The sequence below is a fragment of the Pollicipes pollicipes genome, unplaced genomic scaffold (genome assembly GCF_011947565.3).
Source record: "Pollicipes pollicipes isolate AB1234 unplaced genomic scaffold, Ppol_2.1 Scaffold_4295;HRSCAF=5057_pilon_pilon_pilon, whole genome shotgun sequence".
Lineage (NCBI taxonomy): Eukaryota > Metazoa > Arthropoda > Thecostraca > Pollicipedomorpha > Pollicipedidae > Pollicipes > Pollicipes pollicipes.
This window is the reverse complement of record NW_023596461.1, coordinates 35,041,310-35,184,665: the sequence shown is the minus strand read 5'-3', so window position 1 is coordinate 35,184,665 and position 143,356 is coordinate 35,041,310. Positions and strand designations below refer to the sequence as shown.

At 58.7% G+C, this 143,356-nt stretch overlaps 1 protein-coding gene across 9 annotated transcripts; it reads right to left on the bottom strand.

Annotated features, from left to right (window-relative positions):
- Nucleotides 1–23,753: 23,753 nt before the first annotated feature.
- LOC119096304 (ephrin type-B receptor 1-B) lies at nt 23,754–117,305 on the bottom strand. 9 transcript variants are annotated; one of them, XM_037219133.1, is made up of 21 exons: nt 117,104–117,305; nt 102,594–102,695; nt 87,460–87,539; nt 63,684–64,359; nt 48,715–48,870; nt 45,501–45,661; nt 41,773–41,917; nt 39,968–40,092; nt 38,894–39,062; nt 36,584–36,695; nt 36,147–36,217; nt 34,439–34,456; nt 33,825–33,872; nt 32,475–32,671; nt 30,383–30,595; nt 28,917–29,126; nt 28,524–28,571; nt 28,168–28,346; nt 27,678–27,836; nt 26,530–26,598; nt 23,754–25,465 (listed from the first exon to the last, which is right to left on the bottom strand). In XM_037219133.1, exons 2-21 carry the CDS (start codon nt 102,661–102,663, stop codon nt 25,198–25,200), a joined length of 3,174 nt encoding a protein of 1,057 aa, XP_037075028.1. In that variant the 5' UTR covers nt 102,664–102,695; nt 117,104–117,305; the 3' UTR covers nt 23,754–25,197. The 9 variants fall into 9 exon arrangements, with proteins under 9 accessions (XP_037075028.1, XP_037075029.1, XP_037075034.1 ...); XM_037219134.1 differs by having other exon boundaries at nt 32,475–32,653; XM_037219139.1 differs by lacking the exon at nt 26,530–26,598.
- Nucleotides 117,306–143,356: the final 26,051 nt, after the last annotated feature.

Genomic DNA, 143,356 nt, shown 5'->3' with positions numbered 1-143,356 from the left:
TATCATATTTTATTTGAAGTCAGTAGACTGAGGAATACCAAAACCCATGCTCTCTCTCTCTCTCTCTCTCTCTCTCTCTCTCTCTCTCTCTCTCTCTCTCTCTCTCTCTCTCTCTCTCTCTCTCTCTCTCTCTCTCTCTCTCTCTCTCTCTCTCTCTCTCTCTCTCTCTCTCTCTCTCTCTCTCTCTCTCTCTCTCTCTCTCTCTCTCTCTCTCAGAACAAACCTCGCACGCACACTCCCCATCACATCAAGACCAATACAAGCCACTCTCACACCACCAGTTATCACACGCATTTTGAGCCCGCGATTCACACTCTTTTGTCAACTAAGTGTGATCTCACATTTGCACAGCTCGCAGGACTATCAAACTTCAGGTGTTGTCATCATTTCCGCACAGATCTTCAGTCACAACACCCGACTTCACCGTGACCTCCCATCGAAACAAAGTCTCAACGGGGGTTCATGATAATGCGGCTCAAGAGCTTCTTCTTGTGCAACACAGTTTTTTGTTCAAGATCCAAATTTATGGTGCCATATGTGTTAAATACTTAGATAAATATCTCTAAAATAACTGTAATGCTTCCCTAATTTCATAATGCCTTGCCAACCCATCAAACCGTGCAAGGTTCTGTGCTCCGGTACACAAGGCGCCAAACGAGCTGTCTGTAGGCGATACCTTAGTAGAATAAGAAAACAAACACCAGCAGGAGAAAAAGACAGATGTGCCGGCGCGTCTTCTTTCTTATAACTTCGGGAGAGGGCCCGTTTTTGGGTGTCCGTACTTTTTGCAGACAGTGGCGTTTTTTTATAACATTGACCTATGGCTTAGAACTAAGGAAAACTGACCCTTTCACGGCGATTGTCGCACAACCCGAAATTGCTCACGCTTGTACTCTCGACACGCACTCAGCAGCAAAATCTTACTGACAGCCAATCATGTTCCGCGGACCGTACCACATGTGCAGCATCATCGTTGTTGCGAATGTATCAGCGGCCATGCTGTTTTGACCATAAACATAAAACAGCCGGTAATATTATGGGGATCTAATGACGTTTCTATGGCGTCATTTACCAGAAGGTGATTTTGAATTTGGCTGTAAGTAACCCTTTTCGTACTTGGCAGGCGTGTAGCTCAGGAAGCAGGGCGTTTTGGGTCTTAAAAAGGGCATATCCGTGAACGGCATCAAAATGTCCTCACGATGGCCAGTTCTGTTCAAAACGCCTTACAAATGTGGAATATTCCGAAATTTCTAAGGCCGCCTGTTTTTGGATAACGTGCCGGTGGGCGGAAAAACTACTGTCATTCCCAACACAACTTGAAACCACTCGTGAGATATTTTTGTGATCCCGTTTCACATCTAGGCACATACTCTCATAAACGCCACTGTTGAGCCTGGCGTAAACCTTCTACTTATCAGCTGTAAGTCAAAGGTGAAAAACACATGTCAACAGGATTTCCGTGGGCATTTCCATTCGGTCGATCATTCCACTTTTGGAGTCACGAATATGTCCGTTTTCTTGTACACCAATGTATTGCTTTTATCATAACAACACTTGACACAAGACTCTCCAAAAACAACGTGGTCTCACCTCATAAATAGGTTATCACACACCAGAAAACACTAGGTGTTTAGTACTTGGTCTTGTAGACCGGCGCAGGGGCGTAAGAGCGAGCGGGCTTGTAAGCCGGAGCCGGGGCATAAGAGCGAGCGGGCTTGTAGGCCGGGGCCGGGGCATAAGAGCCAGCAGGCTTGTCGGCCGGGGCCGGGTGGTAGCTAGGCTTGTGCTCCTCATAGCGGGGCTCCCCAGTGTAGGTCACCTCGGCGTTGTAGCCTCCGTAGCCGTCGTGGTCAGCGACGTACTTGACATGCTGAGTACGGCCGTCCGGCAGGTTGACCGAGTAGTAGCCGTTGACATTCTTGGTGTCGCTGTTCTCGTTCTGGGAGAACACGGCACCGGAGTAGTGGTCGTTGACAGAGTAATCAAACTGGTAGGGCGTGCCGTAGTGGTCCGGCTCCTTGTAGGACGACTGGTGGTAGCTCGGACCATGAGAGTACGCCGGCTGCGGGGCGTAGCTGTTGGCAGGAGCGGCGGCGGCCACGGCCAGCAGAGCGGCAGCGATGAACACCTGCGTGAACACAAATTATGATAGGTTACGGTTCCTTCATTCGTATTTCTTCGTACGCTATCGCTCAGCTTTACAATGTCATCAACGAACAAGCACTGCAATGGTATACATTTATGACACTGGAAGCTCAAATGAGAGCCGTTAATAAAGTTCGTGCGTTCTTGAACACGTCGTGAATGAGAGCTTCGAGAACTGACCTTCATGTCCGCAGAGTTGGTCTCGTCGACTGATGCTGTGAAAGGAGACTGGCGTGGTTTTATACCAGGCCTCTGTCGTGGCCTTGCCAGCGAGGAAGGGTGGGGTCTCATGACAGGATATGCGGCGTTATCCGCAGCGAGGTGTAAATGTAATAATTCCCGCTTCATGTTTTGCATCAGACTGTGAGTTAGTTTTGTTGATACCGCACAATGCGTTATCCGCACCGCACAAAACCTAAATGAGTGCGTGAGGATTACATTTGCTGTCGCACTATCTGTAGTAATAGTCATTAGTTTGTACGTCGCTTAAAAAGTCTCCATTCAGAATGTTTAAAAAGGCGAACATATTTCGATGGTACCGGTATGCTTCACCACGGATTATTACTCCATCCCTTCCTCTGTTTCATGAGCATGATTTTTGAATCTAATGAAACTAATCAACTAAAGCTTTCATTGTTTTGAAGCAGGAACGGGGAGGATCCATTGATGAAAATAAGTTGATGTGCTAGCGCCATATGTATTGCTTAGTTTATATGAGGACAGGATCATTACATTCGTTGTCATCGAAATGAAAGCTTCTTGGGCAAAAACATTTTTCCCTTTTGTCTTTTCGTCATTCACCGGGCTGCCAAAGATCACATTTTCTTTTTCTGCGCAGACTTCCTAGTTCAGTTTTGTCAGGTCTCGATAATTGGTGCTCCATTGATTTCTTCAATTTCTTTGCATTGACGGGATTTTGGCCTTCGATATTTGTCCTCTTGATTTGATTGATGTTTACTTTCGATTATGGACATTAAGGAGTATAATACTGATACTAATAATATGATGAATGGATTGAAGCATAAGCGGAACACTTAAATTTGAACGCCTCTCCTAACAATAACAAGATATGGTCATCACCGCCAGGGAACCCGCGACACACTGCCCACACGCCCGATCCGTAAGCCTACACGGGCCAGGCGCCCGCCGGCACTCAAGTCTACACATATTGCCGCCTCAGGCCGGCGGCGGGCGTCCGGGCCGGCAACGTCAACCAGCAGCCCGTCTGCTGCCCGCACCCGCTGGAAGTTTTTAGGCGAATCGTTTAGTCTGAAAAAGAAATGTGTGGAAAAATTTTGCTGTATGCTGCCGATTGCGATCCTGTAAACCGTTACCTGTGGGATAGATACTTAATTGGCACAAAAAGGCAGTGATGAAGAACAGAAAAGAAATACGCAGAATGGTTACTCTAATCATGCATCAAACATGGCCATGTCACTGGGGCAAAGCACACCTGATATGAGCATATCACATTATGAGTCATGGATCTCAAACCGCGAGCCGCGGGCATAAGTGCCATACATCAACCACAATAAACACACAGTATGGAGTAACAATCAGAAATGCAACAGGGTCAGCATCGCTACGACGTGCATTCTAAAAAGTTGTATTCTAGCAGTAAGTGTGGACCACTGGGACCATTAAACCAAGCTGACAACATACTTCTTAGAAATACGAACAAAGTACGAATGCCGCGGCCACCGTATTACACACAGCTACCAGATTTCGGATGAGGTGGAAGCAAAGCGCATCTCGTACTAGCATATGAGGTTTGCCTCTCCGTTCGTATTTTACGTCTAGCTTTCCCCGGCAGTCGCAACGTCAGCGTATGTTGCAGCGCTCGCAGCGTCTGCGTTGTCCGGTCCGCGGTCCTCAGTGGGGGCGGCTGCCCCGAATGCTGCACTACGACGAGTCGCCTCAGCTGCCCCGACAATCCTGTGTAGGTCCTCTTCTGTTTTAATTTGATGTGTGTTGCTTCGTTCCGCTGTTTTCATTTTCATCACGCAGCCATCGCTCCAAGCTGCCCAGATTTTGTTGTGTTGTCTGAGCTGGCGAGCGGCATACATCACCTTCTGGTTCTTTTTAGTCAGATTTTCAGTGGCAAACGCCCTTGTGATGGAGTCTGGAGTCAGACAGGACCGCCCAGGTGGGTGAGCTGTCTGCAGCTGCTTACGGGCGCTCCATGCCTCTTCCTTCTTCGTGTAGGACACAAACTTGCCGATTAGCGGTCGGGTGCGGCTGCCGCCGTCCGGGTCGGGCTGAGGTGTGCCGACCCGATGAGCGCGGTCAATGTCGCCTGCATGAAGCTGGACGCCCATAGTTCTCGCTAGGTCAATGGCCAGGGGCACCGGCTTTTCGTTTGCGGTTTCAGCCACGCCGTTGAAATTGAGGCAGTTCCGTCCGGAGTACCGCTCACTATCTTCAATTGCCTGTGACTGAGCTCGTATGATTTCTTGTTGCTCACTTACTTGCTTCTTGAGCTCCTTGGTTTCTTTAACGCGAGATTCGAGCTTTTCCTTGAATATATGTCGCAGAGTGTTTCGCACTTCATTGTCGTCGAAGCAGGCAAGAAGAGCTCGCTTCAGTGACTTCTCAGTCAGAGCACTCATTTTCTCACCTGCCCTTATCCTCCGTTCCTCTCCACGTCACCCTTAAACCAAGTGTCACTCGCCTGTCGCCCGTGCGACCCGCTATTACTCACGAGAGGTCACACTTAAGGGTTCGAAACGGACTGGCGCTCGGCCTGACACGGCTGTTTACAGCCCCGGTCGGCGAGGGGAGCGAGGGTCGCGAGCTCTGACCTGGGCGGCGGTCAGGGACGAACCCTCTTGAGAATGTGTATTGTACCAATTTTGTTTGCACTTTCAAATCCGACCATTCCAACCGTTCCAACCATTCCGTACTGAGTCTAAGCGAAGAGTTTCTGCACCAACTCAAGAATATCATTGTTTTTAAAAAATGATAGTGCTGTCGTCTGCATAACATAGACACGTAATATCAGAGAAATGCAGTGGCATATCATTTACATGCGAACTTGTAAGAAATGTGTCCCAGATGGAGCCTCAGGAAACCACCATACCAACTTGCCCATAAACGGATGAGGTACGTTGCGCATTGTCTGTTATTTTCTAACACGCGCCCAGGTAGCCGGCTAGATACCCTTCGTTCGGGTGGGGGTGTCGATTTGACCCCCGACTGAGATCTCGGGAACTAAGAAAGCTTGAGGCACCAGATGTACAAAGTGTATTGACCTGTACGTAAACTCACTTTGGGCGAACTTTCAAGTCCCTAGGTCATGACTTTCGGGTCAAAAAGGTACAACAAATTCAAGTTCAAGGTTGGTCTCCAAACTGCTCCCAGACCCCAGGAACCGTTTCTAAGCAAAAGGTCACATGCCCATTCAATGTTAGTGACCTTGATTAAACTTGTGAAGGTCAAGGTGACCAAAATCATGCAAGATTGCTTTGGGTTTTGCATTTGACTAACCGACAAAGATTACGCTAGGCAGTATGCTCCTCAAACCAAATGTTGACCTGGGTTATTTTATGTCAATGACCTATTCTGACCTCTCAGAAGTCCATGGAAGATGTATAATGCGGTTCCTGCTATCAATAAATTGAAAATGAGCAACAGAATCTGTTCCATACAACAATCCCCAGAGTAACAAAACAGATCGGTTTTGACCTTGGTTAGACCTTCATACCTGAACTTAGGTCAATGTCATTTGCTCATTCCACTGTTGTGTTGCCTAAGAAATCATCTCAGAAATGTATGGCTTTCTCTAAAACTCCGTTGTTGGATCAGATTGAACGATTCCCTAGAAATTGCTTTCGCTGAAACCAAGGCCTGATTTTGACCTGCCATAGGTCGGCGACCTTACAAGGTACATCTATTAAATTTGACTTGGGTATCTTAATAAATGTATGAATGATGCCATCATTCTGAAAAACTTCAGGAAGTAAGTCAATATCAACAGTGTCAAAAGCTTTTTCTTATCAAAGTTTACTCCTGAAGCATGTTCGACTTCCTGAAAACTATTGGTGATATGCTATTCTGTAAGCGTAATCAACATTTGGCTCTTTAGTTTATTTCTGGAAGCTCAGCTAACTGTGTGTGAAATAAAGCACCTTCGTTAAGGCAGTGCATGGGTCGGTTGTACGAGATAATTCCATTTTTATAGAGAGATTCTTCAATACACTAATACAAGACACAATAGTTGATACAAGACACCAAAGAGCAAATCGGCTTTATATTACAAATAGGTTGTCACACAGCAGGAAACACTAGGTCTTTAGGTCTTGGTCTTGTAGGCCTGCGTAGCGGCATAAGAGCGAGCAGGCTTGTATGCCGGGACAGGGGCATACGAGCGAGCAGGCTTGTAGGCCGAGGCCGGGGCATGAGAGCGAGCGGGCATGTAGACCGCTGCCGGGTAGTAGCCAGGCTTGTGCTCTGTGTGCTTGTGCTCCTCCTATCGGGCAGGTTGACCGAGAAGTAGCCGTTGACATTCTTGGTGTCGCTGTTCTCGTTCTGAGGGAACACAGCACCGGAGTAGTAGTCGTTGAAGGCGTAATCAAACTGGTAAGGCGTGTCGTAGTGGTCCGTCTCACTGTATGACGGCTGGTGGTAGCTCGGGCCATGGGAGTACGCTGGCTTCGGGGCATAGCTGTTCGCATGAGCGGCGGCGGCCATGGCCAGGAGAGCGGCGGCGATGGACACCTGCAGGAATCAAATTATTATAGATTGTAGTTCATGCGTCCTTCCAGGAATATTTCGCCTAAAGATATTTCTCAGTTATACAACGGTATCATGGCATTGTGGTTCGAATGAGAGATGGCACTCAAAGCTACGTGTTCTGCTTTCTGCAGCGAATAAGAGGGGCTACTGACCTTCATTTTTGCAGAGTTAGTCTTGTGGACTAATTCTGTCAACGGCAAGTGGCACGGTTTTATAGGAGACTACTGTGGTGACCGTGCTAGGGATGGAGAGCCAGGTCTCATGACAGAATGTGTGGCGTTGTCCGTATCTAGCTGTAAGTGCAGCAGCTTCCATTCCTGGTTTAGATCACATTGTGATATTTCATGTTGACACTGCAGAGCAGAAATGAAACAAATGCCGATGCGTTAAGTTTTATACTGCACTAGTTGTAGTTGTTGGCATTAGCTTGTACAGTGCTTCATATTTCTTTAAATGAGAATGCCTGGAAAGATGCCAATGTGTCGCATATACCCGTATAACTCATCACAAGTTACTTCATACTTCTCCTTGTTGTCATAGATAAGACAGTAGTAGCAGTTTCATTCCTCAAAAAAAAGGAGTTTGGAGATATAGATCGGTTGATATTTCTGCAATATGCCTTTACCGAAACTATACCAAAAGTGAATTCACTTCTGTTATTGTTTCGATAAAGGCATGTTGCCGAAATATCAACCAAACTAAATCTCCATTCTCCTGTCCCAGGCGTATCCCAGGCGTATCCCAGGCGTATCTCCATTCTCCTGTCCCAGGCGAGGGCGTACCTTAATGCCTCAGCTGCAATTCACATAAAACATGTCATTGTTGAATGCCGTGGATACGTCATTTTGTCCAAATGCATCATCATCCCGTGAAAATAACCATCATTTCCCATAGCTGACTTACTTCAAGGTCAACACTACGTGAAGGGTGATGCAGATAATTTAAACAACCCACGGACTCTTAACTTTTTCTCTTAAATTCTAAAATTTTCTCTTACGAATAAGGCTAATACTACTGTCTCTGTGAACAATGTTCCCCGCTAATGCACTGAAGAGCTTACGTAATGCTCCTTGATTTAGGGGATTTAACTTTCGTGCAAATGGCTCTGGCCAACTTTGCCACGTAGCATCCTTAAATGGGAAACATGAATGTGAAACATTGGTCGATGTAGCCATTTTACGCTTGCTCATCTCTTTCTTATCAACCTTGCATCATTGGAAGTGCTGGCAAGGCATCAGGATCTTATTCGAAGTGTCTGCCCAGTTGGAGGTGTAATGACGTCCACATTGTTAAGAGTCTGTGGGTTGTTTAAATTATCTGCATCACCCTTCACGTAGTGTTGACCTTGAAGTAAGTCACCTATGGGAAATTATGGTTATTTTTCACGAGATGATGATGCATTTGGACAAAATGACGTATCCACGGGATTCAATAATGACATGTTTTATGTGAATTGCAGCTGAGGCATTAAGATACGCCCTCGCCCGGGACAGGATTTCAGAATTATTTGACTATTCTATAGGCCGTGCAATGAATTGTACACGGGGTTCGATGTTAAGAGGGCATTTTAGGATGGAACAATAATTCAAACTATCGTCCCCGTTCGGGGCGGAGAGTACGCCTGCTTCGGGGCGTAGCTGTTGGCGGGAGCGGCGGCGGCAACGGCCAGGAGAGCGGCGGCAACGAGCACCAGCAATACAAATTACTATAGATTACGGCTTTCCTTTCTTGTATTCACATTCCCCCGTATGGTAGAGCTCAGCTTCACAATGTCATGAACTGCCGAGCGTTGGAATGGTATAAGTTTATGACACTGCAGACTAAATGAGAGCCGTTACTTAATTTCCGCCGTTTTTGAAAACGCAGTGAACGACAGGGCTACTGACCTTGATGTCTGCAGAGTTTGTCGTGTCGACTGATGCTATGAACGGGGAGTGGCGCGGTTTTATAGTAGACCTCCATCATAACCTTGCTAACGAGGCAGGGCGGGGTCTCATGACCGAATATGTGGTGTTCTTCGTATTTAGATGTAAATGTGGGAGTTCCCACTTGATGTTTTACACCAGGTTGCGGTGTTTTTTTTATTTCTTGATGCCGCACAGTACAGCAAAAGTCGTTGCTTTTGGGTTACACTTTGTATTGCACTTCTTGAAGTGATAGTCATTTGGTTGTACAATAGTTCAAAATTTTCCATTCAGAATGTTTGATATGACAGACATGTTTTTCGTATATCAGTATAACTTACCACGAATTACTCCATTAATCCCACTGTTATATGGGCAAAACGTTTAAATCTAATGACACTAACCAACTAAAACTTTTACATCTCGAAGCGGTAAGCAGAAGGAAATTTTGCGCATTAGGGATTATGTGGTTGTGCTTATGTTTGTTGGCTAGGTTACATGGAAATAACGTCACTACATTCGTATTCATCGAACTGAGACGTTCTTTGCCAAATAGGTTTCGTCGTCTCATGTTTCCATCACTCATTGGATTGCTTAATATCAGATTTTTCCTGCGGAGACTTTCACTTTGAGCCTTCAAGTTGCCGCAGAGTGATGCTGCACGAATTTCTTAAACCCTTTTTCACCGCCTTGGTTTTAGCCCTCGGTGTTTGTCCTCTTGGGTGAGCCTATCGCGACAATTTTGTTTGTTCTTTCAATTCCGACCGTTGCGACCCTTCCAACCATTCCTTGATGACTCTGAAAGATGAGATTACTTGTTTCTGCGGGCCATTTATATTCTTGTGTTTTGACATGATAGTAGTGTCTTCGCATGTATTGCTGTGAGCTAGAATCGTTGAAGCAGCGTAGGAATGAAAAATTCCACCGCAAAAAAAGACCGTGCGGGAGTGAGAAATTCAAGTCACAAATTTGGACCTTTTTAGTCAGTAAGATATGCTCCAGAAAACAAAGACATACATTTGAAGTTGGCATGGACGATGTATCATCATCACAAAATCGCTTATGTTTTTAACATCTTAGGTCATAGTCAAACAGAATACATTAAGAAATAGCGGTTTCGTAGCAGTGTTGTGGTCATCAAAAACCATATAGTCAACATAGAATAAAGTAAAGAAATTGAACAACAAAAACAACAACAAAGACTTCAACAAGCATAAAGTATTTAAACAAAAAATATTTCGACCCCTGCACATCAGCACGTCAAATGAAACACATCAGACATACCTCTGGCTTCTGTTAAGATGGGGTCGGGACATACAAATATTATGTTACTGTTTCTTGCAAAATACCGATACGTATGTCCACGAAAGTAACGTGACAAAGCCTAACCTAAAGAAGCCTTACCTCAACTCACCCCGTCTAACCTATTTGTGTCGCAGCAGCATTTGTGAATAACTAATTCTTGCAAAATTTTTGCTGCCACTTGCCATGCAATTAAGTAAAGTATGGAAGAAAATAGCGGAGTTACGTGCTTTGTTTTATCATAATTGTCCGATGAAGAAAACTTCATGTATTAAAATAGACAATGGCTAAATCTGGTTATAAATCAGGTGTTGAAAGCAGGCAGGGTTGGCAATGAGTTGCTCCATCGGAGAACTTTCTTGGCTTTTTAAGGGCACGCTTCTTTCCGCTCCCCCACACAAATAGTCTTTCGCAGGGCTTGGTGACAGACAGGGTCATTCAGCTCACCCATACAACATAAATATCAATCATGCCCACCAACCTATAAGATTAAAACGCAAAAGTAAGAGCAGGTCTGCATGATAATACAGAATTTCGCTACCAAACACTTCTGCATTAGCTCCGCCAGATCTGTCCCAAAGCCATGCACGCTAGGATAATGTACCGTGACGGATAGTGAGCCTGAATGGCTTAAATTTATCACTTTTGAGCCCCGCCATTAAACAAAAACGCGACTAACTGAGAGTTAAACTGGGCAAAAATGATGCTGCAATTATGTTCTCTGCTTTAAATTGTCTCATGCATCGTCTATGAATTGTTCACTCCTGGGAGCATATCAAGCATGTTTGGGCGGCTGGCAAATTAATCCAATTGATGTATGAAATAAGTACCACTTTGCATTTGGAACATTTTGCAGAGAGCTTTCACTCCTGCATCTCGGGAGTGGTGCAATCCAGTGGTCAAGTTTTTTTAGGTAAAATAATTATGTGGAGTTAAGTTCCTTACCAGGCCACGCAGGTGTTTGTACCGGGCGTTGTTTTGGTGGTGTAGTTCTCTCGTGGTGCGACGAAAAAAATTCGGATGCGTGAAAACCTCGCGTTCGGCACACGGCTGTAACTTGTGATGCATTTTGTAAACAAACCAAACTTGATACATGCAAGCGGCTGGAGTCGCCTGGGCTCTCGGGCTTGAAGGTGCCTGGTGCCCTTTCCCTTTTTATACATAGACAAGATTTAGATGTAAGCAAGGCGGGAGACAGCCATAGGTGTCGAGGTTCTTTGGAATATTGTGGATGCTTGATTGTTCCAAATGAGATTGGTTTTGGATGACATCTTAAGGCCTCGGGAAAGGAAATATGGGTTTGATATGCGCGGTTAGCAACATCAGGTAGAAGTGGAAAATTCACAAATTATGGGGAACAGGAGTGAAAAATTAGCCCTCATCAGGCGTTGCTTTTCACCTTAAATAGACAATTCTTGGACACTGATTTAATAGAGACGTCATATTAGAGGTAAGTGATGGTAGATCATTTACGTGCAGATTTATAGGAACTGCGCTCTAGAAAGAGCCTCGGGGAATCACCATACCAGCTTCTCCGTAAGCTGATAACGTATGCTCTGCATTGTCCTGTATGAATACCAAGGGTGTATTTTGGCGGGTATTAGGGGAGTATTATATGCATGCGCCATTATTTGATTACGTCGTTGTACTTTGCACAACACTGATTGGGAGCTTAGTGACGGCGGTCATATCTGGATGTCGTACTCACGGACGCCAGATATGAGCGAATAGGCAATTATATTTTGCTTGGCACTGCTCACCGCATAGCCATTAGAATGATAGGATTTCAATGAACTTTCATGATGTTATGGACTGCTGGGTGACCTTGAAATAGCCTCCCCGAAATAATCTGCATATCTGCGTGGGCGTTTAGCTCCGAAACTAAACTGTTTTAGATCTTAAGAAGGGCAGGGCTTTGAACTGAACCGAACGAAACTCAACATGACTGTTTGAGTTCAAATCCCCATGCAAATGTGGAGTGCATCCCTTAAGGAAGAGCATATCACCAAAGCTTCTAATGAGCCCGAACATGCTAACGAAGGACGCTTTGATTCAAAACAGCTTTTGGTGCTGGTAATATTGATTCTCTTCTTTAATGTACTCCAGCTACATATTTGTGGTTATAAATCTCATCAAATACTCAGATGGTACACTTTAAAAGCACGATGACCTAATGAAACAATGACGCATAGAAGAAGATATTTACTAAAAGGCAAAACTGTGTTGTTTAGAACGGGGTTTTCGACTTAGAACTATATCAACACTTATAAGTGAGCCTGTTTCATCATATCTATTGGTTGCCTAAATCTCTTCAAACGTGGGATATTCCCTTTAAGCATGAAGAGCATACATGTGCTTCTGTTTTTTTCTGGAAGCCACCCTGGTTATGAAATGCAGCACATTCATTTAAGCAATCCATGAGTCCACTCTCTTTGAGGTAGGCCAAGAAAAATAGAACCGTCGAGTCGCTCATATTTTGCGTTCGTTAGTACGATTTCCAAATACAACGGCTGTTTATTGGCTCTCAATCAATGTTGTGCAAGGTACGAGGACATACAACAACCGCGTATACAGGAGCGTATTGACTCAGCAGAGAAACTATGCTGTCTAGTGCTATGTTTTCGGCTTGAAATTATACCAACAAGTATAACTGAGCTCATATCATCGTATCTGATGCATTCTTGAATGTGATAATAATAACTGATTGCTCATACTGATAGATGCATACTGATAGATGAGAGTAGCAATGGTTAATTTATTTCCCCGTTGGTTACGCTGCAAGTTTGTTCCATGTTTCAAACTTATTAGCTAGGGGTGCTACAGCCTTAAACGTTTCAGTAACTAATAACGGTATTAACATGTGGGTGTCTCTGCCGCGGTGGAGGGGCCGGGGTCTCCGGATCATGTGCATTTCCGTTGGGATTCGGTCGATCCCTCTACTTTTGTAGTCACAAATACGTCCGTTCTCTTGTGCACCAATGTATTGCTTTTATCATCACAACACTTGATATAAGACTCCACGAGAGCAATTTCGCTGCATATTATAAATAGGTTCTCACACACCAGAAAGAACTAGGTTTTTAGTACTTGGTCTTGCAGGCTGGCGCAGGGGCATAAGAGCGAGCAGGCTTGTACACCGGGGCAGGGGCATACGAGCGAGCAGGCTTGTAGGCCGGGGCCGGGGCATAAGAGCGAGCGGGTTTGTAGGCCGGGGCCGGGTGGTAGCTAGGCTTGTGCTCCTCGTAGTGGGGCTCGCCAGTGTAGGTCACCTCAGCGTTGTAGCCTCCGTAGCCGTCGTGGTCAGCGACGTACTTGACATGCTGAGTACGGCCGTCCGGCAGGTTGACCGAGTAGTAGCCGTTGACATTCTTGGTGTCGCTGTTCTCGTTCTGGGAGAACACGGCACCGGAGTAGTGGTCGTTGACAGAGTAATCAAACTGGTAGGGCGTGCCGTAGTGGTCCGGCTCCTTGTAGGACGGCTGGTGGTAGCTCGGGCCATGGGAGTACGCCGGCTGCGGGGCGTAGCTGTTGGCAGGAGCGGCGGCGGCAACGGCCAGGAGGGCGGCGGCGATGAATACCTGCAGGAAACAAATTACGATTGGTTGCATCTTTCCTTTTTTCATTCATATTTTACTTGAAGGTTTTCGCCAGCAGTACAATTGTACCATGCCACTGCCTTTCATATGAGAGTTGCTAGTTAATTCCACGCATACTTACAATGTACAGTGAACAAGAGGGATTACTGACCTTCATGTCTGCGTACTCCGTCTCGTCGACTGATGCCGTGAACGGCGAGTGGCGCGGTTTTATAGCAGACCACTGCCGTGACCTTGGTAACGAGGGAGGGTGGAGTCACGAGACAGAAACGTGGCGTTGCCCGTATGCGGTTGTATGTTGAGTATCTGTCACATTTTGTGTTACATTGCATTGTGATATCAGATTGATATTTCACCGTAAAAAAACGAATAAGTTGGCTCGAGTAAAGTTTTGTATTGCAAATGCTGCGTTAGTTTTTCGAGGCTTTTAGCATATTAAAACTCCTGACATGATGCAAATGTGTCGCATGTACCCGCATAGCTCATCACGAGTTCGTGCATGCCTCCCATTGTTTTATGCGGCATAATTCTGAAACAAATGACGCTGGCGAGCTATGTCCTGTAGCATGCTTAAATGGGACCAGAAGGATGTGGTGTGAAAAATTGGTTCATGCTGTCATGTTATACTTGGTTGCCTATTTTCTATCAAAATGACACTATTGCAGTCGTTAGCATCGTATGTTAGACGTCATTCGCACCACACGGACTGATAGTGTGTGATGACGTCCGCATGGTGATGTGTCTGCGTGTCGCATCATTTATCTGCATCACACTTCAGGTGATGTTGGCCTCATAGTATGTCACCTATGGTCAAAAATGGTTCTTTATCATGAAATTACTATCTATATTATGAAAACTCCTGGGATCGAAAGCTCACATGGTTTTGTGAATAACAGCTGAAGTGCTAAATGTACGCCCTCACCTGAGGTAGGATTTCAGAACTATTTGACTATGCTTAGGCCGTGCTATGAATCGTGCGGGGGACTTAATTTTGAAGGGATTTTTTCAGATGGGAGAAAATTTTTAGCTGTTATTCCCGTCTGGTGTAGTAGTACGCACACAACGTTCCCACCAGTTGACTCTCCGGCTGCCGTCCGGTGTTATAGGGTCCTGAGTAGAACTGGGTGACGCTTGGCTGTCAGCCATTATGAGTCACGGCCAACTTCCTACATGGAGTGGAGAATATTTTGCTTTCGAATCAGATGAAGAAAATTCCGTTCACAAAAACTACGTCGGGCTGTCACGCATACCTTACTGATGGTCAACCATCATCCAGTCCTGAGGACTCCCATGTATCTGACGATATCTGGGGGGTAAAAAGAAGCAGCCCAGATTTATATGGAGTTTTAAACTTGAAATGGTCATCTTTACGCCATTTCGGTGCCGTTCGCAACCCTGCCCTTCTTAAAGCCTAAGCCCCTCTGGTTTCTGAACTACATGCCCACGAAGATGGGGAAAGGTATATCGCGGAGAACATTCTAAAGTGACCTCGGCATCCATAACGTCATAATAACGTTATTCGGGTCTCCCGATTCCACAAGTCATGCGGTGACCAAGATCAAGAAAAACTTGATTGTCGATGCGTTCATATCCGGCGTTCGTGAGCGCGATCTTCAGATATGATGGCCTTCAATTGGCTCTTTATCAGTATTGTTCGAGATACGATGGCGTAATAAATGCACGACGCACTGAGGAGCATACTTACTGAACGGGGAATTATGCTGTCAAGAGCAGCCCCACCTAAAAAGCATACCAATAGTTAAAAGTGGGCTGGTTTTATCATATCTGATGCTTGTTTATCATCTTCAACTGTGAAACATGCCCTTAAATATCAGATGCGCTGTTATTATACTGAAGCAATACGAGGACAACAGTTGGACTAAATTTTTGATGCGTACTAGTTAGCATCTGGTCTCAATCGTTTCGTAAAAATGCCACCTATTTTGCTTCTTTGTAGGTCTGAAAAACATTCCGTTTGCTTAGAGTGTGATGAAGTAAGTTTTGGTCACGCTACACTCTGTACGACTTTGAAGTTATGAGAGACAGACTGACACTCGATTTGCTTTCATCTGAGTTGAATTAATTCTGATTAAAAACTTTGAGAGTCGAATCATGAATCAAAACATATCACTTACCAATAAGTGATTTCAATTGATTCTTCACCCTGTGTTTGTTGGGTGTGATTGTAACCCTGATGCACGAAAATAGGAGTGAAATCACAAGTTGAAACACGTTGAGTTGATCGAAAATGGTTATTACGTATGGGTGAATTCAATCGAAACTGAGTAGTTGTGTTGCAACAGTGACCAATGAAATGTTATGTCCATGGTCAATCCTGGTTTTAACATCACGCACGAATGTAAAAATGTGGTGCAACCAACCACAAGCTATACATATGAGCTTAACTATCTCCTCCCATCCCACACAGTGGGGACGAATAAAAAGTGAGCATGTCAATGTCACGCAGTCAGTGAAAGGCGCTGGGTCAGATTCGGGTGCAGAGTCAACTAAACTGACATTTGCATTGCTTTTGTTGAAAACCTAAAATGAATAAGTCCTTAAAGGGAAACTTTCACATTTAAAGATATTTAAGCAAGCATCAGATATGATAAAACCAGCTCAATTATCACTATTGGGGTGCTTCTTAATTGCGGAAGACCGCTCCAGACAGCACAATTATCTGTTTAGTAACCATACTACTCAATAGCCATAGTATGGTTACATCATCGTGCCTGTTACGTCTAGAAATCGCGGTCACGAAGGTCGGATATGAACGCCTCGACAATTATATTTTCCTTGGCTTTGATCGGTACGTGGATTATTTAATGGCAGGGCTCTAATTGCATTATTAAGATGTCATCAATTCCATGGTAACTGTGAAACACCATCCCGATATATCTTTCCTCATATTCGCGAGCATTTGCTAGCTCAGAAAGTACACGGGTTTAGGTCTTAAGAAAGGCAGGGTTGTGGACAGCACCAAAGATGGGTACTTCTGTTAAAAACCCCATATTGGAATGGAGTGTCCTTCCTTTGGGGTATATTTGAAAAGAACGTATATGGTCCAGATATTTGTGCTGGAATATCTGGACTATGTAGGTAAAACAATATCACTGGCTATTGCTACTGCACCACCATAAGGATATAATAATGATATGCATTGCAATTATTTTCGAACTCAAATTACCGTCAATATATTTTTTCCTGACAGCACCACACTGCTTCCTTGCTAGCTCCGGTGTGTATCCGAATCCGTGACAACTCCAGTTGTAGCGACCACCGTTGTCATGACGACGGCAGAGATTGCGAAGGACGGTTGTCAGCTGGTACGGATTAGAGGTACCATTTTGAGCTGTTTTAATGTGCATATTGCCGGCCAGCGGACTTAAAAGTGACACTTATACTGATATGAATGACGTGAGCACAAATAAACGTTGGTAATCGGCACAGCGAGGAGGAAGGGCCAGTTACCGAAAAGGGCATCGATTTAAATTCACACAGTGTGTCACTATGGACCATTTGATACTTCGTTTCCCGAAGCTACAGACGTCGCGGAAAGACACACTGTTGTAAACACCGTAGGAGAAATATAAAAGCCACGGTAACGTCTGGCTGAATTCATGTCATAATAGCCGTAGGTTTGCATGTCTTTGTCAGTAAAAATAGCTTTTTAAGCCCCAGTAGCATTTGCTACACAGTGATTTCGACAACATAAGGGGTGTTGTAAGCTTTGCAGACATACATTAGAAAAAGCGAGGTGAATTAAGTGTTTTACTTTCATAATGGTAAGTAGCAAGTGCAATGAAATACTCCTGCTTTCAGAAGGATTTTGAAAACACTGGTATTCCCGAGCAAATTATGCTTGTCTGATCAAATGATAAGCGAAAGGTAGAGCAAGGTGACGAAGTTCGTTTAAGCACGTTGAACCACTGAATAAGCACCATCAGCAACTAAGTTCTTTATTACCTACCAATCTAGTTTATGAGCTAATTAACATTATTATTGCTAGGCCTTAATGGTAGGTTGTGGAGGAACTTCTTCGTGCCGCCTGTGCAATGGAATCTGTGTATGTTTCGTCCAACACGGATTCAGCAGTGCATTGGATTCATTCAGAGACTGGTATTGGAAATGGACGTTCAAATGCCCTGAGAGCGTTTGTAGGTCCAGTCTGAATGGTGCTGCATGGGTGCTGGACTAGTTCTGTCGCCTGACCTGCGTCGCAGCGACGCGGGGCCGAAGCCGTTCGTCGCAGGAGAGGAAGGGGATTCGTAATGACGAAAGTGTGGCTAGATTTGTACAGCCAATCACATGTATTCGAGTTAGACCATTTCTTCATTTAAGAAGTGCCGTCAGACCTTCGCCACCTGAGCAGATAAACGTGGAGCTAACGACAACTTGTAACCGTGCGTACTGTCCGGAAATCATACTGGAAGATCAACGCTGCCAGACCCGAAGATACGTCTGCAATCGACCAGGAAGCGGAATCATCGTCTGCTTAGGGTCAGTCCCTTATGCCCTCAATGATTTACCCCTGTGTCGTCATTCGAGGGAGGTTGAACCATCAAATCTACGCAGGCGCGAAGCTCAGTTTGAGTTCACTGGCACCGATCACCCGGCCAAAACATTGGTGTTTTTTTTGCTCCGTTGATAAGTCATTGAAAGCGTTACTTTGTTTAAAGGTATCGTGCTCGCTGACTCAACGGCTAACATTGAACCGGCTCGTGGCCACTAATGTTCAAGCAGCGTGATTTCGGAATTGGCTCAAATGTCATATTAGTAAACGACTCTGGCCGCTAAACTCTCAGAAAAGACGAATGTGCTAATGCATGGACAAGACTCATTTGTGCAGGTTTGTAACGAGTCGGCCTCCATTTGCTCAGCCGTGGATAGTACACACATCGCAAAAACGACCCCATCCGTCACTATTCCTTTCGCTCCATGTCACGCAAAGCGCCGTACCTGCTTTATGACGCTACCGTTGCGCTCAGTGCCGTGGTTATGGTTTTTAGTGTCATGCAAACTGTACTAATGGAGCTACTTAACTATTAAATAGCCTTCACAGTCTCCCATTTCCGGCATGCAGTTGTGATTGGCAACTTTAAATCGCAAATGATAATAATCCTACCGTGTAAAAAGCACAACAAGAGCTATGGACAGGCGAGCTGCACCTTATAGCCTTTCGACCGCTCTTTTATCCCCCTTTGTTTATCCTGTATACTCGCTAAGCCCCGTTTGTCCGTGGCATGTTGCATGCGCTAGTCACGAAAGGACCCAAGTGCTCCCTGGTGGGAGCATCGTCCGAACGCCGTGCACAAACCCGAAGAAGAGTCCCTACGTAGGCTAAGTCTGAGTGGATGGCCCTCAGGTACATATAGTTCTGTCCTACACCGCTATTCTCCGGCATCCCATAGTCCTGAAATGGTCATGACCGGCCGAAAGTGCTCTTATCCAAACATCTGAAACATCACGGCCTCGTATTCACGTGCATCTTGCGGTTCCCCAGCAGCTCCGCTAGCCACAAACGTCTTCATCATCTCACACTCGTCACCTCAAAAAGGAGCACATCTAGCTTATTTTTATAACTGTAGGCTGCAAAATAGATCACGATACCCCAAAGATGTTCACGGCTGCTGGCATTCTCTATTCTAGTTAAATTCGTCGTGGGGAAGCCAAAGGGCAAATTCAAATATATATATATATATATATATATATATATATATATATATATATATATATATATATATGGAGGGTTCCATGGCAAGGCAAAACATTTTGTTATGAGCTGCATGGGCGCATGTGTTCTTCAAAAGGTCTACAAATATTTAACAAAATGCTGCCTTGAAAGCATCACATAGATGTACACATTTCTGTAGCTCCCCAAACCGTTCATAATTAAATGAAATGCGTGATACGCTCCATGACCTAGACGTGGTAGCTTCCAATGTATCGTGTGCACTCCATTGCCTCCATGACCTACTGACCTCCGGGCCGGTCAATGGGATGTCACGCATTAAGCTCAGCTGATCAGAGGCCTTTGAAGGAGTGATCCTCCGGTTTAGAGAAATAAGGGCACTGGTGCCATATTACATTTTGGAGCATCTGCAATGTTCTCTGACAGCGATGAAATACATGAAAGACGCGGACACACACAAGGACGAGAACACAGGATGCAAAAACGAGAATGCATTCATCAGGACCACTTTGGCGGTTTAAGCGTGGTGTTCCTCCATCCCAAAGGCTGTGCAAAATGGTTGACAAGCCTATATAGGGGAGGACAGAAGTTATATATGATGGATTTCCTACCAAATTTGGAAGAGAATAGTGTGTTATTTATTCCCAGTCAACATCCATAGAGTCGACGTCAAATTTCCAATAGTTGGGGCGAGCTCCGCCCGACCCCCACCCAACTCCGTAGTTCTGTGTCCCTGATCAAATCTGCCTGCCGTTCGTGTTTCGTTGTCATTTTTTCACAATTTTTTGGAACCTGCCAAGTGGTCAGTCGTAACTAGCAAGCTGTCCCGAAAAGCAAGGTCCGCAGGCGCGCCTGTAGGTCCGTACCCTTATGCACGCTTGTTCACAGCTCTTAGGCTGGAGGGATTCAGCTGTGAACGAGTCAGTTGGTACACTACGTTAGCAAGCAACCCGTATGAGGTTCTCAAATCTGAACTTGCGGGCAGCCCGGCCTAGGGTCACTGGTGTCTCTCCAACCCATGACACGTTCGTAGTTCCTCATATCCGCCATATCCACTCAGTCCCGACTCGCCCTTGGATTCCGGGAGGTGGCAATTTGCCGCAGAACCGTGACCCTCCGTCCGGAACTCCCGTCAGCCGCCATGCGGCCGCATGGAGAGACCTTCCGGGCGTGGCGCGATCCCGCCGGGCGCCCGGCCAGGGCGGGGCGTCACCCGGCGGCCGTTTCGCCACCTGCCGGCGAGGTCGGCCCGGAGGTCAGTTCATGACCTCGGCCGTCGCCTCAGCGGTCACTCGACGCGGCTGTGTGGCCGCCCGCCGCCGGCCGCCCGCCGCCCTGCGCCCCGCCCGCCACGGCAATGTGGGTCACCCGGAAAAAATGGGCAGTGCCGCGGCTGCCGCTTTAGTCAGGAGTCGACCTCCCCCTCCCCCTGTGCCGGCCTGAGGGGCCCGATGGAGGCTGCCTTAATGGAGAGCGATTCGGTGGCGGTGTGCGACGCACGCCCGCTCCCACTACTGACCGATTTGCATAAGCCTGCCTCCACCTACATGCCTGTCTGATTAAGGACACAGTTCAAAAGCCACGAAGGGCGAGTGGCAAGAGTGGCCGTTTCTTTCACGCTGGAAGTGACGCGATCGTAAATGAGAGCCCGTAGTGATGCAGTTAGTAAATATGTGGCATATACTACATTCAGTAAACATGTGGTCACGTCATTACCACCGTTGTCCTTTACAAAAGCATTCCATTCAGTCAATATTCGGTCACGTCTTTACCACCAAAATTCTGGCCCAAAAAAGTTATAAAAAACACGAAGCGTTCTGGCCTCCTCCCTCAGTGCCGGTGATCAGCTTGGTGGTAAGCAGAGGCGGTCGAGCTGTGTTAGACTTGGTGGTAAGCGGAGGAAGTCGAGCTGTGCTAGACTTGGTGGTAAGCGGAGGAAGTCGTGCTGAGAGCGCTGCATGGAGCCGCGATATTATCTGGATTTAGTAAAGCGACGGCTGACAAATTAGTGGCCCGATAAATCGCATCGGCTGCCGGCCGAAGTGATCCAGCTGGAGCGATCCAGCGGGGCGTGACGATCGCGGCGGAGACACTCCCTCCACCTAGGCGGAGTATTGCCCGGGGGTGGCGCGGCCGCACCCCGAGCTCGCGGCAGCCGGCCCTATGGTCTGGGGTCGTACTATCTGGCGCGGCATCGTGCCTGAGTCCCACCTCGCCACTTTGCGATTGAGGCCGATTGAGGTCATATGTTGGGTGAGCGACGCACTGGGGCGAACCGCCTACTGAATGCCACAACGGTAATTGTGTCATCTTTATACTTCTGAACGGCATTATGCAATGAATGACGCATACTGAATGACACAACGGTAGTTGTGTCACAGGGGTCGACATTTTGATTTTGGTTTCCTCGATACAAACATCTGTTTTCTGCGTTTTTTGAAAGGCGGACATTGTGTTGCCTTACCTACTGCACACGATACATTACATCCGCGACTTCTGACGCAAATTTGACTGTCGCCAGCCTGCACCGGCATCTCACCGCCGACGCCTGCACCTGCCACCTGCGCGGTGCACGAGACCGGCCGCGGCCCGGTGCGTGACCAGGCGGGCCGGTCGGCACCAGCAGTCGCGGTGCCGCCGTCACAGATGGCTGACTCGTGAGGCTCGCGAATCAGCCAGCTGGCTGCTGAGAAACCTTGCCAGTGGTGGCCCGGCGCGGCCCGGCGCCGGCGGGCCGCACCGGGCGTCGGCACGCAACTGGGTCAGCCGGCGGCCGGCGTGCGGTCGGTGCCGCCTTGACACCTACGCCGCCGCCTGTGCCCCGTCACGGACCGGCACGGCGGCGGCTCGGCGCCCAACACATCTGACACGGTCGGTTAACGTTAACGGCCAACTGGAGAGCAAATGGCGCCAGCGTGGGTGAGACTGGACGTGAGCTTGCAAAATGATACTGCAAATGGTCACAGGAAGTCCTCATCGCGAGTCCTTCAGAGGAGCTGATCGGTGGTGAGGAACGGCTGTGGGCTCCTGCTTGTTACGTGTGCACCGTCCACAATTGAGTGTAGACAGCCTCAGTGTGGGTTGTATCATTTGTTATGGGTGAAGGAACAGAGGGAGGGCATGGGGCAGTGGTGCGATGGCCCCCTCCCGCATGGGGCCTGTGGGGAAGCATGGGAAACGACTTCTATATTGGCCTTATTCCCCCTCCCACACAAACTTTCTGAGATTTGACAATCGTTCCAAATAGGATGTGTGTCACATTTGAGTGATGAGTGTCACGTACTGGTGTGTGTTGTCCTCTTGGTCCAATTCCTATACAAAACAAATTATTGCCAGTGATGCGTTTGCTGCCCCCCCCCCCCCCGACCGAGAGACATGGGTGCTTACTGCAAACATGCCGGAAACAATATGACGTCAAAAACCTTGAAAAGCGCTTACAGCCGGAGGATAATTACAAGCATGTCCTCGAGAAGCACCCGATGGAGAGAGCGGGAGCTCCCCACCCCACCCTTAAATCACACATGTTTTACTTAAACATTAAATACGGAAGAGTATTTCCGGGGAAATAGTTTTTACCCCACCCGCTTGCTACCCATACCCTGTATCCACACACACCCGCTTTTCATTCACAATCAATCGCAATGATCCGCTACCCCGCCCAGTTATTTTTTACCAGCACTTTTCTTCTTAGTTAAGGAGTTTCAGAACAGTTGCTCCCAAAGCCACAGTTTTGCGTTGATAAATGCAACACTTACGTGCATGAAGCTAATGCTTATGACTATGAGCGCAGGCAGCGACATTGTGCAGTGCTCGAAAAGCATCAACCTGACATCTCGTAAATTTTTCACCCATTCTGAAAGTTTTCGCTACGTATGTACCCAACCCAGTCCGTTACCAATTTCACGTTGGCACCCATGACTGTACCCGACCCGTGATGCCTTCCATTGCACAGCAAATCGACTATCTTATGAGTGCTCGCCGAGTCTCCCCCGGCTTGTCCCATTAAAAAATGCTGCAGCTCTGGTTGTCCTAAATTTATTAAACGTGCCGACAGCATTTAAACACAACGCATTTTCTGGCTACACGATGTAATGGTAGCTGAGTGTGACAATGCGTGTTTAGTTTTTTTCAAACCTTTTTGCACCCGGATGAACGTCAGGCGGCTGAGACCATCGCTCGCGTCTTGCACAAGGCGTGTGAAATTATCTTGCCGCAACACCACTGGGAACCGTTCCTTCGACCAACCTGTTGGCCACAGACTGCTGGAGAAAGCGAGGTAATGCGAAAGAGACAGATGGGTGCAATCGGTTACGGCTGATCGGCGCATTTGTCTTGCCAATCTGTCCCAGCTATCTGTCCCTGGAGTTTGGAGATAATAAATACAAATACCGTCATTTATTTTCAACTCAAAGCTCTATACAAATAGTACAACAGCGTTATGTATCAAAACTTGATCCCTCGCACGCCAAGGAAGCAGAAATTTAAGCATCGGAGACCAGCAACCAATAACGCGTGCGTCAACAACCGTGCACTGCAACCAAACATGTCCAGTGGCCCGTTACTGGGGGACGATCGCTTCGACACGGCATTCCATTCATAACCACTCACAAAAAGGAACTCTCCGTGTACGTTTCGTTGAACACCTAAGCGTTCTACCCGGACATGTAACCAATCACATCCAGGTGGCATGATACGCAATCTACATCACAGAGCGTCACCTACGAGCCAGGCGCGTCGCACGCACGGGGTGGCCGAAAGGACCTTGTGTTTCGGTCGCCGTCTGAGAACGCTGACAGGCTCGCCTGGGCCTGGGCCGCTGGTAACCCCCTGCGCCACACCTGCCCCGAGCCCGAGCCGGTCGGGCCGCGCTCTGCGCCACTGAGCGCGACGCTGCTGGGGCCGCGGCCGCGTCTCTGCCTCCTCTGACTAGTCCAGGCGGTCGCCGTCAGAGCCGGGGCGCCGCCAGCGCCCCCGGCCGGCCGCCGGCAGGACCACCGCCAGGACCGGAGGTCACGCTGACGAGGCCGCCGCGCCGCTCCCCGCGCCCCACTCGCCCTCCGCCGACCCGGCCATGCCCCGTGTGGTGTCCCACAAACCCCCTCAAAGCCGCCTCGTCGTGCTCGTAACCACGCACGCATGCACGCACGCACTCACACACTCATGCTTGCAAACCGACGTCCGCTCCGACGCGTTGACACGACCTGCATAGTTTCCAGTGAGTAAAGGATACCACGTGAGCTCCTACCAAACGCGACGCAACGCACTCTCGCTGCGCGCACCGCACTCATTACGCGCGCCGCCGTCGTACCACCATAAAGGGCTTTGCATATTGGCGAATGTACAGTTTGTACAAAACATAAATACAGCGATAAAAATCATGACAACACAAGGTTAACATCACATGTTGTCCCCGCGAAATGAGAAACAGGGAGCTCCGGGGTCGACGGTGTAGGGACAGCAGCACACGTCTGCGTGGCAGGAGGCGAGCGGGAGACTAGACACAGCTGATACAACATCTCCAGATTCCGGAAGCGGGAGCACAGAAAACAACCAGACACTTATCATAAGATCACAGGCTTTCATATTAATGTCTTTGGAAGGCGGACGCCCGCCGTCGCGCCGCGCGCTCTCTCGCACCGATAACACGCAGCGCCGGCCGCCGCAGACTTATGGAATGTTCCGCGGGCGCGAGGCCGCCGCCGCACAACACTCGTGGAGGGCATGACATTTTGATGAGTTCTCCGCGCGTCCGCCGCACGGCGCCACCAGCGTCCGCGCCATTAAAGCCCGTTCACCCGGCGCCGGCAGCGCCGCCCGCCGGCCACTACACGAAGTACGCCTCGGACATGTTGGCGTGGATCTGCGCGCGTAGCGCCTGCACACTGTTCATGATCTTCTTCTGGTGGCCAACAAGCGTGACGCCAAGCGCGGGCAGGTCGGCGTGAGTCAGCCGGGTCACGGCCTCCATGCTGGCGATGCCCGCGCGCTGCAGGTTTTCCAGGTAGCGACTCATCTTGATGGAGGCGAGCCACTCCTCGACGGTGGTGATCTGCGTCAGGTCGGGCGCGTCCGGCGCCAGCGGGTTCGTGTTCCTGTCGGTGGGGCAGCGGGAGGGGGTCAGCGGGCTCGGTCTCATGCTGGAGCAGGGGGGCCGAGAGCCAGGTCACGGCTGCGTCTGGAGCTAGCCCGGGTTGTGTAGCAGCGTTCATCGTCCGATGACGCGGAATGAATTACATTTTGCTAGTTCTCAATCCGGGCTGATTATGGGGCGAGACAGTCAGTGCAGTATGACGCAAAGCATAATTAAATAAGGCTGGAATGCCCTGAGTAAAGATACTATCAATCTTTCATACAACTGTCAAATCAGGTGGATGCCGGTGAATTCTACTGAGATGTGTCGGTGGCCAAAACAGATTAATTGATAAATGGTTTCCAGTCAGAGCACGCTCATTTGGAAACTAAGACTGTCCCTCTTAACATCTGGCAAATGTGTTACATCCTCACAGTTCTCCTCGAAACAATATTTCCCAAGGAAACCACAATACCGGAAACGGAAAGTTTTTCTCGTCTGTCTTCATTCTACTTTATGTCATATCCCATCTGCAACCACTGTGTTGGTTGTTTGGAATGGCGGATAACGAGAAGTTGAGGACTGATTTCTGGTATTTTCGACAGTCCAAAGAAAATGACGGATGCAAAACAAAACAGGTGTCAAGGCGTGCAATGGTTGAAGAAAGCATCATCAACTAATGTCGCCAAACGGCATCTAAGAGAAGACAAAGAGCAGACTCAAACCCCTTTATCCATGCAGCTCCATAGCAAAATCGGAGAGGTAGGTGACAAGGTTCTGAAGCAGGGACAGTAAGCGGCGGAGGGGCGACAGAGGGGATGGTGTGTCCCGGTCATTGGACGGCTTGACCGAAGAATATACTAAGCGGAGAGGGAAGTCGGAGCCGAGAAGTTAGGCTCATCCGAACTTTGACTTCCGGGCTTCTCAACCGAAGACTGTAACAACATGCGTACTGAGCTACAAAAGCCACGAAACTACAAACATTCGGCGCTACGGCATCAAGAAAGGAAGCAAGCCACCACACAAAGCCAAGCACATGCCGATTACCTGGCGCACCAAACGCAGGCAGCTCACACAAACTCTGACCTAGGGAAATCGGTGGGAAACTGCACCCAGTGCGATGTAACGGAGTAGGGGGAGTAAGCTGCCAGATGCCTGAGCAGAAGAGAAAAACTTTCCGTCACCAAAAGCCCCCGGCGACGTTAAAGCCAAACACCTCACACGCGTCACCCGTCCCTTAGCAGGAGTTAAGGGAATGCGAATCGTTTTACGATTGTGCTGACTGCGTCACATGAAGAGGGGAACGCGCCATTGTCACCGCTCCTATTTACAAACGGCTTTCTCCTCAACTGCAGTACATCCGAAATCGCCAAGTAGATCACTGATATCGGTAATGAACACAACTGTACACTGCATGACCCAGAAGCAGCGAGCGACGGCGGGACGCTCTGCGGGATATATTACGCACCCAAACCAGATCCACCGATCAGGGCACACTCCAAACGTCGACCAATGGTGGCACATGGCCCACCACAATGTCGACATTCCGATTAGGTCCACCAAACAGGCCTCACATTTTCTTTGCTCTACTGCGGGCGGGCTTTGAGCTGATACCAAATAAACAGTTTTTCAACTCGTGCAAATTCCATGGATCTGGAAGGTCAATTTTACGCTTATTTTCGTCGACAGCGCTATATGATGAGAGCTAATGAGGCGCCTCCAATGAAATATTCCCACAATTCCAGGAGCTACTCTCACGCTACAGGACCTGCGTTACGGCCCAACATTTTCAGCATTATAGCCTAGTAGGGGACAACTCTGGACAAAGGGGAACATTTAGTCTGATCTGTCAGAGGATACCGCACTATTCTGCATAGCTACCTCAAAACGCTTTCGGTCAGTTCAATCCTTTTACAACTATGTCGCATGATGATTTCATGCACTAACATAACTACCATATAAAACCTTGATTTGAGCACACCTCCCAACGCGCGCATCATACCAAAACATTCCCACTTGACATTCCTAAGGTGCATTCGTCGCGCGAATTCGTCTAAAGTGAATTCATCGCGGAACTATCGCATTCACGAGACTTCTCCAATTCTGATCATCACACCGCGACCCCGGCGGCCCAGCGCGAGCCGTCAGCTGTCCTCCAGCACTGTCACCGTCTACCTCTGGGACCAGGACAGGCTGCGCCGCGACTGCAGCGCCGTCTATCAAAGTCTTTTCACCTGTTGGGCGCCACCTTGCGGAGCGTGTCCGGACAGCTGATCAGGTTGTCCAGCGTTTTCACTATGCTGATAAAGGAGGGCCTGTGGGAGCGCTCCTTCTGCCAGCAGTCCAGCATCAGCTGGTGCATCGCCTCCGGACAGTCCATGGGGGCTGGCAGTCTGCAGCAGGTGGTTCGCAGGGCGTCAGCAAGGCCGACATGGGACGGGTTTCGAGTGTCAGCCGTTACAGCGGCCCACAGTGGCATATCAGCCATCCTCGGTTTCATTGTCGTGCTCTTTCACGTTGCCCTCCTCATTAACTCGCATTTTTTAGTTTTCCAGTGCACCGACCTGCAACGCCCACCGTGCACGCGCAACAACGTGGTGGGAGGTGTCACACACCACACCGAGATACGTGACATCACACGGCGTGATGCGCGACTTCTCTACATGGAGTATGAGACACGTCATGACCAGAAATGCTGCTCTGCAGGGCGGAGTGAAGCCTGACCTGTAGCCCTTCTCTATGCTCTTGATGACGTCCTGGTTGCTCCAGTTCCAGTAGGGCCGCTCGCCGTACGACATGACCTCCCAGGCGACGATGCCAAAGCTCCAGACGTCCGAGGCGGAGGTGAACTTGCGGAACGCTATCGCTTCAGGGGCCGTCCACCGCACGGGGATTTTGCCGCCCTGTAACGGAGCGCGCCAACCTCAACCACCCGCACCTGGAGCGGTGTCCACCGGCACACCAGCGGCCGCAACACAGCCCGGCGGACGGCGGCAGCGGCGCCGGCAAGCCGGGAAGCGTTAGCGACGACACCGAAGCGGCGGCTCATTAGGGTAGGCTAAGCGTCACACGTAGCCCACCTCTGTGTGGCGCGCTCCTCGGTATCCAACCCTGACATGTGTACCGACCTGCACGAACCAGAGTGAACTTTAGACGTCACTTGGCGGCAAACGCGATCACGGATCACCAGACAAACGTGGCCGTGAAGATTACACCGCTGCACATGACAGTTCGGCGGAAACTGACAGATGTTAAACGCTGCGAGTTCAGTCGCTGACCCGTGGCTACGACCACGAAAGCCACCTGAGCACAAACTGAAGAGAGTGACAAGAAATCACCTCATTCGAAATCCAAGGCAACATCACAACAACGCTGCTGTACACGGCGACGGCGACATCGCCAGTGCCTGCCACACCTCTCCTTCTGCGCCTCCGCCGCCGTGCGGCCGGCTGCGCGCCCGACTCAGCACTGACCCGGGTGGTGTAGGCGCCCTCGGTCGTGCTCTCGATCTCTCGACTCAGCCCGAAATCGGCGATCTTGCACACCAGCTGCGAGTTGACCAGTACGTTGCGTGCCGCCAGGTCGCGGTGCACGTAGTTCATCTCGGAGAGGTACTGCATGCCGGCCGCGATACCCCGCAGCATCCCCACCAGCTGCAGCACCTGGAACTTGCCGTCGTTCGCCTGTCGCGGGGAGAGGGGCAGTCAGAGCCTGTCACGGGAAGGGGTGGCGGTCAGAGCCTGTCGCGGGGAGGGGCGGCGGTCAGAGCCTGTCGCGGGGAGGGGCGGCAGTCAGAGCCTGCCGCGGGAGGGCGGCGGTCAGAGCCTGCCGCGGGGAGGGCGGCGGTCAGAGCCGTCGCGGGGAGGGGCGCGGTCAGAGCCTCGCGCGGGGAGGGGCGGCAGTCAGAGCCTGCCGCGGAGAGGGGCGGCAGTCAGAGCCTGCCGCGGAGAGGGCGGCGGTCAGAGCTGCCGCGGGGAGGGGCGGCAGTCAGAGCCTGTCGCGGGGAGGGGCGGCAGTCAGAGCCTGCCGCGGGGAGGGGCGGCGGTCAGAGCCTGCCGCGGAGAGGGGCGGCAGTCAGAGCCTGTCACGGGGAGGGGCGGCAGTCAGAGCCTGTCCGGGGAGGGGCGGCAGTCAGAGCCTGTCCGGGAGGGGCGGCAGAGGGGCGGCGCAGTCAGAGCCTGTCGGGGAGGGGCGGCAGTCAGAGCCTGTCACGGGGAGGGGCGGCAGTCAGAGCCTGTCGCGGGGAGGGGCGGCAGTCAGAGCCTGTCGCGGGGAGGGGCGGCAGTCAGAGCCTGTCGCGGGGAGGGGCGGCAGTCAGAGCCTGCCGCGGGGAGGGGCGGCAGTCAGAGCCTGCCGCGGGGGGGGGCGCGGTCAGAGCCTGCCGCGGGAGGGGCGGCAGTCAGAGCCTGCCGCGGGGAGGGGCGGCAGTCAGAGCCTGCCGCGGGGAGGGGCGGCAGTCAGAGCCTGCCGCGGGGAGGGGCGGCAGTCAGAGCCTGCCGCGGGGAGGGGCGGCAGTCAGAGCCTGTCGCGGGGAGGGGCGGCAGTCAGAGCCTGCCGCGGGGAGGGGCGGCAGTCAGAGCCTGTCACGGGGAGGGGCGGCGGCCGGAGCCTACACGCCCGTCGCCGTGTTACTGAGAACACACAATGCGCTTCTGTTTGTGAGTGTGAAGCTGCGACAGTTCCGACATTGCTGACATTTTACAGCTAACACCCGCCGTTCTCACATTCTTACCTTCGCACATTCTCACGACACTAGTACATACATCACCTGCTATTGGGTCAGCAGCCCAGGACACCGCTGCACCGGGACACAACCTCGCTTGTGGCCACAAATGTCCAGGGCAGTTCAACTTGTTTATAATTTTCCCACACCACCACCGGAAAGCACCTGCAGCACATTCGCCCTTAACACACCACCTGCCACAATTCGCCTGCTCACCCTCAGGAACGTGTCCAGGCTTCCGTTCTCCATGAACTCGGTGATGATCATCACTGGGTTGCTCTTGGTCACCACGCCCTGCAGGAAGATGACGTTCGGGTGCTCGAACTGGCCCATGATGGACGCCTCGGTGAGAAAGTCGACTCGGGCCTTCTCCGACGAGCCCGGCTTCAGCGTCTTGATAGCTACCGTGATCTCCTGGCGGGCCGGAATCTGCCGGAGCGGCGGCCGGTCAGGTCACAGAGGTCACAGAGGTCACGGCCAGCCGCCGCCGTAACGGCAGCAGCCACACTGGGCCAGGCCGTTACCGGCTCAGGAACGCAAAGTCATATACAACTGGTCATGACAGGTCACGGCACTTGGAGTCGAAATTCACCATCCCTATGCGCCGGTGCATCAGCCCCTTCTGCGTGTCTGCCGTCATCTAGCGACGCCATGATAACAAGGGCCGATGGAGCTTCACGACGTTTCGCAGCTGGTAATTTTGAGTGCAGAGCGCTTCTCCCGGGAAGTCGGGTTACGATAAGCTTCAGGTAAAGCTGCCCTGCACGACCGGCGTCTCCCGAGAGCCCACAGCACCGCAACAACAGCAGCCCAGTCCAGGGACGCGAGCACATCAGCCGGCAACAGCCCGTCAGCACACAGCGCCTGCTGTTTCGGTGCGTCACGCCCAGCTGCTTCGTCACGACGCGTCGATTGCAGGCTATCACAATCGCCCCACGCCCTGCACGTGTCTGAACTGGACACCGCACCGCCGGCCCGCCGTGTCCCAGCGGCCGACACCGCAGCGGCACGTGGCCACGCGATATGGCCTGCTCCCGTTGCGTGACGGCTGGCTACAGAGCGCGGTCGCAGCGCCTCGTGAGAGGGCATGACCCAGAGCACCGACGCCAAGGTCTCCGGCAGCGGTGACCCGGACAGCCTCCATGGGCTGGGCCCAAATTGGGTCGGCAGCTTGCGGTCGCCGCGTTCCAGCCCCCCCCCCCCCCCCTCCCTTGTCGAACCGGACCACGCGAGCGGCAGCGTCGTTGGCAGTTGTTTACAGCCACTTAGCACCGCGCACCTGTTACCGGCAATGGCAGAAAAGTGTGGCCAACACGGCCCCGAAGCACGCGCCCGCGCCAGTACCGGGGCTCATTTAGCCGCCGCCGCCGGCAGCCCTGGCCATGGCGTTTGCCGTTGGTCGCACCACGTATTGCAATGCCCGCCTGCTGCGCCCGGCCGGGGGAAAGCATTTGGCCGCCGGCCCCCGACAGCGTTACAGATGGTTTCTTCGCTTTAATGAGCCCAACGTTGCAATGTCGGCTACTGAATAAGTCAGCCGGCACGACCCCCGATAAATGCACGGCAATGGCTGCAAGCATGCCGCCCCAGGCTTTTACCGCGGCCGAGTTGAGCTGTTTGCCGGGAGTCCCGGCGGCGCTATGGCCACGATTGGGCTTCGCTTCGCGAGCCCTCTATTCAAACAAGTCGCCGAGCGAAAGTTTGAGCATTAGCGGCTACTGGTTCAAGTATTTGGCGCCACCAACTTGTGCATGCTAATCGACTCTTGTGCAGGTAAGACCAGCCGTACCGATCACAGCGGCCCCGGTGGCGCGTGAGTTATACATGTGGAGCAACTTTTCCACTACGCTAATGGCAGCTCTACCAACTTCCATGGCGATAGCCTCGATCTGTTTTGGCTGCTTCGTCGATGTAGGTTTCCTTTAACGTCCAACGTTTCTTTTTAAAAATTTAATTGCGCCCACGCGAACGGTGTTTCCCTGCGATCAAAGACTTCTCCATGGTGGTGCTGATTATGTCATCACCATTCCGGCGTATGACGGCGCAGAACGGATCGAATCGCTTTGCAATCAGGCAACCACTTTCAGTAAACCACACAGCGGTCAGCTAATCACTAAAACACCACAAGGCCTCTGCCAAAACATAACGCCGCGACTCGACGAAACACCACGACACGGCGGCCGCCGCAGCTCAGCCGCCGCCGTGGCTCAGCAGCCGCCACCGGACACCTCCCCGGCCCGCTCCCGGGTCCGCCGCCGCCGCTGCCCGGCAGATCACCCTCTCACCGCAGCTCACCACCGCCACTCACCCGCAGCTTGCCGCGGCACACGTCGCCGAACTCGCCGCCGCCGATCACGGCCTCGATGATGATGTGCGAGGCGTCGATCTCGCGCGCGAACTCGCGGATCGCCTGGTTCGGGTCCTCGTACGTGTGCGGGTCGATGTAGGTGCGCTGGTGCGTCACCGGGTTGAACAGCGGCGTCGTCACTGAAACAGGGGGCGCCGCTGAGCGGCCGGGCCGCGGTCGGACGCGGCCGGGTCGCCGCGGGAGCTGTCGGCGCAGTGTGTCGCCTGACACGTGGGGGAGTGTCACGTGAGTGTCAGGCGACTCCATTAGATCGGCCCCGGCCGCTGACGGAGTGGCAACATCGCTTTGTGAATGTGACGTGCCTTACGAACCGGGCACGGTCAGTTTGTATGACAAGTAGTGAGCGACTTGCGCGACGCTGCAGACATTTGAGGCGAGTGAAACAACACAGAGCCCACATTTGGATGCCCCAATGTGGCCGTAAGTAATGGCAGGACACCCAACATGCCGCCCACAATGAGAACCTGCTCGCTGTATTCATGCTGTGGCCGATGTGATCACATGATGGCATGATAATCCGATTCCCTGGAAGTCCAGTACATGCCAGGCACATTAAATGGAAGGCATGAATGGTCTTTCTCTGCGAGTCACGTGGCAGCTGATGCCTGATGGCTTCGAAGAACACCCTCCGTTGGCTGCTAATGCACCGCCGACTTAAGTCCGATTAACGCGGTGCAGTTCGAGGAGCTGGATATTTGGTGCAACGGCGAGACGTCTGGGACAATGGGGACCAACACAGGAATGCCACCGCCGCCTCAACTGGCGTCAGCACCAGCTCAGCCATGACGCCGCTGATATTACCCGGATACGTGTGCCGAGTTCTCAAGTTGCGCACTTGTATAACTGTCCAGCCAGCCCATTGATCTTGTAGACATTCGCTGTCCCATTGTTTTGCCAGCATGCATCGTTTAAATTCCCATTAAAACGGCAGTGTCGCTGTCGCCTTCTGCATAAGTCTACTGCAGTGACATTCGGGCAGCCTCCACCGCCCAGCTGGGAACTCAAGTAGCAGAATTTAATTCATCAGTCGCAAATTTCATCGTCGTCCTCTATGAAATATGCAGTGAGCAATTACATTTTCAGTAGACCAGCTGCCCCAATGCCGCCAGCCGGATAGCATTGATTCGCCTGCTTTGGGTCGCGTCGGCGGCCGGCGGCCGGTGGCTTGGGGGGGGGGGGGGCGCTGCCACCTGAACGCCATGTTTCCTGATCGTCCGGCTGATAAGGTGGCGGCCATAAAGTCGGCCCTCGCAGCACGCGAGCGGCCGGGTGCCGTGCTCGTTCACTTACTTCCTGCCTTGTGGGTCTGCACAATTGATCCGTTCCCAACGTGGTGCACTGCAACAGAGGAGCGGGCCGGACTCATTAGCCGTCCATAACACGGCCCGAGCCAGCGCAGCGGCAGCAGCCAATGACGTTGCCCGCGCACCGGCAGCCTTTAGTCGAGACACGTGACTGCGGTCACCGCGATTTACACAGCGGAAACAAGCGACTGTTTCCTTGTGACGACAGCCACATGAGAGAACGGAGAGACACGAACAGAGAAGGAAACATCGCACTCTATCTACTAGTGGCGCAAAAGACGTCCGGTAACACCACTGATAAGCTCGTAGCGCGCTGCGTCAACATCACGGACCAAGTCATAAATGGCATAATGAGCAGCAGCAACTGTCCGAAAATAGATACAAAAGCGGCATTAAATACTATGTTCACACAAAGTGCCAACGCATGCATTTTATCTACAGAGCAGCCTCCAGCTAAGCGGGACACAGCGGCCACCAGGCAGGCCTCCCCACTCCGTGGAGCGCGCCGGGCCCAATGTACAGCACGGGGTCTGTAGAGGCGACGGGGACATGCCAAGCAAGCGGTGCAAACTGTGGCAGCGAGGCAGGCTTCAGACTTACTGTAGGTGACTACGAGGCCTGGCCACATGAAACGACACGGACAGCTGGTCAGTGGACCTTTTGTCGGTCTCAGAGAGGGGACTGATCTTTGACAACAGGTCGCTCCACGAGCGGGCTGCAGTAGTCTTTCAGTCGGAATATGACCCAAATTTAGTTCATTATTTAGCCCTAGTCCCATGATTAGTATTTTACTTTTAGGATCTCATGAACCTTAGCCTTACCGGTCTTAGGCACCCAGAATACGTCTTACAGCAACGCAATGTGAAAGTGTGACCTCCTTGCGAAATAATCCTACGTAGTAGAAATGAATCTCAACCCGACCAGTTCCACCCAGCATAGATGGCGCCACGTCGCTTATCTACGCTACATGGAGGCGCCGAGAGGCCGGCCAACTCCTCGGGCTGGGGCGCCAGCTCCGCTGGCACCAGGCGGCCGGGAATGCCCCCATCTGCGGGCTCCGCCGACCGCCCGGCTCGCGCCCGGTCACCACGGAGCAGGGAGTCGCCACACTCGCGCCCCGTCACCGGAGCGGGATTCGTGGGGGGGGGGGGGGGCGTCCGAGCACGAGAGCTACCGCGGGTCTCAATCTCTCGGCTGATCGGCAATGGGCAGAGGACAGCACATAGCTGAGACGATGGCTCCCTGCAGGCCACCGCCCAGTACGCGACCAACGCGCATCGCAGTGAGCCAAAGCACATCGTTTGGAACGGGTGTTCGGAAGGAGGAATGGACGCGAGGGTGTAGAGTGGACACGAGGGTGGAGAGAAGGGTCACGAGGGTGGAGAGCGGACGCGAGTGTAGACAGAGTGGTCGCAAGGGTGGACTGAACAGGAGACGGCGGCTGTCTTCTGCACCGAGAAGTGCTGCGCGATGTACGACTGGTCTTCATACCATCCCTCCTGTCCATCGGTGCCCCGCCCGCCTCCACTATCGCCCGAGCCAGGCCCTCATCAGCCCCGGACCAGCGCCTCCTCCACAGCTGCCGGCCGCCGTCGGCCCTCCCGGCAGGTGCTCGTGTGTAGCGTGTGCGGCTGGAGCCGGGTCACCGGCTGCCGGGCCGAGCCGAGCCGGGCCGGCGCGTCCGCCGCTTCCGGCGCCCCCAAGCCGGACGCGCCGTCGACACGTGTCGGGTTGGGTCAGCGGGCGCTGATGGGTCCGCCGAGATAGCGGCCGGCCGACACGCGACGCCACTCGAAGTCACGCCGACAGAGGCCGGCCCACCGGGGAGTGCCCACCGCCGCCACCGTGGCCACATGGGCCAGGCCGGGGGTGACGCTAGTGGCCGGGTCCTTTGCGGACGGGGACACTGAGGTCGTCTTGCGCATGTTGAGTGCGCCGGCGGGCTGATGTGTTGCATGACGGGTGTTTCACGGGCAGGAATCGTCAGCATAATCATCCGCACCGCAGGGCGGGTTTTTGCTGTCTGTTGTTCGTATCTCGAGTGCGTCCAGCTTCCTTACCACATTGAAACAGACTGGTAAGCGTGACATGCACCACATGAGGTCCGCGAAACAGATCGCCTGAGCTAGTGTGCGTGAGTGGGCCATGTGCGTGGTGGGTTGTGTGTGAGTGTGTGTGTGTGTGTGTGCGCGCGCGCAATGCGGGGACCATGTAATGGTGTCGGGTGCAACCTCCAAACGCGTGGTTGGCCAGGGCTGGTGCTGATGGTGCAGTGCGGATGGGGTGCAAGCTGGTTAGTTCTATGTACCTTCACCATTGCGATACTCCAATGTATCACAGTCGCTGGGTTGTTTCTTATTACACTCTTCGTTACCTCGGCTGCAAAAGAACCAAACAAGAGGCGTTACGGACTTGCCATTGCGCCTGTTAAACCCGGTCACATTGGGAAAACGGGCATAACCAGAGACAGAAACAGTTTACTCTGCACACTGATGAATATACATATAATATCATATACCTATTCGATGAATACATACGTCCATGAAAACAAGCAGCCCAGTCAGGACCCAGACAGTCACACGAAAATCACTGCCAACTGAAAACTGATGCACCTTGCTACTTTCCAACCTCATCAAACGGCACAGTGACGCCCCGCACAGCCAAACGATTATCCATCTCGGTAGGCAATGGACTCCTTCAAGCCCAGCCAGCCGCCTGAACAGCGCCACGCCGGCGGCGTCTCACCTTCGGAGGAAGAAGACGGCCATGATGACGATGATGACGAGCAGGGCGATGACGGCCACGGTGGCGCCGGCGATGATGCGCACGTTGACGCCGTCATCCTCGCCCACGTACGCTGCGGCGCAGGCCGAGCGGGTCAGCAGGCGCCCGGCGCAGGTCACCGACGTGACGCGGCGGCGTGCGGCCGAGGGAGTGTGTGTGTGGGGGTGGGGAGAGTGGCTGAGGAGATTCTGAACATCAAACACAGATTCGTTGCACGGATGCGCGTTAAGTCAGAATGAAACAACTCAGGCGAGCTTTTGAGTAAATTGAAGCCCTGTAAAACCGTCAAGCGAAAGAAAATTGCGTCTGGTGAGATTGACAAGACAACCGGGTTTCAGAGGCCGGGTCTAGCATGCTTCTGGTGCGATTAACAAGACAACCGGGCTTCAGAGACCGGGTCTAGCATGCGGCCAGTCCGCGCTCACTCGACACATGAAGAGGCACATCGCCGCCTACATAACGTCAAGCAGAGGGAGTGCCAGCACACATCGCGCTCGGTGACGGGGTCACTGCTCGAAGTGACAGCACGACAGCGCCAGCCGCCTGCCGCTCGTGTCGGGCGATGAATCACATCAGCGCCGCTCTCCCGGCCGGGGAGCGGCCAGTCGATATCATCGCGCGCCTGCTGCACCCGCCAGCCTTTTAGCAAGGCGTCATTAATGCATTTTGTTTGTCGCGTGGAGACCAGCGTGGTCATCTGCCGGCCGGCAGGAGACGGGACACCGGGCTACGTGAGCCGCGGGAGGCCCCAGCCGGGGGAGGCCCCGACCGGGCGGCCGTTCCGGAAACCCGCACCCTCTGTCACTGCGCTTGTTTAGCAAGCGCGCGCGATGTTTATCGACGGGGCTGCATTGATTGGCTGAGGCAGTTGACCTCATGGCTTGCGTCAGCACGCCGCTTCAAAGGAGTGTCCACCGCACGTTTGTCGCCTCAGCTCTCCGTGCTATTGTACTTTGGAGCCAACGTAGCCCGCTCAGCCGCACGTCAGTGCAATCTGACATGGTTCCATTGCCAGACTACAGACCTTGTGCTCTATAAAAAGCGGCTTGTACCACATTCCAAAAGGCTTTCAGCTCTGCTTGAGGCTCTGTCCCGAACCACAACTCACACTCAACCAACGTTCACGCCGTCCAGCTTTGCCCTCGTCGTGCGGTTCGCGGTACCTCCCACGGTTAATGCACACCCATGGTGTAGTTGGAACCAGGCCGAGCTGGGCCGGCGTCGTCCGCCGTCGGAGCAGGCCGGACGCGCCGCGCCGAGTTAGCGGGCGATCGGCGCCCGACGTCACCAGCTCGCGGCGCCGCCGCCGACCCATCTGCGCGCCCGAGTGGACCATGCATTTTACAGCGGCCAGCGCCGGCCCTCAATCTCGCCGGCCAGATAGAGACCCATCACACGCGGATTTATGATTCGAATAAATCACAGGCGCTGTGGGGCGGGCGTTCACGGGCGCGCCACGGTCGTGAGCTGCGCTGAGATCGCGACAGCCGGGGCGGCCGCGCCGGAACGTCTGCACCAAATGCCGCATGTCGCCTCGTCCTCACAACTGGCACCTCCCGTTGGGCGGGGTGGGCGGGCAGGTACCGACTCTCCCGAGGTGAGCCCGTGGTCTCAGCGGCGCTGTGTGGGGGGGGGGGGCAGGGCCCTGGTACCTCCCACTGCGCGAGGTGGACGGGCAGGTACCGACTCTTCCCAGGCGAGCCCGTGGTCTCAGCGGCGCTGTCTGGGAGGACAGGGCCCTGGCACCGACTCTCCCGAGGTGAGCCCGTGGTCTCAGCGGCAATGTGTGGGAGGACAGGGCCCTGGTTTCTCCGATTGCGACCGCACTCAGCTATGCGTAAAAGATGGGGACAAAAGGTCGCATCGTTAGCGCTTCCTATCATTGCCAAGCTCATGATCTTTCACCTCCCAGTGCAGGGACAAAACGGTAGCGTCCGAGCCACCTGTAATGCCGCGCGCGGAAAGTCGGTTCAGTCTGCTTCCAGCACTGGCGACTGAAAATGCAGTAAAGAGCCCTGACCTATGCCCGCACTTACCAACAGACTTCGAACAGACCAAATCCCACTGAACCTACCACCAGAGACCACAGCTTTCCGTCCAAGTGCTTCCTGTTTCACGTGTGCTCCAAATCAGGCGGTACTTGCCACGCCAGAGACCGACGCCTCACCTTTGCTACAGGCCAGGGCGCACTTCCTCCCATGCCAGTGGTCTAGGCTCACCCGCCGCCAGAAGCCGTCCATAGCGTCCGTGCCGGCGCCGCAGGTCTCTCACCTGTGCCCAGCATCTGGCCGGTGGTGCCGAAGACGGGCTCACTGAACTCTCCCCAGCCGCGATTGGTGCGCGCGCGCACCTGGAACCCGTACTCGGTGCGCTGCTGCAGTTTGTCGACGGTGATGCGCGTCTCATGCGTGAACTCGCTGCTCGTGTTCGACTCCTGGCCCTGCGGGCGGCGGGGGCGGACAGGCCGGTCAGTGGGTGCGCACGGCAGGCTGCGCGGCTGGTGAACGGGGTCACTTGCACCGCCAGGGGGAAAGCAACTACACGGCGTAGAACGTCGGGTCGGACGCCCCACGTTAGGCAGGTAGGTAGCACGAAACCCAGACTCTGGCGAAGCGAGCGGTAACATGGCCCAACTGCATCAGCGCCGGCGCTGCGGCATCAGCGACCGTGACAGCAACAGCGGCAACAACAGCGGCAGCAACAACAGCAGCAGCAGCAGCTGAACAGCACCCCTCCCGAGAGTTACATCAGCCTCGGCGGTCTGGTGGCGTGGCTCTGTCGGGGCGTACCCGCTCCTGCACGGCCGGTCGGCGGCGGCTGGACGGCGGCGGCCGGGCGGCGGCGGCCGGGCGGCGCCGCGCCAGGTCAGCGACAGCCGCCAGGCCCGGCCCGGCCGACCGCCCGCGCGCACACGCACAAAGCCGGCCGGTCTGCACGCGATTAGCGCGGCGCTGAGCCGCCGAGCCGTCCGCTGCAGCCATGCCGGGAGGGAGGCGCCGCCGCCGCCGCCGCCGCCGCCGCCGCCGCAGCAGCAGCCAGGCCTCGATAATACGGTTATCCACCCCGGCCGAGCGCGGAGAGGGTGGCAGTGGCCGCGGCGCGCGGGCTGGCCCGCGCCGTCTGAGTCATCACCGCTCTCCTGAGTCACCTCGTATCGGCACCGCGACGACGACACGGTACTGTCGGACGCGGTGCACGGCGAACACGCCAATCTCGCACCGCACGAGCAGCCTGACCACGACCAACACCGATCTCGCGCTGTTTGCACGGCGTAGGCAAACGAGCCGCCGCCGCACCCTCAGTGTCAACCGGCCAGCCGACCGGGCGCGGCGTGCAAGCGCTTACCTTGACGAAGAAGCGGGCCTCGTAGCTGAGCACCTCCTCCTGGGTGTCGGCCGGCGGGTCCCAGGCCAGCACCACCTCCGAGGAGCGCACCACGCTGACGCGCACCTCCGACACCATCGACGGCACTACAGCCGGGGGCAGCGGAAGGCACGTCACGGGGTGTGCGCGGACGCCAGCGCACGCACATCACTGACACGCCAGCACGCATCACGGACACGCTAGCGCACAGCATGGACACATCAGCGCACATCAGGGACATGTCAGCCATGAAGGCGGCCTGCCGGCGCATATGAACGGGAGCGCCGGCCAGCTCAGGAGCGCGTCGGCCTCGTGAGAGAGCACTTCAGTCCGTATGGGAGAGAGAGACACACAAACAGCAGCCCACGCCAGCGCCAGGGACGCTGCTGCTCACCACGCGCCGCGCGGCCGGCAGGGGTTATCGGGTCGGCTTAGGGCCGGCAGTGCATGCAACTGATGGCTTTGAGACAGACATGAACACGTGCACGCCGAAGAGTCCGGCATCCGTGCTGTGTGCAGCACACCCAGTTACAGGAAACTGGCTCGGTGCCACTGGCATGCAAATGTCGAGCACGAGGACAGGCTTCGTGCGGCGGGAGCCCCTCGTGACGGAGGGAGAGGGGAGGGGGTCTGGTGACCTATGCGTGACCACTAAACGTTTCGTGTCTCTCCGTCGCAATCCCTGCGTGACAGAGCCTCTGGAAACGAGCGAACACTTAGAGCCGAACGTAACGGCCCCGTCCCAGGTCCCCGCCCCGTCCCAGGTCCCGGCGCCGCCCCAGGTCCCGGCCCCGTCCCAGGTCCCGGCCCCGTCCCAGGTCCCGGCCCCGCCCCAGGTCCCGGCGCCGCCCCAGGTCCCGGCGCCACCCCAGGCTCCGGCCCGCCCCAGGTCCCGGCGCCGCCCCAGGTCCCGGCCCCGTCCCAGGTCCCGGCCCCGTCCCAGGTCCCAGTCTCGTCCCAGGTCCCGGCGCCGCCACAGGTCCCGGCCCTGTCCCAGGTCCCGGTCCTGAGTCCCAGGTCCCGGCGCCGCCCCCAGGTCCCGGCGCTTGCCCCAGGTTCCCGGCGCACCCCAGGTCCCGGCGCCGCCCACAGGTCCCGGCCCTGTCCCAGGTCCCGGCCCCGTCCCAGGTCCCAGTCTCGTCCCAGGTCCCGGCGCCGCCACAGGTCCCGGCCCTGTCCCAGGTCCCGGTCCTGAGTCCCAGGTCCCGGCGCCGCCCCAGATCCCGGCGCCGCCCCAGGTCCCGGTCCCGTCCCAGATCCCGGCCCCGCCCCAGCGCCGCCCCAGGTCCCGGTCCCGTCCCAGGTCCCGGCCCCGTCCCAGGTCCCGGTCCCGTCCCAGGTCCCGGCGCCGCCCCAGGTCCCGGCCCCGTCCCAGGTCCCGGCGCCGCCCCAGGTCCCGGTCCCGTCCCAGGTCCCGGCCCCGTCCCAGGTCCCGGCCCCGCCCCAGCGCCGTCCCAGGTCCCGGTCCTGAGTCCCAGCGTTACGCATGACGCCACAGGCCAGTGGCATTAGGACCGAATCCCCACCCAAGACCTGCGCACAGGCCGCGCCCGGGCTGATTTTTTGCTCCCGCACTAATCCACGAGACATACTGTGGCGCCGCTGAGCAAGTTCACTGGATGGGTCGTGAAACAGGCGAAAACTACCAGCAGCCGTTCACCTGGCGCGGGCGCCGCGTCGGACCGCAGGTCTCCGAGCCGGGGCCGGAGCAGGATCCGCGTTGGACCGGACCAGGTCCCCGCGCCGGGCCCGGACCAGGTCCCGCCCCGCCGCCACACACCACTGACCTGACGCCTCGGTCGTGACCTTGAGCTGGACGTGTTCCTCGCCGCCGGCCTGGGCCGATACGCCGTTGCTGCTGTACACTTGGAACTCGTAGGCGGTGACCGGGCTCAGACCCGACACCGTCACCTTAGTCGTGTTCAGACCCTTCTGAAAACGGGAGCACGGCCGGCCAGGTCAGAGGCCGGGTCACAGGCCGGCGAGCGGTGTGCCCGCCCGGTGGTGATCGGTGCGATTGCAGTGCGTGAGATGGGCCGCAATGAGCCCATAAATCATCCGCGATAATGGTATGCGCTTCAGTCCGATTACGATGCAGCAGACTCGCATTTGCGCTGCGATGCACTGCGTATCGAGAAGGCACAATGGGCCCACGTACCCAGACGAGCTCGTGCACTGATAAGAAAGCACACGGTCCCCTTCACAGAAGCAAAACGCATTGGTGTTGCACAATGTACGACCTCCCGTTCGGATTGTCTTTTAAACCGCGATGGCGGCTTCGACTGAAGTCTGAAGGAGTAAACCAATCGGCTAATTTGACAGGAAAACGGGCTCTGCGGTCCAACTCCGGTCCAACGACGAGGTCACTCGGGGTGCCAGCCGTCTTACAAGGAAACTCCGTCGCATTTACAGCCGCGGTTGTGCACGGGCTCATCAAAGCCAGAAACAAAAAATCGAAAACACATGCCACGGTCTATTTTTGTGTGCTGCTGTTGTCAAAAAGTATTACGTTGCACCTCAGGCGAGCGCTGCACACGCCGCGACATGGCTTTCCTCCATCGTTGCCGCGGCGACGGCCAGACCCCACCAGTCCCTGTTTGGCGCGGTTGACCGTGCCACGGAAGGCGGCGCGGTGACTGGGCCGGCCGGCCGCCGCTGCAGCGCCCGTCAGACCTCCCCCGAGTCGCCGGCCCCCAGCGTGCAGATTCTTTTCGCGTGCGGCCGAGCGAAGGCTGATTGGACGCATCGTTAGACCGCAGTTTTTCTCGCAAGAGGCCACTCGTCGCGGCCGCTGCGTCGCTGAGGCCGGCTTGTTTGGCTTCGGCGGGCGCCGCCGTCGCCACCGGCGGCGCCGCGTCGGCTCCGGCGCGCCCGCCGCGTCGCGTGCGACGGCCGGCGCGGCCGGGCAGCCGCCGATACCGGCGGCGATAGGCGATCGGCCGTCGCCGCGTGACCCCCGGCCGTAATGAGGCCGCACACGGCGGATGCGGCGTCGCGTCGGAGGTCACGCGCGGACGGTCACGTGACGGCGGGTCGCAGCGCGGGCGGCCTCGGCGCCGGGCGGCCAGCTGTCCGCCGCGTCCGCCAGGAGCCCGCTATGATGGAGCTTGCCAGCTCGGCCGTGGCCAAGAAGGCCGTCAAAAAGGTCGCCACTTCTCGGAGGCTACCGGCACGTCGATGCGACGCCCGCGCAGCACCGCGCTCGCGTCCCGTATCCAGGGTCAATGATAGCACGTTTTAGATGAGGTGTTCGGCTGGCGGCCGTTACCACCGACTGGGGGCCCAGGTCACGGCGCAGGCGGTGAGTTGTAACGGCGCGTCGCCGACCCTGCTCACCCGGGCAGGTCAGACTCGGGGAGACCACCCGAGAACGTCACGTACCGACTGGCACACCCACCAACAGTTATTAATTAGTCCTACTCTCCGCAGTAATTTGAAAACGATAGACTTGCTCAAGGTACATTTGTTCGAAGCAATTCGAAACAGCCTGTCCACAGAGAGACGGGCGGACAGGGATCAGCACGGTCGGTAGGCGCCAGGTGTTCCGCTGCCTTCGAACACAGAGGCATGTATACAGACTCCATGGCATTGCTGGGGAAGTAGACAGCAGATTTATCCGATCATGTCCCGCTGCAAAACGTGACTGCCAGGTCATCCGTTTATCGAAGAATTTGTCCCCATTGACCTGCAGATGCACCCAACAAGGCCTGTCAAAGGGCAATGCCAGCAATGACATGCCTTCCAAAATACATCCCAGCCCGTAAACCATGCCTGGTTCATGTAAGGTTTACAGCTGCGCAGGAATAACTCCAGCAAAAAATAGGCAGCCGTCGTTAGTCAGTCCAAGAAGATCTTATCCGTAAAAATGCTATATCGAGTGAGTCTTGGTGAAAGCAGTTAAAATTCCGAGATGATCAGAATCGCTCAAGGCGCAGTCCAACGCTTCTCTCGACGACAAAGTGCGGTATCGCGTACGCCCGTCAATTAACGTGACGCACACTGACGTCCCTTGATAGACACGTCTAAATGACAGCACAACTCGGCTGTCCTCAGCATGCTTATCACCTGCACGGCACGGCACGGCACGGCACGGCACGATCGCAAAGGGATTATCCTGAACGCGAACAAAGCCCGCGTAAGCAGCGCGGCGGTCGACGGCACAAGAACCACTAACAGGGCCTGCACTTAATCGTCAGACCCAGATTACTTCATGGTGGACCCGTGTGGCAACTATCGCCCCGTCATCGATGTCTTAATTGGTAATTATTCTGCTGGCCGGGGCGCGAGATGGGGGAAACACGATAGTGCCGCGCCGCTGGCCCTGGTCGTGACACAGCATGGCCTGCCGTTTCCCGTGCAGAAGGAAGCATGCATCCGAGTGATCAGCAGAAACACAGCCGCCTCACATGTCAACGCCCGTCTTCTCCAGCTGCCGGGGACATGCGGCCGGGTCAAGAGACGGAGGAGGCTCGGGCTGGACGCCGGAGGATGGGCATTGGGGATGGGAGGCCAGATGCAAGAGGTTCGGGCTCGGGTGGCTGTGGTCTGGCAGCGTCGCAATGGTAGAGAGTTCATACGGACAGGTCACAGGACGGAAAGTCACGAGCCTGTTTTCCAGTCAAAATGACTGATCGGTTTACTCAAGTCAGACTGGATTCCAAGCCGCTGCCACGATAGAAAACAACCAAGTCAGGAGTGGGCGGTCCAGCATACTAAGCGTTTCCACCCGAGTCAGACGACTCCAGAGCCCGGCGTCCGGCCAGCGGAGGTGATGTACCTGGGCCGGTGAGGAGGTGACGGGGGAGCACGGTGACATACCTGGGCAGGCGAGGAGGTGACGGAAGAGCAGGGTGACATACCTGGGCCGGTGAGGAGGTGACGGAGGAACAGGGTGACATACCTGGACCGGTGAGGAGGTGACGGAAGAGCAGGGTGACGTACCTGGGCAGGTGAGGAGGTGACGGAAGAGCAGGGTGACGTACCTGGGCCGGTGAGGAGGTGACGGGGGAGCAGGGTGACATACCTGGGCCGGTGAGGAGGTGACGGGGGAGCAGGGTGACGTACCTGGGCCGGTGAGGAAGTGACGGAGGAGCAGGGTGACGTACCTGGGCCGGTGAGGAGGTGACGGAGGAGCAGGGTGACGTACCTGGGCCGGTGAGGAGGTGACGGAGGAGCAGGGTGACGTACCTGTGCCGGTGAGGAGGTGACGGAGGAGCAGGGTGACGTACCTGTGCCGGTGAGGAGGTGACGGAGGAGCAGGGTGACATACCTGGGCCGGTGAGGAGGTGACGGAGGAACAGGGTGACATACCTGGGCCGGTGAGGAGGTGACGGAAGAGCAGGGTGACGTACCTGGGCCGGTGAGGAGGTGACGGAGGAGCACGGTGACATACCTGGGCCGGTGAGGAGGTGACGGAGGAGCAGGGTGACATACCTGGGCCGGTGAGGAGGTGACGGAGGAACAGGGTGACATACCTGGGCCGGTGAGGAGGTGACGGAGGAGCAGGGTGACGTACCTGGGCAGGTGAGTAGGTGACGGAGGAGCCGCACTGCGAACACTGCACGTAGTAGGTGGTGTCGGTGCGGCCACCCTCGTACAGCGGGCGCTGCCAGACCAGCACTGCCGTGCTCTGGTCCACAAACTGCGACGCCAGCCGCTGAGGCGCCGACGGCGGCTCTGCAACACAGCCGGCCGGTCAACGGGGGTCGCGACCGGTCACAGGGGTCACGCCAGGTGAGAACGGTGCGCGGGCCGAAACACACATGCTGGAGTGTGATATCAGTAATGGATCTGTGCTTATTAAATGATGGGAGCTTACGCTCAACCGTACAGATTAACGCCAATTCTATCCATTCCACAAAAACTCGAGGTCGGCTATATCCTGAGCCACCAACATCTTTAGGTTACAGCAACAATCCCTGCTTGCGAGCTCATTTTGCGTACTCGCACAAGAGCAGAGAAAAAATGAAGACACAAAGGCCGCACAACAATGTCAGGGTCGAGAACGAAACTAACGTTACCAGATTTCCCCAGGTATGACATCACCACCACTTCATGTACACACTTTTTCACAACTAGAGTCGGCTGCAGAACGTCTCCCACACCGTGACCCGAGGACACCGCATCTGAGCGGCACCAGGTGCAATGACCCCCCTCCCCGTCATGACGGAGCTTCCGTGTTCATGCAGCCGCGACAGGTCACCCCCGCAGCCGGCAGGCACATTCAGCGAACCGTACATTTTTGCCACAGCATCTCGCCTCGCGGTCGGCCCGGCAGCCGCCCGGAACGGGCTGACATTCCGGCCGGCCGCAATGAGCGCCGGCCGGATCGCCGGCCAGATCGGACCGATCCGACGATTCCGACGATCCGCTGGCGGCCGGCGACCGTCCGTCGCGCGGTCGCGTCCGTCAATGGCCCTCTCAGCGGTCATATTTTGCCATTAATTAACGCCGCGGGATTGGGCGCGCCCGCTCAGTATTCGGCCGGCGCGCGGCGGCCGGGCCGCGCCGCCCGATTTGGCCGCGCGCCGACCACGCCGCCAGTTTCCCATTGTAAATCGTCGATCGGATAGCTGCCATGAACAAGCGCCGCAATGCATTCGGAATGGCGTCGTTCAGCGGCGCCGACGCGGCCGATTTCGGAGCGGGCCCGGCGGCTGCGCTCGGCCGGGCCCGCGTGACCCGGCGCGCAGCTCGAGATCAGCCGGCGGCGCCCCAGGCCCGAGACCAGCCAGTGGAGCCCGGCGCCCGGGACCAGCCGGCGGCGCCCCAGGCCCGAGACCAGCCGGTGGAGTCCCAGGCCCGAGACCAGTCGGTGGCGTCCGAGGACCGAGACCAGCCGGCTGCGCCCGGAGCTCAAGACTAGCCGGCGGCGCTCGGGGTCCGAGACCAGCCGGCGGCACCCGGGGCCCGAGACCAGCCGGTGGAGCCCGGCGCCCGGGACCAGCCGGCGGAGCCCCAGGCCCGAGACCAGCCGGCGGAACCCCAGGCCCGAGACCAGCCGGCGGAGCCCGGCGCCCGGGACCAGCCGGTGGCGCCCCAGGCCCGAGACCAGTCGGTGGCGTCCGAGGACAGAGACCAGTCGGTGACGTCCGAGGACCGAGACCAGCCGGCTGCGCCCGGAGCTCAAGACTAGCCGGCGGCGCTCGGGGTCCGAGACCAGCCGGCGGAACCCGGGGCCCGAGACTAGTCCGTGGCTCGAGACCAGCCGGCGGAACCCGGGGCCCGAGACTAGTCCGTGGCTCGAGACCAGCCGGCGGTGCCCGGAGCCCGAGACTAGTCCGTAGCTAGAGACCAGCCGGCGGAACCCGGGGCCCGAGACAAGTCCGTGGCTCGAGACCAGCCGGCGGTGCCCGGAGCCCGAGACTAGTCCGTGGCTAGAGACCAGCCGGCGGAACCCGGGGCCCGAGACTAGTCCGTGGCTCGAGACCAGCCGGCGGTGCCCGGAGCCCGAGACTAGTCCGTAGCTAGAGACCAGCCGGCGGTGCCCGGGGCCCGAGACAAGTCCGTGGCCCGAGACCAGCCACGGCTCATGACGCAGCGATTAGGTGCGGCGAGCGTGATCCCTCGGCACGCGCTCCGGCCGAGCCTGCACACAGGCTGCCGCCACCTCGTGCCTGGCGATCGGCTGCATGACAACTGGCTTTCGGCGGCCAGGAATCGCAGCTGATGATTCCCATGAACAGCGGATGCAGCAACTCAGTAAACGCCCGACACCATGACCGAAAAACCATCGCTAAATCAAATGCGATAAACCTAAGTAACAAAACCAGGATGCACAAAAATGTTGTTTTTTTTGCCCACATGGTGCACCGGTACCACTCGGCAACAAGAGTCGGGTCGGAGGCCCAGCTGGTGCAGCAGGAACGCCAACACGGCGGTGCAAGCCGTCCTTATCTACGGTTAAATGGGATGCTCCACACTTGGCGGATAGTGAAACCAGTACCAGCCATGATGAAATAAGGTTTCTTATAACTAACGGTTTACTTTTAGTTGGAAAATACTGCTCTAGACAGCAACATTTCTCTATTCAGCAAACACGCTCATCAATGTGTCATTCATCACGGGAGCATACTTTGCTCAACATTAATTGAGAGCCAATTGACGGCCGTTATATCTGGAAGTCGTGCTCACGAACTCTGGATATTAACGACTCAACTATTGTAGTATTATTAGCTTTGATCGCCGCATGGCCAATGGAATGGCAGGATTGGAATAACGTCATTATGGCGTCATGGATGTCGGTGTGACCTTGAAATGGTCTCCAAGAAATAGTCGGCACACCTTCGCGGGCGTGTAGCTAAAAACTTAGGGAGGTTCAGGTCATAGGGACAGGGCTGTAAGCCACACCGAACGATCTTCAATATGGCTAGTTCAGCTCAAACTTCATACCAATGTGGAACACTCCACTTAAGCACGATAATAAAATAATACAAAAATGCATGATAATAATTGTAATAATAGCACGCGTTCCTTGCGCTACTTAAGCCGCACGTCGCGAAGCACGTCGCACCTCGCAACACGCCCACAGCCCTGGTGACACCGCTGTGTTTCCAGCCAGCACTTAAACACTACTCACAGCCACAGCCCAGCGCGCTCACGGGTGTCACATACACCCGTCTTGACACCCGCCACCCTTCAACGGCCATACGTCCCCTGGCGCCGAGTCGCCGACCGGTCCAGCCCGCCCTCCGGTGGCGTCTCCCTGGCCCGGAAGGGACTGTACTCACGTGTGCAGGGCGCGTCGAGAGGGTCCTGCGGCGCCCGGTGGTAGCCCGACTCGCAGCGGCACTCGGCAGAGGCCGTGTACGGCGCGCGGCTGTGGTCTGGACACGCTCGGCACGAGCTGTTACCCACCGTGTGCTTGAATCGCGACGGAGGACACACTGCGAACGGACAGAGCAGAGGCGTGAGCTTGGTGCTGACGACCTGGACTTACCGGCCGCAACGACAGCGCCGTTGTGTAGTGCCCATAACCGGTGTTTTACACGGAAAAGGAAACGACAACGCGGTTGTTTCTTGTCATGCTCAGATAAACCTCTGACAGGGCGATGGGACAGACAAAACATAGCAGCCGTCAGAGTGAAGCGGACCAAAAAGGCGTGAACGTGCTGGAAGGGACGCCGCCGCGCTGCAGACAAGGCAGAGCGACGCTGCAGGTGACGCACACTCAGAACACGGCGACAGAACACGGCGAGACGGCTGACCCGTCACGGGTGTAATGATCAGTAGGCGCGTCAGACGATGTAAAACTCGGCAATTTTACACTAAACACCAGCTGTAATCCGCTGACGAGCCGGTCTCCGTGAGACCGGCTCGTCAGCGGGCGGCTGCAGGCGGGCGGAAGAGCTCGTCGCATGGCGGTGCGACACCCCTAATCCACATGTGCAATGCGGACCGACCACCGGGTGCCGGGATGAGCAGGGGGCGAGGGCCACCGGCTGGTGATGAGGAGGGGGCGAGGACCACCGGGTGGTGATGAGGGGAAGGCGAGGGGCCACCGGGTGGTGACGAGGAGAAGGCGAGGGCCACCGGGTGGTGATGAGGAGGAGGGCGAGGGTCACCGGGTGATGATGAGGAGGGGGCGAGGGCCACCGGGTGGTGATGAGGAGGGGTCGAGGGCCACCGGGTGGTGATGAGGAGGGGTCGAGGGCCACCGGGTGGTGATGAGGAGGGGGGGTGAGGGCCACCGGGTGGTGATGAGCAGGGGGCGAGGGCCACCGGGTGGTGATGAGCAGGGGGCGAGGGCCACCGGGTGGTGATGAGCAGGGGGCGAGGGCCACCGGGTGGTGATGAGGAGGGGGGCGAGGGCCACCGGGTGGTGATGAGCAGGGGGCGAGGGCCACCGGGTGGTGATGAGCAGGGGGCGAGGGCCACCGGGTGGTGATGAGCAGGGGGCGAGGGCCACCGGGTGGTGATGAGCAGGGGGCGAGGGCCACCGGGTGCCGGGAGGAGGAGGGGGCGAGGACATCGACCGCGGCGGCGTCCCGGCCGAGGAAGAGTGCAGAGGCTGTGACCATGGCTGGTTACGGCCCCCGCGGGGACCTGTCTGGACGACCGGTCAGGGCTCGTTACAGACCACACGCCGCGAACGCGCTGACACTTATGTGACCGCAGGGGGCGTCCCGTGAGAGCGGGATTAGTGAAGTTGGAATATTTCAGAGACGAGACCCTTTCCTACTCCATGGATCAGACAGGTCACCCGGGCACTGAAGCGAGGATGTCTATCCGCGCACTTCGGCCATCACATAACCTGCATCCAGCCTAACCCACCCCGTTAAATACACAGGACACTCCTCAAACCAAATCAGAACTCGAAACGTCACGCGTTCAGCCCTCGGTATCCTGAGCTCTCCCGCTGCGCAGCCGGCCGACGGCGGTCGACGATCATCAGCGGCCGTGTCCGTCTGTTGCCGGCCGGCCGGCTCGCCCAGCAGCGACAGCAGACGCGCCAGGAATCTGGCCGGGCCGGGCCGGGCCGGGCCGTGCACCCGGCCCCGCGCCCGCCGCCGCCCCTCCAGCCTGACAAATGGCTTATTATACGGCGCCGGACGCCGGGCTGCCGCTGACGGCCAGACGATCCGAATCGACAGCCGACAGATAGACGTACTCTGCCCACTGGCCAGCCGGCACCGAAACCAAGCCAGCGATGCATGTTGCATGAAGTCGCCGCGCAAGCGACGCGCCTGCCCCCGATGTTAAGGACTTGGCCGTCGCGAGCTGTTCCCGCCGAGCCTTGCCCCGCCGTCGCCTACACTCTGCAGGCCCGCTCTCCTGTCACGGTCAGCGCCGCGGCTGGGGCGGGGCGCCGTCGCGTCCACTGGGGTCGTCGGGCGCGGCTGGCGGCGCCAGACAGCGCGGCGGTGGACTAAGCCGCGACGGCACGCGTGCCCGGCGGCCGACACCGACGGCTTTACTACCGCCCCCTGCCGACCGGGCTCCCGGCTCATGAGGAGGCGGCCGGCCGGCGTGCCCCGCGCCCCGGCCGCCGCCGCCGCCGCCGCGATCGTAAAGCCGCGGCGCAAGGGGCGGCTGCTGGCGGGCCACCGCTGCGTTTATTCGCGCCGGCCGGCACAGGCATCGACACCAAACAATGCGCACGCCTAAATCATGTGCCGCCTGCCGGCCCCGGCCCGGGTTGAGAATAGCGACAGAGGGGCGACGCCGGCCAGGCGGCGGGTCGGAGAGTGAGGGAGGGGGAGGGGAGGGGGGGGGGGGGGGCGCGACCGGCCGGCCGGCGCGACGGCGTCTCCGCCCCGTAGTCTGGGGACGCGCGGAGGTCGGCCGATGTTGCTGCCCGGGCGGTCCCTTGTGCCGGGAGGTGCCCTCCCCCGGGCCGCCCCTCTGCCGGCTGCAGCGAGCCGGCGGGCCGGATCCCACGCGAGAGCAGCGGAGCAAAGCCTCGCGGAACAGGATGCGACTGGACACTGCCGGCACACTGCAATCGGCTTAGGATTTGTGCGCGATTTTACCGGCTGAGCACTGTGTCGGCGGCACGTTTGCGGCTAATGAAGTGCAATACAATAACAACGCAGTCGGCTTGCGGACAGCGATGGCTAGCCTGGACTGGAATGGGGTGAAGTTAGCTTCTTTGACAGAAATGTAAAACTCCGAAAGGACGGCAGGATTTAAATCAAAGATCTCATGCCCAGAATGTTATATTTGACCAATAAACGTCAACTCGGAGGAAACGTCATTCCAAAATACAAGAGGGTAGTCAGAGAATATGACTAAGCACTGTCGGAAGTTAGCAAGATTTATGTGAGATTGAAAATTAAACCGGGGATGGCGCAATTTTCGGAGGCGCCGCCGTAGAGAAATTATGGCGGCCTGCCAGCAAGAGCCCAGCGCAACCGTGCGCTATTCTTGCACGCCGAACTACAACGGCAAGCCGCTGTTATTACAAATCAATAATGAAAGTTGAGCCGAGACCCGGCGGTTTCGCCCACAAATCGAGCCTGCCGAGCCGTTGTTGGACCGCAACAGCTTTTAAACCGGGGCGGTCTGTTAGCGAACTGGAGGCCCCATTACGCCAAACACCAACACGACCAGCACCTAGCTCTGCACTCAAGCTCTGGCTGCTCGAGAGGTGGCGCCTGCGCCGCCGTCGCCTCCACGAAAAACAATCACCAACACGCATCAGCTGTGCCCTACAGTGACCTGCGTAAACTGCCTGAGTGTGGCGCGCGGCGCCGGCTGACACGTCACGCCGTGCGGACACGTCACACCGGCGTGACAGCGGCACGCGGACAAAACCGGCGGCCCGGCCGGTGACGGGCGGCTCCGGTGACGGCGTGTCACAGCGGCGAGCCGGCGGCGCGCGCTGGGTAACGGTCGGCGCCCGCCGCACTGCAGGGGCTTCAGCCGCCGCCTGCAGCCATGGCCGACAGAGCCGCCCACTGCGGCGGCACCCGCACCGATCACGTGGCGACGAGAAAACGGCTCGGCACAGCAGTCTCGTGCCAATATATTCGTGCGTTGCGTAATGTAGATCATGTGCGTACTAGGGGTGGAATATGAAACACATGTGGATGAACATACATGCGAATCCCATGCGGACGTGAGCAAGGACGTGAATGCCGGCGTGAAAACACACGCGGACCCGACCACACCAAAAGCGTGGACATCAGCGTAGACGAGGATCCCGCGCGCCGCGCGCCGCGAGACGGCCCGCCGGCCGGCCGTCCAGGCGGCGCGGCAGGGCGGAGCACCACGGCTAATCCTGCCGTCGATCCAGACCGATGGTCGACGCTCGCGCGCCATTCCCGCTGACTGAGCAGCGGCGACCCGGCGCGAGGGCGAGCGGGCCGGCGACCCACCCTCCAGCAGCAGCGGCAGGCCGGCAGGCCGCCAACGCGTCAGCAGATCGACAGTCCGGGCTCTGCAGGTGGTACGGTGCGAGCGACGCCCTCTCATGAAGCGCTCGTCCGGTTGCGAGCGAGTGCGCTGCATTCGACGTCGCCGCCAGACGCCACTGCCCTACGGTGGCTGACCGTTTTTTGGGGGGCGAACGGAGGCCTTTCTGGCCTCGCTGAGCGGCGTTCTCCAGGGCCGCTGCCCAGCCCGCTCTGTGGCTAAATTGGGACCCTCTCGAGCCACGCACACCCCCATCCCCTCCTCTGACTTCTTCTCTAGCCGCTCTGCCTCTCTCTCTCTCTCTCTCTCTCTTTGCTTGCTCTGCCTTCCTTTCCGACCGTTTCTGCCTCCAATTTCGTTCGCTCTGCCTCACTCTCCGACCGCTCTGCCTCCCTCTTCGTTCATTCCGCCTCCCTCTTCGTTCGTCCTGCCCCCCCCCCCCGCCCCCCGTTTGCAGCCGCTCTACCTCCCTCTCCGGTCGCTCTGTCTTGCTCTCCGATCTCTGCAGCGCCTGCCGGCGCCTCCAAGCCGGGGGCCGGGACGCCTCCACCCACCTCCGCTCTCGTCGCATTCCAGCCGGCCGGGGCGGCAGCCGGCAGACGCCAACGCGCCACAGTCCGCTCGCTCGGGGCACGGACAGTGCAGCCGTAACCAGGCCGGGCCGGTAGCTCGGACGGCATTCTACCGACTGCAGCCGTCGCCATAAAAATGATGATTTGTCTGGAATGCATTGGGCTGTTTCGATGGACGCGAACGCTGCGTAGGGATTGGCATATACCACTCCGGGTGTGCCCATAGCCCTGCATGCTGGTGACCTGAGATATCATTTCCTGGCGTCGTCCTTTTCAGCAACCGCATGGGAACGATACCAATTAGCTTGGACTGGAGATACCAAGATAAACGGCGAACGAAAAAGTGCCGCCAGTGACGCGTTTGTCTACATTCTGAGAAAGACATTTTGCAAAGTAGCACGCATTTCTCCAATAGCGCAGAATCCAGCTTCGACCAAACACATTGTTTTTAAACATGGGTAATAAGCATTTGACAACGTCTGAAATTCCGGTGGTCGTGCCAAGGCAACGTATTTTTAAGCTTACGGCGATACGCGTATTTCATGTTATGATGACAACAAAGCGGCAGCGCAAGTAAAAACCCAGAAATGCCTCTTCACATGGCAGCCAAGTTAAGCCCGCTCCAAAATCCCGACTCCAGGCGTCAATTTCACTCCCAGATTTACGAGCGCGCTCCCAGCGATTCCGGTGGAGACAGGCGCATCACTTCAGCAAGCTAATCTCCGGTGTCGCCAGCCATTACAGGAAGTTGGCCACGCCGCCATGGTCGGCCTTCCATTAACTCTCCCCTCTCACATCAAAATAACCCCACCCAAATCATTTGAGCAAAACACGAATAGAACAAGGCGAGATTAATTTCTGCTCTACGGATCCCGCTATTTCCTGCACGTTACGATAACTCCTGCGTGACTCGTAGAGCGCATGCCATCCTTTCAGTGATGGCAAATGAATCACGCCGATTCGCACCCTCTTTCCGTCCTGCCGTGCTATCTTCCGTCCCGTCTCCAAGTGCACGTGACTGCCAAAAAGCGCTCAGCTTCCGACATTGTGTCTGGTCCGCGTCGGCGCCCACCATGTCCCTCCCCGGCCAGAACAGAAGCGCAGCGTCGCTCAATTTCCGGAAAACCATCAGCCGCCTTTTCATCAATTCTTGCGCTATCAGCGAGACTTAATGGTTCCATGAATAAGAAACGAGACCGGGCCTTAACAATTGCTGTCTGCGGAGAGGAATGGTCCCCCAGAAAGAAGCGGGAAACCAGATCGGAACTGGATGACCGACGATGGCAAATTCTGTTCCCAGGCGCTGTCACGACCCCCCCCCCCCCCCCAGTCCGGTCGAAGCGGTCGTTGCCACGGTGCCGGGCTCAGCAACGGGACAGTGCGTACGCCACGTTCACTGGCGGCCGCAGCCAACCGGTGACGCCTGCGGTACACCGCCAGCCTCGGCCGCCACTTCCGTCACCAGCCGTGGCGCGAGCTTTCGGCCGAGAACGGCGCACACCACGGAAAATCGGCTCCATCGGGCCCGAGGCTAACCTGCGTGGGAACGTGGCCCGCCTGCTTCCAGGCAACAGCACTGGTGCGACCGCAGTATCCGCCCCGGCCGGGAATTATCACACCGGAGACGGCCCAGCGCTGTCCCGTGCGCACCGCCGCCGCCTATATTTCAGTGAGCCACACCGCCGAACGGCCCAAATTCCATGGTAAGCATTTAGCCGCGTATAAACAACAAGGGGCTTGCAATCGCGCCATCTCGCGCGGCGGGCGGTCCGGTCGTTGGGCTCATGCGCCGCCGGCCAGCGCGGAAAACTCGACCTTACGGCGAACGATCTCCGGTCGCCGCGTTTTCCCAGCCACCCCCTGGTTCGGGATAAAGAGGATAGAGGGAGGCGGGCCGACAGGAGGAAAACACAGGTCAGATATACGCGACACTTACACGCACCGGGCCCACCAGACACCGCGGCAAAAACGCTCGGAAATGCGGCTGGCGCCGGCGGCGCGGATAAATCCCCGCCGCGCCTCCGACCAGCCGCTCGGCGTGCATAACTCCCTGATTTAAGCTGCTGTGGACGCGATATATCGAGGTCATCGCGCCATATTTGCGACGTCGATGCTAGCCGACTGATTGTAGAGGATGCTGCCCGCCGCGGCCGCACCGCGCCGGCGGCGGCAAGGTCGGCGGCTGGTGACCAATCACAGCCGGCGGCGGCATGGCGTGAACGAAGCCTGGCCGGCCCGCCGCTATCAGTACCGCATCTAAACAAACAGAATCATCAAATCGGGATACGGTCAACCCCGCGGCCGTTCAGTGACGGCTCTGTGATGAATACACGGACGGAAGGCCCACCCACAGTGGCCAGTTTATTTTCCCCTTCGTTACGCACAGCAGTCGTATTTTGCGGGAAGCCTAGCCCTAAGGGGACGACTGACTGAGCGTTTTTACTACGAAATTCCTCGCTCATTACCATCCACTTAAACTAATTCCGCCTACGGCCCGCGTAAAAGCGAGGGAAAGCACGGTCTCGCACCCTAATCCCAATGCCACGCTCCTGCGGCGGCCTCCGGACGTGAGAGCATGTGCCGCGCTTCGCCAGCGCAGCGCCCGCAGCAGGTGCTGGATGCCTATGCGACGCCGCAGTCTCCACCAACAACCGCCTGAAAAGCGACCGGACCGCCGAACCGTGCACAACACGCGCTTCTGTTTCGCGGGCTCCTCCGCGCCGGAAAGTGAATCGGGCCATAGGCGGGAAACCCGCGGCCGTGCAGCGCCGCTACAAAGGCTGGCGCGCCCGCACGCAGCCGGTCAATGGTGAACCACCCGGCTTTTTCGGCGCGCTGGACGGCGGCAAACAAACGGGAGCGGCCGGCCGCGGCCTCCGCCGCTGCCGCCGCCAGTTGGGTGGTCTGCTGAGCAGGATGCCGGCCGTGACGTGTCACGGTGCGCGCCAATCAGCGGCTGGCGCCGGATGAGCCGCCGGTAACGGTCCACTGGGCCCGGGTCACACGCGCTCCGCGCCCGGACACCGCTGGGGACATGGTCAGGGACAGGGGCAGGGACGGAAGCAGGGACATAGCCGAGGAAACAAATGGGCAGGAACGAGCGTTGCCAGGAACCCAGATGTGGGCACAGGGAACCGGACCGGAGTGGTGCGCGCGACCGGATGTAGAGACGGCCAGCGCCTCACTAGAATTCCACAGAGGAGGTTTCAGCCTGCCAGCAAATGCATGCTGGGCACCACTCATCCACGCCCAGCCACGTGAGCGGAATGCAGCGCTTCCTACCAAACCACCCGCATAGTTGGAGAAGTTCCCAGGACTAAACTCGGTCTCCATGGAGGCCGGTCGAGGGCATGGGAACGCCGCCGCCCCGGCAGACGCCTGACGGGCCCGACTCAGCCAACGGCCGGCGCCAGCTGCATTCCTCTGTGACGGACACAGGGTGTGACTGGCGAGAGGGTCTCCTTGCTTGCTCCCGCGGCTGAGTCACGGGCAATGGAAGCCATCCACAGCCCCAGTCCAGTCTGGACTCTTTTCTCATGGTCAGCACCTAGACCGCAGCCGCCCCGCGTTTCCCTTCTTCGGTCCAAATAGCCGCACGCACACATTCCGGGACGCGATTACGGACGCACTGATCGTCTTGTAATGTGTCTGAGCAGACCACGCCAGCGCATTTGCGACCTTAATAACGAAGCAGATGGACAGAACACCACAAATTTGACTGGCCAATGCCGATAATTCGACAAATGACGACCGCATGGCCATAGGCGCCATGACACCAAATCTGAAAATATGCTAGCCGACACACTCCGGCACCGCACCGGAGCAGCGCAGGCTCAAATCGAGTACATCCATTCCTTCCACGCCCACCTATACCATTCCACACGGCGCCCTCACAACCCGGCATCGGCGGCCGCCGCTATCGTAACGAAGATGCACAAACGAGGCCCGATTACTGCCACCACGACAGCCGGCCGTCCGGCAAAAACCTGACCTTTCCACCAGCGGCCCCATCCACCGCCGCAAAAACCCTACCGACGTCATTACCTCAGTCGCCCGGCCCGCCCCGGCACCATCGGTACGGCACACCGCGGCCAGAGTCCGGGCGCGATCGCCCGAGTCTTGCATGAACCGTAGCCGGCAGACGCGCGCGCCGGCCGCTTCCGCGACGCCAGGTCTGGCACGGCCCGTCGCCGCGCCATCCCGCGCTCGGCGCCGCCGGCCGGCCGGCGCGGGGCCGAGATGGGCGCGGTACAGGCTGCCGCGATACCATTACCGGGCGGCGGTCGTCAATTACCCGGCGGGCTCGATCGGTCGGTGGGCGACGGCGACGCTCCCCGGCGACGCCGCGCCGCTCTCGCCGCAGGCGACCGGCGACGATCGCGCCGCGAGATGGCGGCGATAATTTTGACAGCTTTTACCCTTTGGTTTTTGCGGGCGCTGCCATTGTTTTCGGGTTGTCGGGTGCGTTTTTGTCGCGCGGCCGCCGCGGCGGGATCCCGAGAGCCAGCTCGGCGTCGGCGCTTCCCGAGAGCAAGGCGCTGCCCGGCGCTGGTCAGCCTGCAGTTCCCCACGGGCGCCTATCAGGCACCGGCTCGATGAAACAATCGGTCTGCCGGCCGGCCGCCGGCCATATTTATTGGTGTTCTGCGTCATTTGACACCGCCGTCAGCGCTAATGAAACAGCGTGGCGGCGCGCGGTAGATTTGGCGCGGCCTCTGCCGCGCGCTCACCGCGCGTCAATGGCGCCGTTTAATTAAAGTGGGATAGATACCTAAATGGGCAGAACCACCATTATGGTAATATGACGTATCGCTTAATGCGGCATCACGAGGACAAACGGCTGTTACGTAAATAGAGCGGCCATCGCGGCCGACGGACCGCTCTGCCACCGCCGCCGCCGCCGCCGACACCGACACTAACGACGGCGCCGACGATAGCACGACAGGCGGCGGCGGCGGGAGGCTGCGACCCCAGCGGCGGGGGTGCCACGTCCGGGCACGATTGCGTCTCGGCGCGGCGTAATAAAGCGGCGTGCCGGCCGCGCCCGGCGCCCAATTACCGCTCTCATTTCTCCGGCGACTGGCGACGGCGCCCTCTCGCCGCACGCAACAAGCGGGCGCGGCGGCGGCGGCGGCGACCGCTGGCCGACCCCGGCCGGCAATCTGCGACCCGGCGAAATAATAGAAGGCGACGGCCGAAATCTCATCTAACTAAACGCGGTGTAAAATTATGGCGGTGCGCCGAGTCACGCCGCGGCTGGCCGGACAAAGACGGCGCGGCGACGCGGCCGCTGCGACAAACTGCCAGTCAGCGGCGGCGGCGGCGGCGGCGGCGGCTGGGACGGCGGCGGCGGCGGTGAGGACGCTCGCGTGCGCCGGTCGCATCCGTCGGCGCACCTCTAATAGGCGCGGCTGGACCAGCCAGCTTTTTGCTTGATATTCTGGCGAAGTGGACGCTATCATTCGGGAGGTCGGCCGGGGCCGGCCGGACGACCATTCCGGGCTGATTACCGTCCCGGAATGGGGACAGGCGGCGGTCGCGGTCAGCAGCAGCTGCGCGCCAGCCGCGACCCGGCTGAGCCGCCAACGCCGCCGCCGCCGCCGCCGCCGCCGCCTCCGACCGAGCGCCAGCACAGAGCTCGCGCAGGTCCGCCGATAGGCCGAGAGACAGACATGGGGTGACCTGAGGACAAGGTGCGCTGGAACAAGCCTATGGATTACGGGCCATATGTAGGTCTCAACCGAATCCAAGCTAAATATACGCGCCCTTGCGACTAAACGACTGACATACAACGATTCTGATGGAGAGCGACCAAATCTACTGGAGTGGGACGGACATCACGATATTACAGGACCAAATGGAGGAGACAGTCGCATACCGTACGTCAGAGGATCGGCGCTCTCCACAGCGCCGCACCGTAGCGATTACAGCGACGCTCACGGCTCTCTGTTCTACATCGAGACGGGCAGGCCGCCCCGCCCCGGGGGCACAGCTATTACTGCCCGTGCTCTGGCCGGCCCGGGTTGGCCGTCCCCGGAGCCGACCTCAGCTCAGGCCGGACGCGGGCCGTGTCCAGCGGCTCGCCCGAGGCGCCGCGGCCGCCGGCGGCTGCTGAACGTCGCTCAGCGCGGCGCGCACCCCATCCGGGCTCTACGGCCAGCCGCCGGGACGTGCAATAACATGTCAGAGCTTCCCAACCAGCCCCGATTATCAGCCATCCGAGCCCGGATGGACGGCAGACCCGAAATTGTAATAGGAATGACCGCCATCTGTTAGCCGGATAGTCGGCGGCGGCTGCGCCCGGAAGCGTCGGATTGCCGCGGCGTCCGGCGCGGCTCCATCACGCGCCGGCGGCGACCCGCGCCTCCCCGCCGGCCGAATTACCGGCTGAGTGACATTATCACAGCCTCCTCGCCGGGACACACTATCTGCCGACGACGTCCTCGCGGCCGCGTGCCTCCCGCCGACCAGCCGCTGTGTCATAGCTCGTGCGCCCACGTTGGCCCAGCACGCGGTGCCGCTGTGTCCGGCCCTGACGCGCATACCCAAGCTGCGGTGACTTTCTCACGCGCCGGTGCCGCCGGCAGGACCCGCGGTGCGGAATGGGTTGGGCGATGCGGTGCGATAGGCCGCCAGCCGCGTCCTCCTCGATACCGAAACGAGCGGCGTCCTACCCCCTCCCCCCTCCCCAACGAATACGGGTGGTCAATTCACCATCCCACAGTTTACGACACGATCTCTATCTCTCCACGTTTCGTATAAATCTCGGCGAGCGGATAAAAATTCGGTCGATCTCCGGGGCGGCGCGGCCAGGCCCCGAGCCCCATGTGCCGGTCGGCCGGCCGGCGCCTTCTAACGGTGCGCGCCGTTTATCTGCGTGCTCCACGAAACGCGCCGCACCGCGCCGCCGGTCGTCACGTGACCCGACCGTCGCCGCCCATTACGGGCCGGGTCAGCGCGTCGGCGGCGTCCCGCCGCCCCGTGCGGCACGACACGGCCGCCGGTGCTCTGCGGCCGCGCACGCCGCCCCGCCGTCAACCCGTTAATTTTATTGTTCGATTTGCCGAACAATGCGGCCTGCGGCCGTCGGCGGCCGACGAGAACAAATGCGCGCCATGAATTACCCGGTGCGCCGTTTCGACGCGGCGCAGCTCGTCCGGGGCTCGTCCGGGGCTCGTCTGGGGCCCGGCCGTGTCAGAGGCCGCTCCACTCGCCCGGTCCCGTTTTGCACCGCTCGGCCGTTCGCTATCGCCGCGATCGTGCACATTAACCGCGACAGCACGCGCACGGGCCGACATAAGGGTTCGCTCCCGCCCGACCGCAGCGCGCCCGCTCTGAATTTCAACGAGCGCCGCGTTTGAGGCGACGCGGCCGCGGCGCCGCGTGACGACACTCCGCTGCACCGGTGCGCGAAGCACAGTCGTCCCGCGGCCGCCCCTTCGGTCGCCCTCGTGCGGCCGCGATTCGCCACCCCTCCGGTCGCTCCGATATGGATGGCCCGGGAAATTATTAATACCAAACGAGTTATTGCCACCCATGACTGGAGGAAATGGGATAATCTGGCGCGACGCGGCCGGCCAGCGAGGGAGGGAGTGCGCACGTCCTCTCCTGTGGACACGCAAGGAGCGGGCCGAGCGGCGGCGACAGCGAGGGAGAGAGCATGCACGTCCTCTCCTGTGGACACGCAAGTGCCGGGCCGAGCGGCGGCGACATCGACAGGTGGTGCCTGCCTTGTTTGGTTCGAAAGCGGGGAAGTCGCGACAGCGGCAAGCAAATAAAGAAAGCGCAGCACAAAAACAGCGCAGCAAGTACTCGAACTTTTCCATGTTTCTTTTGATATGAGGTCGTCCTGTTTGAAAACACACCTAGAACCCCATTAAGCTACCTACAACGGACGGCCCATCCCAAGCTCGCTATTGTCTGACACGAAGTGCCAAATGCCAAAGATCTAAACCGTTTAGAAAAAGCGCGCAGGGAGGTTCAGAACAAGAACCGCAACCGCACTTGTGAGCAACCCAAAGTTGAAACCCGGCTACAGCACACTGGATAGAATCCCCACAAGCTCGGCAGTACCTCAGCGCGGAGCAGCACCCGCCGACGTGACACGGCGGCCGACGCCCAGCGGATGTGTCGGCAAACGGCGCCCGCACTGCGGTTACCTAACGGCGCCCGATCATGCGCCGCCGGCGTCTGCCGGGCGCCACCAACGACCGGCACCCCCGCGCGCGCTCACATGCGTCGGCTCTACCCGCCGCAAGGCCGCAAACGGCCGGAGCGCGACCGTCCGTCCGTCTGTCTGCTGTCCGCCAGCCCGTCCGTCCGCCCGCCAGGCACACAGCCAGCCAGCCAGCCAGCCAGCCAGCCAGCCAGCCAGCCAGCCAGCCAGCCAGCCAGCCAGCCAGCCAGCCAGCCAGCCAGCCAACCCCACCGCGGCGGCCTCCGCATCGGCCGACACGGAGCTCTGACCTCGCCCACCACCATCCCCGGCGGCGGCCGTGCAGCGTCCACCACCATTCCCATGCAGCGGCTTTGTCGGCGAAAACGCCGCATCACGGCCAATCCTGCGCGGCGTGCGACAATTAATTTGTATCACGGCCGGCGCCCAGGCGCGAACCGTCACCTGCGAGCGGCCGTCTCCGAGCCGGTGTCGCGAGCGCCGCCAGCGGGCGCCACGCTGGCCCGGACGAGAGGCGGCCGGAGCAGGCTGGGGCCCGGGCGCGCTCAGCGGTCCACGCTATTGCCTGTTTATCGACGCGGCTGTCGGGGTTGACTATTGGCAACCGATTCACAAGCAGCTTCATAGATAGGCGCGATGTTGAAGCTCACCACGGAGTCTTCGCCCATAGCAAGCGGACAGAAGATAAATAATTCGGGACACTTTTCTGCGGCGAGCTCGTCGAAACGCCTGCACAAAGAGTGGCTTCAGTGGCAAGACGGCGGCGCGCCCCTCCCACCGAAATAGCCGCGTGCATCCTGCTCCGCATCGACTCCTTCGATCGCCACCAACTTCGGCAGCCGTCGTAAAAACACCGCTATCGGCGGTGAGTATCTGGCGTGCGGACCGCGGCCCGGCTGCCGGCCGCCGGCCGAGCACAAAACGGCACGCGGCGCGTCGCCCTGTCGCGCTGCTCCGATGGTCCGCGCGCGCGGCCGGCGGCCGTGTGAGGCGCACCGGAACCGAGGCCGGCGGGCGGCGATCTGGCCGGCCGGGCGCCTCCGTTCCGAGGTATCGTCGTTTTGTCGCCAGAGTTGCGCGGTGCGTCGGGTCGCTGACCACGGCGAGCCACGGGCACAACTGGTGCCGCGGCGTCGCAATGGTGGACGCTATCGCAAACGTCAGCGGTATGGTCTGTATGACACTGTCGCGAATGTGGACAGTGTTGCTGTGTGGGAGCGCTGCAAATGAGGGCAGTGTCGCAAGTGTGGCAGCACAGCAAATGTGGGCGGTATCGGTATCGACGGCAAACGTCATGTGCTGCAGTACCGCGAAGCGGAGTGCGTTAGATGCGTGGCAGTGCCAAAAGCGTGGACATTTTCTGATGTGTGTGCAGTGGTCACATGTGCGGGGGACGCCACCCGCGGACACTGCTATGCCGACCTGACCAGCCCCGCCGAACGTCTGGAATGGGCCGGTCGCGTCGGCCGCCAGAAATGCCGCAAAGCCCAGCCCATCTGAACCATCCGACGACGGCAGAGCGCAAGTTGCCACGGGCGGGCGTCGGAGGCGGGGTGTGGCGGATTGGCCGGCGACACCTCCTTCTCGCCCAAGCGGCCCGTCACCAGTCACCCGCGCCCCCGCGCCCGCCGAGGCGCCAGGTCACAGAAACACAGCACGGCGCCAGGAGGCATGCAGTCGAGGACAGGCTGAGTGATGTTAGCGGAGATGAGCCCGTCTGCGGTCACGAACATGCACCAGTCGCCGCACACCACCCGCCAGCACACGCGATGAACCGCCTCGCTGACTCAGCACTCATCTCGATCCATCGGTCAGAAATAGGGCGGCATGCACAGCACAGCATCGTACATACACAGACATCTCGACCAATTTCTACTGAAGGGCGGAACTCTCCCGCAGTTGCCAAAGTCATCAACCACAAATGCGGATTCCGACGTGATACACCTCGTCTGCAGACCATTTCAGGGACAGACAAGCCCAGACCAGGCCAAACCAGACCAGACCAGACCAGACCAGGCCGGACCAGACCAGAACGACACAGGGCCAGACCAAACCAGACCAGAGCGACACAGGGCTAGACCTGCGCTGGACTCACCTTGGCAGCTCTGCTCCTCCATGTTGGACTCGAAGCCAGGCTTGCAGAGGCAGCCGCCGTCCAGCAGCTCCCACTCGCCGTTGCCCTTGCAGATGTACTTTGGCACCTTGGAGTCGTCCTGGCGCACTGCGTTGGCCACGCACGTGCCGCGCGCCGTCTTGATCATGGTCTCCTCGCGGCCGGTGGGCGTGGCCGGGAAGAATGCGAAGCCGGCGGTGACGTTGGGGCACGTCTGGTAGTAGACGCGCACAGCCAGCAGCGAGATGCACGCACCCTGGTCGCGCACGGCGAAGTAGACGCCCTTCTTGGTGACGGGGATGGAGCGCGTCTCGACGTTGATCACCTGCTGCTGGCTGGACGTGGAGCGGCCCTGGTCGGCGGCGATGCGGTCGATGAGCCGGTAGCTCTCCGGCTCCCAGGGCGGCGGCTCGCGCGTCGCCGCGTCGAACTCATAGTAGAGCAGACTGAACGTCTCCTTGCAGCTGAGTGCCGTGCCCGGGAACAGCGAGCAGTCGCGCATCGAGAACTTGAGCTCGATGTAGATGCGTTCGGCCTCACCGCGCTCGATGAACGGCGTCCACAGCCAGTTGTTGACGTTCTGGTAGGCGACGTCGCAGACCACGTACGAGCGCCAGTTGATACCCTTCTCGAAGTTGGTGAAGCTTTCCTCCACCCACTGCCGGAGACAGGGACCGGTCGTTAGCGCCGGGGTCAGGGCGGCGCCGGGCGAGGCCGTCACGGGGAAAGGTCACGGATATGTTGTTTGATGATTACGAAGCCCGCAGAGCACGCCACGGTCTGAGGTCGCTCACGTTTGTAATTAGTGACGTTCAGCATCAGCTGGGATGCATCCAATCTGCTATACCAGCCAAATCAAACCACTTAACGTCTGTTCAGTCAACGATGCTCAAGCCCCGCACGGAAAAACAAATGTTTTATCCGCGGACAAAAACCAGATCCATTTGGCTTCCATAACGAATCTCCACCTGCTTGGCGGCCGTGCCCAGGCCGGCCGTCTGTAAAACGGTTTCCATGTCGACGGCGCAGCACGTCGCAATGTCAATCGCCCGGCCCTCATATCGCCATCACCTGTCACCGTTTACGACCCCCGCGGGAGGCGCGGCCGGGAGCGGGCGCGGGGGCGGCGACAGTCGATACCGCGGCCGGCGGTGGCGGCGGCGCCGATCGCCGGTCAAAGACCTGGCCGCCGCCGCTGCCGTCGCCGCCGCCGGCACACAACACGGCGACGCCTGTTACGCGCCGGCGACGACCGGCATCGGGCCGAATCGCCGCCAGACGACTCCGAAATGCGCTTTACGGCCGTCGTAAAATCGGAGACAGATAGTTTGGCTATGAAAAGTGGATGCGGGCTGCTGCGGGACGCGGGTTATGTGACACGTTTCACAAATAAAGGCGGTTTCCGGGCACGGAAACCTTGTTAGCCCTGGGAAGACGGTCAGGCGAGCCGTCCACTTTTATTTCACGTTTAAAGTTGAGTGCTTCTGGGGGCAATCAGAGCCCCTCATCGCGCATGCCGCACGGATGTCAAAGTTGTTCAAAGAACGTTGCGTGGCCCGGATCTGTGCGAGCTTCGGCGAATTTAGAACTGCTTGCACAAATATGTCTAACAAACAGGCCGTCGTTAATCGATGTATTTGATCAGACTGGAACTCAGAAACTCTAATTATTCTCAGAAAATCTAGTCTCTCTAATTATTCAAGGTCGGGTGACCAAAGATGCTATCTAAATAACGAGAAATCTTAGTAACTACGCAGGACGCAATAGAAGCTGTTCAGGTGAAGCATAATCTCATCCCACTGCTCACAACTGTTGGAACCTGAGACCAACGTGACCACCTACGCTGAGAGCACGCTGGTTGACACTTTCACGTTGGGTTAACGGTCCTACACGCCCCTACAGACTGTTCCTCCGCGCAGCTCAAACGACAGCGTTTGGGGGGACAGGGCGACGCGACGACGAGGGCGACGCGACCCCCACCAAGTAAGCCATCAGTCAGGAAACGCACGATGGATCAGATAAAACCCTCCCCGCGAGCGGATAAAACGTAGGCCCGCATTTTGTGAAAGGGCTAATGAACAGCTTTCGCGGATCCCAGCGGATCGTCCAACATATTCAGCGGCTGTGCTATTCTCCATAGGCCGGCTGTGCGACGTCGAGCCCCTGAAAGCCAGCCCAGCCAGCTCGGCAGCGTTTGGGGGCGAACGCGCACACGAGCCCACCGCCAGACCTGTCAGAACTGCACAATATCAGTCTTTAATCAGAGTTATGGGCGGCCGCCCCCTCTCAATATCAGGCGGCGGCGATTTATCTGGCGCGGAGGAGCGTCGCGTTAAATTGTCCCCGCTAACGAGCGACAAACCCCACCGTCCGGCGCGCCGGGGGTGCCCCTTCCTCGCGCTTCCCCCGCGCCGCGCCGTGTGACTCACGGCCGCCTGCAGCCACTCCAGCTCCCAAGCGGGCCATCGCTCCGGCGCCCCTCGCCAACCCGGCGCAGCGTCGCCGGCCGGCGCCGCGCCACGATGGCCCCATGCACCGCGATCGGATGCGTAATCCAGTTCCGATGCGCGCTGTCCCCCTTGCCCGGCTAAAAGCCCGGGGGACGTTTTACTGCGGCGGCGAGGACGCGCGACGCGCGGGGACGGCGCTCTCCCGCGCTGGCACTGCCATACGCCCGTCGGCTAATGAGCGACGAGCCCGTCAGCAGGCGGCGTCGTGGCAACCGCACGCCCCATCAGCGTCCCGCCGGCGGGCGGCGCGGCTGGCTGCGCGCCGGCACCGCCTGTCCGGCCCCGGCGGCGCGCACGTGCCAACAGAATGGCACCGGGGACGCGCCAAGAGCGACGCACGTGTGTGTGCTCGCCGCGCCCGGCCGAGCCGCGCCGCCGCCCGCGTAATGATCGTTTGATTGTGAAGCGTTATTGATCTTGCGGGAGCCTCTTGGCCGCGTGGGTGCCCGCGACCGCAGCCTGTCTGCCAGAGTGGCCGGCGCCACGCCGCGTGTGCCCACACAAGAGGAGTAAGGACCGCGCCACGCCGACGTCCCCTCATCGTACAATTAGTGATTTCATAACGAGCAATTTGCGTCGGTGCATCGATTTTGGCTCCCCACGGGCGCACCGCATTCAGCATCGGCGGGAGGCGGGCCCAATCGATGCCAGTCTTCTTTGCGGCTGTGGGAGACCGGCGGGCGAGCTCATTCTTCGAGCAAAATTTGATTCCGCACGAAACGATTGGGCGGCGGGAAAGACGATGAAAACTTTCGAACGCGGCCAAAACTGCGGCTGGCGAAACACCGACGCGATTAAATGGAAAGGCTCAAACGGACGGAAGATGTCAATAAACGTTCAGCTGATCGAAGGGGAACGATTATGTCCAGTCATTGTTTTATGTCGATAAAATTGCTGCTACGCAGTTTATCTGCAACACCGCAGTAAAAACACCATACATTCGGCATGTGTAACAACATTCGTGCAGGCCCGGCTTTGCTACCGCACTACAGCCCCAAAGACAACCAAGGGCGCCGGAATGTTTTATTAGCGTCCGTATCTCAGCGTAGCGTTTGGAACGGCAGCAGGTGAGCCATTCGGCACCATAGGTCACACAGGGTTAATAACATTACCGCACTTCATGAAGCTCTCGGTTTACGCTTTGACCCCTGCCTTCCTCTGCGGGCGGCTGGCACGACCGTCCCGACGTCCGGGCGGTCTGAGCCGACCTAAGCGACCGCCGGTGCCGGCAGCGACTGCGCTCGCCACCGTCGTCATCTGCACCAATTCCTTCGCATCGACCGCCCACGCCCCCCCCCCCCTCGGCCTGGAGCTCTCGAGCGGGGGGGGGGGAAGGCACGGAAATAAAACGATTTGGCATAAAGTTTATCGTATATGCAAAATACTTTAGGCACTAAAATATCAGCGCCTTTCGCACGATCCCCCTGCCTTGACCGGAGATATCCAAGCCGTGGTCATGTCCAGGAACGCAAAAACATCAGACGAAGTATGTGTGTGTCGGTGGGTGGGGGTGGGGGGCTCACGGCCCATCTTCAATTACATCCCTTCCTTGCATTACCATAGCGAAAACTCGTTCAAACTTTCCCATGCGGGTGAATGCAACGCCCGGCTGCCTGACAGCACCACCGGGCCGCATCAGTCCCACGTGGCGGGTCCCAACGGCCAGAAGCGCCACTCAGCAGCCTCGTCACCGGCGCGCGCTCACGGAGCTCCCGCGCCGTCCGACGCCGAGCGCGCCCTTTTGGGGACACCGCTGACAAATGGCGCGAATCTGGCGGCGGCGGCGGCGCCGCTGCACGTGCAGCGGCCGCACCTCGAGCGGCGCGCCCGGCGGCGGCGGAAGCGTCGACAGCGCGGCCCGGCGGAGCGGCGAAACCGGCACACAGGCCGCGTTTGTCAGAAATAATGACGCCACAATAAAATGGTAAATAAAGCGGCCGGCGTCGGCGGGTCAGCGGAGGTCGCCGGCGCCGACATAACTCACAATTATCGAGCCATTCGGCGAGCAGCCACGCCGCGCGCAGAACAATGTTGCGCCGAGTGGCGCTAATACTCTGGCGCCGCGCCGTTACGTGCGAAGCATGAACAACGCGGAGTGCTGGGACCGGCACACGCACGCTCGCTGGCCGGCGCGTCTCCGATGACGTCATACGTTCCCGATGACGTCACAGCGTCTGCGGCGGCGTGCAGCATCGGCCAGCGTTGGCTGGTCGGCCAGACTCTATCACGGCCATCCATCTTGTTGTGCCCAATTACAATGCAGGAATACTTCCCGGGGCCCTCAAATTACCTGGCTATTAATATCGGAAAGGCAGGCGGGTTAACCAAGGGCCAATTACGGCATTAAATAATCTGGGTGCACGGCTGCAGCGGCGTGCAATCCGGCGCAGCGCCGATGGCCGGCTTCTCCGCGGCCGAGCGCCGCCGACCGACCGCTGCCGGCCGCCCCGGGCGCCGCCGCCATCGGGTCACACCGGGTCACGCCGACCAACAGCTGACCGGAACTCTGAACGAGGTCACAGCAGCGATCGGCGGCGGTCGCCGCGGAGCTGGGGCGTCGCGGCGACAGCCGGCCGAGAGCTCACGCCTTTACATCACATCCTTCGCCCGCCAGGAGCCAGCCGGGGTCCGGCATTCGGAACACCACCGGTTCGAATAATCGATTGCCTACTTGTCGTTTCGGACGCAGTGACTGCGAATGCGGCGCATTCCCGACAGCAGCCCCGCCACCTGTCTGCGCCAGGCTGGACCGTCGGCCGCCGGTGAGCCAGGTCTTGCTGAGCGGCCGCCGAGCGCTGCCCCGCGCCGCCGGCCGGTCGCGCCGTGTGAGGTCACGTGTCACCGGCCGGCTGCGGCAAAAAGCGGCGTCGCGCCGTCGCTTTGCATACAATGCCAGGCCAGCCATCGTGTCCGCTGTCGGGCGCGTGCTGTCCAGCCGGCGCCGGCCCGTCCACCGCGAAAGGGCATGGGCGTCGCCCCTCGCGCGCCGAGACGGCCGAGACGCGCCGCCGCCGCCGCCGCCGAGTGCCGCTCCGTTTGTTTGCCGTCGCCACTGGAGGGGCCAGCTCGCCGAATATGCGGTGTGTTTGCCCAGGCCGGCCGATCGGTGTTGAGTGGTGTGCGCCTGACGCCGGCCCAGCATGAGCGACGGCTAATCGACTCCGGTCGCTGGAAATGGAGGTGTTTTCGCCGCGCAGCGATACGGCCCGTGTCCACGTGCTGCACGGGCCGCCGGCGCGCGCGTGGTGGACCCGCCGTGACAACGACAGTAGGCTCTCCAGTATGCCAGCCATGTATGGCTCGCTGTCCTAACCCGACAAATAGGTGGCTTACCGCGAAACTACCGCCCGGAAAAGTCGACATGGATCCGCAGCTACCTACAAGAGACGCGTCACCGTCCGACCACGCGTCGCTAATCACCTGCTCTGCGCCGACACGGAGAAAAAACTGACGATCCGTCGCCGTCTCCTGAGACCGGACGAGCGCCGGCCGCCGCTGACCGACGGACGCCAGCACGCCGTTGTGACGTCACATCTCGGGCGGTCGACCCCGGTGCCGTTACGTGACGACGGCGGCGGCGGCGGCGGCGGCCGAGGAACGGTGCAGTCGGCCGGGCCGCGCCGCCGCCGACCCGGGCGCCGCCCAGCCGCCGCCGCTAATTCAGCCGCGCGTTGGTCGACGCCACCATTGGGCCACTCGGCTGCCGCGCGGCCCGGCTGCGAGACGGCCGGCCGGGCCGAAACATGCCCGGCTTTACGGCTCCAGTTAGGCGCCGCTGATAATCTCCGGCACGAACACCGCCACATGCCTCAGCGTCCGTCGATGCAGCGCTTGTGCTCGCTCCCGCGGCCGGCGGCCTGGGCTCGGGCTCGGACTCAGACTCGGTGGCTCTGCAGGCCTCTGCATTACACGTGGGCACCAGGAGTCAGTCCGGTTGTAGCAGCAGAGTCACGTGACCCGTGCAGACAGCTCTTGTCCATGTGCGCCATCGCCTCACCACAATGATCATAGCATGATTCCAGGCGCTTGGCAATGCAGACAAATGAGGTAAATATAGAGCTGGCAGCCCGCCGCTGTGCACAGTGATAAAGCATACATGTTATGGCGGGGGCGATTGCTTCAGCAAGGACACGATGTAATGATGATAATGACCCTTTAGCACAGTTTATGGTTATGAAACGATTCCCGGAAGCTGTGCCTGGCCCAGAAAAGCTTGAATGAATCAATACAACGCAATAACATCGAACTATAACCTAAAAGAGCATGTCAAACATGGCTCTAAAACAAAGGTTAGCGCATCGTGATCATGAAACACCCCTATTCAGTCCATGACGCACTGGCTTTGTATGCGCGACCACGCTTCCACAGTTGGGACTGCTGGATTGCGGGAGTTCTGGAGTGGAACTGCTGTGGTGATACTGCTGGAGTGGCTGCGCATTTACGAGGCGCCGTGAGATTAGCTGGGTGGCAGAGCACTGGAAGATTGCGGCGGCTGGAACCTAATCCAGCGACACTCCACTGGCGAAAATTTGAATGCGTTGCGAAATCTTTTGATCCTCAATGCGGAAGTGAAAAAAATGGAGAGAAAAGAAGGCAGAAAGTAATCAGAAACTGGGAGTCCAATCTTAATCACACTTGGCTTTCAACGGTGGTCTTTTACTTGAAAGAAGACGAATAAGGGGCACGGCAAGGGTGGCTTTGTGTCTGCCAATGATATTAAACAGCTCTGTTTTGAAGCTCGCCAAGTGTGACCGCACATTTCCGGGCCGCTGTTCAGTGGCTTCAGGGCACGGCAAAAACTATGCCTCAAAGAAGCAGGGCTTTCCCCAAGACCTTGGTGACTGCACGGTGCGCCTGGACGCTTCTGTCAGTTGTTCTCATTAGCTTAGACTGCTGCCATTCGGGTGTAGTGGCATACTGTATGTGCAGACGGGTGATCGCAATCATGTACCGTGCAAGACACAAAGAAACCGTCCCCATCACTCATGGCGTGATATTTCCCACCGCAGGCGACAGCACAGTTCAAGGCGGATACACACAGCCTTCCCGTGCTCAAACGCGAGTAAGACTTGAGTAGTCAATCATTCTACCATCATGAACATATGACTGAACGATTCTGTAATCCTTTAAGCGCCATAAACAGGGGCTTTGGCTTCAAAGGCAGCTGCGGTTGGCGCGGAAAGGGCTTTGACCAGGTTGCTGTCAGAAATACTCCACCAATGCCACAAGGAATCCAGATTAGTGCTCGAGGTACGGGCATACGACGCCCGCCATTGGGTGGAAGCCGCCGTGCACGGCCGTACCCAGCGCGCCAGGATGACAGCGCTGCAGTCTTACGAGAATGTGTCTCTACTGCATTTGTTCGGCGTTATCGGGGATCAGCGGGCGCAAACAAATTGCAACGGCGGACGGGAGATGTGCATCCTTTTAATTAAGAGCGAGTTGACGGGGCGTGTTCTGACTCGGTGAGTATCACAGGAGGGACGTGCCGCTAATGAAATGCTTCTGTCAGGAAAGGGCGTGGGCGAGGGAACTATAGCATTGTTATGGGCTTCGCTGCTCGAACACCCCAGCGCTTATTAAAATGTCGCATGAGACCTGGGCATTACCGTCAGGTGTGAGTGGAGTGCATGTGAAGACAAGAATCAAAATACTCCTGAATCCCCAGCCTCCCAGTTCAAAGCTGGACAAGTTCTCTTAGGAAGGCTCAGAACATTCTCGCTGCCTCTCCCATCGGTATTTCGCGGTACTGTTCTTCATGGAAACCAAAGGCCCTCCATGGTCTCATCGGGGAGGAGCGATACTTCCAAGAACATATCTGGGGGCTCTAAACAGCACATTTGGACCTTTTATGAGATCCTTTCCATGCACTAGCAGAGACAAATGATGAATACGGCATTACTGCACCTCCCCTACCCAATGCAAACACATGTTGGCATCCTTCTCACCAGGCCCTGCCCGGGCCCCCTGAGTTCATGGTCACATAGTGCCCGGAGGTGCAACCGGACCACCCGACCTCGACCGCTCAAGCCCGGATCATCCGTGAGAGCCGATGAAGCTAATCACTCAGACATTACGCCCCAGCCGCGCGTGGTGGTCCTCTGCTCCAAGAGGTGCTGTCCCACTCCGAGAGGGTCTGCCCCTGCGCCGGCCGCTGCCGCGCCTTGGTCGGGGGTCAAGGCCGGCCGCGGCGCCGCATCGCGCCGGCCGCGCACAGCGGGGCGCAGCGGAATGCCCGGCCTGCGTGCCGGCCGGGTGTGAGCGCCACCGCGCCCGCTAGCAGCCGCAGCACAGAAGCCGCCATCGCGGCGAGCCCCGACCGCCGTCTCGCGTGGAGAGACAGGAGAACGCCAACCGAACGAGAGGTGAGGACCGTGTCCGGCGGCCGCTCCCGCAGCACGGCGCACGTTCCTCGGCCATGACTAGCCGCTGGAGAGGCCAAGCCCTGCTCCACTTACAAGTGTCGCCTTCCCCACAACCCATACATTACTAAAAGCAATGGCCTGCTTAGAAGTGCCGCCCTCCGTTAACTGCGGCTTCATTTCGGGAATCTCCGACCTCAGATGACATCGGCCATTCCCGCTTTGACTGGGGGACGACCACAAGGCGGGCTTCGACCCCATCGGCCCCGGCTGAGAGACGACGTCCCGCCGTCCTACCTCACCGGCCGATAATAGTGCGGTAATGGGTCCCCCGGCCGCGCATCCGGCCCAGCCAGGTTAATCGGCGCGTTCCGCCCGCGGCGCCGGCACCAAGCGGCGGCGGCCTCGGCCCCAGCCACGGCCCCGGACTACGGACGGGACGGGACGGGACGGGACGGGACGGGACGGGACGGGACGGGACGGGACGGGACGGGACGGGACGGGACGGGACGGGACGGACGGAACGGGACGGGACGGGACCCAACCAGGGCAGACCAGAACAGACCAGACCATACCATGGCAGCAGCCGTCGACCAACGACGTCACCTCGTGGGCGAGTGCGGCGATAACCCGGGGCTCGGGGACCGCGGACTCCGGTGAGCCGAACCGCAACAGTGGCGGCCGCGCCCACCACTCAGCGTGACCCCGGCCACGCAGCCGGTCAGCGGCCGGCGGCCTCCGAGCTGGCCGTACGCTGCGCCGAGCTCGGGTGAGGGCAGGCCGCAGAGCGGGACGTCATTACGCGAGCAGGGAGGCCGGCCGGCGCCAGCTGCCGCCGACTCCTTTGAGGCGGCCGGCCATCGGTCATATTTGTCAGCCGCCGGCCGCGGTTCCCAGCGGCCGGCGACGGCGGCCGGCGGCCCGGCCGGCCCAAAACACGACTGGCACGCATCAGCCCAGCCGTAATTCGGGCGTTTAGGACTGGCGGGCAGCGAATTTCCGTCGCCGGATCACAGTCATCGCCGCGGCCCGGCCAAAAGCCGAATAAACACAAGGAGGGCGAAAATTGGGATAATGCCCGGGTGGCCGGACGCGGCGTGTGTGTTACGTTTGAGAGCGTGCGCCGTGTGAAAGCGCGCACTTATCACCGTGTTTGAGCACTGGTGGACGTGGCGCTGAAGTGTACTCGCGTTGGCGGTGAAGGGGATGTCGAGAACGACAGAGCGGACGGCAAACAACGCGTCTACGCTGCATCTATGCGGCAATGTACACAGACAAGGGCACTCATCAAAGTCACCAAGCCCGCTATTTCTGTCTGCGACGACCGGAACGCAGCAGTTGACCGTTTGTAGTTCACAATGAGATTACAAGTGGGACGCAGAAGCCGGACGAGTGTCGCAGTGTGCCGTCTCCTCCCCTCGTGCAGAACCCCCGCCGAGCCGCGCCGCACAGCGCCGCGCCTTTAAGCCCGGCTCTGCTGACACCGCGCTTTAGCGGCGCCACCGGGGGCGGCCGGGGCGTGCAGGTCAACGCTCCGTTTTGATTACAGCCAAAGCCAGGCCGGCTGGCCGGTAATGAACACAAAGGACGCCAATTTATTCACGGGCAGGACAAGATAAACTTAATGAAGTTGAAAGTCGGCGCGATTCAGCAGAAGCCGGCGCTGATAGTGGCTGGTGGCGCTATTGTGCGCCTCCAGCTCTACTTGACGCTAGTTTCAAGAGCCGAACTTTCGGCGGGAATCTCCGTACCGCTAGCCAGGAGCCTGCAGCAGCGGTATACTGAAGCACTCACCACTACGATTTCGTCTCCAATTCTCCAAGCAAGAAGAATCTTTCAGATTCACAAGAACAAGATTCTGTCGCCCGCTGAAATCGTGTCAATGTGTTGGTGCTTCACTGGAGGACATTAGAGTCACGACCGACGCAAACAACACGCAGTCACCAGTCGGTGCTCGTGTCTCATCGCCGCTTCGTCGAAGTTCCCGCACCCGCCGCCACCTGGCTCCACTGGCCAATGCTGTTCCGCCCGGACCAAGAACTGCATCCAACCGCCAGCGCACAAAACACTAACACCGTTCCCCGGCGACCGCAGCCGTCCGCTTCGAGACCACACCCGAACGATGGATAACCGGACGCCGGACCGCGCTGCAGGCAAACTATAAGCCAAACAACGCCCGGCGCTTTAGATTCCGGCCACGCATTATTCATATTCATATTACTGTCCAGGGGCGAGGAAAATACCAGCCATTTTCTTCATTAGCAGTCCGAACGGGCGGCGGTAAACAACGGAGCGGCTCCGACCGCGGGTCAGACGGAAACGGTCCGCCACCTGGCTGAGAGTCCGGCCCCAGACACCGCAGTGAAGCCGCCGCACCGCCGGCCGCGCCGCGAAAAACAGCGGTCGTGTCGCCAGCGCGCCACGCTCGCCGCCACCGCGTGTTTGCGGCAAACCCTGCGCGGCGGCTGGTAGCCGCGTATGATCGCATTATGCGCGCTTCAGAGCACGGCTGACGAATGAAGCCGACCCGGAGCAGGGCCCGGGCCTTTCCACGCCGGCCGGACGGGGGCCCGGCAGCCAAATAAAGCCCCCGTTCCCCTCCGGAATTCGTACAAAAGCCCGTCACGGCAGATGCGTAAACAAGAATACGGCACGTGCTGGAAATTGCGCACGGCCTCCGCTCTGGTTTGAAAGGATACGCCGCTGCTCAGTTGTGCGGACAGAGCGGTAATCGCAGTGGCAGATGGATGGGGACATCCCGGCCGGCCCCCTCCCCACCGCCGCACTACCCTGCGCATACATCGCATACGGTGCGACACACGCACACGGACGCGCGCGCACAAGCGCCCAGTTTCGTGTCCGAACGCGCCGGCACGCCGCACCGGCGCCCGGCCGGTTCCAGACAACGGCCGTCGCAAACAAAACATTTCGTTTTCATTACCGGCCAGTGGGAGCGGCGTTTGGCCGGCACCGTCGAGCCGTTCGAGCGTGCCGTGTCAGAAGCGACAGCCGCCGATCGTGCCTCGAATCGCGCCGGCGGCCGGGGTCCTCCGGAGAGGCGCCCAGTATCCACAGGCCGCCTGGCTCGGCTCCGCGCCGAGGCAGGTGTTGCTAACGGCGAGCGGGCCGCAGCCGAGCCCGGACCGGCACCGCGATGTTTGGCTAATTAGGCGGTCGTATGAGGCGGTTTATGACGGGCCTGTTCTGCAGTCCCGTAAGTCATCGCCGGCGGGCGGAACGGCCCAGAGAGAGAGAGAGAGAGGACGAGAATGCCGCCGAGCCCAAAAGGTGACAGTCTGAATGAGCAGCATTGTCGAAGAGGTGCGTGCTATAACGTCACTCCTCTTAATCATTTCCCAAATTTCTTTCATCATGAACTTACCACACCGAATGGCTAACATAGCCGTAATTAAAACGACAACACAAAGGTCGAGAGGTGAGTGGTTGCGGCCGACGCCAAGACCTTTCATGTTTCACTGGTCCACGCCATCCTTTGATCAATGCACAACACAACGAAACCAAAAAGAAATTTGCCGCCAGCGCCACCACTCCATTTTTCCTCCTGAAGCATCAGCCCCAAGTTATACTGCCGTGCGCGTATCTTGCGGGACACGCGATCTCGCCGGGTCGTGCCCTGTCGGAGGCCCGGCGTCCCAGCACGCGCTCCGTAGCGGCCGGCCCGCGGCACTCTCTCTCCCGTCAGACGATTAAGTCGGCTTCGCTGAGTTAGGTCCGCGGTTAGTGGCGCAGTGACAGGCGCCGCCGCGCGCTCACCCGCCGCCACGCTGCTGTAATTGACGCTGAGTGTGACATAAACTACAGAAACAATATCTTCAACTATTTATATTGCCCTCGGATCCGCGCCGCACAGACAAAAAGCTCATCTCTACAGCCTTCGGCCTATTAGACATGCATGTTGTCATGCCGTTCACGTACACCGCCGCGGGCTGCGGCCAGACCGTTGCTTGCTCCCATACCTCCTCTGTCACTCTCCCCGGCGCTCGGGGCCGGGCCGGCCGGCAATAAGACGTGCCCGAGTGGCGGTCAGCGCGCTCCGTGGTGCGCCCGCCGCTCTCCAGCCGCAATGTATGACTCTCTCTGAATCGCTATGACTCTCACGCGGCTGGCGGTAACCAATGCCCGGCGACCGGCGCTCCAGAACAAACAGGCGACGTTTTTGTGTCGGTCAGGCGCCTCGGCCAGCGCCGGACAATGGGACGCAGGCTGCCCCGGAGAAGCCACCGACCAGCCGCGGCGGGGATCTGAGATGGGCGGCCGGCGGCGGGCAGTCGTTTCACGTAGCCGTTTTTGTACGGGCACTCCTAGAGGCGAGGGACGTGCGCACACTACCGCACGCGCTCCCACTGACGCGCGCGTCCTCCATCCACTTGACAGTGGCCAGCAAAAACGGGGCATGTTTTCGCGTAAAAGGCAACAACAAGAATCTAAACGTGCAACAACAAACGGGGTGGCGCGGTGACCTTTTACGTCAGGCAGCCGCCAGTGATTTTTCATTCTGTTTGTGGCGCATTAATCACGCTCAAGAGCACATCGCCCGTTTATTGTTTGCATAATCGGATGATAATGGCGTCTTTGTTCGCAGTTTAAGCTGACAAACACAGATCGCATCCATCGGCGTACTGAGCAAACACTTCCGATCGCGCTAGTGTACCCCGATTTCAGTCCCCCACGCCAAAACGCAGAGGGGTCCGAGAGCTTTCATCAAGCTCCCTTGTATGCACCAGACGCCGGCGTTCCTAACACCCCGCGGCATCGCAGCTCGGCGTCGCCAGCGCTTTACACGGCGTAATGATGATGTAAGCAATATCTCCATGCATCTAAAGTGCATCCGGGCGACCCTAATTCAGGCCAACGGCCGGGCCACTGGCGGCGCCCGACACGAGAGACGAGCGGCGGCGCCTTCCGCCCGGCGCGCCGCGCGCCACCGCCCGCGCGATCGCCACCGAGACGGCTAACTAATAAAACCGTCCGGCGCGACGCGCCACATAAAATACGAGGCGCGCGCGAGTTGCGCCGGCCGCACCGCCTCGCCCGAAAAGGAAATATCGACGACCGCGCCGGACGCCGCGCCAACGCGTCGGTAAACAGCGCTTCCTGGCCGGGCGGAGAGGCGACGCGACGGGCCGAGGGCGCCAATGCAAATGCCCACCGGCCGCCGGCGGCACAAAGGCGGGGCGTGCTCCCTGCACCATTGAGCCGCCACAGCGCCTCGATGCATCGACTGGGGAGGGCGGGGGTGGGGGGGGGGGGGGGGGGTAATGGGCGGGGAGGGGCCACGGCCGGAGCGAAGCGTGGCTAATAAAGACCCCAACAAATGGATGCTGTCAGTTACTGCCTTCGCTCTTCATGTGCAAATTAAAGTCGCGCCAAAAGTACAACGAAAGCCGCCAGCGGAGACAATCCTCGCTGCCATCCAGCCATCAGCAAGTGTCAAACAAGCCTGAAACAGCCGGCCTCGCCCGTGTATTTCATTTCCACAGAATTGCAGGCCTCCCCGCATTTACAATGAGTGTCGGAAAGTGGAACAAGTGGATGTGCCGGCAACAGGTCTTGACTACGTCAGACGTGCCACGAAAACATACACACCGCTAAAAAGCGCCAAGAATTATGTCTAATTAAGCTAATTTCGCTATCCAGACCACAGAGCGCCGGCCGCGCAAAGCCGTGCCCGTCGCCCTCTCTCCCCACTTCCCGCCGGCGATCACCTGGGGCGGCCTCCAATCACAGCCCCTTCCAATTAGCGCTAATTACCCTCTCTCAGTCGGCGGCGCGGGGGGCCAGCGCGCCGTGCCCAACCCGTCCGGCAGCACACCTGCCAGCAAGATCGTCCACGCCGTCGAAGCCGTCGTCGCCGGTGCCGTGCCGCCGCGTCGTTACCGGCGGCGCGGCGGCGCGGCGGCGCGGCGGCGCGGTTCGCACGGCCGGCGGCTGCGGTCGCCGCGGTCGGCGTCGACCTGAGAAGCGGCAGGCCGCCGCTCGTCTAACGGCGTTATGATGTCTAATTAGATTAGCACGGCCATTGCCGCGGCGGCGGCGGCGGCGGCGGCGGCGGCGGCGGCGGCGGCGGCGGCGGCGGCGGCGGCGGCGGCGGCGGCGGCGGCGGCGGCAGCGGCGGCAGCGGCTGCAGCAGGCGGCCGTGGGCGGCGCTCGTATCACACCAGAGCGCGGCCGAGGCCAGCTGCCGCGGGGGCGGCACCGGCGTGGGACCGGCCGCCGGGGGTAAAGACCGCCGGGGGTAAAGACCACCGCCGGGCGGCGCGCCGCTGGTGCCGAGGGGAACGCCCCGATCCGGCCGGCACCCGGCGGCAGAGGAACAGGCAGGTCCGGGGCCGATGAACGAGCGTCGGGATGTGTGCGGGACAGAAACGCGAGGAGACGTGTCTCCTAGAGGACACCGGAGATGCACGAGGGCGGCGGGGAACGGCACTCAAGCACGGCAGTTTGCTGACCCTGCGGAGGCGATTTTCTGGCCAGTCGGCTGACCAGCTCGGGCGGTGTGGGACTGGTCGCCTGCGGACTCTGGAGACGCGGTCCCACCGATAAGCCCCGACCGACCTCTCGCGCACAAATAAAGCCTCTCCGCCGGCCTCCCGGGGCATCGCTGCTCCCTTCCCCCAGCTAAGGACCTCGGGGACGGCAGTGCCCTGCTCTTTTCTCGGCACCCCTCGCCTTTCAACCAATCACAGCACATTCGCTTATCTGCAGCCCGGACGAGCTTGACGAGGGGCGCACACGCATACACACCATATCCGCATGGTGCGCAGGCGGACGAGGCCGATCCACCGTCTGCGGCGGTGCGGCTGTTTATGCAAACGGCGCCCGGTCCTCGCCGGACGAGCAGATCGCCGGCCGACGCTCGCGGGCCTCTAATCCTCCAGTAACGAGATGGTCACGTGGCGCGCTGCCAGCGCCGCCGACGATGACTAACACGCGCGACGACCAGCAGAGCAGGGAGCCACACGTCGGCTCTGCAGACGACACTAAGCTGCCCTAAACTCGGTCCCAAACTGTCCGAGAGCTGCCAGAGACTCGGTCCCGAGCTGTCCGAGAGCTGTCGGAGACTCGATCCTGAACTGTCCGAGAGCTGCCAGAGGCTCGGTCCCGAGCTGTCCGAGAACTGTCGGAGAGCTGCCCGAGACTCGGTCCCGAGTTGCCTTAGAGCTGTCAGAGACTCGATCCTGAGCTGCCCGAGAGCTGCCCGAGACTCGGTCCCGAGTTGTCTTAGAGCTGACTGAGACTCGATCCCGAGATGTCCGAGAGCTGCCAGAGACTCGGTCCCGAGCTGTCCGAGAGCTGTCGGAGAGATGCCCGAGACTCGGTCCCGAGTTGTCTTAGAGCTGACTGAGACTCGATCCCGAGCTGTCCGAGAGCTGTCGGAGAGCTAACCGAGACTCGGTCCCGAGTTGTCTTAGAGCTGCCTGAGACCCGACCCCGAGCTGTCCGAGAGCTGCCAGAGACTCGGTCCCGAGCTGTCCGAGAGCTACCCGAGACTCGGTCCCGAGTTGTCTTAGAGCTGCCTGAGACTCGATCCCGGGCTGCCCGAGAACTGCCTGAGACCCGATCCTGAGCTGCCCGAGAGCTGCCACAGACTCGATCCTGAACTGTCCGAGAGCTGCCAGAGACTCGGTCGCACCTGGGGCATCTCACTACATCTGAAGCTTTCTAGCGCAAATTGGGTTCTCGGCCCTTCAAAAGCGGCAGCGAGCGCGAGTGTCCGCCTCACCGTCGGGACACCCTCGGCCTGACGGCGACTCCGGTCCGACCGGATGTCGTCGACAAGGTCAGCCGCCGCTTACCGGATCAGGTTACCGTGGTGCGGCCGACCGACGACGCGATGGTAAGGACCGGCGATGGTGTGGCGGAATCGGACCATGCGACCGGCAGCGAAATCAGGCTGCTTATCTCAGCAACAGCAGCAGCCATTGCTTTCCAGTTGCGCTGTGTGATCACCCAGACCGGAAACCGCCTATTCCAATTTACATGTTTAGCTGAAGTCACTGATAACTAGAAGATCCATAGATAAATAACTAAAAACACCCGCTCAACTAAGAAGCTTTTTTAAATACTATGGTACCATGGTGCAATTTAACACGGCATACCTCGCTATATGCAGCTGTCTACACGTCCCTCCAGCCCGTTCCACTCATATCTCGGACGTCTCGGGCTGCTCGGGCCGCCGCACGGCTCCTGCGAGCTCACACCTCGGACGTTTCGGACTGTTCAGGCCACCGCGCGGCTCCTGCGAGCTCACCTGTGATGCGCAGCGTGGAAGGACGCCATAAATACCGGCGGCCGGCTTTCGTCGAACGGCTATCTAAAGGGACGGCACTGTCTACGCTCGGCACGAACGGTGAATTATGCATCGCACTTCTCGCTAATTTGTCCAATCACGTTGTCAGGCGCCCGTCAATCCTCCGCATCGGCAGGACATTGGCCTGGGACCAAGGTCGTCCGCTGCCGCACATTAAGCTACCAGTTTGCCCTCATGAGCACGAGGCACGAGACCGGCGCAATGACCCAGCTGGAGCCGAGACCGGGAGCCAGGCGCTCCCTCCCCTACCCCCTGAGTGGCGGCTCTCCGCCGGTCGGCCGGGCCCCACAGGCGGCCCTAAATGTAGATACAGTCGGGCCGTTCTGAGTGGTGTTTCGCGTCACGGTCCGTGCGCTCCACTTTAACGATGATCCATTCGGGTTTAATGCGCGACTTGGGCCGAGTCGGCCGCCCGATGGGCCGTATAACCGGGCCTCGCCAATCGTCGAGCGCGTCGAGCAGCGCTCAGTGGCGTCGGTCGCATGTCGGCGGCCGACGGACCGCCGGACGTTCGGTCGCCGGGACCGACGGACCGCCGGACGCTGGGTCGCCGGGACCGACGGACCGCCGGACGCTCGGTCGCCCGGACCGACGGCGGCCGTCCGCCGGCACGGATGCGCTTCAAGATTTACGCCGAGCAGACGCCAAACGCGCGAGTCATGAGCGCTGATGATTCGGCGAGCAAGAAGCGGCCTGAAAACCGGTTGCCGTGTCTGGAGACGGCGGCGGCGGCGGCGGCGGCGGGAGAAGGCGGACGGCGACGAGTATTGCCATTCCGCCCTCGTCGGCCGGGCCACGACGAGGGGACAGGAAGTCCGCCCCGCCACCGCCTCGCCACCCGATCCCACAGATATCGTCCAATAAAATGCCTAATTACAAAGTGAAATAGCGAGCGGAGCGGACCGGTTGTGAGGCCGCTAGCCGATATAAAGCATAAGGCGGCGCCGGCCGCCCAGCCGCCAGACGCGCCCGTCTCGGTCGCGCATTAGTAACTCGTTTATACAATCATGGTCGGGGTCACGCGCGGCGGCGATCGGCCCGATTAACGCGGGACGCCGGCGCGGATCCCCGATCGTTTGCGGCGCGGCCACCACCTGCCGACCGCAGGCCGGCGGCCGGCCGGCTGGCAGCGCGCGTGAATTCTACGTGACGCTGCAGTTACCCGAGCCAGAAGCGGGGCAATTTATCCCCGAAGATTTCTTAAGGTGAGCACCACGCCGCACTGACTTGCAACTTTCTCAAAGCCGTCCGGTTTGCATTTGTCAGACGCGACCTGCGGTCTGTGGGCGCCCCTCATACGCACCCGCTGGCCGTTGGGAGGTCGGTGAGCGTGCGCCACGGCCACCGGACCTCCCGTCCGCCGCCTGATGGGCTGCCGGCCACACACGCACCCCACCGTGCGTCAAGCGCCCTCTGATGACCGTCCCTTTGTCAGCTGCGGCGACACAAAGCCGACCTCCGACCTGCCTATATAGGCCGCCTTCACCGCCGTGTCCTCCTTCTGGCGACCGCGAGCCGCCGCGAGCCGCCGCGCCCGCTCTCTGGCCGACGCCAGCGGCCGCCGACAGGGCCGCTAGCAGTCGCCGGCGCTCTTCTCAGTGGCTGCGTGAAGATCCGATATCTTCGGGGCGACGTCAGATATCGATGATCAGCTCTCGGTCACGGAAGCAATTTAGCCCAGCAGCACGTGACAATTGACACTGGCATCCGTCAGCGAGTGCTGCGCCACTCTGGCATCCGTCAGCGAGTGCTGCGCCACTCTGCCGACGGCCGTAAACGGCCGCCGATGAAAGTGATGTGTGGTGCGAGCGTAGAACTGATATGATGGAAGGACGTGGTGCGACAATGCTCGACGCACAGAGACTGGTCATGTTCACAAAGCAAGCTCAGATTTCTGCTGCCGGCTCCTGGCTGCCGGCTCCCGGCTCTGGTCTCGTCTCTTGCCTCTGCCTCTTGTCTCTCGATTTTGCGGGCTGCCCACTGGCCAGCGCGCCGATCGCTCTCCAGATCGCATTCTGAGCCGACCAAATGGCGCGAACGAGCACCGCGGCCGTCGGCTCGGCGCGGCCCGTTTCATTTGTGCTGACGGATGGACCGTAATGGGGGTCTGGCCCGCTCCAGGGGGGGTGGGGCAGCTCTGCAGCCGTACCGCTCACTCGGCGTCTAACTCCCGGTACCGCGGCGCTCACTCCCCCGCTCGCGCCGGAGCACGCCGGCCCAGCCGGGCACTTCGGCGAAGTCAGAGTGACCGCGGCGCGGGCGGAGGTTATCCATCAGCGACTCCCACTCCCCAGCGCAGGGCGAAGAAGCGCGGCTGTCGGCGGCGCTGACCTCGCCGACGGCCAGTGACCTTGCTGCCGGTCAGCGGCGCCGGCGGCCCAGCGTGAGAGAGCGGCGGTCGAGATTTCGCCGGCCGGGCGCAGACCGGGCCGTGGGACGTCGCCGCCTCCGCCGCAGACTCCCACGCCGCCGAGCACGCACCGGCTCCGCCCCGGGGGAGCCGCGGAGCACACGGAGCGCGGAGCACACGCGAGGAGACCTCGGGCCCCTGACCTTGGCGCGCACAGCGAGCACGGGCATATACGGGGGAACGCTTGGGTCACGTCCCCAGTGCGTGCAGGAAGTAAGCCTATAAAATAACGCTCGGGGAGCATGTTCATGACGCCCGGCCAGATGCGCTGCGGACTCTCCGCTCATCCCACAGAGACACAGGCAATGGCGACACGACCTGCATGGCACCAGAAACGCCACAAGGATGCTTCATCGCCCGAGACACGGACAGCCCCCCCATCCCCCCCCCTTCACACCCCAAGCGACAGCAGCTGGCGCACGGCGGTTAGCACAGGCAACAGACGAGCACCGACAGTAAAATTAGCCGCGCTTATTAGCACATGTGCCGGCGGTCGACACGGGAGCCATCTGTGAAGGACAGGGATAACGTGCGAAGCGATGGGTGGTGGCCGGCCGCCGCAAGTTTCCAGCTAATTTCTCAGGAATAACGAGCGCCGCTCGGCTGCATCAGTGGGCGCACCCGCGCACTGTTCTCACTAATTAGTGCAAACGGCAGGCGGCGGTGGAGCCGTCGGCTCGGTTGCATATTTATGTGCTCCCTGGCCGGCCGGTGGCCAACCGCGCGGCGAGAGGGTGGCTCAAGCAGAAATCCGGCTCCTGCCAGCCGAGCACGGCACGGCCGCCTCCCACGCTCTGCCCGCCCGGCGCCGACGCCTCCCACGCTCTGCCCCGCCCTGCACGCTTGACCCGGCCCGCCGCCATCTGGGCCAGGCGTTTTTCGTCGACGTTTGAGTCCGACCCGGCATCCACGTTTTTACGTGCGATCCCCATTCATTTTTGCCGATGCAGTTCTGACCGTGATCTCGGTGAAGTGCATTGTCATCCAGTCTCCGCTCGTTTCGTCGCAAAAACTGGCGTACATCTAGCTGCGTGCCCATGAGACTTTCCTTCCCTTTCACTGCAAGATATCGGCAGGCCACGACTGTCTTCCCCTATTTCGACGGAAATGTACCCGCCCGTATCAGCCCTACCAAGTCAACTGATTAGCACAGTTCCTCTGATCAAAGGCCTACTGAAGCACGACATCCATTCTCAGAGAGCAGTCACGCGGACACACAAAGAATGACCTCACAAAACACGACGTACTAATTGGTTGCGTGGCGGAATCCATATCCCGTGGAATGTCAAGTCATCCCAGGCGGGCCCGACTGTCATGTCCAGGGCAGAAATTGTCTCAAGAAACCCACGGATGACGTCATCACGCCGGGACGGTTCTCACCGAGGGTCAGCCTGCCTCTTCTCGGTGCATCTGGCGCCATTTTGGGCATACAACAATGGTGCTGCCCCCCGGCGCAGTTATCAATAACGACGATATGACGTTACCAATCAGGCGGATCGCCCGCCAATAACGATAATTGCAGTGAAGTCCCTCGGCCCCTGACTGCCGCTCGCTCGGCGGGGTTGAATCAGGGCGGGTCCGTCCACGGCGCCAAACGCCACCGCCGGAGCCCGCCTGGCCGTCGCCGCGACGTGCCCACGGCGGCACGCGCGTGCAGCACGCGGCGGCAGCGCACGTGCGCGTGTGTTCCGCGTCAGAGGCGGCCGACAGGCGGGCAGAAATGCGATGCGCTGGGCGTGGCGGCGCGAGCGCGGCGGGAGGGCGGCCGGCATTAGGTGGGCGGCAGGCCGGCGCGGGCCGCCCGGCCAGCTCCGGGCAGGTGATGCACGGCCGCCGCAGGCCGCCACGGCTGCTCGGCCGGCCGGCCGGCGCCGCTCGTCTCGTCCGGCAGGCGGGTGTGGGTCGGCGGGTGGCGACGACGGAGCGGCTCAGTCGATCTATGGGAGGTACGGGGCTGGAGAACGGTTCACAGTTGAAAATTGAGGATGCTGAGGGTTTTCCAATAAAACAAAAACATGCACACAGATCAGAACCTACTCCTGCAAACTTATTTATTGTCAGCAAGGTAATGCTACACTGCAGCAGCGTACCATCTACAATAACTTAAGACGTTCTGTTTAGAAAGTCGTTTAACAGCATTCGCAAATCACCTGAACCGTTGTCAGCTTTTGCACTCGAAAGTAATAAACCCCAATAATTTGATGCTACATATTCGTGGGTGGGACAAATAGGAGGTCGGACATCGGACGTCGTCGAACCCTTGCGAACGTCCACATCAGTGCCGTCGCGGGCTCGAGAGATAGTGACGGAGTACCGAGAGAGCTTAAGTCAATTGAGATAGCCAACTGGTCGTGGTGGCCTGCCTGACAAGTGACATAAATACATATAATGCATTGGGTTGGCAAAAGTGCCGTCGAGATAAGGGAGATACGCGTAAAGCGAGACCAGGGAAATCCAAAAGAACGAGAGTGGGTGACGGAGATAGCAAGAGTGGAAGAGCAGGGATAAACGAGTGAGCGCCAAGCCACCAACACTAAGGATATTCGAACGGTACGTCGACAGCGAGGAGGCAGATCCGCAGAGAGACACGGGCAAGGGAAAGTGGCGCAGGGCCTCCATGACCCACAAACTTCAGCGGCGCGGCCCGCCCGCGTCACTGCGGCGCCCGCGGCAATGGCGGCGCGGTATGGCGTCATTGTGGCGCGCGGAAACGGCGCACAAGGCGCGCCGGCGCCTGGTACGGAGCCACCCGGTTAGCTCTGATTACTGTCCTGGGGGGAAATACGACTGGTCGTCGCGCAGAGTGCGGGAAAGTCGGCTCACCAGCCGCCCTCTCTCGCGGAAGCCCGACCCTGCCGCGGCGCACCGGCGACTCCCGGTCCTCAGGAAAGTGCGACGCGGCTTGGACAAACCATCCCACGCCGCGATCGCTGGTCCCAGCGCCGGACCCATGCGCTCGTCATTGTGCGGCTGGCGCGGCGCGGCGCGTCGTGCCCGTCTCAGCAGCGGCGCACGGGGGCCGTATTTACCCGATCGCCGGCGGGCGCCGCTTGCATCTGCAACACCGCACCGCTGCAATCCGTCAAGCCTGGGCTGGCCGGCCCCGGCGGTCGGGCACCCTGCCCTGCCCCGCGGCCGGCGCCGCCTGTTATTTTGCCGGTGCCCGGCGCGCCGTATTAGTTTATACTCCCGCGTTAACGCCAAATGATGATATACATGCGGAGCGATTTACTGCGGCAATAAGCGACGCGTTCCGGCACGTCACGCCGGATACCGCCGCCGCCCGGAGAACGCCGGGCCCGGACGACGCCTGCACCGCTGCTCTTCAATTGACAATTACCCGCTCAACACAATGATTAATGCACACGGACTAATTGACTAGAGGCGAGAATAAATCTCCGTGCGGCGCCGGCGGTCCCCAGAGCCGCGAGCGCGGCCGCCCGCCGGCCTCGCCCGCGTCCCCGTCCGCCGCCCATTTCTCTTCCCTTATGGTCGAGCTCGCATCCCTCGCGCTCTCTCCGCGCATCGCTCTCGCTCTCGCGCTCTCATCTATTCCCTCACTTAGCGGTGCTAAAGAAATACATGGGGCTCGCATGAGGAAGAAGAAGATGCTCCGGGCGACCGGGGCCAGGGCGGCGTACATTCCAATTAAGGTATACAGAGTCAGAGGTAATAACGCTGCTAAGAATGAGTTATACGGTGGTATATAAAGTTTATGAGACAGCCACGAGGAGAGGCCCGGCCAGATAGCGGGAACGAGAGAGTGTGGTTGAGCGAGCAAGAAAGAGAGAGAGAGAGGGTGTCTGATATAGACGAGATAGAGACGCTTATATGGAGGAAATGGACCAAGTAGGAAAGACAGAAAACAAATACTACAAGGGAATGTGGAATGGAGATAAATGAAAGCACTTTACGGCGGGGGAAAGTGAGTCTGGCCGGCTGATAGGGAACGATATACAGAGAAAGGCAGGGCACCCAGGAGACTCAAGTGGCACGCTGCGAACTCCTCGAATCCCAGGCGACCTCACAATCGAAACAGATTGAATACGTCGGGCGCTTCCGAGGCGGACGGCAGGCCGAGGCTGTCCGGGCGCCGGAAGCTCCAGCGACGACACCCGGCTGCCCAGCGATGGCAGGTACTCACCCCAGGCGTTTTGGACTGCGGTCCGAACGGGTATCTCGTCCAGTCCAGCATGTTCTCCTGCGTCGTGTCCAGCAGGCCCACTGCAACAGACAGGAGCGCAGTGTCACAGACGGCTTGGGTCGGAGCGCCTCACAAAGCTCGACCTCAGACTTCAAGCACGGCGACATCGCACGGGAAGAGCACCAAATGGCGCGCATATAAATCGTCCAGCCAAGTCAATGCCGCGTCACGGCGCCGCCGTCCGCCAGGGCGACACCGGGTGCGCGCCGGACGGAATGCAGGGGCGCGGGAGGATCGGGGGGGGGGGGGGAGGGGGCACCCGTGCGGGCCTGCAGTCGGCTTGAGCACGCCGGTCGGGCCGCTGGACGCTCCTCGAGCACGCCCCGGTGCGGTCTGTTCACACAGCGCGGCCGGCAGTCGCGGCACGTATCACCCCGCTGTGGTCGGCGGCCGCGCCTCCTGCAGCGGCTGGAACGGCGGCGTGCAGCCGAGGCTTTCGCAACGACGGAGCCGGCGGGTCGCGCGGACGGCCTGTGTCCGCCCACTGGCCGCCCGATGTCGCGGGGTCGGGAGACGAGGACGCGTCCCGCCGCTGTCGGACTCCGCCAGAGATCCGACTGGACCACGAGGGCATTCAGTTAGGCGAAGGCGCCGCTGGAGAGGGTCCTCTGCCAAGGAAGACGCCATGTTTCTCCGGCGGTTGGAGCGTGCCCGCCTACAAAAGCTCGAGTTGCGGACCGGTTCGCTCCCGGTGAGCCCACGTGGAAATGTATGAGAAGAGCCAAGTGACCGCCGGAACGGCCGCGCCAGCACCGGCTGAGGCGGTTAATGCTCCTGACGCCGTTAGCGCCCCCACGCACGTGCGTCGTGCGACACAGGCGTTCACGCCGGCTCGCGCTGCAGACGCCCCAGCGGCGCCCCCCGTCGCGCGCCGCGTCATTCTGCCGCGGTGACCACCTCGGCGCCGCACAATAGAGATACCGGGCCCCAGCCGCGATCTGCCGACCGGCCGCGATCATAAACCGTGCAACGCAACACTGCCGACGGGAAATAAAGCTGCAGCGCCGGTCGGGCTCCTGACCGCAGAGGTCACTCTCCAGCGGCGCGGCGCGGCGCCGTCGACCTAACGGGTCCTCGGCTAGCGCCGCCGCCAGTGGGTCGGCCGGCCGCCGCGCCGCCTCCGACGCCCGGTGGGGGGCGCGGCGCCCCACCCGGGGGTTGCCGGAGGCGCGGCGCCCCACCCGGCGGCCGAAGCTAGACCGGCTGGCCGCCGCCGCCGCTGATTTGTGTGTGGCCCGTCGCGGCCGTCAGATTCAGCTATCGGCCCATTATTTTCTCACCCTTTCTCCTGCGATGGTATCGGCCTGCGAGCCGTGTCCAAGGCCGGCAGGCGTCGGGCGCGTCACGCGCCGCGCCGCGCCGCTGCCGGGCGGTGCGGCGGCCAGGAAGCGCGGGGAGACCGCTGCCGCTCAGGTGGCCAGCCGGAACCGGTGCCCGGCCACCCGGTCCCAAAACGGCCCGGTTTGCTCATGATTTGCGGTGCCGCGCGCTGCGAAACACCGCCGCAATGACTCGGCCGCGCGGCGCAGTGATAAACATCGCTTTCCGCGAAGTGAACAAAGACGTGGCAGCTCAAGCATGCAAGCCCTGGGAAACTGGCCGGCGCATTTTCGCAGCGGTGCCTTTGACCGATCGGACACACCGACCCGGCCGGAGGCGCAGCCTCCCGCAGACGTGCCCTGCACACATCCATCTCCACTGGCAGCCTCGCGGCTAATTAATTTCTTACTTAATTTTTAGTGCCCAGTCCTTGCTACCAGGACCGGCCTCCAATAACTCGTGGGCGAGTCCACGCAGCGATCGGAGGGGAGGAACGACGCGAGCTGTCGAGAGACCAACGGACCTGTGTTCGTCGTCACACCAGCGTGTAGCGCCCAACCCGCCGATTGCCACTCGTACCGCACCCCGTCCGGCACCGACACATCGGCGGGAGGAACGCATCGAAGGCGACGCCGCGGAGCGCCGGCCCGGCCGCCCCTCGGCGCCGCGTGGACGCGCCCGGTCGGCCGTCAGATGAGACAGCGCAGGGTCGGCCCGGCGCCGAGGAGTAACGGTCCGGACCGCCGACGGTCGCGGCGCAGCACCATTCTTCGGCCGCCGCGGCGCGTCGCTCCATGCCGCCAGCCGCCGTCGGCCCGGCGCGAGCGCGCGTCCTCGCCGCCCACGGCTGCCCGTTGTACATCCGCGCCAGCGCTGCTGGAATCGTGCCCGACGTGGACACTAAATCCCGAAGGAGCTCATAACGGCGCCAGAGTCGCGCGAGAATCACGTGTGTTTGATGATATAAACACCCCGCAAATATCGGCCGTGATGAGTGACGTGGAAATAAACAAACAGCCGGAATACCTCTTGACTGGCGGATGGGTCCCACCGGGCCCAACCGAAAATACTCGTGGCGCCATCGACGTCTACCGACCACCTAGCTTGCCCAGCCCATGACGGCCAACGCAACACTTTAGCTTCTCTAAGAGATCCCTGGATTGCCGAAAGAAAGAAACGTCAAGCCCCAATCTTCAAAGACCCCTTTTTCTGAGCGGAGTGTCGCGCCAAAGAAAGATAGTTAAACTTCAGCAGGTAAGCCAAAAAGAACTCCTCCCGGCGCTATCATTCGATCACTGCGCGATAAACAAGAAAGGCGGAGCGGCGTTCGGCCTGGGCCGTCGGAGCCACCGGTCGGCCTCCCGGCGACCTTTCCTCAGACTTTCGCCCGCCAGTGGCCGCCCGCGGCCGAATCAAAACAGACGGCGGCAGGACGCCGTTTCCGGCCGGGCAGCGTCGCCGCCCGCGACGCCGATCGACTACAATGAACGGCGACATGGATTGCGTCCAAAATGACAGAAGTAACGCGAAAATAACAGGACATTAGCGGCGGCGGCAGGGGCGGCGTCAGCGGCGCATTTCAAGCGGGGAGGGGGGGGGGGGGGTGAGACGCGAGGCGGCGACGCTTCCGACACCGTCGCGTGGGAAGCTCGCGCTCGCGCGGCCATTTAACGACGGCGTCGCCTCGGGCCGTACGCAGCCGCGCTCTCTCCCACGCCGAGCTCGGCGCGCGCGCGACACGCCGGCAGCAGCGCGGCGGCGGCGAGCTGGCCGATCGCGCGACGAGCCCGCTCGGCGGAGCGAGGCGCCGCTCCACCCCAATCTGCTCATCAGGACTGCTTCGCAGCCCGCCGGCACGCAGCGGCGCGAAGCACGAGACGACGCCGGCCTGCCGCCGCCGAAAGCGATCACCGCCCGAGCGGCAATCAAGCGCGATCCGGCGCTGGCGCTTCGTTCGCGCCCGCCCGTCCCCATCCTTCTGGTTTATAACGTCATCCATTTCCGCCGTCCGCGCGCTCGAGACGGCGTCCTGGCGACGCGGCGGCGCGCCCGGCTCGTCCGGCTCTTCCCGGCGAAGGAAAAATGGAAATTAAAACAAGCAGCCGGATAATTACTCGGAAGTAGTCGTCACGCGCCAGCCTCCAGGTCGTGATGAAGAGGCGACAGCGCTGCCAGGTTGAATATTCATGACAGCCGGCTGGTTTACACGACGGCAGACCGCCGTCTGTCGGCAAGTCAACGAGCCTGACAGGCGGCGGCGCTTCCTTGTCACGGCCGCCGAATAAGCCATAAATACAGGACAGAGGTGCACAAGAAGACGGGAGACGCGTCCATAAGACGGACGTGGTTTTGGCATGTAATTCCGTGTCGATGAGCTTTAATTTCGGCCGGGGCTTCTGCACTTAGGGTGTGGAAGCTGTGCAGGAGTGGGCTGAAACAGGCAAAGATGTTGGTAATCTCAGTCATGCCCTTTCCCTCCTCTCACAAGTCTTAACATGTCCACCCATAATGGTTCAAAAAACGAAAAAACCTAATGCATCCTTTTGACATCATGCTACGGCGCCGGAACATCTTTGCTGCTTTACCTCTACCTGGCATCAACAACAAAAATGGCAAATTCCATTCGCTTCCGTGACGAGCAGACCCTGTCGACAGATCATACAAACAGACGAGAACAGCTTAGACAGGAAAACACCTTATCTGCGGGGCATTTGTTTTCCGTTCATTCGGTCGGACACGTCACTGACGTATCAGCCGGCCAATCAGCTGTTTTTCGGGGTCCGCCAGTAGGTTAGGCATGCTGCCGCTCCAGCCGGCTGCAGCCGTCCGTCCCTCCGCCGCAATATCGCGCCTTCTCTGACACGCTCGCCGTCTGAGGGCTCGCTTTCTCGCCCGGCCCGGGCCGGTCCACCAGCCCGACGCTGCCGGTGTTTTTTTTTCTGCGATGGGTCGCGTCGGCTCGGGCGACGGCCAACGCCGCGTTGTTTTCCGCCCAAGAGGGCGCTGAAGTCCGACAGAAGTTTACGGGCGAGACAAAAGAAATTACGGGACGTGTGAATTTACAAGGCGCGGCGTGGGATGGAGAGAGAAATTCGTCCGCGATGGCGAGCAGTCGCCACGCAGGAAAAGATCACGTGATGATGGGTGGAGGGCGAATGAATTGGCCGATATCTGATGAAGACAGGCCGGTGCGGGGTCGAGAACCAGCAGACATACCGGGCTTCAAAGTGGGTGAAAGTAGGTATCATGGCCGTATTGTAATTATACATCAAGATCACATTTTGAACTATATCATACTCTTCTCAAAGCGCTGCAAACGCAAGCACAACTTAAGAGCAGTTTGGTCTTTCGCAAACAATGGTACGAACAGCCAAACTTCATATTCAAAATCAGCGTATATGAATTATGAGCGTTTTGACAAAAGCGGCTATTTCGGCAAAATTAGCCAGCCCGTGGTGTGCACATGCTTGTGGGATGATTTCACCATAAGAGGCCGGCTCACCATCCGACGACAAAACATACCGAAGCAGAAGTGCGTTTTAAATTCATAGATCAGGGCAACGTTAATACCAAGACGTCTCGTCTGTCAGGGAACGGTTCTCATGCATCGTGTTTGGCTATTAATGCGTCAAGAGCTCAGGTAGCCTTTGACAGGACAGTTCCAGACATAATCGAACACGTGATCTTGCAAAGCGCCAGGGTTATCCACCGCGGTACGCCATCCAAGTCAAAACGCCACAACGATTATGCAAAGCACAAAACGCGCGGACAAACAGGCCCACCGCCTGCATGTGATCGACGAAGGCATTGCATTTCGCGGCACGTGCCTCACATCGGGCACAACCTTCGGATCGAGTCTGCTTCATCAATGCAGCGGTATTCCAGACAGGCCACCGGAGTTTTACATGGAAACGCTGCTGGTCTTAGCCGCACGAACCGGCGCGCCGTCTGCCTTCCAAAGCCTGCCGCCCCTTCAAAGCCCACGGGACCCGGTGGCATCTGCCGCCGGCAACTGAGAGCGATTTTTTGCTCAGCCGGACCAGCCAGTATCGTCGTCTGAGACGTGCCCGGTCGGGCAAGGCCTGACCTGACCCCAGCGCCAGCCGCCAGCAAATTAACCCTTCCGTCTTTCACGGCCCGATCATTTCCCTATCACGCGTCCGGCCGCGCCGAAAAATTAGCCCCCACAACCGCGCATTAGCTGGTTCGTGTTGGCCAGTTTTTACGCCGGTCCGGACGCATTATCACACTCGGGCCGAAGCGGCGCCGCGCCGCCGTGGGGGCCGCGCCCGGCCCACATCGTTTTTCGCGCCCGCGGTCGTCGACGTCGGTTGCAGATTTTTGCACCACCGCGCGCGACGCGCGGGCCAGTTTTTGCAATGTCTCAATTAGGCGCGCGATGAGAGCGGCGCGGTCGTCTCCGCGCGAGTGGCAAAGCGTTTCCACGGTCTCCAGCCGCGTCTCGGTCGTCTCCGGCCCGAGCCGGCCAGCGTTAATATACTGCAGTGGTGCGACCCCCGTCCCGTCAAAGGCCATGATGAAAGTGAGGATTTATGACGATTTATCTGCATTTTTCAGGGGCGATAAATCCTCGCCACCAATAAGTGGCAGCCGTGCGTGTGATGTCGCCGAATGGAGCCTTCCACTCGGCGACAGACTCGTATGATCTGGCGCCGATGATAATGCGCTAATTGAATTCCAATGGCGGATATTGCATGAACTCCCAGGCTGGTAATGGCTCGACAACGAACATATTGCCCGATAAACGGGAGGGGGCAACTGGCATGGTAAAGCATCCCCCTCGTGCCAATTTTAATACAGACCAATTACAGCGCCCACTTGCGTCCCTATATCATCTTAATGGCACACTCTAATTCGTTTATTAATCTCGTCCCTAATCCGGGAGCCACTACACAATTAAAGATACATTAAAACCGTTTGCATCCAGCACCCCGTCCATGCGCCCTTTGGCTATATGTTATCATTCGCCTCCGGACTGGACTGCCATCTGATACTGGGGAATAATTGTACTATTTGTCTCTATCATGAGAGGTCAAAAATCTCGGAAGCCATTTCCCGTCGGCAAAATGGCGCTTTACGAGCACCTGTTCAGAAGCCGAAACCGTGGCCTCACCAGTGAAAACTGCAGGACTATTTACTACCTGTTGAACCCGGGCTTGTGGTGATTTACGACAGCGAACACCGCCTCAAAATCCTCAACATGCGCAGAAAATGTCGGCCTACCCACGACCTGTCGCGAACACGCGTACATAGATGTCGCAGCGGCTTATAAAAAAGTCTCCTTTGAATGGGCCGCCGGTTCCGGACGGCACGCGCGGCGGCGGCTTAAAAGCCGGGCCATCGCGCCGGGTCGGCACAGCTGTCAGCCGCCAGCCGCCCAGCCGAACGCAGCCTCAGACAAAGCCAAGCCACCGCCGCAATTTTTAGATAGCGAAGCGATTGTGCCCGGGGGGCCAGCGCCGACTTTGAGCCAGGGCGCCCAGGGGAAATTTGGTAAACAGGATTTAGGAGCTGAGCGCTCGGGGCTTCGGCCAGGCAGGTCACGAGCGCAGATAGCGAGCCTGGTCTGCGGCTAGATTCAGCCGACAGTGGTACGCCGGTCCGTAAAAGCCAGCAGGCGTGCCGCGATACAATGGCTAATTGGACGTAAACGTTTGCCAGTTCCAGAAACTACACGTAACTCTCAGCTCTAGTTTCTCCGACACAAAGGGAGGAATGCGCATTGTCCCGGCATCCGGACATGTCGGATGGTGACGTTTGACGTGCGACAGTTACTAAAGTTGGACTTGACACCGTCAGGGCTGCGCCGGAACAGGTTTCCTGACACTCGCTCGTCTTGTAACGTTGCCACGTCACTCAAGTCCAGTGTTTTCGTCTCAGTTCTTGATGTTGGAGCAGTGAGCTTTAGCAAATAATTAGTACAGGCCTGGACATGTGAGAGATTGACAGCCGGTGATGCACATAGCCAAACTAAGTCCATAACTAACCTTACACGTGTCAGGCCTACACGTATGCAAAACGTGAGAGGCATTGGCAGCAATACGTCAATACATAAGGAATTACGACTTATCTGTGACTGTACCTCGAGCTGTCATGTAAGCGTTAAAGCGCTCCATGAAATTCAGCGAACTTATGACAGCCATGCACGGGTTGATTTCTGCCGCTTTAAAATTAACGTAATTCAGGAAACGTGGAGACTAAGCTCTACGTCATAGCCCACAAAGTGTGCAAAGCACAGAAGCCCGACAAGGAAGCCAGCCCCCTTCGCTTACCATGGCCGACTCGGCTCAGCTGTCTCGCCGTCCAGCTGTCGTGTCACGCGGACACCCGACACTCAGCGCCGACCCTCACACGCGGCTCAGCCTCCTGACGCGCCCGTCCCTCCCCACCGCCCGTCGCAGACACCGGGGTGCAGCCAAACATCAGCAAACGGAAGAGAGAGAGAGAGCCGGCAACAGCAGGCGAACGCCGGGCACCAGGCGACAGGGCGACACAACTTGATCCGTTTCCAGGCCGTCTGCGCTGACCTGTCGCGTGGGAGCGGAGCAGAGTGGAACGGCGTGCACACGAGCGAAGTCAGGAGACAGCGCCGCCTCACGCCGCGCGGTCGACGCCGTCGGGGCCGCTCCTTCGCCTTTGTTTACGCTGTCAAGCCGGGCAGGTGGAGGCGCCGTCATCTTTTTATCTGCGCCGACCGTCGCCCACGCGGCCCGTCCGAGCCGCCGCGGCAGCTGGCCGTCGGACTGCGCCGCGTCGCCTGTGCGGTCCGTCCACCTGTGACGCCCGACGCCAGAGCTGCGCGCCTGACGGACAGGCGCGGCGGCCGAACAAACGGGGCCTGCATCGCGGCGGGCGCCGGCGCGGAACACGGCGGGCGCAGAACACGGCGGGCGCGGCGACGGCACGCGGTGACGGACGGCACCGGAGCCGGGAGCCGGGAGTCGGGAGCCGGGACCGACGCCGGTCGCGTCGACAGGCCACGGAGCCGCTCCCCGCAGACGACAGAGGAGACAAACGGTGGGATCCGTCGCGACATCCGGCCAGCGCCGGGTGGATATGGCTGGAGCGTGCGGCATGGCAGGTCTGGCAGCCACAGTCGCGGCAACTTCCGTAAGAATTAACATGAGTTTAGCATTTCCCATTGATGGCTTCTGCTTCCGGCGGCTTTGCCACGCCGGCTTCCCCGAACATTCTCAACTCTGGCGTTGGCATTCTCAACCGCGGCCGGAGCCCGGCGGGAACCTCCTCGGCGTGGCCGTCTCGTCTCGGGGCGGCGCGCGGCGGCCGCTGTTCGTTAGTGACGCCTCTCGAGAGAAGCCGCCGGCGCCGACCGCTCGGTGATGAGCCGACGTGGACAAAGGCGGCGGCGGCGGCGGCGGCGGCGGCGCGGCTCGCGCGCGGCCTCCGCCGCTGAGGGCGGATCAGGGCCGCCGGTCCGTCGACCTCGGCCGAGCCGGGCGCGCCGCCGTCGCCGACCGTCCGGCTCATGACACCCAGAGATCAACTCCCGCTACGGCCCCTGGTCCCCGGGTCGATCCGCGGAAGGCGCCGCGAGTCGGCCAGGGAAGACTGGTCAGCGCTGCCTTCTCGCACCTGCCAGCCTGTCCGCGTCAGCCGTTCCCCCACTCCTGCAGCATCGACGTTAGGTGACCCGTGCCCACTTCTCCAACCTCGGTTTTCTGTGTTTGCCGGCGTCACCCAAAACGGCAAATATGCGTGTAGCGTGCCCGATCATCTACACAAGCAAGCGTAGCGTCGGCTCCCGGTACCTGCTTGGCTGGCGCCCCCCCCCCCCCTCGACTCAGCCACCGTAGATTGTCGCTGGACAGCCATCTCCAGTTCTCGCCGCTCGTGTGCGTCGCACCGCGTCGGCGCCGATGTGGTGTTTCATCGGGCTCGACGCCGGCGACGGACCGGCCCAGCGCAGCGGTCATCGCTCACGCGGCGCCGCCGTCCCATCGTTCCTGGTCAAACAGAATTACCTACCCCAAATTGGCAACAATGGCCCGCTCGGTCGCCGATGACGGATCGACGCGACCGACGATTTCCTGTCCGTCGACGGCGGCGGCGCGCGGCGCGCGCCGACGACGGGACGCCACGATAGCGGCTGCTGATAAATGAATTTTTATTCATCGCGGTGCACCGGCCGTGAGAAATGGCGGCGGACACGTCAGCGTGTCGCGCGCCGGACGGCGGGCCGCCGCGCGACGCGCTGGCGGGAGATGGATGGACGGGCGAGTGGGAGGGGGCGTCCGCCGCGCGCAGACGAGCGGATCATGGAGCCACTGTCGGCGCGATGGGCGGATCAGGGCGAGAGCCGCCGCAGATGGCCCAGTCCCGAGTCATTCTCCGTCAGATAGCTGGATCATCGCGGCGCTCTGATGCTGAGGGGCGGTTCACGCAGAATAGTGTGGAGCACTGAGATGCCGGTGCCTTCAAATAAAATGTCACGGAGCAGTGCGCCGCAGATTATTCAACCACGAGGAATGCTGTCCACACGATTTCAGTTCCGAAACGCGATTTCAGGGCGCTTCTGGAGGAACATGGATGCGCACGTCATCAAGGTAGCAAGGAAGCGTGATTTTTTTCGGAACCACAGCCCAAATAGCTTTAGCCCCTCTGCCACGCAAGCATGACGCAAGAGCCCGCATGCTCAAATAGCTTGATCATGGAGGAAAACTGTCACGAGACCGGTGAATCACGCCGCCACCATGACGCGTGATCTGCAACATCACTGCATCTTTCCGACGTGTGTCGCATGAAGTCGCTTCCGACGACGCACGAGTTTCCCACGGTTTGGCGTTGTGCACGCCATGCTGTCAACGAAGCCATTGTCCGACGGGCGGCGCGGAACCAGACGCTGAACACATGGCGGGCCGGCCACGGCAGCTGTCGGCGGGAGGTGGAACTTGACTGGAGCCAGGCCCCTCCAACACGTGTAGGGGAGAAGGTGCCACAGTCACTGGTCCCCCCCCCCCACCCCGCCTCCACCACACCCCCACCACCACCACTACCCGATGCGTGCGCCGGTCCCCACCGAGCCGCTAAGCTCCCTTTCCCTCCCCCGCTGCCTCAACTACGTCCGTGCCAGCACCGAACGGCTTACAAAAGCCTAACACACACCTCGACTTATACCAATGTCGGCCACCTGCTCGGGCGGCGGCGCCGCTAACGACTCGCGCGGCCGGCTGTCGCGCGCCGGCACGCGAGTCGTCCCGGCCGCTGCGGCGCCGCCGCCGTCGTGCCTGACACGGCCGGGTCACCGGACGCTCACGAGGCGCTGTCGCCCTAGACCGGCGCGTAACGAGCCCGAATTACGCTGATGGCGGCGGCGGAGGCGGCGGAGGCGGTGGCGGCGGTGGCGCGGCGGACGCTGTGCGTGCCGGCCGTGCGTGCCGGCGGCCCGTTTGTGGCGAAGCTCTGCGATGAGCCGGGCGAGAGAGCGTCTACCGGGGTCGCGGCGGCTCGGAGTCGTCCCGGCGCCGGCCGCGGCAGCTGTCTGCGTGTCGGTCAGCGCCGACGGAGGGGGCGCGGCGCTGGCCGCTGCGCTGCCCTGCACCGCGGGCGCCGGCAGGGAGCTCAACGCCGCGGCGTCCAGACTCGCCCCCGAATCGCGCGCCCGAAATGCAAGTTCACAAAGCGGGCTTGAACCGAGGACGCACCGCGCCAGCTCAGACCGCCAGTGCTCCAAGCCGCGCGCCCAAAGCGCGGCCTTCATTCGCGTTCCCAAACCGCACGTTGAAGACGCCAGCCAACGCCGGTCTGGGAGCGCGCGCCGCGATCAAACGGCGCGACCTCGCCAGCCGGCTCAGGTCGCCCGGCAAACAGCGCCGCCCATTTGCACACGTGTTTTCCTTTGTGGCAACATCAAACAGGCCGTGTGAGCGGCGGCCGTGCGGCGGGGATCGGTGTCGGCGCGGCTCGCCACACGGCGACGTCTGCCGCCCGCCCGCGCCGCCGATGGGCCATCGCTCAGCGCCGGTGAGAACGGCGCGCGCCGCGGCCAGATGGACGTCTGCACGGCCTACCGGTGAGGGCCGCTCTCTCACCGGCCGGCGCCCAGTGCCGGACGCGCCGCCGCGCTGTCGCATCAACATGCAGCGCGCGACGCCCGGCCGGAGCACACTGACTCGTCCCAGCACCGGCTGATTTCTATTACTGGGCAGCGCGTCCATGCGCGCTTTTAGCTCGCGTGCGGACGTCATCTGGACGACAGATCAGATTAGAATCGGATGGTATTCCGTGAGCGTGCTCCCTGACCGTCCAGTGCGGGGCGCCGTCGCTTGCGGCGAGGAGGGAGCGGAGGAGGGCCGGTCGGCCGCATCGCTCCCAAGAATGTGAAATACTGCACGGAATGGCTGCCCCGATGCAGTCTTGCTGGTATGCCGTGACCGTGTGATGAGAGCAAACGGGCTCATGTGGAATTTCCACCGGGGGAGATATCAACGAAACGGTTCGCACTAATGCACTGCCGTCAATTACCCCGCAGATGAGGCCTTACTTACCGACGCTGGCCAATTATCGCATGCCAGCGTTCGATCCGTCCGCGGTGCCCCCGCGCCGCGGACGGCGGCCATTTCCGGCGGTGCCCGGCTGCGTGCCCGCCGGCGACCCGCCCCGACCTGCGGCGGCACGCAGCCTACCTCTGCCATCGGCAACAGGTCCGGTCGCGACCGCAGCGTCTACTGCAGCACCGCCGCCGCTGTCGCCGCCGCCGTCGCCGCCACCGCCGCCGCCGCACGGCAGCAGCCGGGTAATTAATGCGCTATCAGATGGCCGCCGAGACGTGACGGCGGCGGCGCGGCCGACACTTACTGTCAGGGCGCGGCGGGCAGGCCGTCGCTCGCCGAAAAACGGCGATAAACGTCGGCTACCTGCCCGCCGATCGGCGCCGATCGCGCGCCACGAGAGGACGCCACCGGCTGATTGCAGCTGCCATGGAGGACGGACGGGGGGCGACAGAGGAGCGGAGCCGCAGCCGGACAGGCGGCCGGTGACGGCGGGGAGCGAGAGGCGGCGGCGGGTAGCGAGAGGCGGCGGCGGGTAGCGAGAGACGCCGGCGGGGAGCGAGAGGCGACGGCGGGGAGCGAGAGACGCCGGCGGGGAGCGAGAGGCGACGGCGGGTGGCGAGTGGCGGCGGCGGGAGCGAGAGGCGACGGCGCAAGCCGAGGCTCGGATGAACGCCCGGCGGCCCGGCGGCCGCGGGCGGGCGGGCGGGCAGCGCGGCAGCAGGCAGTGGCAGATGCTGCCGGGACGCTCGGCGGCGGCGGACGCTGCGGTCGGCACCGGCCATGGCTCCGTTTTTGCTGACGTTAAGTGGCGCGGCCGGCCGAGCCACTCAATTGCAGGCCCGGGCGACCGCAGCCGGCGCTGACCCAGATACACGGGCGGCCCGTGTCGCCGGCCGCTAATGGCTTCTTAATCGCGCCACTCACCGGCGGCGGCCGGACGGAGCCGGTCAGGGCTGACTGACGCGGTGCCGCGCCGGCGCCGGGCCGACGCATCGGGGACCGGACCACGCGGCCAGCGGGATGTCCCGCGCGGTGTCGGCCCAGTCGGGTGGCGCACCGTCCACAAATAAACGGGGCCCGTCCATGGAGGGGGAGCGGGCGCGAACGGCGCCCGACGAGGCGTGTCGTCGACAGCGGCCGGCTGCTGCGCCAGCCCAGCCGTCCGGCTGGTGAATACCTCGCTGACAGCCGGCCCTACCTGCCGAGGGCCTAACGAGCGCGGCAATCCCGAGGTTTTCAGGAGATGGCGGGTGCCGAGGGCGCTGCTCGGGGCATAGGGCAGCCGCTGTCGCCGCTTTCTCCGGCGCGTCGCCTCGCGGCACGGCGCGGCCGGGTCACGGGGGAGCGTTGCCGCGGTCGCCGGCGCGCCCCAGGCGGAGCCGCGCGCGGCTGCAGACCCGCGCTCCGGCTGCAGCTCGAACGGCGTCCCATCACGACCGCCGCTAGAAATGGGGGGATTAAATCCGACAGCAGGAGATGAGTTGCGACAATGGCCCCACTAAGGGCGGCGCCGCTCCGCCTAACGCCGACCAACACACGCCAACGCCGCGCAGAGAGAAACCGCGGAGGCCACGGCGGCCCGGTAAAAACCGCCTTCTCAACCGGCCGCCGCCCGCTCAACGCCAGACGCGTGCGCAGGGGGAGGCAGAGGGGACGATAGGGGGAGGCGGAGGGGACGATGTGTGACGTCACGGCGGGTCCCTGCCGTGTGTCAGCGATCTACGGACCGCATCCAGACTGCACACCCTGTTCTGGAGAGTTTCGATGCGCCCTCCTTCCCACACGCCCGAGACGCTCGCGGCGCGCCCGCTGAGCACTGATGGATATCATTAAGAGTCCAATTAAACGGCGGGCGGGCGACGGCAGGCAAACGGCTGCCGATACCGGGCGGCGATTAGCAGCCGGTAAACAAAGCGGCGGCGGCAGCGGCGCGGCCTCGACGGCCGACGCTCCGATCCGTCAGCGAGGAGGCCGCCGGCCAGCGCGCCGTTTTTCTGGCGGGAGCGTGCGTGCGGCCGCCGCGCGCCGTGCCGCGGTCGGACAATGCCGCCGCCGGACGCCCCCGTCGGTAGCCGGCGCCACTTTGGCCGTCCAGGGACGGTCGGGACGTGCCGCCGCCACGACCGCGGCCCGCCGACGGCCCGTTTTTGCCCATGCCCCAGATGGGGCTTTTATTGCCACTCCAGTGACATTTCTGCTAAATTTGGCGCGCCCTATTGCGCCACCCGGCTGCCCTCCCCGCTCCTCAGTGGCGGAGCCGCCAGCAAAAACGACGGATGCGGTGGGGGACTCACACCCGCCACATAACGCCCCAGTGAAACACGCAAAAAAACAGCAACAGCCACTCGGTTATGTCCCCGGGCGCTCTTAGTCGGCATCGCTGCGCCCTTCTTCGGCGCCGGGTGAGCCAGCCAGCGACGCCGAGCGAGCGTGCACACGGCGCCGGTGTGCGGACCGGTATCATTCGCAATCAGCCCCATTCCATCATCATTCATCCATCCCCCGTCGGCGCCGCTGGCCGGCACGCAACTCGGCCGGCAGACAGTAATGGCGCTAAGGCCACACGCAGGCGAGGTGGCGTCCGGTCGTGGCCGGCTCGGCCTCGGGCTGGGAGCGGACCGGCCGTCAGCCCGCGATCCGGCCGGGGTCCCAGGGCCACAGGTCGCTGCCAAGGGCGCTAGCATTGGACGGTCCCGGCCGGCGAGCACTGTGACGTTCACCGGGTGCCGGCTGCCAGCCACTCCGGTCCGCACAAGCAGGGCCTTCGGTTCGACTCAGTCATCTTCGCAGTAAGCCGCACTGAACGGGTGCTCATCTTCAGACGACACAGCGCCGCGAGTCAGAGTCCACACTCGAAAGCGTAGCGTCCCGGTAAACAGTGAAATCACCCCAATCTGCGACGCAAAACCGACGCAACTCAGGCGAGCATTTCACACGGGCGGCTGCACCAGCTACTGAGGCATCTTCCCGCCAAAGAGGCCTACTCCAGGGCAGCAGGGGCCCGGCCCAGTCCGACTCGCGGTCGCCGCCGGCGCGCGGCACGGGCCACGGTCACGGCTCGGCGCGAACGTCAAGATAAAAGCCAGACCGTTCATTAACCTATTAGCTGGACAGGCCGAAACTGGGTCCGCGCGCCGCCATTTGCATGCTGCGGCAGCCGGCCAAATGGCCCAGGGGGGGGGGGGGGGTCCCGATCCGGTCCGGTCCGGTCCGGTCGCTTACCTTCCTCGGCGCGAGCGCCCGGCCAGGCCAGCAGGGCCAGCAGGACCGCCGACGTGAGCACCAGCGCCATCTTGGTCAGTGCAGGTCACCACACATAGTCACCTGCGGCACAGAGCGGGGTCGGTCAGCACGCGTCACAACACGAGGTCACCTGCCGCTGCCATCGGATTGCGTAGGTCACGCATGGCAGGTAGGGGATGGAGAGTGGAGCGTTAGAGGCGAACAATGCGCGCGGTGTCGCAATAGTGTGCAAGTGTGGAAACAATAAATCACACCCGAAAACGCATCTCATCACACACCAGAAGCTTAGCGTGGAATTCCCCGGCGAGTTCCCCACGTGCCTGGCGTAGGCCACGACAGGCGGCGGCCTGGCCGGCCGCAGCAGCGCCTGCAGACCGGGCGGCCAGGTGGCGGCCGGTGGGCGCACGCAAGCCCGCCTTTGGAGCGGGCGGGCCGCCGCGCCGGCCGCGCCGCGCCACGCATCGGCAGACGGCGCGACGGCGGCCGCAGCACCTGCGTCCGCCGCGCCGGCCCGTCGCCGCGGCATTTTTCGCCGAACTGGCAACAGATTTTCCTAGGCTGAGTCAGGCGCGGCGCCCGGCGCGTCGAGTCACGCGGGCCTGCGCCTGCCGCGAGCGCTCAGGCGCGGCACCAGCGCGCGCCGCCCACTGTGCACCTGTTTGTGTTCGGCGCCCGTGTGTTGTCGCAGCGCCGGGCGACAATCGCAGTGCGCCTGGCCGAGACGCGCCAGTCGGCCGGCCCCGACGGCCGCCGGCGCCGCTGTTGTGATAGATACCGGGTTTTGGTAAATACATAAACAGCACACAAATGGCCGTAATGGATCCCGGGTCGGGGTGACAGGCGGCCGAGCAAAAAGGCAGAGGGTGGCGTCGCGGTGGGAACGGAGTGCGGCGGCGCGCGGCTCGAGACGTCTGAGGACAGGCGGCGAGCCGGGACGCCAAGAGGCGACTCGAGGCGGCACGAGACCGGTCGGCATGCATGGTGACCTCACAAACGAAAGCGATCCAAAGCCGGCAGCAAGAAGAAGTGCATCCGCGTGACGTGTCGTGTGAGATACCATCGGATCAGCAGATGGTCACGGTCCAGAGTCGCGCCCCGTACAAAAATGGCCTCTGTCGTGCTGCGCTCGGCCGTCGCGGAGGCGTCCTGCAGCTGCGCGGCGCCGCGACTGCAGTCCACCTTCGCGCGCTCCGGCGGCGTGCGCTGCCCCGGCGCCCGGCAGCCGTCCGCACCGCTGCCCACACAGACGGCGGCCCGCGCCCAGACCCGCCGCCGCCGGCCGGCCGCTGAGACCCGCCGCCTGCGCAAACGTCGCCGGCAAACAGCGACGCTCCGACCGCTGATCCGTCACGAGCGTAAAACAGGCCGCGGCGCAGCGCGACACGGCGCGGCGCGGCGCGGCGCGGTGCGACGCCCCCGATGCAGCACGCTCGCCGCGACCACCCACTCCCGCCGGCGACGACGCGACGTTTATTTATTTTCCGACGGCGTGAGGCCGTCGCGGGGCGTCGCAAACGATGTTTGCGCGCCTAAAAAGCTTTCAGTCAACTGCGAAAAGTGGTGAATTAGTGTCCTATTGTGCCGGTCTGGGTGGCACGCGCTCGGGGCGGTCGCCGGCATAAAATGCATCGCCTTACGTCAATACACCATTCGGAGTCCAGGTTTCGGAAGAACATCGATCGCGTCATTAGGTGTAATTGTTTTCGCCAGAACGGCGGCCATTCCCGGCCGCCGAGGGCTCATCAGGCGTATTGTTGGGGCTAATTATCGCCGGTGTATTTGGTCGGTGATACCGTGCCAGCAGTCAATCCTTCCCCGGGCCGGGCTGCGACGCCGCCGCGCCGGCAGCCGTCGCTGCCGTCGCCGCCGCGCGTCGGCCGCCTCAGAGATTAATCGTGCTGCAGGCACGCCCGGCATTCGGGTCGGGCCGGACGGGCGACGCTGCGCCGCGGCCGGCTCAGGACCAGGTGGCCATCTCGCGCGCAGGGGTGCCCCCGCATTCCACGCGCCGGGCGCACGTAAATCGCGCGGCCGCGACATGAAAAGCCGGCGGACGCGGACGCGGCGGAGGACGGGGCGGCGGCGGCGGCGGCGGCGGCGCGGCCCTAGCCACGCTCGCGGTAAACAGTGCGGCCAGGTAAGCGGGTCGCGACGCCCGCCGACCGCCCGCCAGATAACCGGGCCGCTCAATGGCGGCGCTGGCGGACAAACAACAGCGCCGGGCGGCGGGGAGGCGGCCGGGCCGCCGGCCGCCTCCCCGCCGCTGCCGGGACGGAGCGCTCGCACCGGGCGAGCCTGCTGAAGCGCCTCTGTGCCTCTGCACGCGTAGGATCGGCCCGCCGCCACGGCCGCGTCCAACAGTGAGCTGCTGTCCCCTCAGACGGGCTCGGTCGGCCGCCGGCGGGCCCGCTCCGTAGTCGACGGCGGCAGCGCCGTCTGACGCGTGACTGACGCGGGACGGCGCGGCGCTGACAGGTCCTGGCTGACAGCCGCCGGAATGTCGTCGCGACGCGTCCCCCTGTCAGCGGCCGACGAGACGCTCGCCGCGGCGGCCCGGCCACCACGCCGGAGCCTCCCTGTATCCCTGCGCCGGAGCGATGCTGCCTCCGCTCGGGGCGCCTCGGCGTCATCAGACACGGCGCCGGCGGCCACCGCCGCCCCGCACCTGCCTCTCCGCCGCCGGCCGTCAGCTGTCGTCAGCGCCAGTCTCTCTGTCATCGGCGCCGGCTGCAGTGACGTCATGCACCCGCGGGCGCTGCCGGCGGCGGCCGGTCGCGGCGCGAGGTGGGGTCGCCTTGAGCGCCGTGCCGGCGATTCGCGGCCGTTCCTCGCCGTCGCCGCCGCCGGCGACCGGGCGGGCGCGACTCGTCGCTTCACGCGCGGCTGGAGCGAGGAGGGACAATTTCCGGCGGACGGACGATGGGCGAGGCCGTGGCCACCGGCGTCGCCCGTCTGGCCAGCGCGCCGCGCGGATGGCGATGCGGCGCCGACCGACTCACCAGCGGACGCCTTCGAGTTGGAGCACGTTCCCCGGCGGGACAAGGTAACACGAAGCCGGTCGGGCCGCCGCCGCGCGGACAAAGTGAGCCGAGGTGTTGCCGAGGTGCTTTGTCCGCCGGCTGTTTAGCGCAAATGGGCCGATAATCGCCGCCGCTGTATACTCCCCCTTCTCGCTTCACGCTCCTCCTTTCTCCCCTGTGTAGCGCGCTGGGCTGTTTCCGCCGCCAGCCGGCCTGCCAAACCGCCGACCGTCCGGTCCGTAGAGGGCATACAGCCGCCACATCCCAGGTGAATATCGACCGTATCGCCGAACTAATGCTCGGCCGGACAGGACGGGTGATTTCGGCTGGCGATCAGATGAGATATCGTCCTTATGACGTCGACAAAGGCCCAAGAAGGTTTGGCTCTGCCATTTTAAAGCACCCGGCGATAAAGCATCGATGGACGCGACCGTGAGGGAGCAGGTAACCTTAGCCGGAGATGGGGTCCGATACGCGGCGTCAAATCAGCACCCAACGCTGGAGGCAGACGGGACCCGGGCCGGTACGCAAGGTGACAGGGCCGCTGCCAACTTCGCCGCCGCCGCCCAACTTCCCTCCTTAATCGCTGCGCGCGACAGTCGGCCAAACTTTCGCAGCGCGAGATGCAGATGCTCCCGACGCGGCGCGGTCAACAACGCCTTAAACTCGCGCCGACACCAGCGACGCCACCGTCACGCGCGCCTTAAACTCGCGCCGACACCAGCGACGCCACCGCCGCCGGAGGCGCGTTCGGACCGACCGCCCGACCACCGCGCGCGGGGCGGCGCACCGCGGCGCCCCTGCACGTGCACGGTCGTGACGGCCGCGGCGCCCGCGGCCCGCACCGTGACGGCCAGACAGCCGCCTCCAATTACCGCCCCGCGCGCCGGCACCGTAATGCTAATGTAGTGCCTGCACCGCGCCGCATGCAGACTCCACACACGCCGCGCTCCGTCCACGACCTTCACCCTGCAAATCAGTGACCTGTTATTAATTGCACCCGCTCGGGCGCGTCTCAATCAACAGGGCTCGCTCGGGCGCCCGTCACCAGCCAGCAGGGATTGATGGGAAAACGGCACGGCCGGATGTGCTCTCGGCAGCGCTGGGTTTACTTGTTTGCCACTCGCAGACAGCCCTGCGCAATACGTGCATCTTTTCGCGGAAGCACACTCGCGAAAACTGAACCAGAACTCTTCAGACAAGAGCGTTAATAAAGCTTCTTCAAGTTTGCCTTAGTTTACATTGAACCTCAACTGAAACTTCAAGTGCTTGCCATCTCTCTCCAGCGCCGACCAAAAATCATATTCAAGCACAAAGTTCGCCACATGAGGGCTTTGGTAGCTGCGCCTTCACCCAGTAATTCACAAACACAGCAGCGAGCTAGCAGGCGGGTTCAAACACCGCCCATGTCAATGCTGACATGGCAGGTGCGCTGACCAGCATCGACATGGAGTTGCTCGCCGTTACTGGCGGGTATTTATCGTCTGAGAACAGGAATGGCCAGGCCAGACCATTCCTGTTCTCGGACGATAACTCAGACGATCCGACGATAACACAGGCCGGTGTAACGAAAACCATCTGAAGACAGATGTATTTTCGTCCCGATCGTCGGATCGGTTCGGCCCGGCTCGTCTCCTCCGCACCGCTGCTCGTGCAGCGGCGCTGATCTCCGGCGCGCCCGCGACCGACAGCACACCTCCGCTGGCGGCATGCTGCAGATAAAAGCCCGAGCATCTCACCCGAACGGCAAATGCGAAGCCCGTGGCCGCCTCGGCGCTGCGCGACAAAGGGCTGCCGATCGAGGTGTCATTAATTAGTGAGTTGGCTTCCGGCTCAGTCAGCTGAAGGGTGCCAATGAACGGAAATGTCTGAACGGGGACGGAGAGGTCGGCCGACCGGGAAGCGCACACGAACGAACGGAGATCGAGGCAGAACAGCGGACACTGCACGTGAAGATCGACGAATAAGAGCAGCGGGCACACAACAGGACCTGCGAAGCCGAGTAGAGACAAGCACACGGCCGAAAGGGCAGCACAGGCCCCTCGAACTTCGACTGTGTACACCTTTCCTATCCGACTCCTCATAGCAGTGGGTGATTGCTACGTTCCTCCCCGCCTGCTGAAGGCAGCGCTGCCCCCGTCTCTCCCAGCGGCGGAGAAGACATCTTTGAGCCGGCGGCTGCGCAGTGCGCGTGCCATCGCAGCACGAGGCCGCGTGAGGGGCTGCGGACTCCCCTTAAAAACGGGCCGCCGGCCTGAGCGATCGGTGCCGCCTGGGTGGGCGGGCGGCCTTGTGCACCGCCGTGCACCGCCAAAAACCGCAGCCCCCCGCGCGCCGCCCGCTCCCAGCGCATCTGCATACATAGAGAGGCGTCATGTTTAATGTATGCGCCGGGTTCCCAGGACGGCCGGCGCCGCCGCCGCGCTGGATGCGTTCTCCGCGCTGCCGGCAGTGCGGCGGCGTGGCTTTTTCTCGCGGCGTGCGAAGAGTCGGCGCCGGTGACCTCTTGGGGGCGCCACAGGTGGAGCCGGTGACCGTGGGGTGTGGCGAATGCCGTGCTTCGAGGACCGGGCTCGCTTCAAAGCAAAACAGCAGATCCGTCTTCACGGGACACGCCTGTCGCATCCACTGGCACGCCCGCCCTGGCCGACCGTTTTTGTAAACAATGGCTGCTCTCTTCTGCCTTCTGCCCTACCTTACGTCCCACGATCTGTGCGACGACTCAGTCCATGCATCTTAGTCCGAAATCGTTAGAGTGCTCTCGCTGCTGATAACCCTGCTCACCTTTTCCGACCATCGCTGTTTGCAGTACATTCGAATGCGAAAAGGCACCGCTTATTCGGGTCTATCGGCTAGCGCGCTGCGTTCCCTTTCACCGACAGGGTCCAGCGTCGAGATGGGTTCTGTATGGAACTCATAGCAGCGTTGGCGTTACATCCAGCCCAGACGAAAACTGCTCAATGTTTTACTGCGAACTCCGAACCTTGCGTGCGGCTGGCATCATAACAAGCCCGCCAGTCTGCACGAAATAATACATTATTCAATTATTTGTGCGAGCCCACCCAGCATAATGAAATGGGAAAACCAAGCGAGCTCGAAAGCAGGTGAACCAGCGGCGCTGGCCGTCGCATTACCACTTCCAGGTGCGGCTGCCAGTCACAACAACGGTAGGGCGCTGGCGCGCGCCTCGGGGCTGACATCTGGGAAATTTCGTTTCTAAATCCCCACTCAGGCGACCGTAACAAAAATGGAACAGTCAGATTGTGCCCCGAAACCGCCGTTTAAGTGGGGCTTAATGTAATTCGATGTCGTAACAGGTCCGACAAATGTATGGAAACAGCGTATTAGGGGAAAGGCACGTCCGACTGTCACGTAAAAGTCGGCACAAACAAAAGATAAAGGCACCCCGAGATAAACCCAAAAGCGACTTCAAAACAGATGCTGGAAATTCCAGCAGGAACACGGGACATATACGCGGAATTCCCGCAGCCCGGAAGCCTGTCAGGCATGGGGACACTGCTCACCACAGCATTTAGGCCTTACAGCAGCGCAGCGCGCAACCACGTGAGCACGTGAGCAGCAAATTCCCAAACCCATGCAGCAGCTACAAGAATTAACTGAATGCCACTGTCAGCGATGACGTCAGCTGGAGATTAACTAGTTGGGTAATGTTAAGTCGTCTCATTACTGAACATAACCCTGCTCAACCGTGCTCCGTTTGTGTCCTACGACAGCGAGGCTTACTAATGCCAGTTGCATGGGCGCCACTAGCTCTCTGTTTATTACAACTGAATGCTTCCGTTGATTGATGACGCATACTTTCCACCAGCCAAAAGACTTTTTCAAAGTTCCGGAGAGGTAAATTGGGTGCCAGAAAATGAGAATAAGAATACTTCCTGGCGAAATTCTTTCGCCACGTCCTAGAAATGAAAGCGGTTTGAGGACAAAGTTTTGGCTATCGTATCAAGATGAATCCATTTCTTGGACGGGTTCCGCTGGAGGTGCTAAACTTCGGAATTCAAAACTTCTCAACTGTCAGCTAGATCATAACCGCTTGATATACAGCACAGCGTTGTGAAAATTGGGCCCCGGCCTAGTAAACAGCAAAGCTGGGGAAAACACCATGGCCTGCCGTAAACAGGTCTCCCAAGTTTTGCTGGCGTGGTGTCAACACACATTAATCCGTGCTAATCGCATCAGTCAGACCCCAACGTGCTTGCTGAAGCACGGTGTCAAAACTGACGCGTGAAAACAAAACATTCATCGGATATTGGAAAACCTATCAATCCAGTATTTTGCCTTCGGAAAATAAAGACCTCGTCCGAAAACAACAACGCACTATAAATACTGCTGTACCCACCCGCCAACATCACGCGTGCTTCGAATTCGGGCGGGTTTCACTAGTCCAGTACAGGCACGTTCAAGAGAGCTCCGGCCGCCCCAGCACCGGCATGACAAAGCGACGCTGCGGTCCGACGACCGACAAGAGAAACGACCGCCGTTTACCGCCCTAACGAGCGCCGCTTACCATGAAGCCACCGCGGGCAGCCGATCACACGCACACCCCAGCCGTGGATCACACGCACGCCATGGCGGCCTCGGCTCCCGCGCCCCGCCGCGGAAGTGCCAACACCGCAGCATGCGCGTCGGGCGACCAAGGACTGCCCCTGCCGGTCCAGCAGCGGCATAGGCAGACCGGTCCGCAGCCGCGGTCGCCGCCCGTCCGTCGCAGCGCGCCGCGGGAGGTGGCGGCCGCGGTCCGTGCCGGGGTGTCCTCGCCGCGGTCAGACGGCGGCCGCTGAGCGCCCCCGCTGCAGCGGCCGCTGACGGCGCGCCGCGCCGCGCCGCGCTGCAACTGACCCCATAAACCGTCGCCGTGCGGTGGCGCGCCGCCGGAGCGACCGTCTCAATTAGCGCATGACGTCAGGTGCAGCGGCGGGTCAGGTGGGGCGAGTGACCCGGCATACCGGGCGAGGCCGCCGCCGGGCCGCTGACACTCGCCGGCTCCGGTGTCGCCGTCCGACGCGAGCATGCCCGGCAGGCGCCCGGAGGTGGGCCGCGCCGGTGCGCGGCAGCCGCCACGGGAGCCGCTGCAGCAGCGGCGCCGGGGCGCGCCCGCTCGGCCGACTCGTTACCGGGCGTCGCCGCGCTGATTCACTGTCGATGCCAATCAGCAATCACGGCTGGACCGCCGCGCCAGTCGCCCGTGAGACGCCGGGCTCCGGGGGGCTGACGGGCGGGCTGCACCTCTCACGGCATCCAGTGGGATGACCGTGATGAACCGCGCCGAGAGAGCCGGCAGCGAACACCAGCCGCCGCTGGCCCCGAGCCATCCCGGCCTCGCCCCGCGTCCCGCGTGCGCGGCACCGGTACGCTCAGGCGTCATCTCATCCGGTCCCGGGACAAACGCACTCGGCGGGCAGCAGCTGCGAAAGCACTGCCGCACAGACACACAGACACACAGACACACAGACACACAGACACACACACACACACACACACACACACACACACACACACACACACACACACACACACACACACACACACACACACACACACACACACACACACACACACACACACACACACACACACACACACACACACACACACACACAGGAGTGCGCTCAGAGGTGAGAGCCATCAATCGCGGCGGCGGCGGCGGCGGCGGCGGCGGTGTTCCAATTTTGCTCCCGTTCGCCTCGTAATGGTGGCAGGATTACGCGCGTAGCCGAGCGCATGATACGGAAATCGATGCTCGACCGCCGCCGTCGGCCAGAGCGGTGAGGTTTGTTTGTTGTCCGCACAATGGACAATCGGGCCGCTGAACGATCGCCGGAGCGTCGGCGCCACGTCCTCAAAGGCACGCGACGACTCGACCAACTGATCAACGACTTCGAAACGGACAGTGCCAGGTTTTTGTCGGCGCAGAGGAAACTGGAAAAAGCAAAAGCCGGTCCGAGGACGGCCGGCAGTGAATTAGGCCGCGTTTTTCGCTCCGCCAGCGGAAGCGGTAGTCGTGAACGACGCACGCGAGTCACTTAAAAATCCGCCGCTATGACTCAATCTATGACTACCCGCTTCGTTCGCTCGCCGGAAGCCAGCGCCGCGTCCGGGTGAGCAACGCCGCCTCCAAAAATAACGCCAAAGCCCTCCCGCCACGGCGGAAAGGCCTTCCAGACTCGTGCAAAAAGCGGCGAGGCCGGCTGGCGTAGGTCGCCGCTCTGGAATGTTCCCATGGCTGCGCCGCGGCCGCCGCGACAAAAATCCACCTTCGGCCGTGCGACGAGGCCCACATTGCAGGAAAACTGCCAAGCCTCAGCCGTTATCGGCCGGGCCCGATCGGTGCGGATAGCCATATCAATGGAGTGCGGCGCTGCAGTAGCCGAGGCCGGTCCGGCCGTGCCGCGAGCGCGCCCGCCGCCGGCGCCGGCGCACCGAGCGGCGCCGTCCCGCGCAGCGGCGGCGTCGGACCAGCGCGCGACAGCCGGCTACGGCGCCGCCATTCAGATGCCAACTTCAAACGGCGGCGGCGCGGGCGCGGCGCCCCTATCGGGCGCCGGCGCGCGCGCGCACACGTCGCATTGTTGTCCCCCGGCGGTGGGCAAGCCCGGCCGGAGACACGACAGGGGATCCGTGACGGGCGCGCGCGACGCCGGCCGACGTCGGCCAGGCGGACGTTCCAGTGTCGGGGATCTGTGTACGCGACCGCAGCGGCCGGCGGCGTCGCTCAGTGCTGGCGCCCGAAAGCCTCTGCTGAGACGAGCTGAGCTGGAGAGTCGGACCGACCGTTCGCCCCAGTCAGCCACTTCTCCTGTTGGCACGTCCGCTCCCTTGCAGCCGTGAGGAACCCAGCCGCCTCCCTGCCCGGTGTGTTACCTTCGCCCCGAGTCCAGCAGCCTCCCCGTCCGGTGCGTTACCTCCGCCCTGAGCCGGGCCGCTGCGAGCCTGGCTGGCTCCTCTGACCACGCCGGCCGCAGGGCAGCGCCGGTGGCAGCGGGCGGCGCCGCGGGCCGGCGGTAGGAGGCACGCTGTTTTCCGGCGCCGGCAGACACCGTGAAATGAGACACGTCCGGACGACGCGGCACCGAGAGAGCGAGAGAGGCGGGCCGGGCGCGGCGGCTGCTTACGCCACGGACAGCGCCCATTCATGGTGGGGCAATCGAATTGGGGCTGTAAACGCACCGAGAGCCTGCCGAGGGTTGTGTGTGAACGTGTCGCCCCGCTGTATGGGGCTCACGTCTCCACTCGGTTTATGGAGCCATTAGGCCTTCCAAGGAAGCCAGCCTTGGACGGCGACATTAAGACATCGGCACCGGCAAGTGTAGCTGGCAATGATATACATAAAACCTTCAGCATGACATTTACATCCCAATAAAACCCACCGCCAGTGTGTATGATTCAGTTGGCAAGCCGACCAAGGCGGCCGGCGGCCGAAGAAAGTCGTCCCCAAAGTCGGTCCGACGGAAATTCTAAGGCTCGTTACGGCGAAACGCAGACGCAAGCTTGTCCAGGACGAGTGCAATTTACTAAACCAAAATCGCATCCGCGATGCCCATTTTCCAATATCCATCGGATTGGAAACCATTCGCCCGCGGCAAATTGGTGCTGCATAAGCTGCTTATTCTCTGAAATTTTCCTGCGCCGGATTTGTCGTCTGAGCGAGTCGCAGCGGCGCGCCGAGCCGCCATTCCCACGCAAACTCGGCGGCCGACAGCGACGCCTCACGCGCCGCCGGCGACGCCTCGCGCGCCGCCGATGCTCCACAAATTCCCGCGAAGATTGACTCCGTCCGCGGGGTCGCATTACGGCGCATTGCTTATTCATGGCGGCAGCTGGCGGGGGTGGCCGGTGGCTACCTCCGCCGCTGAGGTAAACAGGCGACGACCGCGGCCCCGAGCGGCCATCGGCCGGGAAGCTCCGGCAAAAACGCGGCCCTCGGTGGTGCGGCCGGCCGGCCGCGCCACGCCGGGGTGAAAGCGGCGATGGGGTCGGCTGGGACGGGCCCTGCTGGCCGGCTCTGGACTGGCGGCAGTGGGAGCTGGTGTTGTGCGTGAGTCCTCAGGCTGCCCGGCCAACACACAAGGCTGCGAAGAGGGTCATTCTTCTCAGAGCAGCAGGTTAGCTGGGAGAATGCCGATACCGCCCGCACGCCTGCACCCATGCGCGGCGACTTGTTCCCCGCACCCGGAGCCGCAGCCCGCCCGCAGCCGACGGTGGAGCCGGCGGTGCGGCGGGCCGGCAGGCCCAGCTCCGCCGCTGGCGATCGGTCGCTCGAGCGCCGCATTGCTATGCGGGCGCCGGCCGGCGCGGCCGAGCTCATCAGCCACCGGACGGGTCCGGAGACGGACGGCCAGGCCGTGACGGCCGCGGGCGACCGGCGGCGCGGCTCGCCGCTGGCCCGTCCGTGGCCGAGCGCCGGGCGGTCACCAGCAAACGATGCAACTGCGCCGGCCACCCGGGACCACCACCGAGCGCCGCGAGCGCCGCTGGCTGCCGTGGCGCCGATCACCAGCCAACGTCGCTCAGACCACGGGCCAGTGCCCCACAGATCACAACCTTACACAGTCGCGGTCACAGGGCGGCGCCGTTCAGCGCCGCCGAACAGCGCCGCCGAACGCCGCTTGGGTCACACGCAGCTCATGCTGCGTGTGACCCGACATCGCAAGTAAACCCAGCATGCTGTGAGGACCCATGACGGTCGCCACCGCTGTCCGTGGGCGTCGCCGCGTCGGTCCACCGGCTCCAGGTCATGGCGTCGTGGTTCGTGAGGGTCACGAACACCGCCGACCGTGATCTGTCACGAGCTCCTGAATCACGGATGTTGGCGATCGGTCCACCGCACCGGCCAGCGGGCCGTGCGCCAAGGCACCGCCGTCCGATCCGTCACAGCCAATGAAGCGCTGCGGCCCAGACCGGCGCCGAGATCACGCCAGCCGCATCACGAGGTGTTGACTCACGGTCCGGGCGCCGGCTGCGACTCAGGAGTCGGCGCCGGGCCGCCGCCGCCGGGGCCGGCGCGCCGCGTCCCGCGGGATTGCAGCCGACAGCCGCCGTCCGAGCCAGGCGGCGGCGAACGATGGCCGCTGCCGGCGAAGGCCGGTCGGGCTGCTGGCAACAGCTCGCCGCCGTGGCCTCGATCGCCACTCCGCCCCGGAGCAGGGCGGTGCAGACGGGCCTGCACGGCCGCCCCGCTCCTGCAATGATTGCGAGTATCGCAGGGAGCGACAGCGGCGCGAGCTGAACACCGCCGCACATGGCGTTCACGACCGGCCGCTGCCGGCCGGCGCCCAGCTGATACATGTGTGTCACTCGGCAAGCCTGCCCCCGGCCTGCCGAGTGACACACATGTATCAGCGCCGACCCCGGCGCAAGTTTGGTCAATACGCATGAATAGTTTAACAACGGTCGGCCTTATGGCCCTGCTTAATACAGTAATGGATCTCAGAGCCGACCCACTCGGCGCAGTGCACCCGCCGCGTTTATGGGCTCCCGAACTCGTAACGAACGGCGCGCGCCCGACAGTTCCCGGAGCGCGTCTTCGTGACGCTCGCCCTGTTTGCTTTCGGCGGCGGCGAGCACCGCGGCCGGCGCCATGGTCCCGGCCGATGGCGTGCATCGGCGAGCCCACTACGGGCACTTACGGGCGGCGGTTCATCAGCGTCGTTGAGCCGGGGTTTACGACGCTGCCCTATTGTAGGCGGTGTGTAAACAGTCCGCCGCCCCACACTTGTCGGTTGCGCTACCGGCCGTGGCCGGGCACGCGGGGTGTGCGATGGCCGTCCGACAGCCTCGCCAGATCGGGCTGGCGTATTATCCGCCTTCGGTGGCGTCGTAAGCCGCCTAGAGCCCGAGTGACAGAGCATCTCTGCCCAGATAACATCCCCGCTTCAAAGCGAGCATTCACCTACGAAATAAAAAGCGTCCGCCATCTTAGTGGTCGTTGCATCAACTTGTATCCAAGAACGAGAACTCGGGACATAACATTATTTGCAAGCGCATGGTGCATCGCTGGCACATGCAGCGAGCGCCCGCCTGCCGGGCACCGCCCTAAAAATCCTCCTGCTCCCCAGAATCCCCGCACAGCTGAGATCAGCGGCTCGCGCCTGCACGAGCTCCGTGCCGATTACGGGTTGGCTAGCCGCCGCTGGCCGTACCAGCTCCCCGGCGATCAAACGATCCCCGCCAGCGGTCCGGTGTCGGGTAACCCCTATCTATCGACGCTCCCCACCTGAGCCGGGGCACATCAAAAGGGCTGACATTAGCGCCCGCTGAACTCGAGATCTGGCGCGGCGGCCGGACGGAAGCCGGCGGCACTACGGCTTATTCCCGAGGCTGGCGAGACGCCGGCGGGTCCGGTGGTGTCCGATGTCCGCGGGGGGGGGGGGAGACGTCCCCCCCCCCGCCCGTGAGCGGCCGACACCGGCTGAAAGGCGGCCAAGGAGGGGAGGCGAGACGAGGGGACTGGCCGCCCATCCGCCCGGGGGGTGTTTGTCGGGCGGGCGGGCAGGCCAGTCCCTGACGGTGGGCTGGCTGCGAGCGGACCGGCGCCCAGCTCAGGCTCACGGGCGCCGCTCACCTGCATCGCGTGCCTGCGACGCCAGCTAGACATCGGCGGCCAGGAATGCAGCTGGTGCCGGCCCTCATGGGACGATTAGCACTTACGGGATGCACACGGAACGCTATTATGGGCCGGTGCTCGGCCTAACGGGACGCCGACGGTAACCTCCCGGGCGCCGGCCGAGAATGCAGAGACGTCCAGGGCGCTCGGAGGCACCGGGCATCGCTCGACTCGCATGCCGTGCCGGCCCGCAGTACCATGACGTCATCCGTACGCCAATTAGAGAAGCTTCATTAGGAAAGCGCTTAATGCAGTTTGTCAGTGCTGATGGATGAAGGCGGGGAACTTTTGCAGTGCAATTTGCTATTATTAGGTTCGGCTTGTCATTTTATATTACTGGCGCTCACTGTCGCCGGGTTTGGCGGGCGGTGCGTGGCAATGTCCAGTGGGGCGTGTGCAGACACGGCCGTTACGACACGCCAGGCCGACGCTTGGCATGTGCCGTAACGTATCCGAATCGGTTACGACACGGTTCGTGGTTCGAGCGCGTGCTTTGAAGAAAGTAGAGCGCTGATTTGAAACCAAGAACAAACCCGACCAACTCCTTTGAAGCGAATGCGTTTCACACAATTTGAAAAACACTCGTACGCGAATTGTATAAAGCTGACATCAATGATTGCAATAAACGCCACGCTCTTCGGGTGCTTTGAGCTCATGAAGTTTGATTTCTCACGACAGACGTTAACAGTCCTTACGGGGAAGGATCAAATGAAACATTCTGTTCAGATTTTCACCCTCACAAATCGACGCACAAACACATGCTTACACCCCACTTCCGAACAAAAAATGCACAATGAGACAGAACCATCAACAAAGCAGAAGAAGCCAGCGAACCATTAACTTACCTGGCGTGGCAACCAAATAAATACGCGGGCTCCGACAATCGCTATCGCAGTTTGCGTCCCCCCGTGCGGCGCACTCGTAAACCACTCAACAGATGTCACTGCCGACGACCCCGGCTCAGGCCGTCACCGCCTCCTCAGCGTCACCAGGCTGCACTGGCGAGCGGCAGATCGTCGCACGGCTGCGGACCACCACCCGGAGCGCGCCCACTGCTGACTGCCGGCCGGACGCCACCAAACCATCTGCTGCTCCTACCTGGTCACGTGGTCGACGCCGACCAATGGGCGCGCGCGCCGACCGCGCCGCCGGCGGTGGCGTGAAGGCATGCCGGGCGAGGAGCTCGCGGTGAGGCGAATTCCTGCTGGACGAACGCGGCATTCGCGGCGAACTCAGCTCGTGCGAGCTGGCCATGGCCGTCCAGCGGCCGCTGGCCGTTCCGGAGAGCTGGGTCCCCCCTTCCCCCTGGTCTCTGCCAGGCGCACCCCGCGGACCCTGAGGACGGACCGGACCTGGTCTGCTGCGACCGAGACCACCATCGCTCAGGCCGCCGCCCAAGCCCACACGGCGTTGCTGCCCTCTCAACTTTGATACAGTGCGTGAAAAATGCTAGCAACTGCCATGACATGCAAGACAACGTGTATCATGATAAATTTTGCGTCAATCTCAATGTCAAATGACCACTGGCGACTCTCGTCTTCGCGGTACTTCTGCACCGGGCGACAATTCGCAGAGCTACGTCTGCACTGAATGCCATTTTGATATCATCTGTCCTCGCTACTTGCATTTGTGCCTAGCCAAAGATAATCGTATTTTATGCTAAGCAAGTGTGTTTGCCTGTGCTCACCGTAAATGAGACAATTAGACAGTGTCCGAAACTTTATACCCTTTATTGGGTGCTAGATAAACCAGGCTTTACGTCGCCTTCAGTTGAGATGTTATGCATAAGACTGGACAGATGAAACTGACTGTGACATCCTTTAAGTGGCATTTTATTTGGGCAACAACGCATAAGATCATGCTATTAGTGAAGGACATCCAAAGGTGAATTGTTTGGTGGACAAGCTTGCTACGGAATGTTTAGGTTCATTTCATTGCATCAACAATTTTAACAATTGAATGATTGTTGGCGCTCGCTGTATGTCTTCTGGGACGTAGGTGTTTGAGGTATTGGAGGACTTATGATCACTTCATTCGTTTTTCTATGCACCACTATAAGGTTAGTCGTAAATTTTCCCAAGCGATGAAGGAGGATCGAACTTCCATAGTCCTCCCCCCCCCCCCCACATAACCTAATGGCTCCTACACCCATGCGTGTTTTCCCACGGTTTCAGTACAAACATCAGCGAAAAGCTCCCGCAGCCCTCGTCAGGCAACGGATCGTTGTCCACTAGACTGTTCTCTCTGAACTATGGAAGAACGATGTATGAGGGAGGGGGGAGGATATACTTCTAATTTTAGCAGAATGCATTGGCGCATCGCGTGTCTGAATCTTTGGAGCATGCTTTGCTAAGATCATGCAATTGACACCTTGTGAATCGAGAGGTTTCACACAATCTTGATGCTATTCAGCACTGTTCAACAGCTTATAGGCGACGAATATGCATCCTTGCGAATATATTATTCGTAACTTTGTAACACGTGCCCATGCGAACTCAGAAACCCGTGCTTTTGAAAGTAATTGTGCCGTTCAGCCCCTTTAATAATTGCTTCTTTATTTATGAGCCCTAAGGCCTCATCATGTCTGTTTTCATGAAACAGAGTTTTCAAAGCTAGCGGACGTATTTAATTGATGTCCATTCTTCACCTCTGAGATTGTCAGATCCCTACACGCGCGTCACGACGTTACGAAGTCCCTGTAGTTGATTACCCATGAGCTGCAAATTTACTGGATTGCTTAGTGTCAAGAAAATAAACAATTTCAGCACCAATCCCCTGCTCGGAGCCACAGTTTAGATAGAGGTCTGGAAATTAAATGGGATTCAGAAGCACGTTGCATAAAACTTAAAAAAAAGTATTTCATCTATTCCCTGCGTTGAAGCAATAGTTTATAGGATCAATGCAAATGCATCCTGCTTGAACAGATGGTGATTTGTGGTATTTTGAGCATTGTTTTTCTGACTGCATAACTTTCAAGCACACAAAACAAAATCAGAGGGCCGCCTTGTTCAGATAAAATGATAGGAAACAAAAGGCGTTCACCCTTTTCTTTGCGTTTAGAAATCGGTCAGTGTGTGAACTTTGAGCCAGGATCAGTCTGTTTTCGGACGGCATCAGCATCCAAACCGGTATGAGCTTGGACAGCATTTTGGCATTGCTCGAAGCCGATATCAGGAATTAAAAATACGCGTCAGCCAAGCCACCTGTTAGTGGCGTGATGCGCTGCTCAACGGAAATTTCTAAACATATTATGGTGGCATGGTAAATCCGTGTAAAGACACATGACGATTGCTAAATCAATCGGCCTAAACTGAGCTTAGCCAGAGCTTTTGCTGTTATTTCAATGCGAAGTTGAAGTCTTCATGGCTGAAATGTGCTGGGATATATTTTGTGTAACTAGGCATTATGTAATTAGACAACCGTATCACGTCCTCGCACTTGCATCCCTTTTCATTGCCAGCCGTGAAAACATCACACTCAGCTTCAAAAATATTTTACTGCACCAATGCCAACTTGGATTCCATTAGCGTGAATGTGGCGTGTGGACGGTACGTTCCGTGTTTTGTACATCCGCGTCTGTATCAGTTGTCGGTCCTCGCTAAGTTGCTAGCGGCCCCACGCCGCTTGCCATGTCTCTGGCGATGATAATTACGAAACCTAAGGAGTTCTAGCGCCTCATCATTGTTTCACAGTCACCGGAAGCCTTCAGCTCATTCGAGATCAACTCACCCGCACGTTTCCTTTACAATCGAGCATGCTGTGTGATATATAACTCAAACTATATCCACAGAGGACACAGGCGAGACTTAAATAGGCTTACCATGCATGTCCTCGAGGGACATAGGGCATGCACCTAGTTATATGCACAGTGACACTCACGGACAGCACTCACAGTGAAATGTAAGTCGCCAATCGACGTGTCGTGGCCAGCGGCACCATGGTGACAGATATCACATAGTTGTCTGCGGTGTTGAAGTGCTGCAATGTGTGTAAAACATCAAGCACGACTGCCAGTAACATTGACATTAACCCCACATTCAGCTCGCTTCGCGGGGTGATGATAACGCGGGCCATCAGACATTGGAAGTTCCCCGCAAGCTCAATGTTTTAGCCAAGGATGCTGAATCTTTTGTCTTTTTCAAGATATTTTGGATCTTTGGAACGCAGTTGGTTGGCATGGAGCGGACGCTATGTATGTAACCTAGCCGGGTATAGGTCTTGCATTGGTCACTCACACGGTAAAGGACTTTGTATAATCTGAGGAAGCATGCCCCGACTTCAGGAACTGAGAAAGCGGACAACGTGCACGCGGCATATTGCCGGACATATTGCTATTTGAACACTGGCCTTTCCTCCCAATTGCTCACATTCGCTGCCATTTTTGCTCCGGTCTCTGCGGAACATCATCGAACATTTCTGATGTGCTACGCCAGGTTTTGCCACGGCCGCCCTGTGATCAGATATTACCCCTGGTGGGCCAATGCACCTCCGCATGCCATCGCCGTATGTGTCGTCGCTGCCCGACAAGCGACCATATTCCGCCTTCGGCCTCAAGTATACGATTATGCAACAACCTGGTGATTGTAGTTAAAACAAAATGTTGATCCTTCTTGGACTGTTTGAGAAAGTATACATGCAGACCAAGTATTTATTTCAAATTTAGTGCCACCAGTGGAGAAGGTTCTTTTCAGACACTGCAGTCTGAAGGGACCAGGATTACAATGTGAACAAAGCTGCCCTTTTTTGACGGCACTGTAACAATGAAAAGGCCGACTGAATACCAACAAGTGATAACATGTAATGTTCAAAACGTTTTTACCAGTAATTCTTCGTTTCCGCACTTTTGAGTTAATGCTTTCCCTTCCCAGCTTAGATGTGTGTACAGACACCCATGTCCTTGACGTCATGCATATGGATCCATGTTGTGTCTTGGTGCATTGTAGTGGGCAAATCACATAAAACGATCATCGGACGCCGTATCTGGTGTTTCTCTCGGCTTTGCGAGTGCCCCTGCACTTGTTAACGTGAGTGCGTTTGCCAGCCTCCTGCTTGTGGGCTCCTGATTGTGACACATTTGTGAGCAGCGTGAACAGACTACCGTTTCTTGGTTACTGTCATCACCTATGCGTTCAAACAAGTCAATCCTATCAAAATGCAGTCTTTAGGGTCTTTCCATGTTAGCGTTATTATGCAGAGACCCTCATTTTACAGCCAACCTGAAACGCACGAACACTAGGATAAAACAGAAGCAAACCTGTGGAAAATCGTCGACTCTTATCAAAATAGCTACTAAATTGTACTCCGGAAGCGTTATTGTTTCGTCATTACGTACTTCATAACAACCCAGGATCAGTTTCATCGCTGTGTGGCTGTGATTGGTATAACTATCGGCGTCAAGTGCTGAAGCGTCGAACACAACGTTTATACAATGCCTTCCTTTGAGGCGATCTAAAATGAAATGCCGCTGACTTATAAAAGAGGTTAAGTTCTTGTACCCCATCACTGCGGCACAACCAACCTAATAAAGGTGTCCTCGTTATAATGCTACAATATTGCAGCAATGGTGACTAATCACAGCTGAACCGAAAGCAAGTTGATCATTTGCTTGAAACGTAGGCACGCTCCACGCTGCAGAAAGTCAGCTAAAGCCACCACACATTACGTCAGACGTGTTTCTGTCGTTGCTGTCGTTGCATACGCGATTGCAGGAGCCAGTTTCCTTGGAAGGCAGCTGCAGGATTTTTGTTTACCACCATAAACGCCGGTTTACTAAGAACGGGTAGCACTTCCTTAACTGGCAAGTCACGCTTCGTCCAGTCATCATCACAGGGGTGCTAATGAGACATTCCATTTGCTATCAGTGGAGTACGCGATGGCAAACGGAATGTTCCCGACGACTGGAATGGATAATGGCTTAATCAAATAAGTTAATGTAAGGCGCTAAAAACCATATATAGACACTGGTAGGTACAGATGTCGATCGCATGCTTTCTCCTCGATGCGCTCATTGTAAGTATCCTTCTGTCAATCTGTAGGTGATCGATTCATGACAGTATTTAGCTCATCCACTGACATATCCTCATGTATCGAAATGATATATTCTGATTCAAATGATGTAGTATCGTTAGATGTACATGTTTGCTTGTAAACTTGCATATCCCTCTCGATCCCAACTCTCTCTGCAAGTTAGCATTGTGGAAGTCTGTAGTTGATGTCGGGTGTTCTTTTATCTCGACGAATTATGCCGATGCTTCGAGATCCTGTCACTTGCCAGACAAAAGATGTTGATGGTTGCATCATAACGCCGCGCCCAAAATTGTGAATGTTTGTTTTCATAACAGATGATGCCTTGGTTTCCTTAAGAACTTACGCTTTGTGATCAGAGATGAAAACTCTAACTCGTATCGAGTGACCTTTTCAGACATCGTTTGGGCATAGTCCAGTTTGACCTCGGACCGATTTTGAACAGCCCGTAACTAAAATGTAGCCACGGCGCCGTTCCTACCGGGTCGTGCATTGCATCTCCCTTTTCAGGCTCAGCGAAAAACAAAAAAAAACAGCAAAATTTAACAACAGTCATACAGAAAGTCATATAATATTGCCATACTGACATCAAGAAGGACCTCAGCTTACCACAGAAACGTACTGCGCATGCTGTGCCACAATTCCGGGAGCATCTCTAGCGCGCTGGTCTCCACACAAATCAGATGGCGACCAAAACCTCTCAGACATTACGGAATGAAGGGGAAAGCGACTAACAACAAAACACATTTCATATGCGTCGTACCATGCGACATCATTTTACAACTCCTCTTGCCAGTGCTTTCTGGAGAGCCCAAAATTTTTTCGGCTTCGCTGCATAACTTCCGTGCTGTTTTCCCCGCATGACTGTGCCTAATAAAGTAATACCCCGTTTATCGACAGGTCACGTGAAGCCCGTCATTTGGCCATTCTAATTGTTACCGCCATCGTTGCAGGCATGATGGAACACACTTGCTATCGGGTGTTTGATTAAGTGCATGATTGCAACCTGTTCATCTTCTCCACATCCATATATCACGGCAGATCCTAAACACCGGCCCAGTCCCGGAGCAAATGCATATTTACACATGGACGGCAGGATTAATGGATCGATCCGTCACGTTGGCACTTGGGGTCGAAAACCCCCCGGTGTGGGAAACGGCTTCGTATTGGGGGCCAAGCAATATACTGCGCTCTGTGCACGCAAATAATTCTCGAGGTGTGCAGTAACTCAGAAAGGCAGCGTGTTTGGGCTTCGCAGCAATGACGAGTACTCAGTATGTTGTATTGTTTTCTTGTTCTTTGCAAGACGCTTTAAATAAGGGCATGCTCGTGCATCGATATATATGTATATATGTATATATATATATATATATATATATATATACCGCTTTTTGGAAATATATAAAGAATGCTTTCTCTGTTTTCAGAACTGAAATGGGCACTCCTGCTTCGTTTTCACGCTAACAATTCTTGCATGTTTTCTATCAGGGTGCGGAAGGTATAAACAACGCTCAAACGACACATGACAAGAAACGATGATGGTAATGGCAGCGGATAATTTATTCTCATCGCACCTACTTGATTTCATTTGCAACCAAACTCGGCGTTTAAGTATCGCGGTTTAACTTTGCACGTGACAGGGGCATTCCGATTCAGAAGCTGCATGGGCTTGATCGCCGCGACAGCGCAGTGCAGCAGCTCTCCGCGATCGTCACAGGCAGCTCAACCACTCCTTACACGTCATAGAGCGCGTAATTTGAAGCCCCTCATTGCACGCAGCACTGCCTTACCAACGGGCGCGTCACTATCTAAGACATGGAACGACTTGGCCCAGCTGTAATCCTCTCAGCCTGTGGCGCAGCCTCGCCACAGCCCCAGCGCCAGCCGCACGCGCAGCCTGCGGGCCGCACGCGGTCGCCTGCGCGGCGGCACGGATGTCAGCCCCAGGCCGGCAGTGTCGTAAATAGCCCGCGGCGCGGCTGATTCAGCCAGTCGCCGGCCCACGCATGTGGCTTCAATCAGAGTGGGTTTTAGGCTCGTTTATCACGCACCGCTTCCATTCAGCCAAATCAATTCATAATCGCGGAATCTATCAGATTGAGCTATAGCTCGCGGTCGGCAATAGCTCAACCGTTGCATCACACTTAAGAGCGGTAAATCACCGTCGAGTGGTGCTGGTCGTTAATTACGGCGTCAATAAATGACGGCGATAGCGGAGATGTGTGACGCCATGCACCTGGGCGCGAACCGCGTGCGCTGCAGATTCACCTCATCGCCAGCCGCGGTGATCTGCGGCTTATGCGACGGGCAAGGTTTCAGAGCACTTGATGTCAAAGGGCAGTCGTAGCCACAGTCGCTGAAACTAGGCATAATGGTCGAGAAGATAATCTAAATTTAGTGACGCTGCTGCGACCGACAGCTTCCTGCGTCAGAGATAGGAACCCATCTGTGTTAAAGTGCGGGAAACTGTCAACCCACTCCTGTGAAACACAGCATCGCACATTGGCTTCACACTCTGAAATCTTCGTAATCACGAATAAACTGCTTTCGTTTCTGTCGGTCCGTGGACACTGCATCAAAACTCTGCGAGACTGGAGGGCGACGCCACGGCACGGCGCGATCCGTCGCAGCGACCTCGTCGCCTTTAGGACGAGCACCGGACCGGACGCTGAGCCGGCGAGTGACCGGGATGAGGTGAGCGTAAGTTCGGAGCCGTTCGTTGGTCGTCGGACCGGCAGCCGTGGGAACTTTGACCTTCTTGTCTGGGCCGGGCTCGCGGGGGTCGTCGGACGTGGTCGCCGAAGCCGCCGGTCCGTCGCAGCCGACCCGGAGCCGGCCGCCTGCTGGCACCCACAGAGGGAGTCCAGCAGGCGGCGGGCGACGGGTTCGGGCGACCGTTCGTTAGCCGCGGCCGTGTCAGCACGATGCCGACGAGTCGCCTTCTTTAGATGCAGCGCTGACACAGATCCGTCGCCGCCGAGTGACATGTGCCTCCGAGTTGATGTTGGTTCGGAAAGCCGGCGGGCATTTCAATCACTTTCAGGCGGAGACGATTTGACCTCGTCCGGCTGGGCATTCTGGCGCCGGTCTGGTCTGGCTGGACGCCTGTCACTCTCCGCGACGGACAGTGGCGGCCTGATCTCTCCGCTGACCTCCAGGTGACCTGGCGCCTGGCCTCGTCCTGACATCCAGACGGACAGCCGCTTCACCAGCATTCAGCAGTCGAGAGAGGGTGTCCGCTTCACAGCCGCGGTCGCCTTCCTGACTCAGCCCATCTCTGTGTGGACTTGCGACCTTTCGCCAGGTCCTCTGCAGCTGCGGTCATCCCCACGCACACTCAGCCTACATCGTCCAATGACCTGGCGTCAGGTCCTTCACGCCTGCCGAACCTGACCCACTGATCACGTGACCTGACGTCCCCCCTAGCGCGGGATGGTGACGGGACTGGTGTCGCGCCCCTCCGGCCCGATCGACCTGAACTTGGACGGCTGTGCCGGAGCGTGACCGGTCCATGTTTGACTGGCGATGCGGCCGGCGAACGGGCCGACGCTCGCCGCCAGATCGATGGCAGGCCGATCGTCGGCGATTAGCGAGCGGTATTTGTGCGTGGCCCGGCTGTAAATCACCGACGACCGCGCCCACGCCACGTGCCCGCGGCGATTTTGCCGTCGAGGTTTGTAAACGGCAGCTGAGAAGATGAGAGGCGGATTCGTTGCCGACTGACTTTGGGCTGGATGTCCTCTCCTGACTGTGCTGCACTTTCTTTCAAACCAATGTGAGATTGCAGGCCTATATAACGGAGATCGTAACACATGGCTAGGTGCACGAACGTGCGCACGTAGTGGCCCCCGAGGGCAGGTGCCTTCGCCCCCCCCCCCCCTAATAACATGTATTACATGCATTGGCATGTGGGAGAATGAATGCGGTGTAGGCACCCAAAATAGGTGTGGTGGGAGCATTTTGTGTTGTTTTTTTTAACCACGGAAAAGATTTTGCACGTCTGCGGCAGCTTATCTAGGCTTTCAGTTGAAAACTTTGAGTTACACCCCCCTCCCCCCCGCCCTCCCACATCCCATGGCAAAACCCAACATATGCTCCAAGCTAGTTATCATATAATCCGACGATCACCATTATCAGTATAGGTCCGTCCTAATACGCCAGCCCTGGTAAGTGGGGACAGATCGCGGCTGGGGCGGTAACATTCGCCTATTCCCGGGCAGCGGCGCGAAACAGCAGCTGGAGTCATGAGCGGTCCTCGGTGTGTGTGTGTGTGTGTGTGTGTGTGTGTGTGTGTGTGTGTGTGTGTGTGTGTGTGTGTGTGTGTGTGTGTGTGTGTGTGTGTGTGTGTGTGTGTGTGTGTGTGTGTGTGTGTGTGTGTGTGTGTGTGTGTGTGTGTGTGTGTGTGTGTTCGCGGCTTCAAGCCGCGCAGCTCTGTGAGAATGACTCAGTTTGCTCAGGATTTGCTCCCGAATCAGGCGCGGATAGCACGAGCAAACAAACGCCGACGGCCCTACCCAGTCGGAGTATGCAGACAAAGGGGCACAGGGAGGCGCGAATGGCCGGACGTTATCGAAGCGGGCCATTCCATCGCGCTGGGTTGGATCAACATTCTATGTTGCCTGCCTTGACCAACGTGTCCGGAATTTTGTGCTGTGATGGGGCACATACTTAAGTTCGCTATTTGGATGTGAAGAATGGCTTGTGCTTGCGTGTATTATGTTAAGGTACACTAATTATAGCAACACGTGATTTGCTTTACTCTGAATTCCCTCACATCTAAGAGGATCCAAACCTATCCCCCGCATGGACATGCCACTCAGCTATTACAAGACGCCATTACACACGCGTTACATCGCATACGCTAGCATTGCTTTTGAAAAGAAGCCTGACAGCCGAACAGAATAAGGAATTATAGTAAAATCTTCCGCACTGCTTTAAGATCTGGCAGTAAACGCGGCTTCCCTTCCCTAAAAAGCAGTTGCGAGCCATCACAGTCCGATCAGTATTTTGCATTGATTATGGTGCTGGGAAATCATATATTTCTATTCCACCCCGACATCGCGTTTTTTGCAGACGGCTTGTTCATAGCAAACGTCAGATTGATCTTACATCATAATGGTCTGGGCTTCCCAAAATAGCCGTGCATCTATTCTGTCTATGTGTGCCACAGAGATAACAAAGAACAACAACAAGACATGTCGGAAGCGTTCATGATGTATTGCTCGATGAATCATAAAATAATCGGACGACGTGGCTGTATTTTATGACGGCTACTACCGAGCACTAATCTCAGCCATGTTTCTCTGCATCCAATGTCATCAGATGCACCGTCAAGCCGAGCTGATTCACTGCCGGGAGATGGTACTGCGTCCTGTCTCAGCGCCCCGCCGCCTCGGACCCTGTCTTGTGCAGCTCCAGTCTCGGGTGGCGGCTCTCTGACTCAGCTCCAGCCTCGGCTGGCGGCTCTCTGACGCAGCTCTAGTCTCAAATGACGGCTCTCTGACGCAGCTCCAGTCTCAGGTGACGGCTCTCTGACTCAGCTCCAGTCTCGGGTGACGGCTCTCTGACGCAGGTCCAGTCTCGGGTGACGGCTCTCTGACGCAGCTCCAGTCTCGGGTGACGGCTCTCTGACGCAGCTCCAGTCTCGGGTGACGGCTCTCTGACGCAGCTCCAGCCTCGGGTGACGGCTCCAGCATGGGGATCTCGCGCCCGGACCCGGGTTGCAAGCCCGGGGCAACATAGCCCGTGGATGCTGCTACGGTTACCGCAGCTACTGGCGATCCATAACCTGGGTTGCAACGATGCTCACTGTGACCCATTTGTAGAAAAAGTCTGGCTCAGACTTAGCATCGGGATCAACCCCGCCTCTGCATACCGTCCGCCCCAGACATGACTCCGTCCAGCGCCAGCGCCTCGTCTGCCCAGACTTCATTTCGTCCAGCGCCAGCGCCTCGTCCGCCTCCATGATGACTCGTTGCGCCGCCGGGCCTTAGTGTGCCCAAGACGTCTCAGTTGACCGGCTCGCGCCATGCTAGAGCCGCACCGCCGCGGGCCGGGCGGCTCGCTCCGCCCCTGTGAGCGCGGCGGCGGGCCCGGCCGGCCGCGTCGCCGCCGCCGCCGCCGCCGCTCGCCGTCCACCCATCACTGTCGTCCCGCGCCGGCGTATATCCATCAGCGGCGCAGATTCGGCGGCCCATTGTGTCCGCGGCCGTGTCGTTTGCAGCCGGGTGGGCGCAGTGCACGCGTCGCCGGGTATCGACGAGAGCGGGCCGTGCGCGTGGCACCTGCTCCCGCGAGAGGGCCCGCTTCTCCCGGAAGGTCGCCCATCAGAGCTTCGAGAGTCGCTACTGCATGGGCCGACCATGTTCTGAACCCGATTGCCATGCTAAGCTCAGAAGTCGGTGGCGTGGTCATGTAAATGTTTGTGCAAATGCGGAGGCTTTATGTTCGGGTTCATTGCTGCATGGAACAGGTTTGATGCACTTTGGGCTTATCTATAGCTCGTGCTGCATTGTCCGTGAACAGCCGTGACTGGCTTCAGGCAGTAGCAAGATTCGGCTTCCGACCTGATGATTTAGTGGGCACATGCAGGGCCATTGAAGGAATGGAAGTCTGTTGCATAGTGCATTCCGTGTGCCCGGTCTGGCGCTCTATGGGAGACGAATGGGGCTGGAGGCGATCAGCGTACATTGCGGACAGCTTTTCCATTCGCATTAGGTTAATTTGTGGAATATAGCACATTCAATATATAAATTATGAAACGCATTTCGCTAGGAATAGCAAGGCGCTGACATTTGGTGCACTTAGCATAATCAGCACGGCATCCATATCTGAAGCCTTTCAGCGCATCAAAAATGCTAGTCTGCAGAAGCACCATGTAGTGCCAGTTTCTTTATGGTTGCAGTAATTCTATTGCTGTTACAGTGTTTTCTGCAACTTCTGTCTATACGCAAATTCAAGTTGAGCGGCCCAAAGCAAAAGGACAGGTTGTATTCAAGAACGCGTTTTACGGCTGTAGTGCAGCTAACCTGCAATCATGGGCTACTGCACTGGTGCTTTCAAACATGCTTCTTACCTTTAACGTTCACATTTGCTCTGAGGGCGTCTTTAAGGGGCGCGGGTGGCGAGCGAGCGCGCGCTGCCGGTGTTCCCGAGGGCGATTTCAAGGCTGATCCGCGAGGTCTGAAAGCAAAACACTGGTCGACAGCCATTATGCCTGTTGGACCGAACAAACAGACAGAGCCAGGGCAAACAGAGCTGCCGGCAGCGCCCGACAACAGTCCCGGCGCGCGTCGGCCCGGCCAGCGCGACACTGGGCGATCGACTGCTCAGCAGGGAGGCTGCAGGGCGTGCGAATTTTGACAACACGGCAGGTTTGGGTGTGGGTGTCACGATACAACCGCAGCTGGAAGGTGTGAGATATCTGGATAGCTTGAATTGGGCCAGTGCGTAGCGTCACAAGATGCGCTGGGACAGAGCAGAAAGAAATGGCAAAGCCGTCCGCAAAATACACAAAAACGCGTTTCAACCCACATATGCCACACTTTCTTCTCAAGAATGGTGGCTGGAGCCCCACCCCCCACACGGAGCAAGAAACTACACCCTTAGGTGGATGCCACGCACCACCGTGGTAGCGGCACAATGCGACAATGTGACCAGCTGACCTGTGCGCATTGAAAACCAAACTACCGGATATACACACTCCAGTCTGTTAGTCAACCAGACCGACGTCTGCGACAAATCAGCCAGTTTATCGCCCCACCAGTCACAGCCGCCACGTCACTACACCCTTAAACGTATCGGGCCGGTTTAAACAGAACGGGCCGAACCCGCGGCCACCCCGGTCTGGACCCACTACCGCCCCGGCCCGAAACCACGGCCGCCGCTGGCCAAACCCAAGGCCGCCCTGGACGAACCCACAGCCGCCCCGGGCCGAACCCGCGGCCACCCCGGTCTGAACCCACCACTGCCTCGGCCCGAACCCACGGCCGCCCCTGGCCTAACCCAAGGCCGCCCTGGACGAACCCACGGCCGCTCCGGGACGAACCCGCGGCCACTCCGGGCCAGGCGTCAGCGGATGGGATTGGGGCGCCGTTGCGGGCACGCGAGCTTAGTATAACCCAATTACCTTTGCCGATATTGGACTGCCAGCGCTGTGTGATTTTGGGCGGTGGATTCGTATTGTTTCGCTGGGCCCGCGGGGCTCTGTTGGTGGAGGGATAATATAATAATGACTCGCCGCGAGACAGCCGAAATTTGAACGCAAATTCGATTTTCTACAGGAATAAGCCATTATTGCTCATGTAATCATGTTTCGTCCCGATCAGCTCAGGAGAACCAGTCCTGTGTGGGAACAAAGACTTGTGAAGTACCGAACGGCGCGTGGATTTTCCCTTCCGTGATACACGGAGAGTGCCGGCGCCGGAGCACATTTGTTGAACATCTTGTCAAGCGAGCAAGAAGCCAGTTGCTGAGCTAGTGCTCCACTCAAGCAGTGGTAGACTATCCGCATTGCAGGTCCAGAGTTGGAAGTATAGCATAGTCCATTGGCGACACCCGTCAAAGAGCAGGCACCTACCGTAGGCTGTGTCTCACAGACCGCCTCAACTGGACGAGAACGCATAACATTTGTCTGGACAAATGCTGACATTCAGCTGTTGTATACGAGCTTTTTGTGCCTCGTGTGCGGTGTCTGACATAGGTTACACACTTTGGAACTTGCCCGCTCGCATTTGGCAGCATTTAGGTGCATCTATCCGGACGGGAAAAGTTCTTGCAACACCTGACCCAACCCCGATAACATTCACTTCAACGCGGTGTTCCAGTGTTGGCTTCCACTTTTTGTATCTAAGACTGCGCACATTCCGTGCTTGACTTGATAATCCTGGAGTTTTTTACATTAAATTCTTCAGAGCTAAATAACAGGCCTTCGTCTTACCTATTATGACGACATGAGCGATGTCTGTAGATTTTGTGATGGACTGTACGCCATTGCATGCACTTGCATTGTGCTCTCACGTTGTGTCGTATATGTATGCCAAAACGGCATGGCTCAACTGTAACTGCATGCCATTAAGTGCATGTACATCATCCCTGTACGCGAGCTTTGATCTGCCAATGTGGAAGATCTTGGTTATGAAACGGGTCGCGAGTTAATATGAAAAGTCTACCTTAAGCGGTTTACATGTACGATCATGACAAACCAATCAGAACCAATAGGAGCCGATGGAAAAAGAACACATCCTAAGACATGACTTTCGATCAGGTCTTCAGCAGCTGACATCAGCAGACAATGATTGAAGTTCTCGGAACATTTGACGACAGGCGTCGTGGTATCCATCAGAACCTGATTCTTAGATGAGCTATCTATAGATCCACGACGCAAAAATAGACAGTTTGCTCATAAGCCGATTGACATAAAATGTTAGTCCTTCTAGTCAACTGGCGAACTTATAGGCCGGCGCGCGTTTGCCTGGAAGGTGCCTAGGGTGATTGAACATGATTAGAGGGTCCCTCTCTCTAAACAAATAATGTCAGTAGTTCGGTGAGACAAGTTAAAAGAAGTTCCATAAACGCAATGCAGTGTTTGCGGTGGTGTGGATCCGATCCCAGTACAGAGTGGTGGCCGCATTCGGCTCCGAATAGGCGGCTGGTTATTGCGGAAGTTTTGCGCTTCAAGAACAACGACATGAATTTGATAATGATAAACATTAGCTGCGACTGGCGTCAACTAAGCCCTGTATTCATTGCATCACCATATTTATGCATATCTCTTTAAATGTGCGGAGGGAAGTCTGGACCAGATGCTGAGAGAAGTGAAAACTGTGACAGTCCACGAACTCTACGAAGCCCGCAGCAAATATCTATGTGACACGGAAGTCCAGTTGAATATGATGACGTAGTTCTGTTGAATTCTCGTTTACAGACGGAGATGCATTTCATTTCAGCTTGTGATTGACAGCACGTTTACATTTATCCTCCCATTAAATCATAGGCATTTACTGGCAATAAACAGATGGCTAGCATTTACATCATTAGAGACGCTTAAGCAAACGCACAGATTCGAAGCGAACAGGCTTGGTCTGAAACAAGACGTCAACCAGACCATGTTCTGGAGCCGGATGGAGCCTGAAGACGCACGCGGTCTCGGCTAAACCGACTCGAGGACGGCGCTTGTCTTCTAAATCGTGAGTCATTGGCTTGAGCGCCCACGAGAATGAAACACGTCGTCAGCGGCGTCGGGTTTTGTAGCGACGCGGCATCGCAAAGCACGCAATAAATTCTGCGGCGCGAAAATGAAAACAGGCTTGCGGGTGTCGCAATGGGCCCGGTTAGAAGCGCGGCGCTCTGTGGGTTTTGCGCAACTGCAATCCACTCGGATTGTCGCCGTCGCCTTGCGCCCCACCGCTGATGACATCTGGCAGTGTCAACGTTTCCGACATCAAAGGCGCGCGCAGCGACGAGGTACAAATGCGTCGGACCTGTCAGCTGTGAGGCGGACACCGCGCGCGGCCGGCGCAAACACGTGCGGGGTGGCGCGGCCGGCCGGCCTGAGGTCGCGGCCAGACCGGCCTGAGGTCGCAGCCAGACCGGTCCCGACGGCCGAGACAGAGGCAGACGGAGGCATGGCCAAGCTGGGGGTGTCGGGTGGGCATGCCAGCCCCGGGCACGCGCCGACAGTCAAGTGGTCATATTTGGGATCGGAAAATCGCCGAAGAACGTAGCGCGTTGTGTCAAGGACACGCGGACTTCCCACGGCCTCTTAAAATGTTCAGAAGATACATGGGCTCTTTAATGAGACTTACTGACCGACACATACATCTGTGCTGATGATCCCGGCTCCGACATGCGCTCCCGTGGGTGTCCCTGGTATGTCGTTTTCTTGCTCCTGGCGTGGAGGATCTCTAAAGACTGGACGCAGGGTTCGAGCGCGCAGAGGACCATCTCGGGCACGCCCGCGAGTGGTGCCCGTCGCATGCAGCTCGCCCGGGTGTTAGGCCATGTGTGGTCTTATCGTGTTGATGGAGTCATCTCTTCCGAACTGCTGTCGTCTGGGGGAGACAGCTTGTCATTACGGCTTAGTAAAGGAGGCGCAATTTAGTCTAGCTGGTGGTTTATCACCCATTCGTTGGCGATATACGGCTGCACCTCACTGTCAGTCAGAGCCGTAGGTGAGATATTCGTGAGCGCCTAATAATTTCGACACTAATCGGCGTCGAAATTATCACTAAGTCATAAACCACAGCCGTGCAGTTTTATGGCGCGTACCTGAAAGTCTTCTCCGATGGCTTGCTCGAAAGCTCTAGCACCAACACCAAACATCTAGTGCTCTGAGCTCCACTAAGCCGGCATCTGGTCTTCTCTAACCCACACCGTGATCTTCACTGGCATGTGGCTTGACCTTTACCGATCCTCTGGGCATCAACGACCTGCTCTTCAAACTTCACTTCTGCTCTTAATGGTGTCGACCGGTATCTACCCGCCCTCGACCCCCCCCCCCCCCCCTCTTGGAAATCCACCGGCCTGCTCTTCAACCACTGCGCTGTCTTCCGCTTATTTTTCATTTCTGTTCTCTTCCCTTTGACATTCACAACACGAGAAAAACTATTATTCTTACCGTGAAATGATATTTTGCATCTCGATGAGCGCATCTGTCGCTAATCGGCAGTAACTGGCGGAGACAGATCCGGCACCAAGGATTCGCAACCGTTGTGTGCCATCCTGCTGTGTGGGAGAGGCTACTAACGTGCGGTTATGGTTCTGAGCCTGCTGGAGGACGAGGACAGTATCTTTCTGCCTTGTTTCGGGCTCTCGCAGGGACTTAAGATTGCTCTCTCTCTCTCTCTCTCTCTCTCTCTCTCTCTCTCTCTCTCTCTCTCTCTCTCTCTCTCTCTCTCTCTCTCTCTCTCTCTCTCTCTCTCTCTCTCTCTCTCTCTCTCTCTCTCTCTCTCTCTCTCTCTCTCTCTCTCTCTCTCTCTCTCTCTCTCTCTCTCTCTCTCTCTCTCTCTCTCTCTCTCTCTCTCTCTCTCTCTCTGTCTCTCTATATCTCTCTCTCTCTCTCTCTCACAAGACAGTTGGGGTGCGGTGGGACCACGACTCGTAGCTAATCATGATATGAGTTGTCTTCCATCCGTACGCCGCTGCACAGGTAGTTGTTTAATCTTTTCACGACCATTGCCCAGTGTTTTGACATGCACCCTATGGTTCACCAGCGGTAACCGTCTGTCCAATGACGTTCGCCGTTCTGTATTCCAGTCTTCACCCTGCGACCGTAAATCCAAATCGACTACCAATATGCCTTTTTACCAACGTTGCAGCAAATCCTGCGCAATCGGCCAGGGCAAGAACACCTGTTTCTCCTCATATCGTACCTCTATCGCATTTCAGCCGACTTTGACATAAATTGTCAAATGTAAAACATACGGGGATATTTGCTGCATCGACAATATCTATCCGCCGTTCAATGCGTATCCATCCATTTGCGATAGCAAGTTTACAATCCAATCCAGTCCCTACACGCATCCTTGCACGAAATTCAGATCGCACCCAGTCCATCTCCTCAATTAATCTTAAATCCCTAGATGCATACCAACCGTAAATGACTCTCCCATTGTGTGACCTTCACCCTGTCGGGTGACCTCCTGTGACCTCTGCCGTGCACAGCCGGGGTCGGCGCCAGACAGCGTCTGGCCGGCCCGGGCCGAGTCCAGGCCGTCGTTGTCACGTCCTCATTATCCCGCTCACGTCTGGGAGACGGGCTCACTCGCGATTAGGCGGCGCGTCAGTCGACCCGGCCAGCCGCACGGAATCGCCGGGGCAGCGGCTGATAGCGTCGCCCCGGCCCCTCCCGCCGCCGCCGCTGCTCACACGGCGTCCGGCCGGGCGGCGGCCGGGCGGCGGCGGGGGCGCCGCCCCGGCCCCTCCCGCCGTCGCCGCTGCTCACGCGGCGCCCGGCCGAGCGGCGGCCGGGCAGCAGCGGCCGGGCAGCACTAGGGGGCAGTGAATTGAGAGCGGACGTGCGGCCTACGTCGATTCATCGGCCCGTGAGAGCCGTTCCGAGGTCAATATTTTACAGAGCCGACCCGTGGCGAAGTTTCCAAGGCCACTGACGCTTTAGGGCCGGACATTTTCCGTGCTACGGTCGCCATTGCGACCCTGACGACGAGCACAACTCGATTTAGACAAACGCGTTTGGTGCTCGTTCTTGAGACAGTGCAGTTGGCCCCAGTTACGTCGGAACAACCCCAGCAGTGCATCAGATGACATTTGTTGGCAGAATTTTCTCCGATCGTCGCTACGTGGCTCATCTGTTTCCCTTTCCGTTTATCCTGTCCAAGCTCCATCATCTTGTTTACCTTTTCTGTGAAAAGTTAGCGCTTGGGATAATGTGGTTAGGGATAACTTCATGCGCCACTAGCCAGATCCAGCGGTGGCACCGAGGGTAACGCACTTGGAAAGTATTTTGATGTCGGGGTCCTACGATACTTAAATGCGACGAAAGCACTTCAGGCACAACACTTTTACTAGCTTCCACCGATCATTTCATAAAGTTACGATGCTGTCTTCCGTTTTTTGAAAGGGGGAACAAATTGCATTCGCTTTGGGACCAGCTGCAGATCGATGAATTATGCAAAATGCCAGAGATTGCAGATACAAAATACGTGCAAACATTTAGTGAGTTTCGTTGGGCTGTGCATGCCCAGTAAGGTATCGATTCTGAATGAATACCCTGCAGCGTTTCAAATGGGGAGCGGCATAGGAGTAGCCAAGAGCTCCCCGTGAATTTGGAATGAATGCGTCGGAAATGCGTGACCCACCTGCCGCAAGATTGTCGCAAGAGCAGATGATTTGAACTATGCTTTGTTGGTGGCCTATCGCATTCGCATTCAGGGGATGTAGCGGTGAGTATAGGAGATGCTGGATAGTATATAGGCCCGGTAGCGGAGCTGCGAAGCTTTGTTTGATCCTCGGAGATGACCGAGATCCTTTGCCGCTTAATTACTCGAGCAATCTATTCAGTTTCACTGCCATGACTTCTACCACCAAAACTGACGCTGATGCTAAGAAAAACCCGAGGAAATGCGTGTCCTGTCCACAGCCGTTATGGACACATTTAGTATCGCACTTCGACGTTCTGGGTCAGCCCACACACTGTAAGGTGTGTATCAGTGATGGTGTCGCACTTCGACGTCCTGGGTCAGCCCACACACTGTAAGGTGTGTATCAGTGATGGTATCGCACTTGGACGTGCTGGGTCAACCCACACACTGTAAGGTGTGTATCAGTGATGGTATCGCACTTCGACGTCCTGGGTCAGCCACACACTGTAAGGTGTGTATCAGTGATGGTATCGCCCTTCGACGTCCTGGGTCAGCTCACACACTGCAAGGTGTGTATCAGTGATGGTATCGCACTTCGACGTCCTGGGTCGGCCCACACACTGTAAGGTGTGTATCAGTGATGGTATCGCCCTTCGACGTGCTGGGTCTGCCCACACACTGTAAGGTGTGTATCAGTGATGGCTGCCTCGGCCCGTGGGCTGGCTGGCGTCCACGTCATGCCGCGTATGCCCGGCCATCAGGGACACTTCTTCAAGCGAATAACTTTCACCGACAGGCCATCATTGCTATTTCCGACATGCGTTCGAAACATTTGTTGGATTCGCTCGAGCTTACAGGGTCCGCGTGGGACAGCTGACCCGGAAGGCTCTCTTCATGACAGAAGTTCATTGTGATTACGGGCTACAGAGTAGGGGCTAAGGGGGAGGGAGGGAGCGGCCCCGCGTGAAACCTTTCCCTCCCAGGCATCAGCGCTTCTCCCACTCCCAGCCGGCCACTACTCCTGCGACCAGGCGGCGGAGGGGATCTGAATTAGTCAGAAATCGGGAGTAATTAGAAAGGGGTCGGGCCGGTGGTCAGCGCGATCGCATCGAGACGATACGGCTGATCGGCGCCGGCGGCAAGGACGAAATTGAGCCTTCTCGCCGTGTCACTTACAATTCATCTGCCGCGTCAATTAGCGAGCGCCGAGAATCGTTAGCGGGCCGATAATGCGGCGGGCGGACCAGCCGGCCAGAGAATGGACCTCCAAAGACGAGTGGCCGACAAAAAAGGCCGAGTCACTCGTGCTCCCATCCCACTGCCCCTCCCCCTTCTCCTCCCCCCGAGATGATTTGATAGCCGCATTGCTTGAGTCAAAAGCGGAGGTAGATGAGGAAAGAGTGCTTTGAGTATTCATAAGAATTGGCTGCAGGAGCTAGACTTACTTTGCATGCTCACCCGGCAAAAGCCAGCTTGGCAAAACGTCGGATAGACGCCACAGAAAGTCGAGCAGCCATTGAGACCGAAGTGGACGTTACGCGAACTTCATTTCCGCTAACACGACTCGAGCGGCTCGAGTTCTGAGATATGAACTCCGTTCAGCACCCCTCAACCAGTCGGGGGAGATGGGACAATGCGCGTATGGGCGTTAGGGAGCACTCGCTCAACACTGAGCAACTCCTGGAATGAGTCGGACAGACTCCCTGTTTCAAGACATCTGTCCTGTCGTGATGACGTCACGTCGAACTTTCGCCGGACGGCGACACTAGCCGGGTCAGTATCGACTCCATCGACCCTGGCGCGCCCATTACCAGGTATTTCGGTGCGTTTGAACAAATACGTGCCGGGATATAAACAGCAGCCGGAGCCTATCTGTAATGTATCGCCCCAGTGACGTCGCACGTTAATGACCATGGGATCAAATATCGGTCCAGATAGTGGCGGCATTCCTGGCGATACTGGGTCCTTCGGCACGCCGACAGCCAGCGCCGATAGACAGCCGCATTTGTACAAACAGCGCTGGGACTGCCACCACGACCGGTCGCCCGCGCCGTGAGCGCCACACTGCTCCCCCCCCCTCCACTAAAAAAAAAATTGCTGGCTAATGAACGCCAGCCCGCCCACCGACGGTGGCGGCGAGCCGGCGATCGGGAGGGTCAGTCCTTTGTTTCTGCGGGCGGGCGGCCCGCTGCCACGGCAGCTGGGGTCGGCGGTCCACTGGGACGGGCGTGTGAGTCGTGGCCGCACCGGGTCAGTCGCGCGCCTCGCAGCGCGGCCGTCCCGTCACCAACACCGCCGTGTTGCGTCATGCAGCGGGCGGGGCTGTCTGTCCTTTCGCATTGTGTTACGTAACGAAATACACTCACCATGTATGGCGAGGCGGTCGATGACATCGTATCCGCCCACGCCTATGCAGTCACGATGGCCGGCGGTATGGTTCGTACGGTTTTGTTACATGCACTTTTTATTGATTATTACAAGGAACGCGAAACAATGATGACATTTTCCGATACAATACTATTGTATTGTGCCCCGCAGAATGGAAACACGAGGTCCATCGTCTACAAGCCACCGGTGCCATCTATTATCCGCCTCGTGCGGCATACAGACACCCGTCGAAATGAACGTTTTCCTGTCAACTCGTCCAGCGGGCAGGAATGCTTTCAATTCAGCGCCGTTCCATCCAGCTGATTCGCATGCCACCGCCGCCTCACACCCAGCGTCATGACTCCGCCCAGCACCCGCGACCGCCACCGGCGCTCGTTTTATTCACCCCCACCAACGCACCCCCGTCGCCAGCTTTGGCGGGCAGTGTTACCGTCCGGGGCGTGCCGGTGGCCAGCTGGGCGCGGCGGCCGCAGCCCGCGCCGCCTGCCAAGCCTCTCCGATACTATCTGGCCGACGACAAGGTCCCTAACTCTGGCTGATCCTGACTGCCAGGCCTGGCCCTCCCGCGGGCCGGAGCAGGCCGGCTGTATCCTCTCCACCGCCCGCCCCCCCCCCCCCCCCCCCCCCCACCTCTTCCCTCGCGCTTGGGAGGAGACATTGAAGCTGGGAAGGATTGCAAATGCAGCCGCACTATGGTAAAGCCATCGTTATCCCATGAGTGGTATTGAGATTAGTTTTTCACAGCGTAATTTCCCCCCCAAATATCCACCTTTTTAGCTATTCACACCGTCCAGTTTAACTAAATCGAATTGCGCAGCTGAGGAGTTTAATTTGGGTATCCACTTTCGTTTTCTAGCGGAAGCTCACAGCATGGCCTCGAGCGCATTCCTGCCTCTCCGCGCCAATGCACCCCCGTCGCATGTGCAAGTGTGTATTCGCGGCGACCCGAACGACAAAGAATATGTGCGGTTGACGTCACTAATGACGTCATATCGCATAGATTTTACGCCATTCGGTGTCCGTAGCGACCGGAGCGACAAAGCTACTACGTGACGTCACGTAGAGTCTTCGCCCCGCGTCTCGATCGGAGTGAGGCAGAAGTGGCGCAATAATTTTTTTAATACAAAGAGGTCAAGTTGTAAGCCCAGGACCGATCAGAAGTGATAAAAAGTGTTTTATCCGTTACAAACAGCATAATTTGCAATTTCCATTGTTAGGAGCACTCATCACCTGTAAACGAAAATATCGTGTGTTTGCACGCGCAGTTACTGTCACGACAGTTACAAAGATGTAAACAGAAAACGTATCGCACCGCGAACAGGTCCGGTCCGAACGTCGGGGCTGTGCGGCTGGCCGCGGCCCCGGTAACGGCCCCAGCAGCGTGCTGATAACGTGAACGTCATCGGCGAGCTGCTCGGTCCGCGGCTCGTGACGTCAATAACACATGAAGGGATCGGACGCCGCTGTGTGGCGCGTGGTGCGGCCACACGGCGTGGGAAGGCCGCGACCGCGCGACGAGTGGAGGGCCCGCGCGGGCGACGCTTCGCGGGAAGAGACGCTGGAGCGGCTGCAGGCAACGAGCCGTTCTGACCTCTGTCCACATGTTTCGTGGCGCGTTTCAGCGCTCCGAATCGAGCCCGGGAAAACGCATGGAGTCAAAGCAGTAGCGCATTAACTCGGGCCCAGTCACACCCCACGGTCCAGTCACTACGCAATGATTAAATGTACAGCGGTGAGGGGCTCGGAACGGTCGACCTCCCCAGCGGCGCCGGAGTCCTCCCCACCGTGGCTCGACTCCTCTCGTGCCGGCGCCAGAGTCCTCCCGTGCCAGCGCCAGAGTCCCCCGTGCCGGCGCCAGAGTCCCCCGTGCCGGCGCCAGAGTCCCCCGTGCCGGCCGCAGCGCCTCATCTCCCGCCCGTCACCGCTTCCGGGTGTCGACGACGCTTCGATGACACCCCCTGACGGATGACGTCACCGATGACAGGTTAATTACCCGGTCCTGGCGTCGACAGATCGGCGGTGGCGGTGGCGCCGCCGGCGTCCAACTCTTCACGCCCGCGTCGCTATTTGCGGTGCGTCCCTGCCTCAGTGCCGCCTCAGCTGCCCGCTCAGAGGTACGGCTCTCCCTCGGTGCCGCCTCAGCTGCCCGCTCAGAGACAGCGAGAACCAGCCCGGTCTTTGCGGCGGTTTAAGTTGGCGTGTCATTAACAGAAGAGGTTGCCGGGCAGGCCTCAGATGTAGATGGCCTGGGAGTGATGCGTGGTTTCGACAACATGCGCTCACCGGTATTTATTTGAAGGGCTTCATGTCGTCAGGTTTTGAGAACATCGAGACTCGCTGCCCACCAAGGCAAAACAGTGTCGGTCTTTTATAATTCACCTCCACCAGCAGTGAATTATGCCTATTCTGAGTCGTACGGAGGCATATAAAACACCTTAATTAGCCTTGTAGGTAACAAAAATCATAGCTAATGAGAGCCACTCACACACGGTAATTATAACGCTCGTACTCTGCTATTTGGGCGCCTTTCTTCTGAACACTAAACCACACGGAAGCTCACAAATGATGAAGGCATAATTTCACCCGGAGAACTGCACCCAGTCTCCAGCAGATATATTAAACCGACTACGTGACGGCTTTGTCTGCGATCGAGGTGACTGTCCGCGACTGCAGCACAGCCGTCTTCATCAAATTTCCGGATAGTACCGCACACACCTTATCAGGTACACCTCTGCTAGTATAATGCCCTCAATCGCCACAAACCCAGTCCCTCCCAATAGTCATAGTAAGGTGCGCCGTGAGACTCAGGGACACCGAGTTTCCAGCCACTTTTTCATTCCAGTGAAGCTGAAATTACAGGCGTGATTCAACATCTCGGTCTGCTCAAGACCCAGCACTTCGAAATACGGTGGGTCTTGGAACGTTTGATCCACCCATCACATTGCACGATTCAGTGTCCAAGGTCACGATCCATTATTGCCTTTGTAACAACTAATGCAACATGATAGGTGTCAGACGAAGCCAACAGGCAAACCTGCCGCAAAACATGAGCAGCCAGAACTTCCTTACCATTGGTTTTTGACGTAGAATTCACCAGGGAGTCTTTATACCTTCGTTACTATGGAAAGCCTTCACCAGGCCACTTCAGTGCTGTGAAGACCACAGGTAAACCCACTGAACATACCGTTCAGCGGTTGAAAAATTCGTAGTTTCATCCCATAGCGACATTTCCCCTCGCACCCAGTAATGTTTAAAAAGTTCGTCCAAACGTAAGGAGCCATGAACCGCAAAATGTGTCATTACTAATACAAAATGGCAGCCCCGATAATCCACGGCACACTTACGTTTCAGATACCCGCCTATGCACTTAATCTACCTGGGCCCTCAGCAATTCGAAGCCCTCAGGTGGCCCGCAATTCTGTAGAAAGGCAATGTCTGCGATAACGGTACATGCAGTTTTGAATTTCTTATGGCATACCTTCAAGACGGAGCACGGCGTGTAGGTAGCTGGAGTCCTTAATTATCACTAACATGGAAAACGCCAGCCGCGTAATTTACTTTATTCAAAACTCATGTCGTAAATAACTTAGCATTAAAAGGACCATCCCAGGCATGTGTTTCAACTCTGCTTAAGAATTTGCCTGCACTTTATTAGCTAAGCCATTTTCAAAACATTCACTTCTAGGTATAATATTTCAGACATACACCCCAGACAGCGGTGACAGCAGGATTCCTGCCTGGAATGCACCATGCCAAGTTTAGCTGGGTCGTGCTTGATTTTCGCCGTACGTGACGTTATGAATTGCCGCCAGTGCGGCTTTCCTAGGTAAGCCAGCAGGCTGTTTTGGTCGGTCGATGGCTTTGATCCTCACCGAGGGAATTATCTAATTCGCAACTCATTAAAACGCCCCGTGCAGCTGTTCGGGAGTTAGCGGGCGACGGTAGCACATCCCAGGCATCGCGGAAGGACTAGTGATCAGCAGGGGTCCGCTGCCGCAGACCAGGTTTGTGGGAGGAGTCACGTGCATCGCCACGTGACGCCACTCAGACTGCGGCGCCCGCGCCCCGTGTACTTGGCGTCCGGTGCACCCGGACTTACCCGTGCATCGCCACGTGACGCCACTCAGGCTGCGGCGCCCGCGCCCCGTGTACTTGGCGTCCGGTGCACCCGGACTTACCCGTGCATCGCCACGTGACGCCACTCAGGCTGCGGCGCCCGCGCCCCGTGTACTTGGCGTCCGGTGCACCCGGACTTACCCGTGCGTGCCGCGTGCCGGCCGTCGGGCGATCGGCATCCGCTGATGGCTATTTCGCGTGAGGCCTGGTTTTTGGCCAATTGGTGGTGTTTAGGGAAGCATCAGACCACAGAGCCCGTAATTTAATAAGCCCGTCATTCATTTTTGCTAGCGTGGCCTGGATTTTAAACATGATGGGTCGCATCGGCGCGGATCATTGCGAAAGGATCGCACTGGGGGCACTGTGGCTTCCATCGCACTGGGGGCACTGTGGCTTCCATCACACTGGGGGCACTGTGGCTTCCACCGCACGCATCGGTCCTTCTTGACCTGCTCTCGCCGCAGAGGGCCACCTCTTATATGGGTCGGAGGATGCTGCACCCAGCATCTTGAGGCCGCTTCTACCATGTGCGAAGTTGTCAGGTTTCCAAAACATAAGCAAGGCCTGTATGAACAAAAAAGGACCACACATATGATAAGAATAAATTGAGTACTCCGCGTGAATATTCAATAACGCAAATGCGCCGATGAGCAGAATGCGATATTTCTAGTGTTTCGACTTAGAATCTGGTCTGAAAGGTGATTGAATAACAGGATTGGACTGGGATATATATGTTTTTTTCTTTGAAGC

What these genes read in the sequence shown, in the direction of transcription:
- LOC119096304 (XM_037219133.1), bottom strand. Translation starts at nt 102,663, where the DNA reads ATGGCGCTGGTGCTCACGTCGGCGGTCCTGCTGGCCCTGCTGGCCTGG. An exon ending in GCCGTCTTCTTCCTCCGAAG is followed by an intron (nt 36,218 to 36,583) that starts GTGAGACGCCGC and finishes GTTCTTTTGCAG; the next exon opens with CCGAGGTAACGAAGAGTGTA. An exon ending in AGGGCGCCTACACCACCCGG is followed by an intron (nt 28,572 to 28,916) that starts GTCAGTGCTGAG and finishes TGGTTCGTGCAG; the next exon opens with GTCGGTACACATGTCAGGGT.